Source organism: Leucoraja erinacea, chromosome 35 (assembly GCF_028641065.1).
Source record: "Leucoraja erinacea ecotype New England chromosome 35, Leri_hhj_1, whole genome shotgun sequence".
NCBI classification, from domain to species: Eukaryota; Metazoa; Chordata; class Chondrichthyes; order Rajiformes; family Rajidae; genus Leucoraja; species Leucoraja erinaceus.
Genome location: NC_073411.1, coordinates 10,215,742 through 10,359,920, shown reverse-complemented (window position 1 = coordinate 10,359,920; position 144,179 = coordinate 10,215,742). Strand labels below are relative to the sequence as shown.

At 43.1% G+C, this 144,179-nt stretch overlaps 4 protein-coding genes and 1 long non-coding RNA gene across 10 annotated transcripts in view; 4 read left to right on the top strand and 1 right to left on the bottom strand.

Annotated features, from left to right (window-relative positions):
* tmem230a (transmembrane protein 230a) overlaps positions 1-1,118 on the top strand; it is a 9,695-nt gene extending 8,577 nt beyond the window's left edge. For both annotated transcript variants that reach the window (XM_055662275.1, XM_055662276.1), the window contains exon 4: positions 1-1,118. This exon is cut by the window's left edge and continues 268 nt beyond it. The gene's annotated coding sequence lies outside the window, so the exon portion shown is untranslated.
* Positions 1,119-24,541: 23,423 nt separating this feature from the next.
* LOC129713307 (serine/threonine-protein phosphatase 2A 55 kDa regulatory subunit B alpha isoform) lies at positions 24,542-75,808 on the top strand. The gene is made up of 10 exons (XM_055662272.1): positions 24,542-24,739; positions 25,191-25,268; positions 62,737-62,834; positions 64,343-64,508; positions 65,796-65,908; positions 67,705-67,882; positions 69,394-69,558; positions 71,081-71,250; positions 72,823-72,914; positions 74,880-75,808. Exons 1-10 carry the CDS (start codon positions 24,733-24,735, stop codon positions 75,157-75,159), a joined length of 1,347 nt encoding a protein of 448 aa, XP_055518247.1. The 5' UTR covers positions 24,542-24,732; the 3' UTR covers positions 75,160-75,808.
* Positions 75,809-83,881: 8,073 nt separating this feature from the next.
* Positions 83,882-87,651, bottom strand: LOC129713309 (uncharacterized). The gene is made up of 2 exons (XR_008726207.1): positions 87,374-87,651; positions 83,882-84,211 (listed from the first exon to the last, which is right to left on the bottom strand). It is a non-coding gene; the product is annotated as an uncharacterized LOC129713309 (long non-coding RNA).
* LOC129713308 (BCL2/adenovirus E1B 19 kDa protein-interacting protein 3-like) lies at positions 86,999-105,954 on the top strand. Of its 2 annotated transcripts, none has more exons than XM_055662273.1 (6): positions 86,999-87,170; positions 94,335-94,521; positions 96,867-96,948; positions 99,196-99,302; positions 100,778-100,927; positions 105,687-105,954. In XM_055662273.1, the coding sequence occupies exons 1-6, from the start codon at positions 87,017-87,019 to the stop codon at positions 105,754-105,756; spliced, it is 750 nt and encodes a 249-aa protein (XP_055518248.1). In that variant the 5' UTR covers positions 86,999-87,016; the 3' UTR covers positions 105,757-105,954. The 2 variants fall into 2 exon arrangements, with proteins under 2 accessions (XP_055518248.1, XP_055518249.1); XM_055662274.1 differs by lacking the exon at positions 105,687-105,954 and adding an exon at positions 102,356-105,331.
* Positions 105,955-116,420: 10,466 nt separating this feature from the next.
* LOC129713306 (dihydropyrimidinase-related protein 2) lies at positions 116,421-141,953 on the top strand. Of its 4 annotated transcripts, none has more exons than XM_055662267.1 (14): positions 116,421-116,952; positions 122,475-122,563; positions 122,721-122,905; positions 125,802-125,966; positions 127,346-127,407; positions 127,493-127,573; positions 129,475-129,543; positions 130,534-130,654; positions 131,775-131,931; positions 133,558-133,699; positions 135,705-135,875; positions 136,769-136,948; positions 138,295-138,466; positions 139,916-141,953. In XM_055662267.1, the coding sequence occupies exons 1-14, from the start codon at positions 116,668-116,670 to the stop codon at positions 140,005-140,007; spliced, it is 1,971 nt and encodes a 656-aa protein (XP_055518242.1). In that variant the 5' UTR covers positions 116,421-116,667; the 3' UTR covers positions 140,008-141,953. The 4 variants fall into 4 exon arrangements, with proteins under 4 accessions (XP_055518242.1, XP_055518243.1, XP_055518245.1 ...); XM_055662268.1 differs by having other exon boundaries at positions 116,422-116,952; positions 138,295-138,460; XM_055662270.1 differs by lacking the exon at positions 116,421-116,952 and adding an exon at positions 121,304-121,638 and having other exon boundaries at positions 138,295-138,460.
* Positions 141,954-144,179: the final 2,226 nt, after the last annotated feature.

The window sequence follows — 144,179 nt, the reverse complement described above, 5'->3', positions numbered from 1 at the left end:
TAATGATGCTGTGAGCAGTGGTCGCTTTGCTCTGTTGCGACTCCATTTTCAGATGCTCTGATTCAAGTATTTCCAGTTGTTCCTTTTGAAGAGGTTTTCAGAGTACTTCTCGTTCACATTAAAGATATGTGTAGTTTTGACCGTCATATACGGGTGTGTTTCCACCAGGTCCCTATCCGAATCAAACTTATGTACTCTACCCCCTTATGAAGCAAAGGGCATTGGCCCAAGACTCCAAATCTCTTCCCCAAAAAAGTGACCATGTCAGGGTGATCCAAACAGCAGAGAGAACCAATGCTGTATCTCTGAGGCAAGAAAGGCTTTAACAAGATTATCTGTTTCTCAGAGCAACAGAGAGTACATTGAATGAAAAATATTGCCCCATTCATTAGAATCATAGTCATACAGCACAGAAACAGGCGCTTTGGCCCAACTTGACCATGCAAACCAAGATGCCCCAATTACACTTGGCCCAGCTCCCTGCATTTGACCCATACCCCACTAAACCTCTCCTATCCAATTAGAGTAAGGCCTAATCATATCATTAGCCTAATAAACATTTTTTTTTATGTTGAACTTGCATATATATATTCTACTAAATTTAATTCAGCTCGAGAATCAGATGCATTTATGACCAATACTGCAATATAGCAAAATTTGTGCAGAATCTTGTTGTGAATTCTGTGGGTGGGAATGATAGGAGCAGAATTAGGCCATTCAACCCATCAAGTCTACTCCACCATTCAATCATGGCTGATCTATCTCTCCCTCTCAACCCTATTCTCCCGCCTTCTCCCCACAACCCCTGACACCAATACAAATCGAGAATTTGTCAATATCTGCCTTTAAATTTTCCATTGACGTGGCCTCCACAGCTTTCTGTGGCGATGAATTCCACAGATTCACCACCCTCTGACTAAAGAAATTCCTCCTCATCTCCTTAAAAGAACATCCTTTTATTCTGCGGCTAATACCTCTGGTCCTAGACTCTCCCACTAGTCCTCCTCACGTTCACTCTACCCAGCCTTTTCATTATTTGAGTTTAATGAGTTTTCTGAATTAAACACTTTGCTACATGGAGCTTCTGGCTTTCTGGGCCATTTCAGGTAGTGGGAGGGCATCCTTACAGAAATTAATACAACCTGAAAATAATGACTTGATAAAGAATGACACAAGACACAAGGAATATTATTTGGGGTTTATCCAATATCAATGTTGATAATATTTTGTCCATGAATATTTGTAACCAGATTAAAGAAACAAGAGATGGATACAAAATGCTGGAGTGACTCAGCGGGACAGGCAGCATCACTGGAGAGAAGGAATGGGCGACGTTTCACGTCGAGACCCTCTTCAGACTCATTTTGGGTTGAGGCCCTTCCTCAGATCAAAATCTTTTGCCCAGAGCAGGGGAATCGAGAACCAGAAACTTCACCCATTCCTTCTGTCCAGAGATACTGCCTGTCCCGCTGAGTTAATCCAGATTGTTGTGCCTATCTTCGGTTTAAACCGGCATCTGCAGTTCCTTCCTACACATAAAGAAACAATACCTATACATGAATAATGCACCCACCCACATCTTTCGGTAATTTTGCAAATTGGGCCTGTGGACTTAATTTGAGGGCAGTTATTCAGGTGAAACTGTGTGTCGCAGAAGCCTCGGTTTCAGGGTTGGGTCACGCTGTCACTGAATCGCACTGCGCTGGATTCAGTCCTGTGACTGTTGGGCTTCCGAAATGTCAGGGGCAAAGTCTGAACAAGGTGGTGATCATTATCATGAGTTCAAGCTGCTGCTTGGTGGCAACTGGCCCTGAAATGGCAGATCCAGTGTAAGGGCCAAACTCCAGTGCTGGAATTGTCTGACTCTGCCACTTGCACCTCTTTCCTTTAGAGACACCGAGCATAAAACCCAAGGGGGGTTTTTGACCAGTTTGGGGCAGAGATCTTGGTTTATTTACTCTGCAGCTGATATTGATGGCAATGCGGTGATATGAAAGCAGCACATCAGTCCACTTTGTGATCAGCCAAAGGACACAAAGTGCTGGAGTAACTCAGTAGGCCAGGCAGCATCTCAGGGGAACACAGATAGGTGACGTTTTAGGTTGAGATCCTTCTTCAGTTTGATCTTCAGCGATGCTGCTCTACAATGCAGTATCTGTGCGGGGTGCTAATAGATGGATCAAATTATAGTTCTGTTGCATGTCTTCATCTAGGCTAGAGCACTGTCGAGAGAGAGGATAGGTCAGGTTTGGTGGAGAGAATAGCATTGGCATATGTACTATCTTGTTCAATTTGTTACTTCTGCCTGCTCATTAATTGTTCCATTGGTCGCAGAGCTATTGAGTTTGTGCTGATTATTCAGCATCCATTTGGGATTTTATTTCTTCACATTCCTCTGTCAATGGCTCCCAGATTATGCTACGCGCCTGCAACTGAAAGCAATTCATAAGCTGCCATGGAACCCAATAACATGTGGATCCTGGAGATGTGAACAGAAAACATTGGAATCACTTAGCAAGCCATGCAGCATCTGTGGAGAGAGAAACGATTAATGTTTTGGTTACAGGGGCCTTATTCAGAACAGGCACACACACACACACACACACACACACACGGCATCAGTAGTCAAAGTTGAACCCAGATCACAAGAGTCCCAGGATGATCTATCTCAATGTGTTACCCCAATGACAAGGGCCATGACATGACATGCTCAGTCCCCTGCCTCTGTTGCCCTGTTTATTTTTTTAAATTATTTTTTTATTAGAAGCCGTGTACAAAAGTATAAACCGCGACATTAATGACATAATACATTTATTGTACAGCTTCAATTTTAATTTTAGCAAAGATGAAATAGAAAAAGAGAGAAAGTGCAAGAAAGAAAGAAAATGAAATAGAACACGAATGTGTAAGAATAGAACCCCTAAACTACCAAACGAGTGTAGTCGAAGAGTGAGTAAGTAAAAGAAATAGGAAGAACGTGAAGAAATAAAAAGACAAAAACGAAAAAAAAAAAAAATGTTGATATACCTGCTTCATTTCTCTCCCCACCCATCACCCAGTCCGTAAATCGGCTTAATTCCGAAGTTGTGTTGCCCTGTTTCTATTGAAGAATAATCATTCTGTGCATGAATCCGAAGTGCACTGCAGTATTCCAAACGTACCAAACCTCAGCATGACCAGAGAACTGATTAAAATGATATTTTCTGTTAATAATGGTGCTGTCTTTGAGCAAAACATATTTTAGTGTGTGTGTGGGGACCAAGGTATAAGAAATAAAACGTTTGCAGTTTGAATTTTGTGTTGTCTGTAGATTTTATTTGTCTTCCATTATCTGTTCTGAAAGTGCAACCGTGACAGCTGAGGCTAAGGATCGCCGGGTGGTTCTTCACGGTTACGGCTGGACCTTATAAGTACGGACTTATTAAGGGACAAAGAGAAGGGGTGGATCATACCAGAGCCTGGTTAATCTATTTTTTTCATAAATTTATGTTATTGGAGCAGAATTAGGCCATTCGGCACATCATGTCTACTCCGCCATTCAATCATGGCTGATCCATCTCTCCCTCTCTATCCCATTTTCCTGCCTTCTCCCCATAACCGCCCGACACCCATACTAATCAAGAATCTGTCAATCTCCATTGATTTGGCCTCCACTGCCTTCTGTGGCAATGAGTTCCACGGATTCACCATCTTCTGACTAAAGTTAGTATAAGGTGGTTACCAATAAATCCAATGGGAATTTGGAAGAAACATCTCAACCCTGCACAGTGGCACATCAGTAGAGTTGCTGCCATACAGCACCAGAGACCCGGGTTTGATCCTGACTACGGGTGTTGTCTGTACGATGTTTGTACCCTCTCCCTGTGACCGCGTGGGTTTTCTCCAGAAGCTCAGGTTTCTTCCCACACTGCAAATACCGACAGGTTTGTAGGCTAATTGGGTTGGTAAAATTGTAAATTGTCCCTAATGTGTGCAGGATAGTGTTAGTGTGTGAATATCGCTTGTTGGTGGGCCGAAGGGCCAGTTTCTGCGCTGTATCTCTAAACTAAACTAAACCTGGGGTAACTTGAACGTGATACTGACTTCAACTAAGAGGGGCTGAAGCAGCTAAGTTAGATGCATTTGAGGAAGGGCTAGATAGATGGAAATAGAAGGATGTGCTGAATGAAAAGAGTTAGAATGGTCCGTCGAAGCCTGTTGGTCTGAATGGACTATTTGTCGGCTGCAAAGTCTTTCTTTGTACAGCGGTTGGCTCTGCTGTCTCGTGGTTTGTTATACAGCTGCTTTTCTGTACCAGAAACATTCCACAAGTTCTAGAGAGATGGAGGGCTAGATGACCTGCTTTATTGGCAAGGTCAAGGGAAGAAGATTTTGTTAGGAGCGCAGGAGAATCCTTCATGCGTTCTTTGGTTTTGTTTCTGCCTCAAACCACAGATAGGAAAATAATCCTCCCAGGTTCGTTGACAGCCTTTCATATTTCTACTTTGATATTTATCAATCTGACACAATCTGAAACTACTTACAACTCAGCGGGACAGGCAGCATTTCTGGGGAGAAGGAATGCTGGAGTAACTCAGCGGGACAGGCAGCATTTCTGGAGAAGAGTCTGAAGGAGGATCTTGTCACAAAATGTTACCAGTTCCTTCTCTCCAGAGATGCTACATGTCCCGCTGAGTTACTCCAGCATTTTATGCCTATCTTCGGTGTAAACCAGCATCTGCAGTTCCTTAGCGGGTGAGGCCTCATCTCTGGAGAGGAGGAAGGGGCGATGTTTCGGGTCGAGACCCTTCTTCAGGCTGAAGAAGGGTCGCGACCCGAAACGTCACCCATTCCTTCTCACAGAGAGGCTGCCTCACCCGCTGAGTTACTCCAGCATTTTGTGTCTACCTTCGATTTAAACCAGCATCTGCAGTTCCTTCCTACACATCCTGACACTAATTACTTGTTGCACCTCAGACATTATACCTTGGATCAGTGATGAGTGGGTTGGTGCTGTGCTGATTCCAAAACCTGATTCATTTTGTCATTCTACTTTCAAGCAAGTCAGATGCCCTATTAGAAAGAACGAGGTAACCAAAGAAGTCATTCTGATAATTAGATTTTGATCTTGGTGATTGGTTGCTGATAAGGGTGTCAGGGGTTATGGGATGAAGGCAGGAGACTGGGGTTGAGAGGGAAAGATAGTTCAGCCATGATTGTAATAGACTGATAGTCCCTTGAAACTACAAGGCATTCTACTCCGGCAGACAGCTTCATTCCCAGAGCTACAGAGGCCCTGCTGAGTGCTACGTCCCCCTCGGACACTCGCACAGACTCTGCAACAGCTTCAATTTTATTTTTATTAGAAGTACGGTAAATTACAGACTACACAACACATATATCAGTACGGCTCTGAAAAAGGTAAAGTAAGGCCCTGCTGAGTGCAAGAGTGTTGGAAAAGAAAAGCCCCTTAGAAAAGAAGTCCCCATGGAAAGAAAGAGAAAATAGGAACAATGTCTCCCTCGCAGAAAGGGGACTACAACGTTTTTGTTGTTTTACTTCCCGTACAGGTCCTGATACCACTTATTTATATATCTGCACTTTAATAGTCCAGAAACATGTTTTGACTGTTTTTACCTGCTAATGGAATTCTTTTTGTACAAACATATTTTGTTCTCGGGGTATCTAAATCTAAATTGTATTAGTTATTTAAGTTATGACATCGGATGGAAGCTGCGTACCAAATCTCGTTGCACTTATGTGCAATGACAATAAAATATATTATTATTATTATTATTATTGAATGGCGGAGTAGACTTGATGGGCAGAATTGCCTTATTTTGCTCCTGGAACCTATGAACAGAACAGCTCCCCTGTTAACGTTAAGACTGCATCCTGTGATGGGATCGGAGGAAATATTTAAGTCTGTGTTGCTTGGTTCTTTGGCTGTTGCAAATACCCATTTGGCTGTAAATAAGGTAGTACCCAAGCATTGAATATTGCCAAGAGATAACAAGATCCAGCAAACACTGTTAAAAACACACAAAAGGCTGGAGTAAATCAGAAGAATAAAAGAATTACACAAAAATGGCCACAAATTGCTGGAGTAACTCAGCAGGTCAGGTAGTATCTCTCGAGAACAAGGTAGGTGACATTTTGGGCCATGATGCTTGTGCAGACTGATTGCACATGCTGGTATACAAAAATAAGACGCAAATGCTGGGATAACTCAGGCAATATCTGTGGAGAGAATGGATAGGCAACATTTCAGGTCAGGAACATTCTGATTGAAGAGGTCCAGAATCTGCAGTTTCTTGCGTCTTCAAACGCTATCGAGATTAACACCACCCCGAAATTCAATCAGAAATCAGGAAAATCCCACCTGGGTCTGGGGGCTTTTTACTACAACTTTGTTTTGTTCCATCTTTCACAACAACTTACACTTACAGATTTAAAGTGGAGGTGGTGATGTCTTGATTATCACCTCAGAACAGGCGGCTGCGGTAGAGTTGCTGCCTTACAGCGCCAGAGGCCAGGGTTTGATCCTGACTACGGGTGCAGTCTGTACATTCTCCCAGTGACCTGCGTGGGTTTTCCCCGGGAGCTCCAGTTTCCTGCCACGCTCCAAAGACGTACAGGTTTGTCGGCGAATTGGCTTGGTAAAATTGTAAATTGTCCCTAGCATGTGTAGGGTAGTGTTAGCGTGCGGGGATCGCTGGTCGGCGCGGACTCAGTGGGCCAAAGGGGCTATTTCCATGCTGTATCTCTAAACCAGTGGTTCCCAACGTGGGGAGTACGCCCCACAGGGGGGCAATTTGATTTTTAAGGGGGGCAATTGAGCGCAACTGAGGAGGTCTGGGTCCAAATTTCCGATTTTTATTTTTTTGGATTTTCCCTCAGGTAAACATATGTAGTTTATGTTTCAGATGTTATTTTGAGTAAATAATTTTTTTGGGGTAAAAAAGGTCTTTATTGTGTAGTTATTACATAATCACCGCGCCATCGCTCTTCATGCACGTCGCACGAAGCGCGCGAGGCCATGGGAGAACCTTATTTATTGAACCATGTTCTTTTGAAGCTTGTTTAAACCAAGGTATTGAAATGATAAGAATTATATATCACCACATGGGGGTCAGGGGGCATCAGGATTTTAGAGGTGATTAGGTGGGGCATGGCCAAAAAAAGGTTGGGAACCACTGCTCTAAACTAAACTAGTGTAAATTCAGGAAAATTCTACTTCCTGGTGTCTAGGTGATTTCATCACAATTTTCTTTTGCTCAATCTTTCATAAAAGTTATAGTTACAGATATAAAGTGGGGGTGGTGATGTCTGATGTTCACCTCAGAACAGGGAAACATTTCCTCAGCTGTTATTCCAATGGGATTCTCTCTGGTGTTAGCCAGACGTTTGATTGATGGTGACTGGCTATGTTTTATGCTTTCATTTTTGTTCAACATCACTGACTTCATGTGGGCGTCACATGGCAGTGCACAATAGAAATCATATCGTTAACAGCTCCCTGCATCTTTAAGTGATGCCCAGAGGTGGTCTTTCCTGTCCCAATACATATGGCTAGTTCCAAGCATTGGGAGCCAACTCTGCCTCATTACTGTGGGATGAGTTCCAGCTTTTAACTTGAGTTACATTAAGTTTGGAATAAAACTTGTGGGCGGCACGGTGGCGCAACGTGGAGTTGCTGCCTTACATAGAAACATAGAAAATAGGTGCAGGGTAGGCCATTCGGCCCTTCGAGCCTGCATCGCCATTCGATATGATCATGGCTGATCATCCAACTCAGTATCCCATCCCTGCCTTCTCTCCATACCCCCTGATTCCTTTAGCCACAAGGGCCACATCTAACTCCCTCTTAAATATAGCCAATGAACTGGCCTCAGCTACATTCTGTGGCAGAGAATTCCACAGATTCACCACTCTCTGTGTCAAAAATGATTTTCTCATCTCGGTCCTAAAATACTTCCCTCTTATCCTTAAACTGTGACCCCTAGTTCTGGACTTCCCCAACATTGGGAATAATCTTCCTGCATCTAGCCTGTCCGACCTCTTAAGAATTTTGTAAGTTTCTATAAGATCCCCCCTCAATCATCTAAATTCTAGCGAGTACAAGCCGAGTCTATCCAGTCTTTCTTCATATGAAAGTCCTACCATCCCAAGAATCAGTCTGGTGAACCTTCTCTGTTCTCCCTCTATGGCAAGAATGGCTTTCCTCCGATTAGGAGACCAAAACTGTACACGATACTCCAGGTGTGGTCTCACCAAGACCCTGTGTACATCTTACATCACCAGAGACCTGGGTCCGAGCCTTGCTGCGGGTGCTGTCTGTAGGGTGTTTGTACGTTCTCCCCGTGACCTGCGTGGGTTTTCGCCGAGAACTTTGGTTTCATCCCACACACCAAAGACGTACAGCTTTGTAGGTTAATTGTTTTGGTATAAATGTAAAAAATTGACCCCTAGTGCAGGATAGTGTTAGTGTGTGGGGGTTGTTGGTCAGTGCGGACACAGTGGGCTGAAGGGCCTGTTTCCATGCTGTAAGCTCTAAACTAAACTTGTTAGCTGCATGCAGCAAGCTAAGTACCTTGCATCATATTTTACCACCTGGTTGGTGAATCATACCATCATACATATCCCATAATTGTCAGCAGCTGCCCTGCCATAACAAGTGCACACCCTACCTCCTACCAGCTCAGCTCACTGTTGCCAATGCATTGCATATGACTCATGAGAGCAGAGTTGTTTCCAATCCCATTCAATCCCCTTGTGTGTTGGGACTCTGGCCAAGAATGGAAGCCTACTTCATTCTCCATGCTCTCGCCCCAGCCGTGGTTTTGATCAGAGAATCTAGAGCCCTGTTCTTTGTGAAACTATCCACAATCAAGCTTTGAACCAGTTTTTTTAGAGTCCTTGTTCAAACTTTTATTTTTTGAGTTTAGTTAAAAATCTAACCCCCGGGTATTTCTGTCCTGTTTCTTCTGGTGCTCATTCACAGCATGAGAGAAGGAGCCACAGGTATTGAAATCCTCATTCAAGTGTCTTCAGACTGAGAGTCAGGGTGGGGGACACTTCTTGTACCAAGGGGTGTGGTGATCAGTTATGTATATGGTGTAAACATATGGTGTCACACAAATATGGTGATTCCCTCCCCTACTCTGTCTGATGAAGGGTCGTAATCCGAAACGTTACCTATTTCTTTTCTCCAGAGATGATGCCTGACCTGTTGAGTTACTCCAACATGTTGCGTCTATCTACCTTTTAGCAGACGTGGCTGGATACTGAAATGGACGGTACAGTGGTGCAGTGGTAGAGTTGCTGCCATACAGCACCAGAGACCCGGATTTGATCCTGACTACGGGTGTTGCCTGTACGGAGTTTGTACGTTCTCCCTGTGACCTCGTGGGTTTTCTCCAGGTGTTCCAGTTTCCTCCCACACTCCAAAGCCATGCTGTTTGTAGGCTAATTGTCTTCTGTAAGTTGTAAATTGTCCCTAGTGTGTTGGACAGTGCTGCATGACAGACATCTTTGGAGAAAAGGAATATGTGACGTTTTGGATCGGAACTCTTCATCAGGATAGTGCTCGTGCTAGGGTTACGGGTTGGTCAGTGCGGTCTCAATGGGCCAAAAGTCCTGCTTCCACACTGTGTCTCTCTCTTTTTCACACAGAGAGTTGTGAGTGTGGAATTCGCTGCCTCAGAGGGCGGTGGAGGCCGGTTCTCTGGATACTTTCAAGAGAGAGCTAGATAGGGCTCTTAAAAATAGCGGAGTCAGGGGATATGGGGAGAAGGCAGGATTGGGGATGCTGTCTCAAAGGGCCGAATGGCCTACTTCTGCACCTATTTTCTATTGTCTATTGTCATAAATCTAAGGCTGATTTTTACCCTCTCCTCTTTGATTGGGGGCTGTTTAAGTTGTCCCCACCCTGTTCCCATTGGACTGAGTTCAACTGCATCACAAATTAGAGAACAAACATTCCTGACCCACACTCCAAATTAACAGTCAGGGGTTGAGGATTAAATCCAAATGTTATATGTTCCATCTTTATATAATGTAGCAAAACCAAGTTAAAGCATGCAGTTGTACTGAACAAATGAATTATGAATCTCCAAGTAGATTCGGGTCAGCTGATGTTCCAGATAAACAATAACTGTACCTCGGCACATGTGACAATAAACTAAACTAAACCAAACTAGCTCTAGTAAAATGGAGTTATCGACGATCGATAGCGATCAATCGCTGGAAGGTTAATCAATTGCTGACCCTGACATGACTCAAGTAATCCCCTTAGTCCAGTATCACACACTGCTCTATTTCTTTTCTATTCTCTTTCTGTCTCCTTTTTACTGTTAAAATATATATATTTTTTAAAAGCTGTATGTGAAATGTAACATGTCAATATATACTATGGAACCAAAGGTACCATATTACTGTACTTACTTCTAATAAAATAAAAATTAAAACATTAAAAAAAAGTAATCCCCTTAGTTTATGCCAAAGATCCAAAGTACACACTACATGGGAAATCATGTACCGAATGATTAATATACTAAATCCCCAAAATTTCTCCTCAAAGAGATTATTTAACTTACACTTAACTGATTCAATGATTCAAAGCTATCTCTCTACCACTATATTTAAGAAGGAACTGCAGATGCTGAAAAAATCAAAGGTAGAAAAAATGCTGGAGAAACACAGCGGGTGAGGCAGCATCTATGGAGCAAAGGAATAGGTCTGAAGAAGGGACTCGACCTAAAACGTCACCTATTCCTTAGCGATCAATCTATTCCTTCGCTCCATAGATGCCGCCTCACCCGCTGAGTTTCTCCAGCATTTTTCTCTACCACTATCATCTTTCTGGAAGTATGTTCGATAAAGTAAATGCCCACTCTTTGCAATTTCCTCAAACCTGTTTTTGAATTTAACCCTGATGTGTAGGATGTGTTCTTTGGTTCTGGCGTTCTGGAAAAAAGGTGAAATTGCTTGTCATTCACTACTTGATTTAATCCCTGAAGAATCTTAAACAGCAATTATGTCAACCTCTCAACCTTATAATTCCATTGAGAGCGCGAACAATTTACATAATCACTCAAAATCCAATCTCTCCGTCCTCGAAATCAGCGTAAGGGAGACATAGAATAGTGTGTGCAAGCAGGCATCTGGGAATGAGCATTACATGGTGAGGGGATTGACTAAAGATCAGAACAGCCAGGAATGATGATAAGGTTTCCCGATGGTTCCGTTGGAATAGGATCAGGCTATCATTTCACATTATAGTCTGCAAGAAAGCATTTCCTAGTTATACAAATCCACAATGGTCAGAGGGGACATTTTTCAGTGTTGATTTATCCGACACACCATGACCTCCTAATTCAGGGAAGCACTCCGCAATTTAAACAGACTATCCTCCGCAGAACCTTGCAGACCACAAAAGTATGGAACAGCCTAACCTGATCTACATAACACAGAGACAAGGTCTCACTGGAGGCCTTTTAGGTCATGCCAAGCATCTGAGAATGACTCATATTTAATGAGCCCCCCAAGGAGCTACTTACACGCTGTGTTGTAGGGAAATGGCAGCTAGGCGCTTATGTTACCGGACTCATAATCCAGAGGTTCTGGGACTAATGAACTGGAGACACGAGTTCAAGCCCCATCATGGTTCAATGGGAAATTCAAATTCAATTAAATAAATTGAGGAAGAAAATCCAATATCTGACATGGTAGCCACATGGTAGCCTGTTTGTCTCAATAATCCGAAGATTGACACAAAATGCTGGAGTAACTCAGCGGGACAGGCAGCATCTCTGGAGAAAAGGAATGGGTGACGTTTCAGGTCGAGAAGGGTCTTGACCCGAAACATCATCCATTCCTTCTCTCCAGAGATGCTGCCTGTCCCGGTGAGTTACTCCAGCATTTTGTGTCTACCTTTGGTTTAAACCAGCATCTACAGTTCATTCATACACATGTCTCAATAACCCATTTACTGCACTGATGTATTTTGGCAGAAAGAAAATCTGCTGTCCTCACATGGTCTGGCATATCTATACCTTACTCCAGACCCATGCCAATACGATTGAATTTCATGTGTAAGATGGAGTCTCATGAAGGGCCGCAACCCAAAACGTCACCGACCCTTTCCCCAGAGATGCTGCCTGACCCGCTGAGTTACTCCAGCATTTTGTGTCCATCTTCTGATCGCCTATAATTCTCCCTTGAAAATGACACACTGACACACAAAAGCATTTCTTAAAGAGTCATGAGTCAAGAGTGCTTTTTATTGTCATGTGTTCCAGACAGAACAATGAAATTCTTGCTGGTACACAAAAATGCTGGAGAAACTCAGCGGGTGCAGCAGCATCGATGGAGCGAAGGAAATAGGCAACGTTTCGGGCCGAAACCCTTCTTCAGACAGAAATGAAATTCGTACTTGCAGCAGCACAACAGAATATGTAAACGTGGTGCACCGTATGTAAATATGTAAACATAATACTCCCTTATTGATTAAAAAAAACAGATTCATGCTCTGAGCACCTCCATTGCATTAGCTGCTGTGTGAGTTATGCAATGAGCTGTTATGTCATGGCACCCATAACATGCCAGTTCCCTTCTCTCTTAGTGTGCATTATATCACAAGGCTACAGTGAATAATGCTGCTTTTATTCCGATACAAAACAAGAGCAATTGCAACCTTAAACGTTCAAGGTAAAGTTGAGTTTCTAATCATCTGTAGTAAACAACTAAATCGTGCCAGACTCATCGTTCCAGGCAAGGGGAGACCCCGTGGGAGTAAGCTGTTGACAAATTTGCATTGTCTTAGAATCAAAAGCGTTTTCATCACAGATGGGGGCAATTTGGCCCGCTCTGCCTTTGTTGACGCTTTGAAAAGGCAATCCAAAAACCCATGTACCCGTCATACAGCCCTGCGTCTCTCTCTGGCAAATATTTCAAATGCAGCGATCTTTTCCTGTGTCATATCACCCCATGATCTAACAGTCTTTTCTGATTCTCCAACTCGAGAACCAGAAACCAGACATTGGTTTAAGGTGGGGGGGGGGGGGGAAAGATTGAATAGGAATCTGAGATGTAACCTTTTTCACACAAAGGGTGGTGGGTGTGTGGAACGAGCTGCCGGAGGAGGCGGTTGACACAGGGTAATATCGCAACATTTTAAGAAACATTTAGACAGGTACAAGGATAAGACGGCTTTAGAGAGATGGAGGCTTCTTATTCTTGCGTTTGAGGCAGCAGAAGTCTGCAGCAGGGTGATGCATTCCGGATCGACATCCGTAGGTGCCCGCCCTAAAAAGGGCGCATGCTCCGGGTTGGCGCCAAGTTGCGACTCTGCTGCTGTCTCTGTTTGTTGTCGTTCACCTGACTGAGGTCAGTTGGCAGGGCTCACCACAGGGAGGTCGACAACATGTGCCTCAGAGATATGGACCAAGCGCAGGCAGGTGGGACGAGTGCAGATGGTCGTCGTGGGCAAGTTGGGTCAAAGGCCCTGTTTCAACGCTGAACGACGCTATGAATCTATGACTATAACTCACTCAATCAATCACCCTCAGCAACAGTTCTTTACTTGAAAACCCTTCCTTGCTGTCTGTAGCCTGAAGAAAATTGCCATACCCAATTCCGAGAAATCTCTAAGGTAGACAAACGTGCTGGAGAAACTCAGCGGGTGCAGCAGCATCTATGGAGTGAAGGAAATAGCATTTAACTCCAAAGAAGGTGATGGCTACCAAGCGTATAGTATTTCATGTATTTCACTGTTCCTTGACAATAAAAGAATCATTGAACCATTAGATATTCAATATTTACTTGATAGAATAGCAAAACCTTGAAGAAATCCACATCAAATCAATTGATGGTAGACAAAAGTGCTGGAGAAACTCAGCGGGTGCAGCAGCATCTATGGAGGAAACCCTGAAGTAAATAGGCAACGTTTCGGGCCGAAACCCGGAAGGGTTTCGGGACGAAACGTTGCCTATTTCCTTCGCTCCATAGATACTGCTGCACCCGCTGAGTTTCTCCAGCACTTTTGTCTACCTTCGATTTTCCAGCATCTGCAGTTCCCTCTTAAAAACTCAGAGAAATCTCTAGTCTGGCTCTTCTCAATGAATGTGTGAAGAAAACCTCAATGTTAACTTCTTCTTGTCCTCAGTATCCCGGTGACTTTGAGCTGACCACTTGCCGCAGTTGGCCTTTTATTTTTCTCTGGAAAATGCCTGGAAATGTACCCAGTGCATATGCACTGTTTAGGATCTAATCAATGCCCAGCACACATGGGGTATAGACTGTCCATGTCCCACCACAAATATCGCCAGATCCGTTAAGTTCCTCCCGCAGTTTGTTAGTCGCTCCAGATTTCAGCATCTGCACTCTCTTCGATCTCACCCTGCCCAGAAACAAGGAACTGCACATGCTGGCACACCAAAAATGACCCAAAGTGATGGTGAGTCAGGCAGCATCTCTGGAGAAAATAGACAGGGAACATTTCAGGTCGAGACCCTTCCTCAAGGACTCGTGCATCATTCCTGGAGATTTGATGACTTCCAAATGTTTCCACTCAGTACCTGGGATTTCCAGTGTGCAATTTAGTCTACACGTTGTGATTCTTCTTCTTGCGTGTGGCGTGCACAGCCTAAACTTGTAAGACAACTTGTTCTGTTTGATGGTACACAAAAAAGCTGGAGAAACTCAGCGGGTGCAGCAGCATTCTATGCAGCGAAGGAAAAAGGCAACGTTTCGGGCCGAAACCCTTCTTCAGACCTTGTTCTGTTTGATCTTCTGTTTGTGCACGCCAGGTTGATTGCATTCATCGAAACAGGGTGGACCGCGTGAAGGTTGTAATCTCCCACCCCACTTTGTGATCTATCTCTTTGGATGTATAAAGGTTGGCATGCTTACTATTATCATTGGCCATCCTTAAGGGCCTGGCCCACCAGCGTCTTGATGCCGTACATCACGCGTGAACTTCCCGCGGACTTTGCTCAAACTTCACGCCACTCACTCGACCTCCGCGCGGCCCCCGCTTCCGGTTTGGTCGCGCTTGCCACATGCAGTCGACAGGCCCTTTCGTTACAGTGGAGAAGGAGGTGATGAACTGGGGTTGGGGACTGGACTTTGTGCCTTCCCTCATAATGGGAACCATTGTGGGGGGATGTTCTTTATGTTTAAAACTCTTATTAATGTTATGTCTGTATTCCTTCTTTATGTGCTGCAAAATGGCAAGAAGCATTTCACTTCACTACACCTAGGTGTATGTGAATGTGACCAATAAAATACCTTTGATACCTTTGATGAACGACCCACTTGAACTGTTGCAGTTTGTGGGGTGAGTGTGTTTCTGCAGTGCTGTTGGGTTGGGAGTTCCCGGATTTAGACTCAGCGATGATGACAGAAGGGTGTTATGTTTCCAAATCAGAATGGTGCTTGTACTGGAGGATAAAAGGTGAAGGGGCCGCGACAGGTTTAGTTTTGTTGAGTTTAGAGATACAGCACAGAAACAGGCCCTTCAGTCCACCGAGTCCGCACCGACCAGTGATGCCCGCACACTAACACTAGGTTTTGGCCCAAAACGTTGCCTGTTTCCTTTGCTCCATAGATGCTGCTGCACCCGCTGAGTTTCTCCAGCATTTTTGTGTACCTTCGATTTTCCAGCATCTGCAGTTCCTTCTTAAACACTAACACTAGCACCTACACACACTAGAGACAATTTACAATTTTACCAAGCCGATTAACCTACAAACCTGGACGTCTTTGGAATGTGGCAGGAAATCAGAGATTACGGAGGAAACCCAGGCAGATCACACAGAGAAAGTACAAACTGTGCAGATCGTAGTCAGGATCGAACCCGGGTGTCTGGCGCTGTGAGGCAGCAGCTCTACCGCTCCGTCACCGTGCCACCTAAGATAGGTGGAAGGCAAGGTAGAATGGAAGATCGGGAATTCATCCCTTGCACATGAGAAGTCCATTCCATAGTCCGATAACTGTTGGAAGAAGCTCTTCTTGAGTGCAAAGGTACCTGCTTTAAAACTTTTGTATTTACAACACAATGGTAGAGGAGAAAAGTTGAGCTATCATCTCCACTTGAGCTTCTATCTACTTCATTGGAGACCGTCGGACTATCTATGTGAAGTGTCGATCGAGTTGATGAGGGGGTTGATGAGGGAGAGACTGCTTTATGTGATAGAAAGGGCTGCGTCCGCAACTCTTTGCAATTTTGTGTGGTCTTGGTCAGAGCAGTTGCCAAGCCAAGTGATACATCGGGATAGAATGTTTTCTACAGTGCAACTGGAATGCTTTGGAGCAGAGATCAAGTTTCTTGGTATATGCTACGGATTGCTAATGGTAGGAGAACAGAACAGATAAAAATAAAAGGAAAAGGACATTAACTGAAGCAAAATTATGACAGGTAGAAATGGCCAGTCCTCTTATAGATGGAAAGGGAGAGCATGTCATCTATGGATGGAGAATGCAACTTTGAGTCTAGAAGATGAGGTGTTGGTCCTGAAGGTTACATTGGGTCTTCTTGTAGCAATGTCTTCCAGATTCAGAGACAATTTCTTCCCAACTGTTAACAGGCAACTAAACCATTCTACTGCAAACTGAGAGCAGCCATGAACTGTTATCTCGTGGACCCCCAGACTATCTTTGATCGGATTTTACTGTATTTACCTTGCACTAAACGTTATTCCCTTATCATGTATCCATACACTAGAAATGGCTCGATTGTAATCATGCATTGTCTTTCCGCTGACTGGTTAGCACACAACAAAAGCTTTTCACTGTACCTCGGTACACGTGACAATAAACTAAACTGATGTCGAAGTCCGCAGACTGAAAGATTACAGTGGGAATGGGGTGATGGATTATTTTTTAAGATACAAATGGAAACAGGCCCTTTGGCCCATCGAGTCAATGCCAACCATCTATCACCTATTTACACTACATACGCTCCTGCCCGGTCCCTCAGGTCAGCTGGTCAGCTGCTCCTGGAGGTACCGAGGTCTAGTCGAAGGCTCAGAGGGGATAGAGCCTTCTCTGTTGCTGCTCCAGCGCTCTGGAACACCCTGCCGTTGCACATCAGACAGGCCCCCTCACTGTCCATCTTCAAATCCAGTGTTAAAACACATTTGTACTCCCTGGCTTTTGACCATGCCTGAGGCTTTGCTTCTGTTTGTGGTGTTTTTAATGTTTCTTTATTTTGCATGTCTTTTCCTACTATTTCTTATGATTGTTATTATTGGTGTGTATTCACTTTTTTGTCAATGATTAGTGATGTACAGCACTTTGTTTCAACTATGATTGTTTTTAAAGTGCTCTATAAATAAAATTATTATTATTATTATTATTACACTAGTTCTATGCTATCCCATTCTACACATCAAGGGCAATACAGAAGCCAATTAACCTACAAACTTGCATGCTTTTGGAATGTGGGCGGAAACCGGAGCACCTGGAGGCAACCCACACAGTCACCAGGTGAACATGCAAACTCCACACACAGACAGCACCCGAGGTCAGGATCGAACCCGGGGTCTTTGGCGGTATGAGGCAGCAGCTCTACCAGCCTCGCTACTGTGAAGCACAGGGTCACTCCTATGGGCTAAGCGATCAGTGATCTCCCGGTCTGAAGTGGTCCAGTGAAGCATTCAGTGGGAGGACAGTAAATGCTGGCCTCACCAATAACACCCACGTCTGCTGAATGAATAAAAATAGAACTGCGTAACCCAAGACTGTGGGAAATTGGGAAATGCCAGAATGAAACATTAGAGGGAGCTCCCCGCAGTGTTGAAACAAGATGAGTTCCTGTTTTTGATTCAGACAGATCTGGCCATCTGTACCCAATGTGGGCGTTTTTCTGCTTACAATTTAATTTATAAAAAATCACATTTCCCAGCTTGCCCAACATTAAATATTTTTTAGAAGGGCATATTTGGGTACTCTGCACCAAGCTGCGTGGGCCCAGATAAAGAATTATTTACACAATTTTAAGGCTAGATACAGCTAGATAATAGTGCTTGACGCATTGCTCAAACCTAAGGGAAGTGTATTTTCCCACTGTATGTATTACTTGCCATGAAGGCAATATTTCAGTCAGGCATCGTAAATGGAATGGCCCAATGTTATCTCTAATAGGAGATAGAAAAGGCTGTAAGTCTGGATATAAGGTGGCACAGAATTGCCACTGGTAAAGACAATGCCACAGCTCCAGCGACCTGGGTTTGATCCTGACCTCCATTGATGTGTGTATGTGTGTGTGTGTGTGCGGAGTTTGCATTTTCTTGCTGTGACTGTGTGGGTTTCCCCAGGATGTTCTGGTTTCCCCCTGTATCCTAAAAACGCACGGTTTCGGTAGGTTAGTTGGCCAATGTAGGTTGCCCTAGTTAAGTTTGGAGATGCAGTATGGAAACAGGCCTTTCAGCCCACTGAGTCTATGCTGACCATCGATCACCTTTTCACCCTATACTGAGTGAATAGACTTAAGAGGAAGGATACACCCTTGCGATGGCACGGTGGCGCAGTGGTAGAGTTGCTGCCTTGCAGCGCATGCAGCACCAGAGACCCGGGTTCGACCCCGACTACTGATTCTATCTGTACGGAGTTTGAACGTTCTCCCCGTGACCGTGTGGGTTTTCTCCGAGATCTTCCGTTTCCTCCCACACTCCAAACACGTACAGGTTTGTAGGTTAAGTGGCTTGGGTTTGTACACTTGGTATAAGTGTAAATTGTCCCTAGTGTGTTTGGGCTTGTGTTATTGTGCGGGGATCGCTGGTCGGTGCGGACTCGGTGTGCCGAAGGGCCTGTTTCCTCACTGTGCCTCTAAACTAAATATCCCTTGCGAAGGAGGGAGTGTGGCAAAGGTTCACCAGACTGATTTGTTGGGTGGAGAGATTGGGCAATGAAGGGAAGTTAAGCCAGTTCGCTCAGACTCCCTGGAACTTGAAGGGATGATCTTGTTCAACCATTCAAAGTTGTTTAAGAGGTTGTAAGGATAGATGCAAGGCTTAGGTTTCTCTCTGGCTGGGGTTGAGCTTTGGAATTTGGAGCCCGGCCGAGGATGGAGCAGATATGTCGGTAAGTTTGATGGTATGTCATCGGTGCAGAAACTGGCCTTTTGGCCCACCGAGTATTCACCGACCAGTGATCCCCGCACATCAACACCATCCAACACACACTAGTGACAATTTCACATTTATACCAAGCCAATTAACCTACAAACCTGTACGTGTGGGAGGAAACCGAAGCACTCGAAGAAAACCCACGGGTTCACAGCCTCCGTACAGACAGCACCCGTAGTCGGGATCGAACCCGGGTCTCCGGCGCTGCATTCGCTGTAAGGCAGCAACTCTACCGCTGCGCCACCGTGACCGCCCATCTTTTAAGTTGGTAAAATTCTTTCAATCTCTTTCATAACTTTCTTTGTTTCAACAAGATCACCTCTTTCATGGGCCTGTCCCACTTAGGTGATTTTTTAGGCGACTAGTTTGGCGCCACATGTTCGCCGGTGGTCGGCGGGAGTCGTCTCCTCCGTCGCGCAAAAAGTCGTAGCGTCTTTCTGGTCGCCGCTAAATTTTCAACATGTTGAAACATTTTTGGCGACAGTGGGTTCGGCGCAAATGAGCGTAGCTTGACTTCTCCTGACCTAGTTGACCTAGGCTGTTGCCGGTTTTCAGTGACCTGCTACGACTATGACAGTCGCCAGCAGTTGCCTAAAAAAATCGGCAAGTGGGACAGGTCCATTACTCTTCAAATCTCAGGCGCGTGTAGGACATTTTGCTTTGCTTTTCGTTGAACAATCCCTCCATCCCGTGAATCAATCTGGTCACACCCTTTTATCGCCGGTATATCCTTTATCAGGTGATATATTTCCACATCCCCTTCGGACAACGAAGGAGGCCTTTCAGCCCACTGACTCTATGCTGGCTGGTAGAATAATCCTATTTCCCAACTTTTCCCTGTATTGCATTTCACCTACATTTCCATTTGCTCCCCCAAGATTTTCTCACCCACCGACAATGGGGACAATTCCCAGTGGCCAATTAACCCACCTGACCAAACACCTTTAAGATCATAAGGTCATAAGGAATAGGAGTAGAATTAGGCCATTCGACCCATCAAGTCTACTCCCCCCATTCAATCATGGCTGATCTATCTCTCCCTCCTAAACCCATTCCCCTGCCTCCTCCCCATAACCTCTGACAGCTGCACTAATCAAGAATCTATCTATCTCTGCCTTAAAAGTATCAACTGACGATATCAATGTGGTGATAGCTCGGAAAGTGCTTCTCATCTGCCTCTTGCAGGGTGCCTCAGCTTTCCATTGGAGAGCTCATTCTGTCGTGCACCCATTCTAATCAAGAATTTATCTATCTCTGCCTTAAAACTATACACTGACTTGGCCTCCACAGCCGTCTGTGGCAAAATATTCCACAGATTCACCACCCTCTGACTAAAGGAATTTCTCCTCATCTTCTTAAAAGAATGTTCTTTTATTTTAAGGCTATGCCCTCTAGTCCTAGACTCTCCCACTGGTGAAAACATCCTCTCCACATCCACCCTATCCGAGCCTTTCACTATTCTGTATGTTCCAATGAGGCTCCTCATTCTTCTAAACTCCAGCGAGGACAGGCCCAGTGCCGACAAACACTCAACATTGGTCATGCTACTCATTCCTGAAGATGTTAGAGGAAACTGGTACATCTGGAGGAAATGCATGACCTAGAGTGTGAGAATGTATTACATGCTTCTGAAGGTCAGTAGGACTTGTTTCCTCTTATCAATTCTCCTAGTTATAACCCTAAAAATCTAACATGATTTACCATGTTTATAAATCCATGTTGTCTCTGCATAATGCGTTTTCTTTTAAGTGGCCAGTTACCATTTCCTTAGTAACAGATTAAACATTTTGCTTACTGCTGAGCTGCTTCTGTAGTCCCCCAATTTCATTCCCTCTTCTTAAATAGTAGAGTTACATGTGCTACCTTCTAATCTGTGGGATCTACATTTGGATGTGGTGAGAGTGTGGTGAGAATCTCCAAGGAACATTTTAACCCGGTGCTGCCTGAGATTTTGAAAAGCTGCAAGTGTGGACTAGAGTAAGTACTGTATATGGTGAATATGCAGGTCAGGCAGCTTCCATGGAAAGAAAAGTCATCTTAAGTCATCCATGTTCAATGCATGGCACAGCTGGTGGAGCTGCTGCCTCTCAGGATGCCTGCCAGGGACTTGGGCTCAATTCTGACTTCCGGCACTGTTTTTCTGTAGTGACATATTCGGTTGTGCTGCTGCAAGTAAGAATTTCATGATTCCATCTGGGGCATATGACAATAAAACACTCTTGACTCTAGTCTGAAGAAGAGTCTCGAACCGAAACGTCACCCATTCTTTCTCTCCAGAGATGCTGCCAGTCCAGATGAGTTACTCCAGCTTTTTGTGTCTATCTTGGGTTTAAAACAGCATCTGCAGTTCCTTCCTACATTCTTGACTTTTGATATAAAATAATAAGAATAAACTTTATTTCGGACTCAAGGTCCAGACAAGGGACAACATTACATAAAAATGCATTGCATATTAAAAAACATCATCAAGCACATATAAAATCTTAGTATTTCACTTATAAAAGCATCATAAATTATATATTAAAAAAACCCCACAATACATGAATTAAAATCCGGAATAAAAAGAATGATCAATGTCCTACAACAAGACAATGATACCAGTGTCTCCACAACCGGGATTCATAGCGTTTAGGTAGTCCTGGACTTACCTTGACTTTTGCCCTGTCCTTTTACCATCTGGACGCCCGCAGCAACGGCTGCGGTGGGTTGAGGTTCTGACCACGGGGGAAATGGAGGAGGACTGGCCAATTTCTGTGCCTTCCACCGCATTGATGAATGCTGTGGTGGATGTTTGTGTTAAATGTTTATTGTGTTTATGTGTTCTTTATCATTGTACCGCTGCTGACTAATTCATTTCACTTGCACTTTATGTGCAATGTGACGAATAAAACTGATTGATAAAACTGATTGATTGATTGATTGATTGATTGTTTAGTGCTAAACCTTATGTTTGACAAGGCCACAATAATTACATTTTAGAGTCATTTATCCTGCAGATGTATTGGTACATATGATTTCTTAGATTGAAAAATAATATGCAGTGCATGTTGAAAGGTGATATCTTGGTTCTTGGTTTCTTGGTTTCTTGGAATTTAAACTGGAGGCGGTGGAGGGAGGGCTTAAGCCAGAAAGGGTTATTGGGAAGAAAGAGCTACTTTAAATTTTGTTGCATCTGGTTGGGTAACTATAGTTGGGTGGAGATTATTCCATGCTTTAATTGTGCGGGGGAAGAACGAATTGCTGTACACATCTGCCTTTGTAGCTGGGATCACAAATTGGATTGCATGCCCTCGTCTGCTCCTAATTGGTTTGGGTTTAATCTTGTAGTCTATGTCGAGCTGACCATTTAACATTTTGTAAAAACAGGTCAAACGGTGAGCTTCACGTCTGTCTTGGAGAGGGTGATGCATCGTGTGATCGGCGCTCAGCATCGCCAAGGACTGCTCTCACCCCAACCATGGACTGTTTACCCTCCTACCATCTGAGAGGCGCTACAGGTCTCTCCGTTGCCGGACCAGCAGGTCCAGGAACAGCTTCTTCCCTGCGGCTGTCACGCTACTCAACATTGTACCTCGGTGACTGCCAATCACCCCCCCCCCCCCCCCCCCCCCCAACACTGCCTCCCACAGAAAAAGAAGTCTATGACTGTATGCATGTAAATAGATTTATATATTGAAATCATATTCTATGTCGCTCTTCCAGGGAGATGCTAACTGCATTTCGTTGTCTCTGTACTGTACTCTGACAATGACAATTAAAGTTGAATCTGAATCTGAATCTGAATCTGATATATATAATAATAAATATATGCATATATACATACACATACATATATACACATACATATACACATACATATACACACATACATATGCATACATTTATATGCATCCATATATATATATATACACACATATATAAACAAATATATATACATACATATACATGCATATATACATACACATGCATATATAAACATATATATATACATACATATACATGCATATATACATATACATGCATATATATACATACATATACATGCATATTACATATACATGCATATATAAACATATATATACACATACATATACATGCATGTGTACATTTACATGTATATATAAACATATATACATACATACATATACATGCATATATACATATACATGCATATATAAACATATATATACATACATATACATGCATATTATATATAGACATAGAAACATAGAAATTAGGTGCAGGAGTAGGCCATTCGGCCCTTCGAGCCTGCACCGCCATTTAATATGATCATGGCTGATCATCCAACTCAGTATCCCGTACCTGCTTTCTCTCCATACCCTCTGATCCCCTTGGCCACAAGGGCCACATCTAACTCCCTCTTAAATACAGCCAATGAACTGGCCTCAACTACCCTCTGTGGCAGAGAGTTCCAGAGATTCACCACTCTCTGTGTGAAAAAAGTTCTCCTCATCTCGGTTTTAAAGGATTTCCCCCTTATCCTTAAGCTGTGACCCCTTGTTCTGGACTTCCCCAACATCGGGAACAATCTTCCTGCATCTTGCCTGTCCAACCCCTTAAGAACTTTGTGTGTTTCTATAAGATCCCCATCTCAATCTCCTAAATTCTAGAGAGTATAAAACAAGTCTATCCAGTACATATCTTCATAAGACAGTCCTGACATCCCAGGAATCAGTCTGGTGAACCTTCTCTGCACTCCCTCTATGGCATATATGTATTCCTCAGATTTGGAGACCAAAAATGGACTCAATACTACAGGTGTGGTCACACCAAGACCCTGTACAACTGCAGTACAACCTCCCTGCTCCTATACTCAAATCCTCTTGCTATGAAAGCCAACATACCATTCGCTTTCTTTACTGCCTGCTGCACCTGCATGCCTACCTTCAATGACTGGTGTACCATGACACCCAGGTCTCGCTGCATCTACCCCTTTCCCAATCGGCCACCATTTAGATAATAGTCTGCTTTCCTGTTATATGCATATTACATTTACATGAATATATAAACATATGTATATATACATACATATATACATATACATGCATATATAAACATATATATACATACATATACATGCATATATACACATACATGCATATATACACATATATATATACATATGATCATTTTCCAACGATCAATAGATTAGGATCAGTTCCTGTGGATTGGAGGATAGCTAATGCTATCGCACTTTTCAAGAAAGGAGCGAGAGAGAAACCGGGGAATTACAGACGAGTTAGCCCGACTTTGGTGATGTGAAAGATGCTGGAGCCATATAATCTCTATAAGCTTTGGTGGTGGATACATGTTAGCCCCGCCCCTCTGCTCCTGCTCCAGCCCCGCCCGCCCGGCGGCGGTGACGTCATCGTAAGACGGCCGGGGCGGGCGGGCCGCCATTTTGAAGGGGGGGAGGGGGGGGTGTCCGTCCGGCGGCCGCGGGCTCAGCGAGCGGGGGAAGAGGCGAACAGCAGCGCCATCGGGGAACGCAATCCGCCGCCATCCTCCGCCCAGTCCAGCCCGGCGTGTTCGCCACGGGCCTCGGCCGCATCCCCGGGCACCGCGCTAACACCGGGTACCTCCATTTCCAGCCGATTCCACCATGGCAGGTGAGAAGCGAAGCGTGAAATCTATCTCCCTCTCCTTCCTCCTGCCTCCCTCCCCCTCGCCCCGCTTCACCTTCAAACCCGAGCCCATTCCCCCCCTCTGTCACCTCACTTCAGGCCTGCAGACTGACCACTGAAACCCAAAGGGCTGGGGAGCAAGGGTGGAACGAACCTCAATCCACAATTACCTCAATCCACAATTGCTACAGTCTCCCCCCACCCCCCCCCCCCCACACACAAAAAAAACAAAACACCAAATTGATTTAATTGTAATTTAATTTCATACCTTGCAGCTAATAATAAACCTAAACCAATGCAAGGCTGGAGGATGTGAATTCCCTGTGAATGTTCCTTCCTTCCACCCACCCAACCCCTCCCCAGCATCTATCATGCTTGTTTTTCTTTCTACTAATATGCCACTGTATATTAATTTTAATTTTCTCCATTCATTCAGGTGTTGGAAGTGGTGGCAATGACATTCAGTGGTGTTTCTCGCAGGTGAAGGGAGCAATAGACGATGATGTTGCAGAAGGTAAAGCAATTCAAATTTGCATTTCCCTACAGTTTTTATTTTCTGACCTCCCATATCTCATGCTTTTTCTCAGATTTTTTTTCTTCCTTGCTGAATGGATGGAGCATCTATTGCAGTTTCATTCCCTCCTAGTGTCAGTGATGATGAGTGGTCTGGGAGAGTAAACAAGATGCACTGTATGAATTACTTGGAAAGTAAGATGGATGTGAACAAGGTGTGAATCTGAGTGTGCATATGCGAATTTTATATGCACAAATGCTAGTTTGCAATTGGAAGGAAGTAATATAAGGAACATTTGAGTATGTATATTCTGGATATTAAGGTGCAGATAAAATATATTAATGCAAAAGCAAATGCTTATTCTCCAAGTGTTTGAGATTTGTTTGTAGTTGAAAGATGCGGTAGGCTTTTAGCTGAAGAAGTTGATTTTGTGAGATATTCTGTGGGTACTCTGGCACTCCTTGCTGAGCACACACTGTTTGCAATTCTTTATTGCATAGGATGAATTAATTGAAATAAGATATTATTACTTTCATTTGTGCTGTATGACAAAAACATATTGATTCGGGGAAGTTATTCCTGCTGATTATTGTATCATTTTTATGATTACCTTGGTGGGTAAACACGTTTTGCTTATCGGTAATTGAATAGTAGAATTATTTCAATTCTGAACATGCCAGGCAGTGTCGTACTGATTTCAGTAAATTGTATTTTGATAAAAATGAAGAGTGATCACATTTGCACATTTCTGGATCAAAACACAAATTGCTGAAGAACTCAGGCAGCATTTAGGGAGGGAATGGTCAGATGATATTTCCAGGTTGCGATCCTTCAGACTTTTTTTGGATATTACCTTCCAAACTAGGACAATGTTATTGTATCTTATGAAACATTATAATGAAGAACTGGTGACAGATTTGCCTTTGATTTGAATGGAATTTGAAATGAATAAAGAGTAATGTTGAAGAAACAAGCTAGAGTATGCATGTTAGAGCAGTTGCAGATTTGAAGCTGAGGGTAAAAGATTGTTGAAATAAGTTTCCTGTGAGTACAGTGCTCTCTTAAACTCATGGAGTTTATTGGTGTATTTGATGGTCTCCTGACTTTGAATTTTGTATTCTGAGCATATTTACTGCTCTGAGTTTTGGTGGAAAAGTGCAAAGTTGTGAAAAACTTTGAATCTTGACAGCGAGGAGGTAAATCTGAAGAAGGGTCACCCATTCCTTCTCTCTGCCTGTCCCACTGAGTTACTTCAGTGGGACAGGCAGAGAGAAGGAATTCCTTCTCTCTGCCTGTCCCACTGAGTTACTTCAGCTTTTTGTGTCTATCTTGGGTAAATAGCATAGCTGGATTGTCCATGTTACTTGTACCAGGAAACGGGTGTTTTAATTTATTTTCGCTACAACCCTAAGCTTGTACTCTGCCCATGCCAGCCTATAAAGTTGGTATTGGTTATTATGTGCACCGAGATACAGTGAAGACTTTGCATGTTATTCTGCTAAATCATACCATGCATGCGTGCAATGAGAGCATGCATAAGAGTAATAGCTAGTGCAAAAAGAAATGGGGAAACAGCACGCATTAAAAAACTGCAAGTGCAGCGACTAGGTACATTGAGAGATCGCGAATACATCCTTAATATACGAGAAGTCCGATAGCAGTGGGGAAGAAGCTGTTCATGAATTTGGTGGTGCATGCTTTCAAGCTTTGGTATCTTCTGCGAAATGGAAGAGAAGAGTGAATGTATGGGGTGTGAGCGGTCCTGAGGTTTCCTGAGGCAGTGTGCATTGTAGATGGAGTTGGTGCGAGGGAAGAGGAGGATGAGGCTCTTTCATGTGATGGGTTGAGTTTTGTCCATAACCCTGCAATTTCTTGCTGTCTTGGGCTGAACAGTTGCCATACCAAACCAAGCTATGATGCATCCCAAATGGTGTTTTCTTACCAGCGTCTTTGGAAATTGATAAGTTGCCGAATTTCCGGTACGCTGATGTTTCTGGTCAATCTTTTTGCTGACTGGATAGCACGCGACAAAAAGGCTTTTCACTGTACCTCGGTACACATGACAGTAATAAACTAAACTAAACTAATGCATTATGCTGCCGGTTACAAGACATTCTATCATTTTATTGGGCCGTGTGTGCCTTCCAGTATCCCAGTGTGCCACTTGATCCCAGGGCCAAATTTTGAGTTCAGTTTTTGTTTCATGACCTGTGCATCTCAAGTGAGTTTATTGTCATGTGCCCACAGTGAGGTACAGGTACAATGAAAATCATGCTTGCAGCGGCATCGTGGGCACAGACTCCGATAAACGCACAAAACAGATTATACATTAATTGCGCAAGTTCTAAAAGAAGACTGCAAAATAACAAGACGTCAGTGCAATAACATAATTTAAATTAAAAATACAAGTAGCTGTTTCTTGAGTCAATTTCCTAATCTGCTTTTATTAACCTTTCTAAGAACATTTAACCATTGATTTTTCATAATCTCTTTGAGATATATTTGGACTGCATTTGGAAAGAATGTAGCAAATCAGTATAACCTAGTGTTTTGCAATATTTAAATTGCTTGCTTCTTGTCAGCCCATTACTAGCGAAAAAATCTGTATGTCCATTTCCACATGAAACATGACAGTTTTAAATTAGTTTTGTATGTTTGTTCTGGTTTTGTAAGGAGTGTACAGCATGTGTACAACTTCACCCACAGATCTGTGCACTTTATTGTGATGTGAAGTGTAAAAGTGTGCAAGTAGTGGCGGGCCTTTGCCTTTTCTTTGCAGGCCTTGCACTTTGATCTGCAAAGCAAACTTTATTGATGCTTAAGAGATTAGATGAAATATCCCAGGACAAAGTGTTGCTGGGAGTGTTCATCTATTTAAATACCTGTTTAGATAAGAGAATATGAATGAGTATTAGTAGTGAGTGCTATATTGCACTAGTTTTCATTTGGTGGTGCATACCAAACTACCTGATCTGACCCTGGATTTCATGGCAGTGGTAGTCTTCCATTTTTTTTTGTCTGATGTCAGATAGAATGATTTTCCACAAAATGAGGAAATCTGTTGGAGACCCATAGAGCATAGGTGCAGGAGGAGGCAATTTGGCCCTTCGAGCCTGCACTGCCATTCATTGTGATCATGGCTGATCTTCTTATCGAGTCCTCACACAAGATTAGAAGTTGTTCAGCCAGAACTGACACACTTCTCGGCATCTGCATACAATGGGGTCTGTCTTGTCGCTTCTTGTGCGTGGTGGTGGAAAGATTGGTGGAAACAGGGTCGCGACGTGAACGCTCTTTCCAGTTGAAGAAATAGGAACGTTCACCTCTTATTGTTTAGTAGTTTAAACATGATGGGGAATCGATTACATGGGCAAGGTACCACTCTGTTTCATGAAAGCCAAGCAAATAGAAGTCTGAAGTACAGTACAGTCTGAAGAAGAGTCCCGATCCAAAATGTCACCTATCCATTTTCTCCAGAAATGCTGCCTGACCCTCTGAGTTACTCCAGCAATTGTGTCTGTCAATGTACAGTTGTTTAACTTGGGGATGCAACATGGAAACATGCCCTTTGGCCCACAACGACTATCAATCTCATGCTCACTGATTCAATCTTTTCCCACTTTCTCATCCACTCCCTATGCACTATGGCCAAGTAACCCAGAAACCTGCAAGTTATTGGGATGTGCAAAGAAATCGGAGCACTCGGTCATAGGGAGAGAATGGGCAAACTCCACACAGACAGCACCCGAGGTCAGGATTGAACCTGGGTCTCTGACGCTGTGACTCTGCAGCTCTACCTGCTGTGCTGCCTGAAGTGGTTCCACTTGCTTCAAGCAATGCTATCAATATCTTTGTCAACAATTTAACAGCAAAGCCCAATGAAGAATGAAGCTGGGACAATAACTTGCATCTTAATTAAATTTTCCAAATTAAAATTGTCTCGGTATGATGCTCGGCATTTGGGTCAAATTACTCAGTCACGGGTATGTTGCTGGTATCTTGGGTTGAGAAAGGCAAATAGTCAGGTTCAAGCTGTCAGCCCTTGATAGCATCTGAGTAATCTTTATTGAATATGGTTTGCTAATTTAAATTTCTTCTATTCCGAATATAAGCCCTCCGGTTCAGTGATGGTAGATCCTGCAGTGGAATATGTCTAACAATGTTACCTTCACACATGAACTAAATCACTAGTGGCTGAAGTGGGGGAGAATAGGCACACTCAATCTGCAAGGGTTTTGGATTGAGGCGAATTTTGTCTGCTGTGTACATATGAAAGAATTGTTCAACCACTTAGTTGCTCCCTCAAAGTATGTGTTCAAACCACTCATCAAAGACTTCTGTCACATTGCCCTGAGGCAGTTGTACAATGCACTAGAGAAGTTGACCAAGGTGATTGGTGGGAATCGACATCTTGCTGTTTTCCTATTTATCTGGATTACAATTTTGAAGTGAAGGTTTTGATACAGCAATGGCAATCTCCCGTTGCAACTAACTGTAGATAATCAAGGAGATCTTTAAAACCATCCTGTTTTTTGCAGAAGAAAATTTGTAACTCCGTTAATTATTTTCTATTTCATGGGATGCATGCGCAAGTAGATAAGAGATGCTCTTGGCATTATGTTCGGCACAACATTGTGAGCCCAAGGGCCTGTTCTTGTGCAGTGCTGTTCTATCTTCTACGTTCAAGCATCATGGCAAAGGCGTTTCATTGCTTATCCTGAACCAATAGTCTTGCTAAGCCATTTTGATTTTGCTGTAATGTAAAGGACTTGCATTTAAGATTTGTTAAGATAGTGCTAAGTTGTATTGTCACGGATTGCATTAAAACTCAGAAATGTTAATTTATTGCCAAGGAGACATAGAGCACAGAGATGTTTAAGTACTGAAGAAGGATCTCGACCCGAAATGTCACCTATTACTTCACTCCATAGATGCTGCCTCACCTGCTGAGTTTCTCCAGCATTTTTGTCTACCTTGGAGCACAGAGATGAGCCCTTTGGCCCACCAGCTGCATGCCAGCTATCGAGCACCCGCTTACACTGATCTCATTTTTTCTTCCCTCCAAACCCTCATCAATTCTTTCCCAGATTCTACCACACAACCACATATTCTGAGCTATTTAAAACGATGCATCAAGGGCCATTTAAGATGATTGATTAACTGCCCACTCTGCTCTTCTTTGGGATGTGGGAGGAGAGTGGAACACTTGGAGGAAATCCATGCTGTCATCACATAGCAGCTCTACTAGATGGGCCACTGTGTCAGACTCAATGATCATGAGGAATAGAATGTATCCAATATAGTTACATGTTCTGATCTTCTAGACCAGTTGGATCTTCAGGATGATTTTTGATCTTTGGAAAGCTAATGAGTTGCTGACATTGGGCATAAATACAGTTTTTCAGAGCAGGGGCATTTAGTGGCAAGGTTTGGTAACTGTCCAAGTAATAAGTACAATACACAGCAGAGCTGTTCAGACTAGGAACCTTCTGCGTTGAATCTGCCTTGAGATTGGGATTATTTTTCAGCCAGTTTGGTATTTGGCTACTGTTACTTCTGGACGAAGGAGGCACACAATATTGCACACGTACATCTGTTACATCATCATGGGTTGCATTTGCTCATTCATTCAATAAGCTATTGCAATCACAATCTTCTAAACTCTCAGCATTGAACATGAATCTAATATTTCCATGTCTATTCCACTGCAAGAAACCATTATAGGAGTATAAAGCACTTTAACTCCCTCACCCATTCCCAATCTGAAACTCAGAGAAGCCCCCCTGTCCACAGTACCAGCTGAGTATACGCCAGGAATTGAACATCGGATCTGCATCTTGTGGTGACTCAATTTCATTGTGAGAATCATACAGAGGTGTGTCACTATTTCTGATCTGGTTCTACAACTGGTCCAGTTTCTTCTGTTCTATGGAGTCTTATGCAATGAGGTAATGCTAAGATTACCTGTACTTACAGAAATTGCAAAAAAAAATATTTTCTGAGCAGTTTCATCACTTGTAGGACATTGACCCTGGCTGAGGAGTGCCTTAATTTTGAAAAAATGTATGAATTGCGTGATGGAATAAGGCATAGTGCATCAGCAGATGTGTCATCCCTGTGACCCAACCCTGAATATTTGAATTTTTTTTTAAATCGTGGGACTCGTAACCTGTCCCTGGAATAATGGAGAGATGGAGTTGGATATTTATTTTGTAAACATTTTATTATGTATTTGTAAAAAGATTTGTGAGCGAAGTGGTGGACATGAAGATTGGATTGGATGGTGAAAGTTCCAGACTATCCTTTTGATCAAATACTGCTCTGATGGGCTCACATGGTTCTGACACTGCCAGGTTTAGAACTGGGCCAAGCCTAGTGTGGGGGTAGAGCTGCATGTTCAAATGAGATAGTAGTGGCAGGTTCCTTTTCCTCGTGATTCCATATTCAGCCAATGCTTACCCGATCACCAGTTTTCACTATCACTTAGTTTCTGGTGCAACATAAATTGAGCGTGCTTATTGGTTTCACAGTTCTTCTTGGGTAGAGTTAAACTCGTGATCGCTTTGCTTCCTTATGATCCATGTTGCTTCTGGTATTTAGGTCAGTGATGCTCTTCCGCCCATTTGGTTACGATAAGGAAGCCCACTCATGCAGTCCAGTTGATATTACCCGTCTGTCCGTAACATTTTAGCCTTTCTGGCTAACTCTCCACTTGGAGGACCAGGTGCCTGCTTCGTCATGGTCCTCCCCTTTGCACCAGATGATTGAACCTGCCATAGAAAGCTGCTGCCTGCACACACTCGGGTGTATGAGAGAGTGCAAGTTGCTCTGCACAGCAAGTCACAAGCACCAGGGGATGGGTTGTGTTGCATAGCATTAACTTGCAGAATCTAGTTATTTTTGAGGTGTTGCAAATCGGGGGACAGACTGGCGCAAAATTAAAATTTCATCCGTAAAACTGACCATTCTCAACACATGAGATTATCAACCATTATTTTGCCTCTGTCTATTCCCCGATTTGTAACACCTCAAAAATAACTAGATTTAGCAAGTTAATGCTATACAACACAACCCATCCTCTGGTGCTTGTGACTTGCTGTGCAGTGCAAGTTGTATTCTTTCATACTCCCGAGCTGCCAAGTCCAGAACCATGAATTTAAACAAAATATTTCTGTTAGAGGCCCAATTCCAATGCGAACTGGGGGTAAGACATGATCTCAAGAGTCGTTTGGGTAGCATTACCTCTGGTGCTACATCTTGTTATTAGAATTTATTTTGCTGTTCCTCTTCTCTGACCCGCTGAGTTACTCCGCTGAGTCTATCTTCAGAGTCTATCTGTTGTTGCTTCCTACTAAGATAAGATAGAAACAGAAAAGTAGATGAAGTAAAGCCCTTCGAGCCAGCACCGCCATTCAATATAATCAAGGCTGATCATCTAAAATCAGTACCCCGTTCCTGCTTTTTCCCCCATATCCCTTGATTTCTTTAGCCCCAAGGGCTACATACATCTAACTCTCCCTTGAAAACATCCAGTGAATTGGTCTCCACTACCTTCTGTGGCAGAGAATTCCACAGATTCACAACTCTCTGGGTAGAAACTTTTTTCCTCATCTCAGTCCTAACTGGCCTACCCCTTATTCTTAAACTGTGACCCCTAGTTCTGGACTCCCTCAACATCGGAATTATTTTTCCTGCATCTAGCCTGTCCACTCCTTTAAGAATGTTTAATGTTTCCATAAGATTTCCTCTCATCCTAAATTCCAGTGAATACAAGCCCAGTCGACCCATTCTTTCATCATATATCAGTCCCGCCATCCTGGGACTTAACCTGGTGAACCTACGCTGTACTTACTCCCTCAATAGCAATAATGTCCTTCCTCAAATTAGGAGACCAAAATTGCACATAAATACTCCAGGCGCGGTCTCACCAGGGCCCTGTACAACGGCAGTAGGACCTCATGTGTAGGAAAGAACTGCAGATGCTGGTTTAAATCGAAGGTAGACATGAAATGCTGGAGTAACTCAGTAGGACAGGCAGCATCTCTGGAGAGACAGAATGGGCGACATTTCGGGTCGAGACTGATGTCTGAAGAAGGGTCTAGACCTGAAACGTCACCCATTCATTCTCTCCAGAGATGCTGCCTATTCTGCTGATGTACTCCAGCATTTTGTGTCTACCAGCAGTAGGACCTTCTTACTCCTAAGGATATGGTAGAACTGCAGTAGGTGAGAGGTGCTGTTCCCTATTGTGAAACAACAGAAGAGCACACAAGGAATCCTTTCCTGAAATACATCCCCTTTGCCCAGAGAATATTAAATCATTTGGCAGACCAAATTTTACAGAAGAGGTTGTATTTCATAAGTTGTGGAATATGTTTAAATATTAGCTTTGAACAGTATATACAATCTAAACATGAAGTGCTGGAGAAACTCGGCAGACCAGGCAGGATCTGTGGAGGGAATGGACAGATGGTTGGGACCCTTCAGTATATCAAAGCTAAGGGTTAGTCAGGACTGATGATTAGAGTTGCCAGTTCTTGCACAGAATCATACTCCTAAGTTTTATTACCGGATTTAAGGAAATGTGTCTGCGTAGGCATGCTGCAATATGTTCTGTGTTTTTAGCGTTCACATACAAGAGCGAATCTAAGGGGGTTGCTGTGATTAAATGTCAAACACTCAAGGGCATGGGCTTCAGGTAAGAGAGGGAGAGTTTAAAGCAGATTTACAAGGCACGTTTTTATTCAGCGAGTAATAGGTGACTGGAATGCACTGATGAGAAGGCGATGGGGCTAATAATGTATAAGAGACATTTAGACAGGCATGTGAACAGCCAGGAAATGGAGAGACATAGACCATATATAGGCAGATGGGCTTGGTTGAAATTGTCATCACTGTAGACATTGTGGGTTGAAAGACCTGTTCATGCACTGTACTGTATATTCTCTTTCCACAGGTTGCCTAACCTACTGAGTGCTTACTATTTTTATTAGACTTTCAGTTTTGTGTCCTACCATGAAATCATTCATTCAAATGGGCAATTGGTGAATTGACTTTAATTCTGTTGTGGGACTGGGAGAAGAACTGCACTGACAGAGGTGTCTTTTTCCAGCTGAAACATTAAAGCAAAGCTTTACCTGCCCTAACGCACAAAGTTCCATGGACTCAATACAGTAATGCAAGCCGAGGAAGCTGTGTGGGCTGGCAATGGTGTTGCCAGGGTTGGTGTCGGCAGCCCAGCCTGGAAGCGACTGGGTAGGGCAGTGTGGGTGGGGGCAGCCTGACCAGGTAGATGATGCAGCCCAAGGGTAGTGTCGGCAGTCCGTCCTTGTGGTGATCCGTTCAATATAACAGAAATCTGTTATAGTGGTCCCTAAAAACGAGGGCTTACTTTAGCCCTGCAGTCAGTGTGAGAACTTTTGAAGTAATTTTTACTCTTGCCATTATTACTATAGGATGTTTGAAATGTTGATCTTCGCATTTTCCAAAGTTAAAAATTTACACTACATTACAGAAAGTGGATGAAATATCACATTGGTGTATGGGTGTTGACCAGGACTAAAGAATGCACACAAGCTTGTCAGTAAAACTTTACAAGATCGTTTTAGGTGGAGTTTAAATGCATGCTCTGACAAGTCTCTGATGACTGGCTTCATCAATACCTCGTGTTAATTGCAGGGTGGGGTTTAACAATGCAGACCAGTAAGGCCCATGGGTGAATTAACTATTTTGTCCAAGTTTGTCTTTGGGTAATTGTCCTTTGGTTTAGAATCAAGTAATCTGTTTTGGTTATACAAGATTATGTGAGGCATAAATAAAAGTACAAAAGAGGGGGGAAAAGTTCAGTATGTATACATATACATGCTCACAGGTACATACATACATACATACACACATACATACATACACATACAAGCACACACACACACACACTGAGTGTAAATATACACACTGAACTTCTATTTCTCTTTATACTGTTTACAGTGTACTATGCTTACATTATGTAGTGCTGCAGAGGTAAGAATGTCATTGTTCTATCATGACAATAAAACACACTTGACTCTTGAGGTAATACTCGTGGACATGAGCAAGGGAGCGTTTTGGTAGGCAGATGGATGGGGATTAGAGTGGAAGGTGCGAGACAGACATTGAACAGTTGCTCTTTGTGAAGCAAATGAAGGAATATAGGAGATGGGGAATTAGAGAAATTGGAGCGAGTCCCAGTGGGGAAAGGGGGGTGCATATGGGATTAGTTGACATGGAATGGTGACTGGCACAACCATGGTGGGCCAAAGGGCGTGTGCTGTCCTATAAATGTTTACTCATGTTCACTATCCAATGACCTGTATAGAGTTTGGGTGCCATGTCATCCCTACTGACGTTCAGCCCTGGAAGGCTTAATGCTTTGGAGTTAAAGGAGTAATGTATGTTGTGATATGGACGGAACAGCAAGACTCTGTTGGTTCCTGTGTTATTGGTATTTAGAATGGGGGTAGAAACCCGTAACAGAAGAGTATGATGCACAAATTAAGCTATTGGTTTAATTTGATAATTGGAAGACCAGGAAATGGATTGGGTGGGCCAGATGTAAAGCAGGGACATCTATTTTTCTATCCCATTCTGATTGTTCGGCAGCTGCTTACTGAAATAGCATTGACCACATACCAAGCTGTTATGATGTCAATAATTCTGTCTGTAGTTGCACGCTGTCATCTTTGTCTCTGGTTGTCTTGCATTGAAATGTGTGGCTGTGGTATCCAGTGTTGGGGCAGCACTGTGAATGTGGTTTCAGTTGGAGAATTTATGGAGAATTTCCGGTATTTAGCATGGTAGGCACATGTCATGCTCAATGAGAGATTGAGGCCACAAAGCCCAGATTTAGTACTGTGATTGCATTGCCTGATTGTGGACCAGTAGTTTGGGTGTAGACACAAAAGAAGGTGAGGCAGCATCTATGAAGAGAAGAAATTGGGGGACGTTTCAGGTCAAGAGCCTTCTTCTGACTAGTGGGAGAATTGGGAAGGGGAAGGAGAGAGACAGCATGGGCTATCTGAAGTCAATGTTCATACCATTGGGGTGTAAACTACCCAAGTGCAGTATGAGGTGCTGTTCCTCCAATTTGCGTTGGGCTTCACACGACAGAAAGGTCAGTTTGGAAATGGGGGGGGGGGGAAGAGGAGTTGAAATGCTGGACAACAGGGAGATCAGATAAGTTGCGTAGTTTGGGTATTACAGTCTTCTGAAATAATATTCTTGTGGACTCCCTTGCAGGAAATGTGTCAAGTGTTATCTAAAATAGGCAAATACAAAAACCTTTTAGCACAGTGTTGCCAATTGCTCAGTGCCCCTAGACCTGCAATCCGCACCTTGTAATGTGGAATGTCGTTTTCCTGCCCAGTGCTTGCTTTTCAGTGTTGTTGATCTTTTGGCATGTTGCTACAGGAATTTAGGCAAAGTGCAAAAGAGAATGTGAACAGCTTATTTCCCACGTGAGCTGCCGCTGTAAAGAAAAGTGAATGAGACGCCCACAGATCTTGTTCTGCAAAATCTATTTCATAAGGAGATGTAAAGAACCCATGAGCTAGTGAAAAGCGTAGTGAGAAATTAGTGGTGAAGAGTTTAAATTATGTCATAAAGTCATACAGCATGGAAATGGGCCCTTTCGACCCAACTTGTCCTTGTTGACCAAGGTGCCCAATCTAAGATAGTTCCATTTCCATGTCAGTGTTTTTCTTCTCTCATACTAGAGTTGGTAACAACATTGATATACACTCATACATACATAGGCCAAAGTTGCATTGAGCACCTGTCAAGTTGACATCATTCGTAAGATAGATTTAGGATGGTCATGCTCATTCTATATTCCTACTTCCCCTTGACGTGTTCTTCCTCCTTGATAGATTCATTGAGTTGATGATGCATCAATAATAGTGTTTGTTCAGGTCTGGATTTTGACCTGGGCAATCAACAACTATGACAACTAGGATTGAGTAATTTGGAAGTGATTTTGCCCTTTGGATTATCATGCTCTTTCTTTGGTGATAGACTTTGCACACTGGATCTGCGTATCTCTACACAGAGACCCTTGGTGATACACTTTACACAAGTGGAGTTGCTGTTGCAATTAAGCCTAGAAGGTTGGTTTTTGGACTGGAGGCTGCTGACTAGTGTTGTGCCTTGGGGGTCAGTGTTGGGCTCATTGCTGTTTGTTATTTATGAATGTTCTGGTTGAGAATGTATAAGGCTCGATGAAGTTTGCAAATAATACTGAAATCTGTGAGATTATACACAGTGATGAAGGTTAAGAATTGCAGTGAGGTCTTAATTATCTGGGCAGGTGGACTAAGGAAGTGGAGTTTAATTCATATAAGTGTGAGGTTTGCATTTTGGGAACTCAAACCAAGGCAAAATCTTCACAGTGAATGGTAGTGCCCTGGGGAGTGTTGTAAGAGCAGAGATATGAAGGAGGGCAGGAACATTGTTCCCTGAAAGTGCTGTCACAAATAGACAGGGTCGTGAAGAAGGTTTTTGGCATGCTGCCCCTTTGTTCGTCAGTCAATTGAGGACAGAAGTTGGGACGTTATGTTGCAGTTAAGATGTTGGTGTGTCTGCACTTGGAGTATTGATTGCACTGCATAGGATAGATGCCATTAAGCTGGAAAGAGTGTAGAGAAGATTTATAAGGATTTTGCTAGGACTCGATGGCCTGAGATAGTGAGAGGTTGAGCAGGCGTGGACTTTATTTCTTGCAGTACAGGAGGCTGAAGGTTGATTTTACAGAGGTGTATAAAATCATGAGGGGAATAGATAGGGTTAATGCACAGTCTTGTTCCCAGAGTAGGAGAATCGTTGGTTTAAGGTGAGATGGGAAAGATTTAATAGAGACCTGAGGGTCCATGTTTTCATGGTGGATAGATAGATGGAACAAACTGCCAGAGGAAGCTGTTGAGGCATGTACAATAATGTTTTAAAGACTCTTGAAAAGGTTGAGAGGAATATGGGCCAAACCCTGGCAAATGGGATTAGCTTAGATGGGGCATCATGGACAAGTTGGGCCAAAGGGCCAATGTTCCTGCATATGACTATTTGGCTCTAAATCTTTTAAGCTATTGGAATCTTAGAAACTATGGTCTATTTTTTTAGTTACCTTGCTTTGGGTTTGGAAGACTTTCTTCTTGGCACTCCCGCGGGATTGTGGATGACTTATTTCCTGGTCACTGGTTTTGCGGGATGTGAGCTGGCTGATGAGGCCTATCGGGAAACTCTAGACTTCCACAGATGGGGCATGTGGTGGCTACCAGGGCTGGCAGGTAAGTAGATTTTGATGTGGTGTGACCCTGATGCCGAACCCGAACAGTTCGCATGTCGGCAATGCGGCTGAGAACAGAGTTTTCTCGGCAAAAAATGCCTACAGTCCCAGAGCAGCCAGCAAATTCATCTAGTCCGACTCTCAAATGCTTGTTTGTATGCGGGTTATTCATTAGTCAGCCAATTGTAACCTGCATCTTCCAGAATGCTCCTCGTCCACTTTGAGACGCCAGTGTGCCCACTGGCTCTTGAGGATCTGCTTTGATGTGTGGGATTTGGGTTTGAATACAATTCCAAATGCCTGTCAGGGACACATGACAGCTGAGATTTGAATGTGGTCTGTGTGCAAGAACAGTAGCTAAGTTGAAAATCTCACTCAACATACAAGGATACTTGGTGGAATGGAAAGGTCGAAAGATCAGCACTTTGCATCATAACTTTCAAGGCATTCAGTATTTTTCTTTCCCATGAGAAATTTGTTAGTTTAAAATCTTGTATGTAAGATTTGTCTTTAGCCATTCTCCCTGTAGAAGTATTTTGTGTAATCTGTTGGATTTTATTTTCTATTTTTGAGATTTAAGGCAGGAAACAAATGTTTGCCACAAAAAACATAAAAACAGTATTGATACTCATTGTGTGAAATGGGCTTTGTTCCAGAAGCTTTCTGTTCTCAAACAATGAAGCTGAATTATTCAGAATAGCAAAAACAAACAATATTTTCCTGTCACTTGAAGCTGCAGGAAGAGTATTTGGTCCGTATGTTGTTTTCCAGTGATATTCAGGGAGATGTGGCTCGGTATTACTGCAACACAGGCGTTCGTAACCATCTACATTGCTTTCATTCTTAAAATCTAAGTGAAGAATATTGGAGCAGAGATTTGCAGCTGTACCGAAGATAGACACACAATGCTGGAGTAACTCAGTGGGTTAGGCAGTATCTCTGGAGAAAAGGAGTGGGTGACGTTTCAGGTCGAGATCCTTCTTCAGACTGAGAATCGGGGGAGAGGGAAACTAGAGGCATGAAAAGGTACAGAAGGTAGTGAAAATATATTATTAAAACTATTGGACCTTGCTGGCTTGCACATCAAATTACTGGAAGCTTGCAGGGAAATGGATACCATGGTGGGCTAAAATATGCTATTGTGGGAGCTTGTGTGTAAAAGTTTTCCATTTATTGTGTTTTGTCCTACTGTCCTAGGAAGTAAATAAAATCCATAAATAGCGCATTTCCATTGTTGTGGATTGTGGAAAATAATGCCTGGCTATGCTTGGAGTTTGAAATTTTCATCCGTGATCCTATCCCCGACCAATCTTCACCTATGATCATTGTAATCTTATAAACCCTCCACAAACTCCCCACTACTTCTGCCCCCTTTGAATCCTAGGTTTAATTGCAGTGCTGATGGTTTTCCTCAAAAGGACATATTTAATGGACCATGATTTTGATCACACCTCGACTTGGCTAGAAACATTGATTAAGGTTATTCTACTCGTGTTCCTGTGAAGCGGTTTAGAACACTTTGTAATGCAAATTATAGTTTTGGCAAGAACAGGTAGTGTGCCGCACAGCTGTTTGTATCCGTATAGTAAGGGAAAGAAAGCAAAGAATATGTGTTGGGAAAACCTTGGTTAGCATTGAGTCATTCATTTCTGCACTGGGGAAATTGTGGCTTCCTAATCCATGCAGGAAAAGATCCTGCTAATGGTTTGTCTTTGGAAACTCAGCCAGATATTTATTCTGTGCCATCATGTGGCTCTGTTGTTATAGCAACAAGCAAAGAAATAAGGAGCTGCAGATGCTGGAAATCTGAAATGAAATGCAAATAATTTTGGCAATTCTCAAAGGGCAAGCAGCGTTTGTGGAGAGGGAATAGGAGTTTGTTTCTTCTTGATGTAGTTTAAGTTAGTCGTCTCATTTTTTGCTTTTCCAGAAGGAAATTTACGGCAATTAGCTATTATGTTTGGAGCCACAAGAAACTGCTGATGCTTGAATCTTGAATAGAATACAGTGCTGGTGTAATCCAGTGGATCTGGCAGCATCTACAGACCGAATACAGGTCTGACTCAAAACACCATCTGTCTATTCCCTCTACAGATGCTGTCTGACCCGCTGAGTTACTCCAGCACTTTGTTTTACTGTCTATTATGTTTTCCTTGTAAGCTTGGGAAATGTTATTGGACTCTTATTATTCTCACTCACCAGGAGATGTGGGTACACTTGCGAGTTGATGATGAAGGCATTTTGTTTGGTGTGGGGAGGGGTTAACCGTTTTGGGTCGCATATCTGACGAGGCATGTGCTGCTGTTGGAGGGGGTCCAGGGAAATTTACGAGACGGATCCAAGGGATGTTTGGGCTACGTATGAGGAGCATCAGATGTCTTTGGCCTGTGCCTGCTGGAGTTTATGAGGATGTGGTAGGATCATTGAAACTTGTCAAATAATGTAAGGCCTAGATATAGTAGTTGTGGAGACGATGTTTCCAAGTAGTGGGAGACTGACCAAGGGCACAGCCTCAGAATTAAAGGACATCATTTTAGAATGGAGATGCGGATATATATAGTATTTAAGAGGGAACTGCAGATGCTGGAGAATCGAAGGTTACACAAAAAAGCTGGAGAAACTCAGCGGGTGCAGCAGCATCTATGGAGCGAAGGAAATAGGCAACGTTTCGGGCCGAAACCCTTCTTCAGACTGATCGGGGAGGGGGGTGGGCGGGGACAAGAAAGGGAAAAGGTGGAGGAGGAGCCCGAAGGCTGGGGGAGGGGAGGAGACAGCAGGGGGGCGGAGGAGGGGGAGGAGACAGCAAGGACTAACAAAATAGGGAGAATTCGATATATATATATTTTTTAGCCGGAGGGTGGTGAATCTGGAATTTATTAAAGGCCATCATTGGATATTTTATAAAATTTATTATAGGCCATCATTGGATATTTTTACAGTGGAGTTTGATAGGTTTTTGAATAATAAGGGTGTTATGGGGTAAATGCAGGAGCATGGAGTTGAGAAGGAAAAATATGCCAGCTGTGATCGAATGGCAGAGCAGACTAGATGGGCCGAATGTCCTAATCCTGCTCCTATAACTTATGATCTGATGATTGTTCATTTTGAGCTTTGCAAGTCACCTGTCACACCAGCAGCAAGCTTCTGGTTAGCTAGAAATATTGGACGTCCTGGATGATTTTCTTCCTGTTGCTCCACTGTGCCCCCACTACCCCTACCCAAGCAGTCCACTTGCTGTTAACACTCAAACTGTTACTTGAGCTGAGCCTTTCTGGCTTGGCCCAGGTCGGGGATCTTCCTGGTATGCGTGGCTTGTTGCCATGCTGTGTAGTGTACTTAGGCACTGAGCCATCGTGGCTGTGTTGACAGGATAGGTAGGGAAAGGGGAAAGCAAAAGGTTGCAGGAGCACAGCTGAGCCTGATCTTCTTTCCATCTCACCTCCCCCTCCTTACGTGTTAGAGGTTGAGACCAGTGGTCAAGGACATGAATATCCTTGCCCTTTATCAGGAATGGACATTTAGATTAACTGTAGAATTTCTGCTGCCATGTTACATTTTGATTGTTAGGTGCAGAATAGGAACTTGATTTGTAATTGAATTAAGAATCAGATAATCCAACAATTACAAACATTTTTCTGTTGGCTTAAAAAAAAACATTCTCCTGGGATATGAGGATGGTAGGCATTATTAAAAATAGTAAAAATGAGGGAGTAGGAGCTTGGAAAGTGCAAGTCATTAACGAGATGAAGGACGAGTGAGGCATCTTGGACATAGGTTGGGAGAGATCGGACCACGGGGTCGAGGAACATGGAAGAAGAGTCTCGACCCGAAATACCACCCATTGTTCTCTCGGAGGTGCTGCCTGGTCCACTGAGTTATTCCAGCTTTTTGTGTGTAGGATGGTAGGCAAGGTTGATATTTATTGTAGGCAAGGTTAATATTTATTGTTCTCCAAGGTGGTTATGTACCACCTTGAACCACATCCATTGCATTTCCGACAGTGATGGTGGAATTTTCTGCAGGTTAATCCAGCCATGCAGGTAGAATGACTGTGATATGTTTCCAAATCAAAGACTGCAACAGTCTGATGTTCTGTTACAGCTGCTGCACTTGTCCTTCAAAATAGTAGAGGTCACGGGCTTGGGGCGTGCTTGGTAATCACAGCAAACTAGTTTGTAGATAGTAAACATTGCAGGCACAGTCCACTGGTTGTGTATGGCAATGGTGGCCACCAAAATGAATTGCATTGCCCTGGATAGTGTGGAGGTGCTTGTGTTGTCAGGGGTGTACTCTTCTGGGCTATAAAAAAATATTTATTTACACTAAAATCAAAGACAAAATGCTGGAATAACTCAGCAGGTCAGGCAATGCCCCTGGAGATTGTGGATAGGTGACATTTCAGGTTTGGACCCTTCATCGGACTGATACATTCTAATATATTGATACTGTACACTTCTTTTCCATTTTTGTAGTCAGATTTGGGATGAGGTGGTGAATGGTATGTTCTTGGAACCTCCTACGTAAACAGTTAGTATTGTTCACCAATGGTCTTGATTGGATATATTATCACTGCAGAGCTCATGGGATGACTTTCCTGTGTTATAACTTGCCAGATTTACACTGGGTGCTAGTTCCTGCACGCGGAAATCCAGTTGCTATGTTCATGGGTTGGAATGTGGTGCAGGGCATGTCAGCTCCTTGAATCAGGTCGGGTAGGCAACACTGAATGGAGTTATTAACCAGCCTCGTAGTATTTTGGAGGGTTACGATAGAATGGTGGGATCAGAAGTGACTAAAATGGCAATAGGCCATTTTGGTGTTCCAGTTTCTTTCATGTTAGTGTTTATTCTTTGTCTGAAGTGGTGAAATCCTGAACTGCATTGGCGAGATGAAGGGAAACTAATGCCATGGAAAGGAGTAAACCTCAAAGCTGACATGCCTCATGATACCAGTTATAGTTAGTTGATAAACAATCACCATGCCTGTAAATCAGTGGTCTGAAGATGATGGCCTGGAGCTGGGAACTTGGTGAAAGCACATCTACCATGTCTCGAGTATATTTGAAGACACGAGAACAACTGCTGAAAAATAATACCGGGGGTTTTGGAGAAAAAATACTGGTATCATAGAATTTGATAAAAATTTACTGCTCAGGATGCCATTTGCCTCTGCTTTCCAGAGCTCGGTCTTTGGTCCTTCAGATCATGGCTCGTCAGTACTACTTAAGGGTGTTTCGCACAGAAATATTCACATTTGGGTCTGAATGTCAAACTTTTTCCACAGTCTAAAAGGGAAAAAATCCTCTGTTTTTGCTCTTTAATTATTTTATCAATTACTTGAAATCTGTGTCTTCTGCTTTTATGATGTGCTAAGATTGCTTTTTGCCTGGGCCATTCATAATTTTATATGCCTCTCAATTCAGTCTCTTAATTGGTTCCCGGTACCAATGAGCACAACCTGAGCTTATCAAATCTTTTCTAATTTCTAGTTTTCCAATCATATCTTTAGCATCTCTTCTGGTGAAATGGCATCTCTTTTACAATGCAGTGGTGACCAGAACAGATGCTGCACCCAAACTGTTTACACCTTACCAAAGTTGTATTAACAAGTTGAGTTCTACTGAGTAAACAGCTGTTTGTGCCTGAAATGTGAAAGGCTGTTGAAGCACTAAGTGGCAACTTTTCACTTGACTGTAATGGAAAATGGTTAGTAATTGACCATGATTACTCCGTTTGAAACATAGGCAGTTTAAGCAGCAGGGCCTGCATTGTAAAGCAGCAGGCGTGTGCGGTATAATTTACAGTTGTCATTCCCTTGAATAAAATTAAAACTGCATTTGTTGACATGGCAATTGAATTTTTGGTTCCAGTTGCTGTGGGTTTGCTGCTGAGATTTTATTTGCCAAGGAGTGAAATTTGACCATCTATATTTGTGAGATGTAAGTGTTGTAATAGAAAATGGTGATGTTATCTATAATTTACAGCATTTTCTGTTTTCACTGTAATATCTCTGCATTGCTCTGCTGCCTTTTTGGTATACACTTAGCGGTTCTCTTTGGTTGGTATTTTGAGACGTTGTTGAGGCCTGCTGTAACTTCATCCAGTAGGAGCAAAAGTATTGTTTTTGATCTATATGGTAGCACCGAAACCAGAACAGAGAACTTGTGATGATTTGCTGCACTTGATTCTGTGATGATTTGCCTGCACTTGGTTCTTAGTAAGAACTGCATGTTGCTCCAGATCAGATTCTGATTTGGGGTCAGATTAGTGTCATATATATGGGTGGTACAGCAGGTAGAGCTGCAGCCTCACGGCACCAGAGGCCATGTTCAATGCTGACCCTGACTGTCTGTGTGGAGTTTGCTTGTTCTCCCTGTGACTGCGGGTTTCCATCAGTTACACTGATTCCCCCCCCGACATCCTAAAGATGTGTGGGTTCGTTGGTTAAGTGGCCTCTATAAATTTCCTCTGATGAGTGGGAGTGGATGCTGAAGTGGGATAACATACAACTAGTGTGAACGGGTGATCAATGTTAGGCATGCTCTCGTTGGGTCGAAGGGGCTGTCCCATTGCTGTATCTTTTAATTCAATGCCAGAGTGCAATGAAATCCTCAGTTCAGACAAAACAGTATACATATTGAAATGATAAATATAACAGTTAATATGAGTGCAACACAGGAATGGTGCAAGTTGCTGTACCAAAGCCCTCTCGAATATGCTTCCTAGAGAGATTGACAACACTCGTTAAGGATGCTTCTGTGGATGTGACTTGATCGGGGATTGAGTAATATTTGGGTCACTGCTACCATGAGACTGGACTGACGAGACTTTATCTAGTCTAGATACAGTGATGCATATCTACAGATGGTTGAGATTTGTGCGGTAGTATTTAAAAAAAAAAACTGGTGGACATGTGCATTTTGCACAGTGGCAGCCATCTGCCATGGTAAGCATTATCTCAGTCATTGGGTAGTAAGGGCACTTTCTAAACGACTATTAATGTGGTTTAATAAGTGCGATATCAGGCTCCCAAGTACCATTCCAGCTGGGTTTCAAATAGCAGTAATCTCATCATACTGAACATCCCAAACCTTCAAACAGAATGAGACTATAAACTGACATATGTGCTGGCTGAAGATCCGCCTGCCTCATCCCAGTGCCCAGCCCATGGTGAGTCAACTTGCAATTTGTGGAACGGCAAGGGTACGTCTAACTATTTTTATTTCTTTAACAGTGTTTTTTTTTCTTCTCGCCGCTATTCAGGCAGGGTTCCAGAGCCGCCTAGAGGTGAAATGTTTTTCTACGATAGTTCCCAGGTTACTTCAAATGTGTATCTTCTTAGTAACCTCTCAGGGGATTGACTGTAACTTAGGTGCCTGAAAATGTATTGAGCCCAATTAGATTTCCCCTCTTATGTTGGACAGAGAACTAGCGTTTGGCGAAGTGGCATATAGTCTATGCTGGGTCTCCCCTCTTATTCTAATTTAGCAATCCCAATTCATCCAATATTCTTCATTTCTGCAATCTCCTCTACCTTTCAGTGCATTCACACCCTTCATATATGGTGATGATCAGCATTACATGTGGCACTCTAGTGGTGCACTAAATTCCAATCAGATACAAATCACTTGGTTTCCACCCACTCTTTCGCTAATAAAACAGAGTGTGTTCTGTGTTGCCTTAATCATCTTATCTATCTTTCCTGCCTTCTGGAATCTATTCTTGTGCACTTTAAGATCCCTCAATGCGCCATTCATTTGTAGTCCTTTCATTTGATGTACATTCCCTTGCTCTGTTTTTCCGATAGTTTCCAGAAGGCTTGAGCTTTCTGCGTCACCAATAACTACCCAGTCAATGTTTTTACTGACAAATTAACTCTCAATTGCCAATTTTATTTTGTACCTCTTGCTTCAAGCTACAGTAGATTAAATCCCAGATTCATGCTTTGTCTTAAATTGTTGGATTGTGATGCAATTTTGGTTGGCTTTCCCTGGACCACTTGTGACCACTTTATTAATGAGTATAGATGGCAGTAAGGATCATTACCCATCCGAAGCAAAGGCTGTGAGGTTCTGCAAACTATTTGATTGCTTGTTATTTGATACGGGTGCATGGCGATGCTTGCAAAAATGAATCGGCAGCTTTGTAATTTTCATGTACGTGCTACCAGTTGGTTTTATTGTCAGGTTGCCCACATACACTGGTTATACTTGGACATTGTGTGAGCAGCAGGCTACTTGTCTTTCTGTCAATCCGCCTGCCTCTGGTTTGTTGAACAGTCCCATACGCAGTCCTAGTGTATACATTTTTATCATGGCGCTACAGCTGTTCAATAAACTAAGCACTTGCCTTTAGAAAGTAATTGTTAGAAAAGCCTGCCTTTCTGGCAATAATATCAACAACTACCTACGGAGTAATTTCTATTTTATAACCAGTTGCAGCTGAGGGGGCATTACATCGTGTTTCCATTGCTGAAACTGGATGATTTCAGTGAAACGTTTTCTAATCGAACCCGAATGGAAGTCCAATCATTTAAACTTGAACTTTGGGTCAGGACTACGGAGGTGATTTTTTTCACTCAGGCTGGTGGGTGGTTGTGGAAGCAGTAGTTTGAGACACTGCATGATAATGAGTAGAAAAGATCACATTGTTTAAGCACATGGCAGAACATTAAAACATATTGGCATCAGTTAAATAGATTTCCCTGATGGTATTTTGATAGCGATGTGCTTGTAAAGCTTGTGTAATGTGGGCTAATTTGACAGATGTTGCTCCAAAAGCTAAGTAGAACCGGAAGGGTGCCTATGTCCTAAAACTTTGATATTTCCACACACTCATTATTACTCGGCCTGTGTCTTCCCACTCATCAGATCTCTTCCTTAACTACAGGAGGTCATTGCCAAAACAGTAAGTTTCTGCACTTTTCGATCAAAGATATCAAACTTTGTGAGTATAAGACATTTTAAAGATTTTAAATTAGATCACTGTTGCCATAATTGCATTATGGCATTTCCCATGCTTGGCTCGTGGTTAGTTGGTCCAACTACCTCAGTAGCAAGCCTGGTCCTGTGCTCCTTTGATTTTAATATGGGTTGTACTGCTGAAAACATTGCTAGCTGCTGTTCAATGCTGGGAATCCTGATGTTTCTTTCCATCATGACTCGGCAAAATGTCAATTTGTTCCACTGTCCTGCCCTTAGTCTAAGCTTGGGTGATTTGCATCAGTCACAGTGTGTGTACTGCAGCCAACTTGGGATCATGCCTGCACACCTAGGACCTGTTCTATGACATCAGGTTGCTTATCTATCTGTTGTGCCATTGGGTCAGTCTCTTGGCTAAATCCGTTCTTCAAAGATCTAGTATACGTGGCCAGTAAAAGATCCTCTTGCAGCCTCGAAATGTAACTCATTAGGTATTGAATTAAAATAAAGGCAAACAACAGGATTAGGTCACTGCTTCCATTCTGAGCTTCCTTGAACCTCTATTGGAAATCAAATGCATAAAATACATTGATCATCAAGAAAATGTACTAAGTTTCAGCAGTTGCAAAAGAATATATGTTCTTAAAAGGCATTTAACTCCAAAGAAGGTGATGGCTACCAAGCGTATAGTCTTTCATGTATTTCACTGTTCCTTGACAATAAAACAATCATTGAACCATTAGATATTCAATATTTCTTTGATAGAATAGCAAAACCTTGAAGAAATCCACATCAAATCAATTGATGGTAGACAAAAGTGCTGGGGAAACTCAGCGGGTGAGGCAGCATCTATGGAGCGAAGGAAATAGGCAACGTTTCGGTCTGAAACCCTTCTTCAGATGCATCATTTGATGCTGGTGTGGCCTGTTAACCTGCTGCATGTCTCTGCTGTGTTGATAAAGTGTTAAAGAAGGAACTGCAGATGCTTGAAAATCGAAGGTACACAAACATGGTGGAGAAACTCAGCGGGTGCAGCAGCATCTATGGAGCGAAGGAAATGGGCAACGTTTCGGCCAGAAACATAGAAACATAGAAATTAGCTGCAGGAGCAGGCCATTCGGCCCTTCGAGCCTGCACCGCCATTCAATATGATCATGGCTGATCATCCAACTCAGTATCCCGTACCTGCCTTCTCTCCATACCCCCTGATCCCCTTAGCCACAAGGGCCACATCTAACTCCCTCTTAAATATAGCCAATGAACTGGCCTCTGTGGCAGAGAGTTCCAGAGATTCACCACTCTCTGTGTGAAAAAAGTTCTTCTCATCTCAGTTTTAAAGGATTTCCCCCTTACCCTTAAGCTGTGACCCCTTGTCCTGGACTTCCCTAACATCGGGAACAATCTTCCTGCATCTAGCCTGTCCAACCCCTTAAGAATTTTGTAAGTTTCTATAAGATCCCCTCTCAATCTTCTAAATTCTAGAGAGTATAAACCAAGTCTATCCAGTCTTTCTTCATAAGACAGTCCTGACATCCCAGGAATCAGTCTGGTGAACCGTCTCTGCACTCCCTCTATGGCAATAATGTCCTTCCTCAGATTTGGAGACCAAAACTGTACTCCAGGTGTGGTCTCACCAAGACCCTGTACAGCTGCAGTAGAACCTCCCTGCTCCTATACTCAAATCCTTTTGCAATGAAAGCTAACATACCATTCGCTACAAACGTTGCCTATCTCCTTCGCTCCATAGATGCTGCTGCACTCGCTGAGTTTCTCCAGCATTTTTGTGTACCTTCTGCTGTGTTGATGTTCTCCAAAGCACTGTGGTGGCACGTGCTTGTTTCAAAATCTTTTCTGTTTAGATGCAATCAGTCTTTGATAAAAGGTGGCCAAAATACAAAGGTAATGGAAGTGAAAACATGTTGAAAATAAGTGCCTCAACTATCTGAAAGCAAATCCATGCCTATCCGTAATTTCAGGTTTCACTTGTAGGGTTAACAAGAAGTTGTTGATGTTTTCCAAAGTAGGTCAACGTGTGTGTGTTTGTGTTGAATACTGATGTTCATGCATGCTCACTGACTTGTTCTTTTATTGACCATTCTATTTTCTCATTCCTCTTATCTCTGCTTAACAAAACCTTCCTTGTAATGTCTTCCCTCCTGATCACAAAGTTTAAAATGGATTTATCCGTAACTGCAACAAATGATGTCTTGCGTGCAGCTGAGGAATGTATTTTGTCCTAGGATAAGACAGATGATACGATATGTGTGTTTTGTTACCGTGAGCTCTGAATTTTGAGTCCTGCATCACCAAGACCAACATTTTTGTTTGTTTTATTGTCTGATATTTAGAATTATGTTTACATTTCTTCTAGTTTGTGATTATTACAAAGTCATTGTTTGATTTAATTGTAAATCTCCTTGGAGGATTCTGCTGCAGTTAAGCATCTGATGACTGAAGAAATTGCCAAGTAAAACTTTAAAGGGCAGCTGTCTGATTTATCTGTAAAATTTCTCCATCGCATTTATTAAAAATTTCTTGTACGAGAGCAGATTCGCCATTTTGAGACTCTTATCAGAGAAGAGTTGATCTCTACTCTGGAATGCCTTTGCTTGTTTTAAGAGGATACAAATTTGGACTGGCCTGGTAATGCTCTGCTGGGACCTAATTCTGTAAAAATGCTTCAGTGGTTGCCCAGATACCTTTCGTTGCCAAGCTGTTTGTATATTTACTTTTAGCCTGGAAAAGAAAATGACATTTTCTATTCAGAATTTGCTGTTCATTCTGGTTCGGGGTGGGGCAGGGTAAAGTCCTCTTCATGTGACAATATCGTTTAATTCTAAGCTTACCTCACAAATTAATTAAAATTCCCATGTTTGCAATACTGAAAAATGCAGACTTTGCAGGGTTTGTTTTGTGATCAATGGCATTTGTTAATTCGGGACAAAACTTGCAATTGCGGCACAGGGCTAGAGAGGATAAAACCAGATGGGGTTTAAATCTGGCATTAGACTTTAGTTTAGACTTAGAGGTACACTGCAGGAACAGACCCCTTGCCTCACCGGGACTGTGCCGACCAGTGATCACTCCATCCACTAGGCTATTTTGCCCATGCCGAACGCCTTCACGGCACACATGGGAGAAGATGGGGGAAGGACGTGAGCAAATGTAATAAAATGACTGATGTAAAACAAATGCTGTACTGTCATTGTTGACTTGGCATGCTGTATTGTGTTGCAGATGAGGCATTAAGTAACGTTCCATCTGCATTGTGAGTGGGACGTAAAAGATCTGGTGGTGTGTTTTGAAGAAACAGCAGAATGGGGTGCCTTATCCCGGAAGCATTCTTATTGGATTGACCTTTAGTGCCTCTGGGGGAAAAAAAAATTGCATGTCTACTTTTTCCACTATATAGTATCAGGGACAATGTTAAATTAAGTAGCAGTTTTCTTTTACTACAGTTATGTGCAGTGTTAATAGATGCACCAAGAAACTTTCAAAAGGCAATGACATAAAGGTGGGTTGCTATCAAGTATAAAGATTTGAAATCCTTTAAATGGTCATAAATTCCAGGTACCAATCACTTAATTCCCTCTCTGATAATGGAATGGCTTGCCTACACATATTCCAAAAAATTCCCTTATCCCACAGTGTTTCTCCAGAAGAAAGATCTAAAAAAGAGAGATCATTCTCATAAAGGGAAACCAATCTTCTTCAGGCAGTGATAACACATGCGTCACTTGTACCCTATGAACGTTTGCACCCAATATATGCATCTGGTCTCAGAATGCTCTAGAGCACCCACTTCTTTATTTATAGACAAATGCAGTAACTATTTGGGTCCAATCAGGATCACAAACTGGAAATTGCCTAGTTAAATCGCTGGATTTCAAAGAAGAATGCCTTTTCCATTGCCGAAGAGAAGTCATTGATGAAATGCCAACTGTTTCTCTCTCCACTTTTTTTTTGCCATTTTTTATTTGTTTCATAATTCAAGCAGTCATTACATTTAATGAAGATTATTTAATTTTTTCTGAAGAAGGGTCTTGACTTGAAACGTCACCCATTCCTTCTCTCCGGAGATGTTGCCTGTCTTGCTGAGTTACTCCAGCATTTTGTCTATCTTTATTTGAAACAGCATCTGCAGTTCCTTCCTAGACATTAAATGTAATAACACTGAAACTTATAAAATGATCATGACTTCACCGTTGACAGAAGTTTGTTTTACATGAATTGCTCTTCAAAGTTCCATCACTGTAACATTGAAAGCATTCTGGAATTATTTCATTGGCTGTAGAGCATCTTGAGGTAAAATACGCTATACAAAAGGTCTGGATAGAATGAATGTGGAGAGTATGTTTCCACTGGTGGGAGAGTGTCATAGCCTCAGAATAAAAGGTGAATCTGTGGAATTCACCGCCACAGAAGGCTGTGGAGACTGTCAATGGATATTTGTAAGGTGGAGATTGACAGATTCTTGATTTGTAAGGGTGTCGGGTATTATGGGGTGAAGGCAGGAGAATGGGGTTGAGAGGGGAAAGATAGATCAGGCATCATTGAATGGCGGAGTAGACTTGATGAGCCGAATGGCCTAATTCTGTTACTAGAACATGTCAACAACCAGGAGTTTGTTTCTTTTTTTGCATATGGGTGTCAGGAAGCAAAATTGCTGTCTGTGAAGTGTGTTCTTGTAGTACTTTAGTTTGCTGACACAGCTCCGTTTACATCAGAAAATCAAATACACGTCGTAGTACTGATTCTGTTGTTGAAAGTAACTGTGAGCAAATAGAATTACTTAATTTGCAAGGCCTGGAAATGGTTTCGTAAAGGAGCCTGAGTCACTGGAGCCCTAAGTTCCCAAATGTTAGAAATGCATTCAGCATGATGCAGCCCTGCGAATGAAATAGTCAAATGTTTCAAAGCTTATTTGAATCTTAAATTGACTTTGATAGTTTGACCCTTTTAAGGCTAATCATATGTTTTCATGTTTTATCACTGCTTCAAGGGCAAAAAAGGTCTAAGATTTGTTCATTAATGATTAGGGTACATTACAGAGGTGTACCATCCTATTTGGCTTAACTGCAATATGTTCCTTCAATTATATTGAACTTTATGGTGCAGGTGAGAATGTTAAGGAAATGCAGGGAATGGCTGAGGTCTGAGAATAGAGCTGACGTCACTTTGACCTTGGTAAGCACAGCAGGATTATGCTCTTTCAGTGTGCAATGCCATAAAGGCTGGCACTTCTAGGGATGGGGAAAACTATCGACTTTTTGCAGGAAGCCGTTGTCTCTTGTAATTTTGGATTGCTGCTGTATCTAGGGAAGGAGCTGAATGTCAGAGTTAAACAGTGTCGGGTTTGAATACTGGTGCTGCAGATACAGGCAGCTGAATTCCGCATTTTACAGATAATTCTTTACAGTACGGTTAGCTGATTTCCTCCCTCCTCCCTCTCCCAAAAGGATCCTCCAGTCAAAGGGTTGCTGTTTTTTTAAGAAAACGCAAACTAGGCAGGAGATGAAAAGAGGGACAGAGGTTGTTTTGTATGCATTTAGGCCACACGCTCTCCCATTGCAGGACAAGGGTCTACAATTTCCGTTATTAATTGAAACAGTATAAATAGATAGAAGGGCTTACTCCTTTCTTGTTTTGGGGTGTGTTGTTAATAAATGAAACTCCAGCAGCATATCGGTGGTATCCTGCAGAAGATGAAATGCTTTCACTGTCATTTCTTCTATTCAATTAAATCATCATTCTCTGGCCTACATGCGCTGATGTCCACTTCACCCTATAACCAAGGTATGGGATGTTCATTTTTTTTGGTAAGATGTGGGTTTTATTTTGACAATGTAACATCTATTGTGCAAGCAAACTGCCAATGAACATGTTTTGTTAGTTAGCTGAATGAACTGATTATTGGAAGTCTAGGACTAGAGGTCAAAGCCTTGGAATTAAAGGACGTTCTTTTAGGAAGGAGATGAGGAGAAATGTCTTTAGTCAGACGGTGGTGAATCTATGGAATTGTTTGCCACAGAAGGCTGTGGAGGCCATGTCAGTGGATATTTTAAAGGCAGAGATCAATAGATTCTTGATTAGTACAGGTGTCAGAGGTTATTGGGAGAAGGCAGGAGAATGGGGTGAGGAGGGAGAGATAGATCAGCCATGATTGAATGGCAGAGTAGACTTGATGGGCCGAATGGCCTAATTCTACTCCTATTCCTTATGACCTTATTAGTGTGGCTGGTTGTCAGTGAGCTGTCCTGTAAATGAGGCAAACTGCCACTTTGTCGTCCAGGGCTTATGAAAAGTGAAGAGACGCTTTGTTACAAACACATCACTTAATCAATATTTAGGTGAATGGATGACGTGCATTTTGTTTTCATCGTATTTTCCCCTGGGCTGCACAGAGATACATTGACTTTGGGAATCCAAGCCTTTCATTTGAATTGGAGAGTGGGGGTAGGGGGAGTGGAAGAGACCGAGGAATATATTTCATAGCTTTCATCTCAGAATATTTCAAGAAGGTTGAAATAAAATATTCTGCCCTCTCTTGGAATTTAAGTTATTAATATCTTCAGTGACAACTCGTGTTTAACAAATGATGTCAATTGCTGTGTAGGTTTGAATATTGATAACTGTGTGCACTAAAATAGTGAGACCTGCCCAGTATTCAAACCCTAGATTCTCCTCAACATCAATTTCGACGGTATTTTGAACTATTTAGCCGTAAGATGAATTCGTCCTGGTGGGAGAGATTCCTGCCTATGTCACCATGCGCGCATCACATGCGTCGTGATGCATAAATGATGTTGCATAAATTACGCACAAATGACGGCCAAGTGGAACAGGCCCTTTACTCCAAACTCTATTTCCGGACTTGAGACCGATTTTAAATTGGGGGTAAAACAGTTTTTGCTCAGATTCAAAGAACAGTTAAAAAAAATGTAATGTGCGTGGGTGTGTTCATGGGAAAGGGAAAATGAATAAGACATCGTATTTTTATGTTTGAGCAAAAAACTTTGAGGGGGATAGTTTTAACCTGCCTCTGGTTTAGCAGTCACACTGAGCAAATGTCGGTGCCTTCTGTTATCTATCTGGATGCTTATTAATTGTCGGTTTATTGGAGTTGCCTGTTGAATGTGACTGATGATAGCAGTTCTCCAAAATGCACATCTCACAGGGGAGTAGGCATGAATAAAGCTTGTAAATGTTTCTTATTGGATCATCAGTCTTTGCATGATAGTGACGTTTTATTTGGAAAGTGGCTGTCGTGTGGCAGCCATTCATTCTGCTCTGCTAGTAGCCTGATAAGCTTCTCAAACTAAGTATTGCACTGTAATGAGGTTTTGAACTTGGTGTGAACCTAATTGCCGCTTAAGTACTCAATGGTCAGGGATTACGATTGTAGGTTTGACAATCAGCTGATTGGACATTCCAACTATTCAACAATGACAAACCCTCTAAAAGTATGATTGTGACCTTTTTCCTTGACTGCAGATTGTTACTTTGCTAGAAGATTTGTGGAATACATGTCTGATTGCTGGATTCTAATTAACACAAAGATAATCGAAGCTTGGTTGTAACGTTGAGCTGTGAACAGCTTTGTGAATGCAAATTTGAAATGTGATATGGCAATTGTGAAAGTGCTTCTGTGTAAATGTAGTGACGTGGCCTGGAGTGCCTCAAGTTAAGCGGCTATAAATAACCAGCTGTCGCTGTCAGTCTTCGTTGACATTGCAGCAGATGGGACCTTTTCAACGGGGGAACAAAAAGTTATTGATTGCACAAACTAGGGTGGATTAATTTAGTTTATTGTCATGTGTACCGAGGTACTGTGAAAAGCAGTTGTGTGCTAACCAGTCAGCGGAAAGACTATACGTCCACAGTGTACAGTTACATGGTAAAGGGAATAACGTTCAGTGCAAGGTAAAGTCCGATTAAAGATAGTCCAAGGGTCCAGTGAGGTAGATAGTAGCTCTGGATCACTCTCTCGTTGTTGATAGGATGATTCAGTTGCCTGATAACAGCTGGGAAGGAACTGCCCCTGAATCTGGAGGTGTGTGTTTCATACTTCTCTATCTCTTCCCTGATGGGCAAGGGGAGAAGAGGGAGTGACCGGGGTGAGACTAATCCATGATTATGATGGTGGCCTTGCCGAGGCTGCGTGAAGGGTGATGAGGGTTTTTAAGATAGTACGGTAAACTAGTAATGGAAATCTTGATCCACTGGTTGGGAAGAGGTAAATCTTAAAACAAAAAGCCAGACTTTTCAGGAGTGCTTTTAATACTTCTGCACCAAGAGTGGTAAAAGCTTAGGACTCTGTTCTGCAAACTATTTTTATCTGTGTCCCCCTGTAAATTTATCTAGGTTGTAAAACAGGTCTCTAGTTTGGTTTTTCCTTTGTGATTTTCAATTGGAGGCCTTTTGCTGTCAATAATCTTTGTACAGGAAAGGGCCTGACAAAACTAATAACATCAGATCACTGAGTCATGCAGGCAGTTTAGCCTTGTCCTCGCAGCATGGTTTTTTTGGCAGTGAATTATAACACAGAGACTAGGCAGAATTATAACACAGAGATCAGGCAGAAGTAATCGGTTATCGCTTAAAAATTTAAATGAACACTTGCTTGGTAGTTCAGGGCTTGAAGACCTGCCTCCAATTCCAGGCTGCCAGCAGAATAAACTAACATATTAATTCCCTACAATTAGAGGAAGCTTTGCATATAATATTCACAGAATTGCCAGAGATTGCTATCTGATATTCCATGCATGTTTTGTTTTCTGTGGCTTTTGATACTTCTGGAAACGGGAAGATTAGACTTTAGACATACAGGGGGGAAGCAGGCCCTTTGGTCCACCGAATCAGCACCGACAGCTATCATCCCTGTATACTAGCGCTATCCCACGCACTAGGAACAATTTACAATTTTACCAAAATCAATTAGTCTACAAACCTGTACGCCTTTGGAGTATGGAAGAAAACCATGCACCCAGAAAACCCACACACAGGGAGAACGTACAAAAAACTACATACAGACAGCACCCGTAGTCAGGATTGAACCCAGGTCTCGATGTGACTGAATGGAATGCAATGCAAATATTCATTTCTGAATCGATTCAAAATTAAGTGTTATGACCAGTGGAATCTGGCGAACGGTGTTGGTGAGAGTAGCGTGTCATTAATTAAAATCTTATTTTAAATGACAAAGGAGCATGGGATGTGTGCAGGTAGGAATATGAGTATGGAACAAGCCTTGTATAATCGCAACTGTTTCCCTGATGTGTGTTATTGACAGGTTTGTGCGGTGCACTTTGCTCACACTGTGCTGGTCAATAGTTCCTCTTAGTCTCATAGCGGTATTCTTTGGTTGAACAAAACGATTCTGAGTAGGAGTGATATGAAAGTAAATGTTTCTCAATAGAAAGCAAATTATTGTCCTTTTGCCAGTTTTGGTTATCTTTTTGGATTCTCCTCCCAGCTCTTGCATCTCTTCAAATCCATTGACTAGAGCTGTTTCCTGCTGGATTTCTTTTTGAGTGAACTGTGCATGACTTTGCTTGTGATAGTTGTCCTTTGCAAGTTTGAGTGAATGTTGGCCAACTGTTTGACTGGTAAGGATAAGGCATTCACATTGGCCAATTTGCTAGTGTTCATGCTGTCCTTCAGAGAGAACAATTGGAAAGCCTTTCATAGTCCCACTGAGTTGAGGTCTGTCAGAGCATTTCAGTGTGTGAGATATGGAGCTATTGAATTTAATTCTTGCCTTTATATCTTGCTGGATAAGAATTCTGAAACACTTTCTATAGTAAAACTATATTGCTTGATCTCAAGAATTGCTATGGCTTCTGCGTATGCAACATAATTTTGCTGTTCACCAGATGTGTCTATTTTTGCTTGATAGGTATATTGTCCATATGTTCCAAAGTTGTTTGTAGATTGGGAACTGTGCTCTAAATTTATTTTTCATAAATTAATGTATGAATGGATACTGCAAATCGTATTGGAGTGATGATTTGTTGAATGTGTTGGCGAAAAAAGCCGAGCAGCTGAATGAAAATGGCATTGACTGTTCAGCCTGAAGCCGCGGTCTGCAGAGCTTCTAGCCGCGGGCGTGGCGTCCAGAGCCTGGGATCCCTCATTGGGGATCCCCGGAGAAGAGCTTCGACCCGCCAGCCCGCGGCCATCAACATCTTGAAGCAGAGCTGCAGAGCTTCTGGCCGCAGGCGCGGCGAGGACTCGCCAATCGGAGTGGGATCCCTCGCTGGAGAAGAGCTCCGACCGCCGGCCTGCGGCCTATGTCATCTTGAAGTGGCGGTCTCGGGTAGGGAAGCACCGATTCGCGACTTACCTTCCAGAAGAGAGGGCCAGCACATCTGGCCGCCCGCAGCGGCGACTGCGGAGGTTTATGGCCACGACCACGGGGGAACAATGGAGGAGGACTGACTGTACTTTGTGCCTTCCACCACAGTGATGAATGCTGTGGTGGATATTTGTGTTAAATTTTTATTGTGTATTCTTTTTGATTGTACCGCTGCTGGCAAGTTAATTTCACTGCACTTTATTGTGTATATGATGAATAAATCTGATTGATTAGATTGTGATCGACTGTGTATGGTTAGAATTTTTACGTAGTTTGAAATTTGGAAGCTTGCAGGATTAACCTTGTCTTGAGAAATGAAAATCAGGTGATGAGTAAGCCAGTAGATGCTGCCTCACCCGCTGAGTTTCTCCAGCATTTTTGTCTACCTTCCATTTTCCAGCATTCACAGTTCCCTCTCAAACAGTAAGCCAATAAAAATAACTTTGGTCAGACTCTTGTTTTAAGATGTAGTTTGTAATTTGAAGATCTAAATTTTTGTGGTAATGTTGTAGTAAAATTTTCATTTGGTGGAATCTACTCGGAGCTGATAATGGTAATGAGAAAACAAAATGTGTACAACAGTGTGTAAATAAAGGCTTGCTCTATGTTTATGAACAGATCTAACAGTAGGTGTGGGGCCCTCATGCTACTCCACTATTCAATCAAATCACAGCTGATGTTTTCCTTTTATGCCGCTATCATGTGCTAAGCCTCGTATCTCGTTTATTATCCCAATATCTGTCAAACTCGGCTGCTGAGCCTCCACATTCCTTGTGGCTAGAGAAATGCAAAGATTCAAGACATTTCTTCTCACCTGCCCTGAATGGCCAACACTTTATTTTGAGACTGTGACCCACTGCTGCTAGATAACCTAGCTAAAGGAAACATCAACACTCTCAAGCCCTTTAAGAAGTTTATGTTTTAATGAGATCACCTCTTATCCAAGATTGAGGCTTTAGGCCCAGTCTGTTTAATCTCTCTTCGTATAGCAAACCTGCCTTCTCTGGAATTAATCTGGTTAACCTTTGCTGAGCTCCTTCTTACAGAAGGAGATCCTTGGGTAGGGAAAACAGACCAGTTGAAAATTAGTAGTCTTGCCCGGGGACTTCTATAATTGCAGCAAGATGCAGTTTCTTAGTGCGAACTGATCATGCAGTAAAGGTCAATATACTCTTTGTGTAGCAAGGAACTGAAGATGTGTAGGAAGGAACTGCAGATGCTGGTTTAAACTGAAGATCGATGCAAAAAGCTCAAATAACTAAGCCGGACAGGCAGCATCTCTGGGTGACGTTTCGGGTCGAGACCCTTCTTCAGACTGGTTAGAGGACAGAAGCTGCTGGTATACACCGAAGATAGACACAAAATGCTGGAGTTACTCAGTCTTTGCCTTACTAATGGCTTGCAGTACCTGCTTATTAACTGTTTCTAATTCATATACAAGGATACCTAGGTCTCTCTGCACACCAATATCTTTCAATCTCTCATACTTAACAATTGCTCCCACTTTTATTCTTTCTACGGAATTGGATGGTCATGCATTTCCCCCCAATTCTCTCACTTTCTTGCTCCTTCATCTAACATGTCAATGTCCCAATTAAATCTTTCTGCAATACACCGTTCTGCCACCTATGTTTGATTTATTTGTACATTTTGGACCAGTGGGGCTGGCTTGTGAAGAGCTTTGTTGTACTTTGTGATGTAGTTAATACTTGCATTGATACAGCTTTGCATATGTCAACTTTTAATTGCAATCGTCTCTCGTTCCTGAATCATGTATTGTGAGGAAGCACATTGAGTTTAGCAACCTGGCTGAAGCTTTGACCAGTTATTAAATGCAGGAGAGTTGAGTGGGAAGGAATATATATATATTCACATGGCATGATGCCTGCATTTTAAAACCTTTCAGATTTGAAAAGATACAAAAACAATTGATTTCAAAGGTGCATGAACATCTTGTTCTTAAAGCCCGACTTCAATATAGTGAAGGGCCTGTCCCACTTACGCGATTTTTACTTGCCATGTTCCGGGGTGACGCCTGTTTAGTGGTGAGTAGTGTTTAGTGGTGAGTAGTCGCCCAAAGAATCGTACCTTTTTCTGGTCGCCGCTGGATTTTCAACATGTTGAAAATTTTCGGCGACCTGCTGCAACTATGACGGGTTCCGGCAAGTCGCCGAAAAAATCGTGTAAGTGGGACAGGCCCTTGAGGATGTAGTATGCAAATTTGTAATTGTAATTCAAATTTATTGTCATTGTCTCAATTTGAGACAACGAAATGAATTTCCCTTACAGGCAGTATCATTAAAAAAATCACAAAGAAATAATAAAAATAAATAATAAATAAATAATAAAACATATTAAAAATAAATTTGAAATTGAATTAAAATTAAAAAAAAAAAAAAAAAAGCAAGTAGGAATGTGATGTCTCCGCAAAAAGATGGAGTTTGAAGTAATATTGTAGTTAAATGATTCATCAGAACATTAGAGATGTTAAATTCTGTTTTATAGAAGCCACAATGGGGTGCCCTAATGACCCTCATTTTTGCTGTGAATAGTGAGAGATAAATTCTACACTCTCCCTTGTTTGTCTTTTGTTTAACAAATCGAGCAAACCAAAGTTATTTGTTTTCCATTTCAGTTCCAGCCTTGGGTATTAGATGAGTGCCCCGTGTGTGTTTGTGTCCTGGCCTTGGAACTGTAATTTGATGGCTAGTTGTAGTATTTTGCTGGGAATTCCTATTGATATAATTCATATTGGCAAATAGACACTCAATTGGTTTATGAGGTGGGGGGGGGGGGGGGGGGGGGGGGGGGGGCAAGAGTTGTCAAAAGTGCTTTATTGTCATGTTCCGAAACAGAACAAAAAAATTCTTACTTCAGCAGCACTGGAGATATGTGAACAGAGTACGCTGGGGTGAGGGTTAGGGAGTGGGAGAAACTTGGGTGTGCAATGAGTTACCACATCCAAAACTATTTTTAAATAAAATGATTCAAGACCAGATCATTAAACATGCACAATGCAGCTGGTTGAGGTTTTAAACTAATTACACGTGGGCTGTGAATATTTACCTGAGATTCTGATGCTGGCTGATGCCTCATTATACTTTGGGTAATAATGTGAGCATGGTTTAAGTGACTCTGGTTTTTGAAACGTGTGGTCTATGTTGTGGATTACAGATGCTAGTAAATTGTGTTTCTCTGCTGGTGTCAATTGGATTTGGCTAGCCCTATTGGTAAAACTGAGAAAGGAGGAAAGGGAACTTGACTACATGGTGCCCCTTGGAAGACCTTCATGTGCAAAGTGTTTCCAGGTTAATTGTGTACTTTTGAAATGTATACTTAGTGTTGTAGTATGGCGATGCGTGTCTACTGTGTATACCTGGTCCCACAACAAATTAGGTTTATAACTTAAACTGTTTAGTCGATAGTTGAGGAATAAATATAACCCACAGCGAACTTTACATTTCCTGAAATAGTTCACTGAACTCTTATTTATTCCAAAATGAGAGAAAGCTGACAGAGCCTTGGGTTATCTAGATTACAGAAGTTCCTCGAATGATTGCATGACCTTCTGGCACAGAGTACTACCACTGAGCCAAGCTGGAAACGAGCACTCTGAGAGGTTGCAGTTTGCATTGAGTCGACCGCACTACACAAACGTTGTATCCCAAGTGCCAGTTATGGTTTTAGTGACACCTGGTCTGCCTCTCTGCTCTCTTTCACCCCCTTGCTTAAAGGTGATCCCCCTTTCAGTAAGTGATGCTGAAAATAAACTGTTTTGGCACCTATGTGGACTTTACGATTCCACCAACAACAAAAAAATAATGATAGCAGCAGCAATATGTCATTACAGATATGTCATTGAAGGCCCACCACTGATTTTCCAGCATCCTTGATTCCAGAGTCTGGATTATCTGTTTTGCCGGACCAACGAAGGTCATGGCTTCCGAGAGGAGTGGAATGGTACTGGAACGATCGGCCTTGGCAAGCCAAGGGCCGAGATACTGGCCCGAAAAGATCACCTCAGTAGTCTACTGTGGGAATGGATCTGCCGGCTCCGGCCTGGCTGGAGCTCCAGAGCCATTCACCTCAATAATTACCCATGGTAACAAGTTGTAGACTATCACCAGTTTCTGGCTCAAGAACATTCTTCTGAATTCGTCCCACTGTTTTTTTTATCTTTTATGTTCCCCAGCTTTAGATGCAACCTGAAGGTGACATCTCACCATCCAGGCATTTCTTGAGTAACATGATTGAGGGCCAAGCAGAATCCGGACCGACATGTTTTATTCATGAATGCTAGGTTTATTTAAAGACCTTTAACACATCTAATAGTTGGCAATAAATGTCAGGAGTAAAATTTCAAACCAAGTTTAGGGTGTGTGTGAATGCATTTGTATGCAAACAAGTCCAGAATTATTGGAGCATGCTGCTTCTAAGTATTTGAGTAGAATTATTGGCTATAGTTATGTAACTCTGCAGATCAGTGTTTCAATGCAGTGACATGGCTGTCCCAGTAGTACTGGCACCTGCAGGGCAACTGTCTCAATGGGATGGAAAAAGCAGCACTGTAATGTATGGAGAATTCCAGGCAGTATCTGGGCACCTGTAATTATCTCATGCCCAATTAGTTTTTTTTTTTGTAGTTTGAGATTCGGATATAGAGCTTAAGGCCAGTGTTTCAAGAATGTGTACATGCAGAACTCCTTCATCGTATCCTCGTGAGCTTGACAAGTGGTACATGTAGCCTCGTCTGATAAATTGTTCCTTATCTGGTTACTTGTCTCAAAGCTCACAAGTTCTGTTGTGTACATCAGCTAATTCTCCTGAAGTTCAACGCTGAGAGTGAAATGTCCTAATGTTTTATCATTCTTTATCTTTACAGCTGATGTTATTTCCACGGTAGAATTCAACCACTCTGGAGAACTACTGGCAACTGGGGACAAGGGGGGTAGAGTGGTCATATTCCAGCAGGAGCAGGAGGTGAGTGTTATCTGTGTAGCACATAGTTGAAATTAAGTAACGCGGTGATTTAGCTATTTCTGCAGTTCAGTGGTGGCATGTTCAAAGGAATATTCCTGGCAAGTCATTGATCCATACTTGTCACTATTTATATTTTGCATATTGATTCCTCATAGAGGATGCATGGATATCTATGTTTGAGCTGAAATGTTTTGCAAAAGAAATTACATAGAATTCCCGGTATAATGCCACCACCTAACCCTGCAGGTTTATGCAGGTAATTATGTTCCAAGAACGTCGCTCATGTTAACTCATCTTGTTCTATTAACATAACCGTCCAGAAGATAATTTTAATTCTCTCTGGGATGAAACACAGCAACATTTCTAAGGCATTTTGCAACATTTTTGAATCCAGTCTATATGTGAAGATACTTTTTTTCAACAACTTCAGATCTTCAATGGTCATTGAGTGTACAGTACACAACGAAATGCATTTAGCATAAGAGCGACATTTGATTTGCAAAATATTTGTCCGAATTGATTGGCAGTCACCGGGTACGTTGTCTATATATGAAGCGCCAGGATAAGCTGTGACCTGCGGTTTGTCTTCACAACTTCCATTCTGGGGCCATGTAATTTGTTACATGGTGGCTACATGTGTACATTGTTTGGTTGTGAGGTGGTACCCAGATTCGGAAGTAATGGGTGTTCAGTTGATGAGGAAGACCTGCTTCTATTTTTTTTAAATGAAAACCTTTGCCAATTTAAGTGTATCTTCTTCTGATTATATACCTGAAATGACCATGCATGTTTTGAAGCAAGTGATGCTTCATTTGCTGCAGAAGGAAATGCCTTGACAAGAGGTGTATGCAGCCACATCTGATGACATGTTTGATAAGAGAACATATTCTCTGTTGTGAACTTATTGGTTAGGATTGTGACTTGAATGCCATCTTGAAGTAACAAGATGGATTTCTGTGGGAACTTTATTTTGAGGTTTTCTCCCCCAACAAACATATTCAAAGTGCGGCCAAAAGAGGTCGTATACAAGTTGACCACCGGTTTTCTGGCAAATGGTGGCCCGCGCTTCCCCTCTCCTCCTCCTCGGGAAGACCCCCCCCAAAAGGCCAGTCCGACGGCCATTCTCAACCTCAAGCCAATCGGCGAGTTGAATTTTCCACCTGCAGCCAGGGCTCTGGAACTCCAGCCAGGCTGGGGCTGCCGGGTCCGTTCCCATAGATAACTTCCACACTCCCTCCTCCTTGAGACTTTTCTTGTCTAAAGAAGGGTCTTGACCCGAAACGTCACCCATTCCTTCTCTCCAGAGATGCTGCCTGTCCCACTGAGTTACTCCAGCCGTTTGTGTCTATCTTCTATATTCATTGCTTTATCTGGTTAGTAGAAAAAAGCAGAAATACCTTCAATACAGTTAGATTTTAAGAACCAGTTGGCGTTGTAGGTTACAAATCTTGTTGGGTTTTAGCTGAACATAGTTGTGGTGTTCTAATCTATTCTGTTATTCCTTGCAGAACAAAAGCCAGCCTCATTGCAGAGGTGAATATAATGTTTACAGTACTTTTCAGAGTCACGAGCCAGAATTTGACTACTTGAAAAGTTTAGAAATTGAAGAAAAGATCAATAAAATTAGATGGTTACCCCAGCAAAATGCTGCACAGTTCCTGCTCTCTACAAATGGTGAGTTCCTTCTTCACTTCATTCGCTTGCTCACGACAGCAACCCTGGTTGTACTTCCTTTTAGAATGGGCAATAGCTATTCCGACAACTTTTAATGGTAGATTTTAGTAGACTCTTTTATAATACTTTTAAGTTTAATTTCTCAAATACTGTTTACCCGCTCATTAATCTCCCCAAGCCGCCAGTTTTCTTTCCATGTTTTTTGTTTTCTTATAGTGGGGGGAATGAACAAACTGTTTTGGGTCGGGATCAGTCTGAAGAAGGGTCCTGACTCGAAACGTTGTCTATCTATTCCCTCCACGGATGCTGCCTGACCCGCTGAATTCCTCTAGCACATTGCGTTATGCTCAAATGGTTATAGTTTGTATTATTCACTGATGAAATGATTCAGAATATTAAATATTGCAGACTGCAGGTTGGGGTCTTCCTCACCTTCGCACCCTTACTGGAATTGCAAAAACACCTCTGGCCAAAATTCCTTTCTATCAGCTACATAGTTTTGAATGAATTTGTTGTGTGAAAAATGGTAGCCAGCTTTGCCTACATAAATCACTGCATTTGAAAATATTGGTGGGTAAATGACTTGAGACATTGATAGATGGATAAATCTTATATACATTTAAGCTATTGCTCTAGTATATTGTAAAAGTACATTAATTTTCCCATTTCATAGATAGATACATACATAATTCTTTGTGGAGATATTAAAGATTCAAAGAGAACATTGCTATACTGTAGTCCTGTGTTTCTAAATTGTATTGTGAGTGTTCTCGCATTGATCTGAAGTTATTGTTTTACATCGCTAGTGCATTTATACTTTGCTAATATTTATTGCAGCATTGCTTCCAGTGTTTGCTATGCTGCAGTGAGTTGACATTCCAGATTGGTATCATTAAATGTTTCCTCAAGGCCCCTGTTTATGCAGATGGCAGATCTGGATGAGATGCCTGCATTTCACACTTGCGTTCATTTTCGGGCAAAACTCTGATTATTAATAACCCATTTTCTGTTATATGCACTTTCCCAGTTTATTTATTCATGTGTATATATATTTATATTATGGTATATGGACACATTGATCTGTTTTGTAGTCAATGCCTACTATGTTCTGTGTGCTGAAGCAAAGCAAGAATTTCATTGTCTTATACAGGGACACATGACAATAAACTCTCTTGAACTTGCTTTAAAAGGTCCTCCTTTAATCATTTAGAATTGTAATCCACCACTTGGATGCCAGAGGCTCATTTGCCCCTCTCTATTAATGCAATTTTGTATTTATTTTCTTAGATAAAACAATAAAGTTGTGGAAAATCAGTGAAAGAGATAAACGACCAGAAGGATATAATTTGAAGGAGGAGGATGGTCGATATAGGGATCCTGCCACAGTCACTACGCTTAAGGTGAGATCTAGAGTGCAAATTGCTTCAAAGAATACACCAGCATATCTTGGATGTGTTTTTGACTCCGGTCGTAAAATCTGGGTAAATCGTTAAATGAAACATCCAGGACAGTTCTGAGGGGCCGTTTTGGTCTGGTTTCAAGGCACCAATTGTGGAAGATACCCCGCGTTGTTAATATTGATGCCCAGTATCCCAATTTGGGCGTCCTGTGACTCTCTGAAGGCCTGAAGTTCAAACATGCTTTAGTTTGCATTTATAAGGCATCAATATTGTAGCAAAAAGTCTCAGACCGCCTGTGGAGTTTTTTCATACAAAACCATGCCAGACCATGTGAGGTACCTCTGTTACTCTGCATAGTTCTGGATGCCATGTAAAAAGAGAGCATTCCAGATACGTTTGCAGATTCGAAACTTGCAGTGCAAGGCTCTGCAGATCAAGAAATGTTGAACAGGCCAGGTCTATTGTGAAAGGAGAAGGCTGAAGCTTGATTTGCTCATTAATTTGTTGGATGGGGGTATTGTTGGCAAGACTGGCATTGTCCCTCCCTTATTAATCTTGGAAATAATGAGCCGTTGTACAAGTATCTTCATAAATGTAGTCCTGATAAGTGGGGATTCCCAGTACTTCTACCTAGACTTATCTTCCAGTGAAGATACAAGTAGGCAATACACTCCCACCTCAGAGTTACGCATCTTGAGGAAACGTTCAGGTTTTAATGTTCCCAAAGGAGGTCCCTCTTCAGCTGCCAACATGGTTGAGGGCTGGTTAATACTTTACTAATGGGCACACCTACACAGTTCCTGCGTGATGGTTTTTAATCTTGTTTGCAAGCTCTTGCTTCTTCATATTATTCTTTTGCTGATGTGGGTCATACGCTGTTCCCAGCAATCAACTACTTTTGAAAAGAGCTATGGAGATAGCCAACAGAGGTCTACAAATTTATGAATGGATCCGATAAAATGTGCAAGGGGTGTGATTCCAAGTCAGAAGAGCAAAACAAGGTGCTATCAATGTGCGATATCACTGGAAAACGGAAAGGAAATGTTTTACACAGACATTGATAATTTCCAATAGGAAGTACTTGAATTTGTTGGACTCTTGTTTTTATTTGAATTTTGAATTGAATTGAATTCCTTTATTGTCATTCAGACCTTACGGTCTGAACGAAATTTCGTGCCTGCAGTCATACATACAATAATACAATAATAAACAACAATAAACACAAATTAACATCCACCACAGTGAGTCCTCCAAACACCTCCTCACTGTGGTGGAGGCAAAAATCTTAGGGCTGCAGTCTCTTCCCTCTTCTCCCTCTGTGCTGAGGCGATTCCCCACCGGGCGATGGTACAAACAGTCCCGCAGCTCACCGAATGCAGTATATTCTGCTTGATTGTGCAAGAAGACAGAATTTGTGGTTGGAGGTATTTCAGAGAACATCTTAAGCTTGGGAGGAGAGATGAGATAATTTGGCCCACAGCTACTGGGCCTTGACAGCTGAAGGCTTTTTTTGTGCATGTATAGCTGGCATTGGCTTTGAAAAATAAGCACTTGGATGACTTCCTCTTGTGCCACAGTGTACCTTGCACCCTCATGAAATTAATTTATTTCAATAAAATTTACTGAAAAGTTATATAAAAACTGAAAATGCTGGAAAAACACTCTAGAAAGAGAAAATGTTAAAGTTTCATGTCAAAAAACCCTCAGAGCTGTTCTGTAAAATGATGTACCTTTCTCTAGATGGGTTTCTTCATTGTTTAAATTCTTTTAACACCTTGTTTTTTTCTCATTCTCAGGTGCCGGTATTCAAACCTATGGATTTAATGGTTGAAGCAAGCCCTCGAAGAATATTTGCTAATGCACACACATATCATATAAACTCTATTTCAGTCAATAGTGACTATGAAACTTACTTATCAGCAGATGATCTTAGGATTAACCTGTGGCATTTAGAAATCACAGACAGAAGTTTTAGTATCCTTGTCAATGTAGCAGATCATTTTTTTGGGGGGCAAAATGTTTTATTTGGCAGCAATGTTCCTCATCTCACTTGAAAGTACAAAGGATTTTTTTTTTTTTCATGCATTGTTATGTCGGTATTGTTCAACACCTTGTACTCTGTATACTAAGGCAGATGGTGAGTATTTTGGCTTGAATCGCAGCCAGACTATCCAGTATGCATGACTGGCAGGGCAGGTTAATGGCTCTGCTGATCTTTCAAGAACAAATCTTTGGCCAATGCTGAAATTCCTGCATTAAATGTGATCACGCAACTGGTCTCCTGCAACCCAAAATTCAAAATAACTGGCGTAAAAACCTTCAGGAGTTTTATTGGATATTGGATATACAATATCTAATAGCACATTTTATCTTTGACCTCCCATTCTTGTCAAAAAAATGAGTTTTAAAATTTCATTAGCTGCTGACTTGTACCATTATTGCGCTAAAGAGTTTGGCTCGTGCTCTTGGATTCTTGCCTGGACTCTGTATTTCACAGTACACTATGTCTGAGAAAGCTACAAAAAGCTTTAAACTTTTTCTTGGAAAAGAAAAGTAAAATAAATATAAATAAAACAATACTGGAAATGCCCAGCAAATTAGACAGAATCTGCTGTGAGGAAAATTGTTACATTTTTAGGTTGATAAGCTTCTTGGGCAGAGTAAAACTAACATTGGTCAATTTGGTAAACTGGACAATAGATAATTTGTGTGCTGGTGTTACAGGCTATTGTAATCCTGAAGTGAACAGATAGTTTTTACTTGGGTACGGTTCTGAAGACTAAAAAAGGCAATGTGAACTGCTGGCATAAATTGACTTGTGACGGGATTAGCAAGGACTTGGGATTTACACAATCAGATTTCTTTGAAACCTGGGCAGTTACAGTTTTGATTTTAGACACAAAAAGCTAGAGTAACTCAACTTGTCTGAAGAAGGGACTCGACCCAAAACGTCACCCATTCCTATTCTCCAGAGATGCTGCCTGTCCCGCTGAGTTACTCCAGATTTTTGTGTCTACCTTTGATTTAAACCAGCATCTGCGGTTCATTCCTACACAGTTTTGATTTTATAGGAACCAAAGTTATTTGTTCTTGGAATTGATTTGACCAAGCTTTGAAAGAAACGGGTTGCAACAAGCTGGCGGAAACACCTGTTAGGTTTTTATAAAGATAAAAAGATAAGATCTATCTATAACTATGGACATTGGATCGTGTGAAGTAATGGGAAAACTCATTAAGAGATGGGTGATCATCTTGGTGCTAATTATTTTCCTATTTCATGTTGATCCAGAGTTGAATATTGCAGAAATCATTGATTTATATCTTGCTCTAATAAGGTTTCTTTTCTTAGTTATAATTTTATAGTAATTGGCTACTCTATAGGATCAGTTGCATGCATAAGCTGAAGATGACTTGTTCGACCCCTTGGCCAGGTTGTCATTTTGTGTGGCGGTAAGCCATGTATTATCCTTGATGGCCTGTCTCAGATATTGTAGATATCAAGCCTGCTAACATGGAGGAGCTGACTGAAGTGATTACAGCAGCGGAATTCCACCCCAATCAGTGCAACACATTTGTATACAGCAGTAGCAAGGGAACCATTCGACTGTGTGACATGAGAGCAGCTGCCCTATGTGACAAACATGCCAAATGTAAGTCTGTGACTCAGATAGTTGTGCTTTAGTGATTTGTGTTTTCAATGAATGCTCTTTTCACATGGCTCAAAATTGACTTCTCTGAATGCACAACAAGAACAGATCAATATTGTTCAGAAACTACTGACATTTATCAACCTGATGCAGTCTATATGCAGGAACTGAAATACATGTATGTTAGCTTTACAGACCCTATTTATTTCTCAAATGTATTTTTGGTTTTATATCTTGCCGTTTTGCTTTAGGCTTCTCGGTTATGCATTAGTCTAAAAGACAGGAGAGTCATGAGTTTGATTTTCAGCATGAAGCATGCTGATATAGTACTGCAAAGGCATTTTAAACTATATTTCCTCAGCTACCACCACAAACAAGGCATCTGCACTGGCTCGCTCTTCCCCAAATTGATTTGAGCAATTGAATCCTGCTTTGTACTGCCCTACATTATTCAGTCAAGCAGATAGCCAAAATCTGTTTTTTACAGTTTGCCCGCTGTCTACATTAACACTAAACTATCATAATGCACTGCATCGTCCACTCCACAACTATTCCATTCCCTTCCTTGTGCTACGAGCTTATAATGACTGAAACTGTACATTTGTCCCACCATCCCTCCTTGTTCTTCAGAGTTCACTTTTCCCTTTGCCTGTCAAGAAATTCAAAGATCCCTGGTGGGAGCACTGTAGAACTGGAACTTGGAGGACTGTGGTCAGTCTGTTAAACCAAATTGAAAACCTTGCAACAACTTGTTACTCTTGTTTCTTTGAAGTGGTGACATGGCTACCACAATTCAGCAGCATCTGATCCACTGGCTGTCAACTGGTCACCTGTTAATTTACAAGATGTCGACGTGCTGAGGAGAGCAGCCAAAAAGCTGGTCAACTATTAGAATCATTTTTGCAGTTATTAAAACTTTTACAGCCCGGTCGGTGCCTGCCACAGTATCGGTCTGAATGTCTGCAAGAAGAACATTGCAGCACCTGGTTTTCTGATCAAATGCAATTGAAAAGGGGACTTTGATTTTTATTATTCCATGACTTTAGACTTTACAGCACTGAAACGGGCTCCTCGGCCCACCGAATCCATACAGACCAGTGATCACCCCGTACATTAGCACTATCCTACACACTAGGGACAATTTACACAAACTAATTTGCCTACAAACCTGCACGTCTTTTGAGTGTGGGAGGAAACCGGAGCACCTGGAGAAAACCCACGTAGTCACAGGGAACATGCAAACTCCATACATACAGCACATGCAGTCAGGATTGAACCCAGGTCTCTGGCACTGTAGGGTGGCAACTCTCCTGCTGTGCCAGCATGCATTTGATTTTTTTTTTGCAGAGTGCCTTTCAATGCAGATGCTGACTGGTATGACTTGAATATATTTCTGCTAAATAGGAGGTGTTGAATATGGTACAATGCTGGCAACAAATATTTAGGTGCTATCAAATGGAAAAAGTATAAGTATGGAGCAAGTCTACTTTCTGGACCTTCCCAACATTTCTTTTCCCTCCAACAGTGTTTGAAGAACCTGAAGATCCCAGCAACAGGTCGTTCTTCTCAGAAATAATTTCTTCAATATCAGACGTCAAATTCAGTCACAGTGGTCGTTACATGATGACACGAGATTACCTATCAGTGAAAATCTGGGACTTAAATATGGAAAGTAGACCTGTGGAGACATACCAGGTACACAAGCTCCTGCAATTTTTTGTGTTCCCTTGACAGGTTGTCCCCTGTTTAATTGATAACTATGTGTATCAATTTTAAGGCTTGGATGCCAAGTACACTTTTTTTTTAACCAATTCATGATTCTTGAAACAGGTGCAGTACAGAATGAAGCTTCCGTTACCCTCCCTAAAAAATGCATTAGACAAACAGAACCTGCTAAACCAGCACAATGTTTTCCAATGTGTCCCAACCTGTTCAGTGGCACAGCCAGTCAAGGACGCATTAGGGACATTTGTTCTGTAAATTAATTTACACCAGGAATTGTCTATGCTGGTTATAGTAACTAGAAACGAGAATATAACTACCATTACATGTTTTTGTCTTTGTGGTTACAATATCCTTTTTGCATTAAAGCTGATTGATTCATGTTAACACTTACCTCAGAAAGAACAGTTGGCAGCTAATTTGCAAAATGCACTTGGCAAATAACACAAGTTCAAATTTCTGCAATTTCACTCAATGCCTGCGTGTAATTTTACTTCTGGGTGATAATTTATATTACCATGCTAGGATTAGAAAAGATTTAAAGTTCATATTTTAGTTGTATACTTTATAGTTCAATTTTTCATAAAACAATGAATAACGTCATTGTTTCGTGCAGCTATTGCAATCATTTACACCCAGCACGATCCTATGGACATTTGCGATATGAATGACTAGTTATGTTTTATGCTAGTGTTTTTGCATCCTTCTGGGTGGTGTACTGGGGCCTTTGGAACAGATAGGCGAGTTTTCAGTTTATTGTACAAAGTGCAACACCCCTACCTGCATCTTCATTATTGATTTGGAGTTTTTTCAATAGATCAAAGATGCTTTTATTGTCACGTGTGTGGTGCAAACATCCAGTGAACTTCTTTTCTTACATATAGTCCAGTACAGTATTCCCATACCTAAGCACATTCACGATTAGCAAGTGTACAGAAATAAGTCTACTGATCCTGTATACAAGAGACGCCATGTTTTGGCGCCATTATCAAAGTCCAGTCCGCGCTCCAGTTGTTGTGAGCGATGCCCGATCCAGGCAAGCCCCAGGCTGCTACGGGTCTCCAGCCATCGCCTTCCTTGATGGAGTGGATCGACCAGCAAACCCATTCATTTGTAGCTGTCCTGCAATGGAGCTAACATTCAGTCTTCGGACTTGGGTTAAAATGCCACCTTCCACAAAAAATGCACTGGACAAACAGCACCTGCTAAACCAGCATGGTGTTTACCCATGTGTCCCAACCTGTCCAATTAGCTCTTGTAATGGAGCTAGCATTCAGTCTTCTGACTTTGGTGAAAATACTACCAATTAAAGCTAACTTAGTTCTAGATATTAAATCTGCTATTCTGTGAAGGGAAAATAATATTTGTTGAAAATCCTGTTCTCGTGACTTTATTCTGCTCTACTTCTCCCCCCCTCCCTTCTGTCTGTCAGTACTGTAAAGGATTTATTCCAGTTCGCCAGGTATTTGTATATTTACGACCATGTGTTTAGTATAGAACTCTGACTGGATTTCACTCAGATCGACTTATTACTTGTTCTTACAGGTGCATGAATACCTCCGAAGCAAACTGTGCTCACTGTATGAAAACGACTGTATTTTTGACAAGTTCGAATGTTGTTGGAATGGATGCGATAGGTAAAAGCTGATTCTTCTTCAATGAGACCTTCAATTGTTCTGTTCTTGCTAATGGTATCTAGGTTCTGTATGACGTATCATGGGACCGGTGATTTCTGTGTGAATTCTGCTTCAGATAACGATGATCCAAAGTTTGACAATTAAGGTCAGATTACACGATTTGTAAAGTTGGTTGAAATATGATGACATTTAGCCAGTGCCACCTTTGACTCGAGATGAGATTTCTGGTGATGAAATGAAAGAATAAAGTTGGTGCCCCTTTGCAGACTTGGTAAAGCCATACCCAAGCTCAACGGGTCTGCAGTTTACCAGCTAGTCTGACTCCTGCATGAAGCACGGGCCCAAGACACTTCCCGCTGGGTAGGAGGGCCGTTTTAATTGATCTGTGGTTTGTACTAGTTACCAAGGCTCTGCTCCCATGATACTCTGCTGTGATGGTCATGCTCACTTTCCCTGGTGAGTGGGTGGAGAAATGTTGTTTTGTTTGGTGGCTGAAAACTGGATATGGTGGAAGTTAACAATTATGGGGATTTGGGTTCTCGAGGGAGCAAGTGGGGGAAGGTGTAGTGGAGGTGATGGATACTCTGAGTATTGGAAGATGGGTTCTCTTAACCTTGGTATCTAGGTCAATCTATGATATAAATTTTGGATGAGAACTCCCAAGTATATGCCTTTTGAATCACAATGCCGTCACTTGCCTAATATGCAGGTTTTGTTTTTGTTTGATTTCAAGATCATGTATAGAGTAATACAGCGTGGAAACAGGCCCTTCGGCCCAACTTGCCCACACTGACCAACATGTCCCAGCTACACTAGTCCCACCTGCCTGCATTTGGCAAATATTGATCTCAAATTGTCATTTGTTAAGGAAGAAATGCAAAGGGCATGATTATGACTCTTCCAAAGGTCCTGTTGTGGGAATGGTCTCTTAGAGGAGGAAATGGGAAATTGTTAAAGAAATGGGAAGATAAAAGTTCGCATTTACTTACTGTAAAAATGTCTCCAGTGAATTGTCAATGCGATAAGGTCGCTGAATGGCCAGCGTGTGTAGTACTGTTTAGTGCATTTGAGCTCTGGTGTAGCGAGCTGCAACAAGGTCATATAGACATTAGGTGCAGGAGTAGGCCATTCGGCCCTTCTAGCCAGCTCCACCATTCAATGTGATCATGGCTGATCATCCCCAATCAGTACCCCGTTCCTGCCTTCTCCTCATATCCCCTGACTCCGCTATCTTTAAGAGCCCTATCTAGCTTGAAAGCATCCAGAGAACCTGCCTCCACCACCCTCTGAGGCAGAGAATTCCACAGATTCACAAATCTCTGAGAAAAAGTGTTTCCTCTTCTCCGTTCTAAATGGCTTAACCCTTATTCTTAAACTGTGGCCCCTGGTTCTGGACTCCCCCAACATCGGGAACATGTTTCCAGCCTCTAGCATGTCCAAACCCTTAATAATCTTATGTTTCAATAAGATCTCCTCTCATCCTTCTAAACTCCAGCGTGTACAAGCCCAGCCGCTCCATTCCTGATCTTTGAGAGAGTAGTACAAAATAAACGAGCAGGTTTTCAAACCCACGATGAGATTTAATAAAAGTGAAGCTGCAAGGTTCATATTTCCCAATGAAGTGGTAAGAATCTTGCGCACATATGCCAAGCTGGAATTTTATATTGCAGCAAAACCCTGCATGACTCACTAATGCCTGTATACATTTCTTTAGTCGATGGTGAATCGGTGGAATTCATTTCAATTGATATTTTTAAGGCGGAGATTGACAGAGTCTTGATTGGTAAGTTAGTTATGGTGGTTATGGGGCAAAGGCAGGAGAATGTGGTTGGGAGGGAAAGATAGATCAGCAATGATGAATGGCAGAGAGGACTTGATGGCCGACTGGCCTAATTCTGCTCCTAGAACTTATGAACTATGAACTTGTGTATACTTACTAATGGTTGAATGTTTTACCACTTTCAGTGTTGTCATGACTGGGTCGTACAACAATTTCTTCAGAATGTTCGATAGAAACACAAAACGGGACATTACGCTAGAGGCTTCGAGAGAGAACAGCAAACCACGGGCTATCCTGAAACCACGCAGGGTGTGTTCAGGGGGCAAGAGGAAGAAGGACGAGATTAGTGTTGATAGTCTGGACTTCAACAAGAAGATCCTGCACACAGCCTGGCACCCTAAGGAAAATATCATTGCCGTAGCCACAACCAACAACCTGTATATATTCCAGGACAAAGTGAATTAAAACCCGTGCAGTGAAGAAAGAATCCGATTCCTGCCTAGTTAAGATAGTGTAGCCTTTGTATCTTGTAAGAGAGGGGCCCATTCTGGCCCCCTCCCCACCACCTCTCTTGAATCAGTGCCATTTATAACGCACACCAGTCATGTTATCGCAGGGAATTCTTTTTACTCCTATACCCAACCCCATCCAAATTTGCAATTCATGATCGCTAGTCATTTGGCGGGGAGGGAGGTTGTCTCTGCATTACAAATTATGGGCTACCACATTAGCATTTTACTGCATCAGACGTTCATTTAATCCACTCCTTTGCCTTCCATTGTGGTGAGGTTTCGAGGAAGAAGTCCTCCAGTCATGATATGGCAATGTTTTACTGTGTACCCTCATTACCGTAATGTTCTCTACCCCCTCGCCCCACCTTCCCCCTTTTTATCTACATACAGCTTGTTGTTAATGCTTGTAACATTCCTTCTCTGACCTCACGGATTCCTCCATCCGGCCCTGTTGGAGCGTAAAGGACATGACCAGGTCAGAGTTGGGTCAGTGGGTCAGGTGGTTTTTGTTGCATACTGATGTTTTAACAACCGACTGTAATATTGCTGCCCTTGCCATTTCTGGCACAAGAAAAACCTACTGAATAAAAATGATAAAAATAGCTCCTTTGGTGCTTTTCTTTTTGAAATTAGCTGTACTTTTTGAAAATACCATGTACTCTTTTTAAATGAATGCATTAAAGAGTGTGTCTAATACCGGTAAGTTTTATGATGTTTGATGTAATGGAATATGAATCTTAAGTATTTTCTATTCGGTGTTAATAAACTTGTGCGTTTTCAAGGGGACGCCAGTGGACTTGATGAAGTCCATCTGTGTTTACTGTTTCATTTTTTTCTCTTCCCCCCCCCCCCCCCCCCCTTCATTTCCTGCCGTTCTTTTTCACCATTTGGGCTGGATGGTTAGAAACTGCAGTGCTTAGGTTCAACGTTCCAACTGCTGAAATTTTGGAGTTAATTGTTTCTTAGTGCAAATGCTTTAGACCAGCCATAACTGATATGTTCGCGACTGAGATTCTGCAGGTGAGAGCCCAAGTGCCATTTATTCTGTGTTAAATCTCCCAACAGCACTTGCCTGGATTTTCAGAATTTTTATTTAAGTTGGGTAAGTTAAATTGGAGCCGAGTTTGACTAGTTCTCAGTCGGTGAATTGGAGGCGCACAAAACCGCAGATGTTGGAATCTTGAACAAAATAAAGTGTTGGGTAAACTCAACGAGTCAGGCAGCATCTGGGGTGGGAATGGACAGGTGACGTTCAGAAACTTGGCCCTTCCATCCCTCCCAGCTGCCTGAGCCGTTGAGTTCTTCCAGCAATCAGTGGGTATCACTCAGAGTTCACTGGGTTTGATGCCAGTGCAGAAACAATGTTCTTGATCTAGTGAGCAGAATGGAAGAATATGATTTACTGAGAAGTATAATTATATCTCAAGTGCTGCATTAGTTGGAAAATTACGATTGCAATGTCCTTGTTCACTTAATGCCAAAAGCTGCATGGCTACTTAACAACTTCCAGTCCAGTCGTTTCAGAAGCACCACAAAGGATATTGTAAAAACTGCTGTGACTTGGCTTGAACTTTGTTTTCTTTAGGGGGTCATGTTTCATGATAATGTGCCTCAAGTTGTCCAAATTCTTCTAAAACGTATGTTTTGTCTCGTAAAACAAAATCGCAACAGCTGCTGTGACCTAATTTGTTTGAATGAGAGATGATTTGACCAGCCTATCTCCATTTTTATTGTAATATTTTTTTCCAGTACTGACCTGTTGTATGTGTGATCGGCACCAGCAGTCCATGTAAATTGGTGAAGATTGAGTGCCACCACAATTTTTACTGCCACTTAACCTGGCTGGGTAACTCAGTCCATTGTTTGTGTTGGATTCTTGCTTCTTTGCACTTGGCAACTGAACTGTAGGAAAATATTGTTATTTTTTAATAGGTTGCTTGACCTCTGGCTGAGTGTTTGGATGCTCGGCTGCTCATGTGCTGATTCTCATCGTTTGCTGCGCTGCAGTGATTAAGGCTGGCAATGCAAGGTGACGTTTGGAGATTTTCTGTGGGATTTGGGGTGTGATGCCAGTTCTGACTTCCCAACTTAGTTCTTGGTCGTCAACATCCGGAGCTAATTTGATGTAATGCCAGTTGAATTATTCATTCCTGTGTAGTTGAGTAAGACAGCTGTATACTTGAAACATGGACGGACTAAAGTGCAATGAGTTGTTAGCTGCTTTTACATCCCCTGACAGTTGTTTTAAATTTGACTGTTCTAAAATTAGGGATTAATTGATGCCAAAAACAACCTCAACTGGTCGAATGGAAGAACCGGATTGGTGTCCCTTTATTGAGAAGTAAAATTATATCCCAGATTGAGCTTTCACAACTGATGTGCAGGATTAGTGTTCTGAACTTAATTTTCACTCTGCAGATTCTGTGAGAAATGTTAATGTTTTAGACTTAGCAGTTTCTGGAGATGGACACAGAAAGTTAAAGTAACTCAGTGGGTGGGAAGCATCTCTGGAGAGAATGCATAGGCGACATTTCGAGTTGGCGGGCGGGTCAGGCAGCATCATTGGTAAAAATGGTAGCGATAACCTATCCATTTATGCCTGACCTGCGTGACTCCGTTTTGTGTCTATCTTTGGTATAAACCAGCATCTGCAGTTCCTTCGAATAACATTATAAGCAGTTGTGAATGTGCCTCTTGATGAGCTTGCAGGCTTTTGTTATCCTGTGAAGAAGGGGCCCATTTCAGGACCAGCGGAGCGGCAATGTGCTTTTAGGAAGAGTGCTACAATTGGATTGTGCAAGTTAGAGACTGACAAACTTGTTATTTTTTTTAATTCTGAGGCGGGGGGGGGGGGGAATTGGTCCCGTCCATGTAGATTATTTCTGAACTCGTATATCCAAATGGCTTCTTATCCAAGTACATGCGGTTACAAGTACAGTCTGAAGAAGGGTCAACCCGAAACGTCACCCATTCCTTCTCTCCAGAGATGCTGCCTGACCTGCTGACTTATTCCAGCATTTTGTGTCCATCTTCGATTTAAACCAGCATCTGCAGTTCTTTCCAGTACAGGTGGTTATGTGCAGGTTATTTCCTGGAGGCAAATGTGTTCAACAGTTTTCACCCTGTTTGCCAACTTCTGCACTTTGTAAATAGTTCCTCAGAGCTATCAATAGGGTCATAAAATACATTTCATCTTCATACTCTTCAGTTTCAAAATGAATTGAGGAAATGTAGCCTTTGTGGTTAACACTGCAATTGGAAATAGATCCAAGCATATTAGCTTTATTGGAGAATCTGAATTGATGTATCCCCAGTAACATTCAAGTACTTTGTAGACAAATCCCAATAACCATTCTGCAGAATAAAGTATGAAATAGAAAATTATACATGAAATGCACTTTAATGCACTGCAAAACAGTGAGGTGGTTGGTTCCTAGCAGGAAAATAAACCTTTATTAACGTTACTCAATTTATTAGTTATTCTTACAGTGTTGCTCTCTTTAGTTCTTGAATGAATGATTTGATGTAAAATTATTTTTTAAATCCTGCATTTTTGGGGACAGGAAAATTGGAATAGTGGTGGATTAAAAATGGTGACAAATGTGGCCTTAATTTTAGTAGCATTTAGTAGGATCCAATTAACAGAGTTTTTAAGGTATGTATGCACTATGAATGTCAACGTTGTATTGTCATTTAAGAATTTCCAACGTCCTAATATTTCCACTTAATGGATCTTGCAAAGGAGTTGTTGGTGAAGGCAGATCAACAGTTCCATGTGGTTAGTTGTTGGTGTATTATGTGGGGAGCCCGATTTGGGAACAGCAACCAGTGTGTCCCACCCAGCTTGGGTTGGCTTTAATGCCTAATGAAGTTTACTTTCCTTAGTAATGCCAAAACAGCAAATAAGATATTCTACTCTGCGTTAGTGTATCACGTTATACAATTATCTTTGTCTCCCCTCAGGTACATCAGATTATGGGTAATTTGTTTCCTTTTCCAGCTCTGGAGGTTTTGGATGAGTGTTGAGGCCATTGTGTGATCTGCGGGGGAGATGGTAGTTGCTTGAGTCTGTGCTTGGATGGAGCGCACCTGATGAAGAGAAGAGGTTTTTGGTGCCACCAAGAAATTTGCTTCTCCTTATTTGCATGGTCATAGACTGGTATTCGAATAAGTCAGCGAGAAACTCTTTATGGTGCTGTTTTTTGGGGGTTTTTTTCTCTTCTGTCCTGCTAATACCTTGCTGTGAATGAACTTGGAGTAATGGGTCTACCTTGGGATTCTGGTGTTGAGTATGTGAACACAATGACCTGCTAGTTGGAGCTGGTGGACTCGGCCAAGATGCAGGGGATGTTGGCCAGCAAGAGGACACTGATTTGGGTTCTTTTTTTCCTGCCAATTGTTAGGGAAGGGTTTGGTGTGATTGTTGGTAGAACCCCTCCAGTGCTTTGAGGAAATATGTCTCCAAAGTATAGATGTACAGGAAAAACTGCCATCAGGTGAATTTTCTACCAGGTTTAAGGACAATCTCAACACTTTCCTCAAGCAAAGGTGCTGAAGACCCTGAGGTGGTGGTGAATTTCAATACTGGTATATATCTTTGGGTTGTCCCCTGCGATATCGAAAGTGGCCCATGTCCCATGGCATTTTATTTGGGGAGATGGATTTGTAGGTGAGATGTACTGTTTCAGCAATGAAAATTAAGAAGAATGTTTGGAGTAATGACATGACTTTGCTTGACACCAGGTCTGCATTGAGATTTGATCTGTGCTAAACCATAGAAACGTGTAAATGCCTGGCGTAGCAGACTCGTTATCACCCACTAAAGTGATAACTGCTCTGACGACCTGAAGGAGCAAATGCCTGAGGAACCGAACGTCCCAGAGTAGGAATAAAATCTTTGGAAGTATCAAAAAGCCCTTTGCATTACTTGGCAATGTGAAGGAATTCTATATTAGTTTTAATAGAGTGTTGGGAATATGAGAATGATAGTTTATTTTGCATTCCACTTGCTTCATCTGAAGGTTGCCAACTCTGGTGTAGCACAAGGTCCACACAGAGCTGTGAGAAGTGATTTATCACTTTTAGTGGTTCATAATACTGGAGCAATGAATCCATTCTGTTGATGCAGAATCCCTGACCTCTGGGAATAAACTCGCAGGCAATATTCTTTCCTCAACATTAAAACATTTGCTGAAGAAGGGCTTCGGCTCGAAAGGTTGCCTATTTACTTCGCTCCATAGATGCTGCTGCATCCGCTGAGTTTCTCCAGCATTTTTGTCTACCTTAGATTTTCCAGCATCTGCAGTTCCTTCTTAAACTGCTTGTCTCATTGTTGGAGCTAATTGACTGCTTGTTCTTCCATGTAACCCATTCACACAGCCCTTTATGTACCTCCTGCCCTATTGTGCAGATCCCACTGGGCTCATTGGACATCCTGAAACAAAGGTGGAGTGGATGTACATAAACCTAGATGGACAGGGATTATAGTGAGAAGGCTTTATATTATAGATGTAAAGCATGCTTGTCTATTGGTCAGGGCATTGAGTGTAAAAATAGACAAGCTATGTTACTGCTCTATTAAGCTTTGGTTAGGCCACATTTGGAGTATTGTGTGCAGTACTGATCTCTGCATAGAAAGAATGTGGAGACTGTGCTACACCAGGTCTGCTCAGAAGATGTTCACCTTGTCTGGATTAAGCGTATTTGGCTTAAAATTGACAAAATTCGATTGTCTATGATACATAGGAGGATGAGAGGGTGACCTGATAGAAATGTAGAAAGTCATGAGAAAAATAGGGTAGACAATCGATCTTTTCTCCCTCAAGTATTTATGTCATATGTTAGAGAATAGAGGTTTTGGGGGAGAGGAGTAACATTTAAAGGAGAGTTGAGGCGTTTTATTTTAACTAATTGGGTGGAAGGTTCCTCTCAGAAGGCGCTGTCAGGAGAGGTGGTAGAAGGACGTATGATAGCAATATTTGTTGCATTTAGACAGATGCAAGAACAAGCTACAAATAGAGGGATATGTACCACGTGCAGGCAGATGAGATTAATTTAGATTGACGCTCTGGTTGGCACAAACATGATGGGGCCCAGGGGCCTGTCCCTATGCTGCTGTGTAAACACAAGCTCTCTAGTCCCTAACACACCAACGCGTTTGGATTATCACATTTTTTTGGTGACGTTTTACGTGCTATGCTTTGCATACCTGAAACTTTTAATTTGTGATATGTTTGAAACTGAGTTAATCTAGAGCAAGGTACAGCATGACCTAGCTGATTACTGTTAAAGCAATGGTGGAAATGAAAGTGGAAGCTGCTTGACTCCTAGAATTTAAATTTAACTAAAATTTGGATTGCACTTTTAAAGGTTGGATCAGCCTCTGGAGCTAAAGTAAGTAATGCATTCGCTGAGAAATCATAAACTGAGACTGACATGTTCTTAATTAGTAAGGGTGTCGAATGTTACGGGGAGAAGGTGAGAATGGGGTTGAGAAGGAGAGACGGATCGCCCATGATTGAATAGCAGAGTAGGCTCGATGGGCCGAATTGCCTAATTCTACTCCAATGACTTATGAACGCATGAAAGACCACTAGTAGCAGAACATCTTTATGTGCTGAAAGAAAATCCGCTCAGGGCTAAAAATAAAAAACCTTGAACTTTCAAGATGTTTTATGGGGTTCATTAGGAACTGAATACAGTATAGTTTCCATGTTTAATTATATAATCCTAAAATCAACATTGAAGCCACTCCACGAAATGGAAGAATCACAAGAAGTGTAGGCAGAGCAATACAATATGGATTACCATTAAAAGGGAATGTTTCTGACGAGGGAAAATCGGTTTATTGGCAGTTCCCAAGAATGGAATCCGTGGTTAACTGCGGTCTGCTAGCATTAGTTCGCTGCCACAAGTAAACAAACGGGCTTTCTGAAAATATATCCGTTTAAATTAGAATCTCCTAAATCCGGGAGGTGCAGAGGCTTCCAAAATCTGTTCACCCTTGTTAATTTCCCTAATTTGTTCTTATTTTTCTAAGCCTGCATACTTTTTTTTGGCGATGTTTTCCCCCCTTGGTACCTAGTTCTTTGGCAGATGACAGATGTTTTACGTGAATGTCAATGTTGAAAGGAATTTGAAAGCTACTTCTAAAAATTGGCACAGGTAAGCTATTAAAAATGAAGAATATTCACAGGGAATGCTACTCAAGCTACACGTCTGACTACACTGTCACCATAATTTACCAGCTGTTTCCTGGTATGTTCCATGCAATTTCTGCTCAACAAAATACATTAAGGAATCCTAGCGTTCGCCTATGTTGGATTGGTCACGGGTTCTGGAAACAGCCTTGTGACAGGTTATTGTACATAGCTTTCCATTTGAACTAACATTTACAGTATCTTGTGGGCCATCATCATGGAATAACATGCATCACATATGAAAAAGATACTTCCGATTATTAATGTCAGTGACTGAAGAGCCAGCAATAGACTGGAATATTACAGTAGCACATTTTATATGATAAGATGTTTTAATTTACACTTTAAATCATTGCAAAATTACTTAAATATCCTTAAAGGAATGAGTGAACAATCCGTTGGGAGTTGGGCTGGTTGGCTTGGTTTGGACCCTTTAGGTTCAATGGGTGATCTTTTCTCCTAACAGATTATCTTATATTTGCTGAAGTGTGACGGATGTACTTCAATGTGATGGGTCCTCGGGTACTTGCCAAAAGAACTAGTTGAGGATGAGCTAGTAAGGGATTGCTTACAGTGCAGTCTAAAACCTTCAGTCATTAAAGCAAGGTGGAAAAGCAGGTAGCGTGTGGCCCGAGGCTGTGTGGAATTGTTACTCTGTTGGAGTATGGGTACTTTGAGGAAACCTGATCTACAAAATCGTGACACTCCTCATCTTAAATCTTCACCTCGACTGTAGACCCAGCTCCGTTCACCATTAAGTAGGATGGTGCAATGCAAAGTAAGGTTGATATATTTGGACAAAAGTAAAATTCATGCAAGTGGAATTTGGTTAGTAAAAATCCATCTGAGTTCACAAGTTCATAATTCACAGAATTAGGCCACTTGGCACATCGTCTATTTCGCCATTCAATCAAGGCCGGTCTCGGTCCAGATGCAGGCTCATTCTTGTGCAGTCCCTTTAGGATGGGAACCACAAATAGTGTTAAGCAGCCAAGTACAGAAATCTCAGGCTAGTGGTCAATCGCAACGGATATGAAAACCCATGGAATGTTACCCTTTATCCACAGGGATTAAAATGGCTCACGAAACGGTAGATCTAATAAAGTGCTGAGTAGAGATTCTATGGTTAAATTCAATACTTTCTGCCCTCTAAATGCCAGGAAAGTTAACTTCGTTCAGGAAGAAGTGCACTGGAGAGTCATCAGAAGAATTTGGAGGTTAGAAGACAATACATCAATGTATACAATGGCAATATATTTCCGTTGGCATGGTGTGCAGGGGCATGTTGCCATTCTTGTGTGCCTCTAACCTCATTGATCTTGGTGGTGGAGTTGTGGGATGATGATGATGGGGTTGTGGTCCCTCTGGCTTTGGAGATGGCACACTGCAGCCACGGTGTGCTGATAATGTAAAGGACTTTAATGTTTAGGGTGATTAATTGAACACCTAAGGCAGTGAAATAAAAAAACTCAAACGGTTCAATGGTTCTTTATTGTCACGTATGCACAGTAATATTCTTTTATATAACCACAAATGACAGTCGCCATATTTCGGGGCCGTTTATAAAATCCCCGATCCAGCTACGCCCCAGGCAAGACAGGCTTCCATTCCGGTCGTTATTGGACATCACTGTGCGAAAATAACTAAACGGTTGTCGGTTTTTTTACTGTGTAATGGAGACTCAATATACTGCGTATTAATAAAACTCTTCCATGTATCAAGAATTTCTGATTAAGTGCAGAGGGAGCTCCAAAGTAACGCACCACGCAATCGTTGCCTTCTGATGGGAGGTGTTGTGTCCACTTTCTTTGCCCCGCCCAGGGAAGTTGATAGTGCATGTAAATGAAGGAACATTCATGTAGTGGCGCGATTCAATAGAAATATCATGAGCTAATCCCCGAGATTAGACTCGAACAGTCAGGCTTGTGCTTTACACATACAGCCCAGGATTAGTACAGAAAATATCAACCTATGGAAATGTTTAGGAGGAAGAAAAAAATCGCCAAATCGAGGTCCAATAAAAAAAAAAAACCCACTGAAACCGCGTTGTTAAACACTGCGAACACTAACTCATAAATCTCTTTCTGGCTCTCAAGGCTTCTGGCAGCGGTTGAGTGCAAACGTCACGAGTATCTGCTTGTGTTGAGTCCTATTTGAAACCTGTTCCATCACTTACGGGAATATTTTAAAGCGATCATTATCAATGTGTTTGCACTTTGTGTTTGTCTAGGCTGCTGATAATTCCTTCCATTACACATTTGACATTGCTATTTTGATGTATTATAGTCATTTAACAAATGTCATTTTAAAGGAGAAGGCCACAGCTATTTGTAATACAGTGAAATGCAAGGATAGAAATATTCCTCCTATTTGTATTGGTAATTAGTTTAGCAATATTATGAATGTCATGCTTGCATCTGACTTTGTAATCTCAGTGTTTTAATGAAGGCATAACTTATGTTTGCGGACAAAAGCGAAGTGGGCACATAATGCTTAAACACAAGTGGCACGGTGGCGCAGCGGTAGAGAATTCTCCCTGATCCGTCGAAATCCTTCCGAAGCAGCTTGTTTTCTGTACAAACGCCCAGGCCAATTTTGTGGATTTAAAGAGGCGTATAGTGCGAATTCTGCTGCCCCACGCTCCATTCGCACGCTTGCATATTATGTCGTTGCCCGATCACTTATGTCGTGCTATCAAACAGTAGTCTCATACTTTGGGTTACAGATGACACTGCACGTCTAACTTCCTATGCTTGTCACTATAGAGCTTGCTTGTAGCGGGAAGAAGAAAGGAAGAGGAGGAGTCAGAGGGTTGAGGGGGGAGGTAATTGAGACGAGGACTATTGCAAAGTTTAAGAGGCAATTAGACAGGTACAGGGATATGTCAGATTTAGACGGATATGGGCCAAGTAGGCAAGTGGACGAGTGCAGATGGGACATGTTGGTCGGTGTGGGCGAGTTGGACTGAAGGACCCGTTTCCATACTCAATGACTATATGACTTGTGGGTCGGTTGCCTTTTGCTGTGGAATTAATGGAGCAAACTTGTATTTGATTTGAGCTGCAGATAACAGTTTATAATGAGAAGATTGTCTTTAAAAAGCTTTCAAAGGCTTGCTGCGATTGAATGAACGGTGCAATTTTAGCTGCTTCGTTCATTGCATGAGCTGGTGCCCAAATGTGTGCATTGCTTGCAGTGCTGTAGGCAAAGCTGGGAAAGTACCCACTGCAAGGAACCTTGCATAGACACAAAAATGCTGGTGTAACTCCTAGAGAGAGAGAGAGAGATGGATTTAGCTCTGAGGAGTCTGAAGGAGGGTTTCGCCCCGAAACGTTGCCTATTTCCTCCATTGCCTCACCCGCTGAGTTTCTCCAACACTTTTGCCTACCTTCGATTTTCCAGCATCTACAGTTCTTTCTTAAACTGCTTGTCTCATTCTTGTTTGTTGGAACTAACTGACTGCTTGTCCTCCCATGTAGCCCATTCACACAGCCCTTTATGTACCTCCTGCCCTATTGTGCAGATCCCACTTTGGGCTCATTGGCCATCCTGAAACAAAGATGTAGTGGATGTACATACACCTAGATGGACAGGGATTATAGTGAGATCAGAGAAGGCTTTATATTTTAGATGTAAAGCATGCTTGTCTATTGGTCAGGCCAATGAGTATAAAAATAGGCAAGCTACCCGAAACGTTGCCAATTTCCATCGCTCCATAGATGCTGTCTCACCCGCTGAGTTTCTCCAGCACTTTTGTCTACCTTCGATTTTCCAGCATGTGCAGTTCCTTCTTGAATAGATTTAGCTCTTGGGGCTAAAGGAATCGAAGGATATGTGGTGGTGGGGGGGAGACTGATTTTTCATGACTACATTGAAGGGCGGTGCTGTCTCCGAAGGGCCGAATGGGCTACTTCTGCATCTTTCTTCCATGTTCATAACCAAAGAACTGTTGCCGTCAGGCAGACGGTACAGATCTACAAGGACAAGGACAAATAGACTAAAAAACAGTTTTTACCCCACTGCTATAAAAGCACTAAACGTAGCCGCCAAGGAACGCAGGGGCGATACAGACTAAGGGACTGTGGTAACTGTGGAATCGACAGAAGGATGGAGGGTTGGGTGTGTATGCGTGCTTTGTCCGTGATATTTATTTAGTTGTTTATCTTTAATATTTTACCTTGTATGTATCGTTAGCTTTTAGAAATGTTTGAATGGTGCACTGACTGGCTGACATTTTAAATTTCGTTGTACATGGTTCATGTTACAATGACAATAAAGAAACTATTCTATTCTATTCTATAACCAAAGACCCTATAGCAAAGTGTACACAGTTTTATCTGGGTTGTTGCGGAGTGAGTCGATGGCAGAACGTTCCTGTGGTGAGAGATTGGAGTGAGACAAGGGTTTCGGCCCGAAACGTTGCCTATTTCCTTCGCTCCATAGATGCTGCTGCACCCGCTGAGTTTCTCCAGCTTTTCTGTGTGACCCTATAGCAAAGCTTTGCTATAGGATCCTTGTTCATAGCTCAGCGGGTCAGGCGACGTGGGTCACTCTTGACGTGATGACGCAATCCCCCCCCCCCCCCCCCCCCGGGGCCCGGCCACCCGGCGCATGCGCCGCCGATCCGGCGACAGCAGCTCGAGCGTCGCGGCAGTTGGGGGGCAACATTTCAAACGCCGACGGGGAGTTAACGGCCGCCCGCTCTCCATGGCGGCCGCGACATCACCATCGCCACCGCCGCCCATCGAGGAGACGCCTCTGAACGGTGAGTGGAAGGAGGACGCGGGGTCTTGACCCGAAGCGTCACCTATTCCTTCTGTCCCTGACCCTCTCTCTCTACAGGCGCTGAGTTTGTTTGTGCCCATAATAAGTAAACCAGCATCTGCAGACAGTTCCCTCCTTTGCAGGAGGGGACAACAACACTTGAGTGTAGTAACAAGCCGCAACGGGAGAGATTGTAGGACTGACCTGCAGCGGGCAGGCGACCGGTCGAATGTCCCTGCTTATGCACCTTTCTTCCATCGGTTTCCAACCCAGCGGCGGGCTCACAAGCACCGACTCGTCTCCCATTGGAAACGCGGTCTCTCTCCCCCCCGGGTCCACGACAACAACAGTAACAGGGCGGGACCTTGCTGGACAGGAAGTGACGTCGGGCGATCGACACAGCCACGGGCCAATCGCACGCCGCCGATCTTACGTCATGCCGCGGCGCTGGCAGCGACCGACCAATGGGAGGCGGCGGAGGGCGGGACTTGGGGGCTACCTGCTGGAGCAACAACAGTGGAGCAAATGGTGGTCACAGCTTGGGAGGGTGGTGGTTGATTACTGCGCAAACACCTCATCAGTGGTTATCTCGCGGTATGGAAGAATATACTGCCAATGTCCCCCCCCCACCCCCCCAATCCAAATGGTGGCCACTGTGGCAACTACTCTCTCAGCAGGAAGATTGTTCCCGATGTTAGGGAAGTCCAGGACAAGGGGTCACAGCTTAAGGATAAAGGGGAAATCCTTTAAAACCGAGATGAGAAGAACTTTTTTCACGCAGAGAGTGGTGAATCTCTGGAACTCTCTGCCACAGAGGGTAGTTGAGGCCAGTTCATTGGCTATATTTAAGAGGGAGTTAGATGTGGCCCTTGTGGCTAAGGGGATCAGGGGGTTATGGAGAGAAGGCAGGTACGGGATACTGAGTTGAATGATCAGCCATGATCATATTGAATGGCGGTGCAGGCTCGAAGGGCCGAATGGCCTACTCCTGCACCTAATTTCTATGTTTCTATGTTTCTCTCCTCATCCAAACAGTCGCCATAGCTCAGGGGTACAATGCCAATTGCCTCCCCTCATCCAAATGGTGGCCACACCATTGCAGTTACACAAGACGTTGGCAAGGCTAATAGAGTATTGTGTTCAGTCTGGGCACCATGTTGTTATCAAATTTGAGACGGCTCACCTGAGAAACAGCTGCGGGCAAGTGGTGGCCACAGCTCAGGGGCACTGTGGCAATTGTTCCCCCCTCCTCATCCCTGATCCAAATGGTGGTCACAGCCCTGGTCCACTGTCCCCATCCTCATCAGAATGGTGGCCACTGTGGTAGTTGGCCCCTCTTCATCCAAATGGTGGTCACAACTCAATGGCACAGTGGCAATTGTTCCCTTCCTAATCCTGTCTATTTACCAAATGCTGTCTGGATTATAGGGTATTAGCTACAAGAACAGGTTGGATAAACTTGGATTGTTTTCTGTGGAGCATGGGAGGCCAAGGGGTGACCTGTTAAATTTGTGAGATGCATGGACAATGTTAGACAACCATTTTCTCCAGGTGGAAATGCCAAAAACGAGAGAACATAGCTTTAAGCTGAGAGGGGCAATGAGATGTGCGGAGCAAGATCTTTACACATAGTGGTGGATGCCTGGAACACCCTGCCAGGAGTGGGGAGTGGACAGATACAACAGTGGCATTTAAGAAGTTTTTAGAAAGGCACATGGCTATGGAGAGAAAGGAGGGATATGGTACACATGCAGACACCAGAGATTAGTTTGGCATCATGTTTGACAGCCATTTTGGGCTGAAGGGACTGTTCCTGTCCTGTACTGTTCTATGTCCAGTCATTTTTTTCTGTACCCTCCTCCCCTGCCACATTGGCAATTTATCTCATTATAATTTGTTGTGCACATATTCCTTGGCTTTATCCGTGACTCCAGTGATCACCATATTTTGTTGGGAAAAACTGTGTTGGTGACTTTGCACCTTATTTTACCCTTTCTTTTCAAATGCTGACCGCTAAATCTAGCATACAGCAAGCGGGACAGGCAACATCTCTGGGGAGAAGGAATGGGTCTCGACCCGGTCACCCATTCCTTCTCTCCAGAGATGCCGCCTGACCCGCTGAGTTTTTCCAGCATTTTATCTGTGTCTATCTTCAGTTTAAACCAGCATCTGCAGTTTCTTCCTACACAGTTAAATAGCCCAGTTCTGCATTTAATATATTATTAAACTGCCAAATTGTTTCTTTAAATATGTTTCCTTTTCTGTCAAGCTTCTGTTTGTGCTCCAGATGATATGATTCCTCCTTTCTGAAGGCTCTGCTGTCGTGTCTACTATGTGCACAAAATTACTATATGACACAGGAGCAGAATTAGGCCATTTGGCCCATCGAGTCTGCTCCACAAGAGCAGTTACAACACGTTTATTGCCTCATTTCAACCCTTTTATTGCCTGTTTTGTTTTCCATCAGCCATGCTGGTGTTGGAAAATATACATTCATTATTCGGCTGATAAGTTTGGTATTATCTAATAAAATATCTAATAACCATAATAAAGAACTAGTTAGCCCAAACACCTTGTCTGTGATCTGTTAACAGCACAGACTGGAGAAGTGCAGTGTTGGCTAAACTATAGAATGACGTATTTATTTTTAGAAAGGCATAATATCCATGTTCTATCTCCTGTACATATGCTCTTATCTCATAAGTTTAGTTTAAATAAGAATATAATTTGAAGCCATAGACACACAGACTGAGTTTTGTAGTATTTATTTGCTATTTGGAGTAAACAAAAAAAGTCCTACTTGCTGTGCAAGCTGTGATTACACTTGGGGGAAGAAAACATTTGGATGAAAGTGAGTGGCATTCTTGGGGAATTCTAAAACTGCTTAAGGAAGGAAAAGGAAGCAATGACGTTTGGGTCAATGTTCACCAAATTCGTATGCTGGTTAAATGTAACTTTTACAATAGATTACATGGAGGAGAAAAGTCATGATTTTTGAACAATAATGAGAAATATTTGCATTTTGAGTAATTACAAGTTCTTGAAACAAGAAAAACGTGTATCAATTTTTTAAAAGGATTGACACAGCTTTGCTTTTACCCTTGAAATTTTGTTTTTTAATATTTGTAAATTTGCCAAACTGGGTCTGAATTGAGGAAAACCACCCAGTTTTTTTTTGGAAACAGTTTACATTAGTTTATGTTTGTTTCTTTCTTAATTGGGAACTCCATTAATATATTTTTCATCCGTGTTTAACATTTTCACTTGTTTGGAGCTTGTTTTCATTAAAACAGGTGACAAATGCAAACTTTCTTTTAAGGGTTTTTTTGTGACATCATCCAAGTTATAAATATAATTTAATTCAGTGCTTTGGTAGTGGTAGGAATGTGGTGGGTAGCAGATGGATGACGTAGAAATGGGGTGAGAATGGTGGGAGCAGTAGGAATAGAGTGAGAAGCAAGAGGGGTCAGTAGGAATGGTGGAAGCATTAGGAGTGTGGTTGAAAATGTGGGGACAGTAGGGATGAGGTGGAAAACAGGTGAAAACAGTAGAATTGTGATGGGAAGCAGGTGAGAAGTAGGAATGGAATGGAAAACAGGTGAGTGAAGTGGAATGTAGGTGGGAGGCGAATATTTTTTAAACTCGTTAAAAAAACTTGTTAATCAAGTAAAACCTTAAATATATTGTTAATCAAGTAGAAAATAAAAGGTGCCTGGCAGTAATAGAGACATCTATGCTTCCCTCAAATTTGAGTGGGAACGGGTCTGGGATGTGTAGTGGTCTCGTGCATGGAATTTACATAATGTTTAGCATATATATGAATATATGCTTCTTCAAAACAAGACACAAAGCATTTCTTTTGCATCATGTGACTTTGACCTGTGACTATATTTAGCCATTTTTTAATGTTTTAATTCTATTTTTAGAAAGTCTCCCAACCTGACACAGTAAATTATATAAAAGTTGACAACAGAGAGCATAATGTTGAACCTGTGTCAGAATTAAATGTGGAAAATGAAAACTAAGATAATCTCCAATAAATCTCCACATCTGGCTGCGCTTCGAGTCTGTCTACGTCTAAAAGACAGAAATAGGTTCAATTTCAGCTAATAACCAGTGTAGTTAACGCGAATGAAAACAACTGACCAGAAAGAGGAGATGCACAGTGAATGGAAGCAGCAGTCTTTAGCATAGAAATAAGCACACTAAATTCTGAGTAATCTAGCAGATGGTAGTGTGATCCAGTTTGTTTTTCAGGTCTTATAAGATTATACATTATATTTAAACAAAACCCAGCCACCTCTGTGCAATGAGATGCAATTCCTCTCAAATCTTGTTGTAGATAAATATTTTATTAATGTGTAAAATACAATGAATACTTTGTTATTAAATTACTTTAAAATCTACTTGTATAAATATCATCTTGTATTTCCAAACTGATGTTAATGTTAAAATGGTTATCAAGCAATGGTATCTTAATCTATACATGTAATTGCATTTTAAAACACCACTACACTTGCAAATGAGAAACTTGTTCACTTGGCCGGGATTGGAATCCTGGATACATAATGTGTCTCTCTGCAATTTGTTTTAGTTTTGAGACTTTTGTTACCCATCACTGTTGTTGTGTGCCGTCTGTTTTGGAGTCACTCCAATTTCCTTAACATTTTAGAAAGTTGGCCTAAAATGTTGCTTTCATCCACACCACATGTCTCCGTTGAATGACATGTCAGTGAGGACCGGATTAATGGAATTTCCTAGCTCGAGCTTTCAGTTCTGATAGACCTGAGAATTGATTATATCTGCTGTATTCTTCTTAGATTTCTAAAGAGAGAGCATCATTTAAAATAAAGCCTGCTAGCTGAAATTTTCATTGTTTGTTCAAATGTATTAAAAAAACGTATAGATTCCTAATTGACATAATGAATGAATGTAAATAAGAGCCAGCATTGGTTCTTTCAAGAAATTAACGTTACAGTTTGATTTTTAGATGTATTTTAAATAAGTTCACTTCAAATGAAAACCAATCATTACTTTAATTCAATTCTTTAATTCCATTCTATTTCAAATGTTATCTATGGAAAAATCAACTTGTTTGGACCATAAGGACTAACTTGCAGTTCAGGTAGAGCAGTGATCAACCAGAAATCCTGACATTGTACCAATACCACCAATTAATCAGAATTTTGTGCTTTGCTCCAGCGTTAACGGAAGTCCTTCAGCCCATCACGTTTATGCTGGTTCCCATAAGAGTCCAATTTCCCAGGGAAGATCCATGTGGTTGCATGGAGAATATACAAACACCACACAGATGGCAGTGGGCATTAGAGTTGAATTTGGGTTTCTGGATCAGTAATAGCTGTACTACCTGCGGCACCACTGTGCCATCTCGATGCAGGCTGCAATGACGCAAGTAGACTTGTGGCAATATGAGGTTTTCAGATTTATAATATAAAACAACCTAAATATTAATGTAAGGGTTGTATGTGGGAATTTAACTACTCACTCGCCTAATTTAGTGAATGTTGGCTATTGAAATGTCTCTTAACGTTGATTGGTTCCACGATTCACAGTACACTACCAATCGACGTGAGAGTGCAATGAATGTTGGGGAAGGTGTTATGGGATTATCAAATAACCAGAATAGATTTTTACACACACTATCTGAAATACAAGCTAGTCTTGTAGCACCAGTCTGTGTTGTTGCAAAACAGCTGGTGTGGAACATTTTGTTCTCCTGTGGCTGGGAAGATTACAGAGTAAAGCCAGTTCTGAGTTCAGATCACGTGCAGATTAGTATTCTGAAAAATAATTGAAATATGTACACAGTCCTCTATTAGCTTACAGCTTAAATGTCACGTGTTACAGAAGTATTTCAGCTTCACTGTTTTTAAACTGATATGATGTGTCTTTAACTGAATAGCGTCTCTTTATTTATTGGATATTCTCAGTGCTTTTACCATGGAAAGGCAACCAGTCTTTTTTTATACATGTTTTTCATTACGGTGCATGTTAAAATAGCTGCCCTATTACCTTAGCTGGAGGAACTTTTTCATATGAATTGGTTGACGATGTTGACAGAGTTATGTTCATGTGTGGATACATTGAAATCACCCCAGGCATGATTAAATTGTGCTGTGGTTTATATTGAGGATACAAAATTAGCAGTCTATCCAATTTAAACAGCAGTCTCATTCACGGAACAGACTCCAAATGTCATGCTTGCCAGTAAGATCTCTGTTTCCTTTGCACTTTCTGTTTTTTTTTGTAGCCACCTCCAGCTCTACAATGTTACATAATTCTGGCCTTTTATTCAACGATGTAATAATTCTACCTTTTTGTTACTTCTCGCCAACAGTCTGCGTTTTAAGAATTCCCTTCCTAAACCTCGCCACATCTTTACCTTATTAACATTGCCTTTAAAATAAATTTGCTTTTCACTGAGTTTCTTGTAATCTCCCCAACATTTCCTGATGTGCTTTGGTAACAGCTTTAATTTGATAACTGATCTGTGAAGGAACTTGGGACATGTAGCTTATTTTGTTGGTGCTATTTAGACAAACGTCATTGAGATTTATCGTGAAGAAGCAACATGCTTGTCATCCCTAAAACCTGAGCAAGATCAGAGATTGGATTATGGGAGTACAGATGCTAAATAGGAAGCTGACATTTGGCTACATCTGTAAGGCTCTTGTCATTCCCTCCAGGTTTAAATTCAGTGAGCGACTGAAGTGTTTACTGTGCTGTCACAAAGGAATTTGCACATTCCTATTAACTAATCTTGCCCGACAGCTGGAAAAGGAAACTGTATGCACAAATGCAAGAGATTTAATTATTAGTAGGAATGTATAGATCAATGTTTATTACTTGTACAACATAACAAAGGCTATGTTCTGTGGGGAGTTGGAAGAGGTCTTGGGAATGGAAAGATATTACACTCAATATATGTGTTGGAAATGATGAAATTTGCAAAGGATGAGGTGTACAGAAAGATGCCCTTACTCACTGCTAAATATCCCAATGAAAATTGCTGCCTAGTTTTTGCAGATAAAATGCATCTACTGGATAATAACAGAATAAATATAGCATTTAAGCTTCAACAAAGAAGAAAGCAGACAAAAGAAGTGCAATTTAGGTTTATCCTTGTTTTCTTTAATTGCTTTAGGTTCTTGGGTGGAGTTGCACATAAAGAACAATGGGAATGGGAATGACAGTGGCTCCGGACGAAATGGAGGGTTGGAGCATGTGCCCTCATCGTCCTCCATCCATGATGAAGACATGGAAAAAATACTTCTGGATGCTCAGCATGAATCTGGTCAGAGTAGTTCGCGGGGAAGCTCCCACTCTGACAGGTAAAGAATTGAAAATCAATATAACGTTTACAGAAACAGCACTCTACCATGAGTCAGGAGTTTGAAATTGTCATATGTAACTAAAACGGAACAATAAAATCTTGTAGCAGCATAACAGGTCTGTAAACATAGTACTCAGTGATAGTACAATAAAGAAAACAGTTCAATAAATTAAAAATAACCCCAATATTAATGCAAAACAAAAGCCAACAAAAAGAATACATTTTAGGACTATGTGTTTAACTCAGAATTACGTCCTGTGTGTTGCCATGCTGCTGCAGATTTTATACTTGTAAATCTTTTAATTGAGGCACTATTTGTTCATCTTGTTGTTTTCTTTGGGTTTTGGACAAAAATAACTCTTGCATGGATTTACTACATTGCCTATTGACCATTTGGAAGATAGCAGTAAATATCTTTGTGGTTCTACGTTCCACACCCTTCTAATTTTATGCCCTTCAGTTATTTATTTTGGGATGGATTCAACTATACACTTTTCGCTATTGACTCAACAAGGAATGACCTCATTTTCTTTGTGCTCAGAAACTGCTCACTACCACCACCACAATATCACACATCTCTACCAACCAAATGCTTTGGGTGGTTCACATCTTTGATACCACCATCTTCTACGGTCGTGTATGTCTCCTGAGTTGGATGGTAATATAGAAAAAAACATTGCTTCATATATTTTGATTGTAACGAGTTGAAGGTTATAGAGTTCACGGCACAGATATGGGCATCTCAGCCTACCTCATCCAGGTTGACTGTGATGCAGAGCTGCACTATTCTTATTTGAGTTAGACCTGTGCAGGTTTCCAATGCGAGTACCTGTCCAAATGTCTTTAACACATTGTAATTGTCCCTGCATCCACTACTTCCTCGGGCAGCATATTCCACATATTTGCTACCATCTGCGGGATAAACCTACCCTCTTAAGTTTCCAGGCTCCTCTAACCTGTGAAAAAATGTTTTGATTATCCTCATGATTTTATTAAGCTCTATCATGTCACTCCCATCAGCCTCCTTCTTTCAAGTGAGAATAAATCCATTTCATTTATTTTTATAAATCATGTTCGGTATAAAATTGAGTTGTAAAGGATAATTCTAATGTTTATTAAAACCAAATACTTGTCTTAGAAGTGTACATTATGTTGCCTTTTAATGAAAAAATCCAGACCAATCCCCTTTAATATGTTGATCATACTGTTTTATTGGTTGAGATTTTTTTTATCGCTACTGCACAAAAAATTGCAAACTGGTGATGATTTTATGGAGTTATTATTCACACTAGTTCAGGAACATCACTGAAATTTGCTATACGTGACCTTTTGGCTGTTATGCGGTTTTGCGTAAAAATTGTTTGAGGTTTCGTCTTACTCCTTTCACTAAAGAAACTTTCTTTAGTGTGAAATCCATCCTCCGCAGGCCTTTTTGTTATTTTTATGCAAGATTAGTTTGATTAAACAAATCCAAGACTTTTTCACTGGTCATGTTGTGTTGGATATGTCACCAATTTGCCTCAATTATGCATGCTCAAAATGTATTTATTCCATTTATGTGATGACACAGGTATTACCTTATGCCAAATTATATTTTGTGCAGAGTGGCATGTACATTCATGCTAATCTGAATGCAGCTGGCCTATTACCATCAATATCCCACTCAAGTATTCAATAAACATCCAGTTCTGTTGTTGTGCATTGCCGTCTTTTTATAGTTCAAGATCACTTAGCACTTCTCTGAAATCCAAATGTCAACATGTGCATTCATAACTCTTTATTGGTTTCTTAGACTTTACCCTATTAGTTTCAACTGTGATGAGAAAATAAACTAATGTTGTTACTCTGGAGTTTTCGAGCAGCATTATTCATTTTCTTAGTGTATCATTTCTATCATGGGATGGATTTCTTTATCTGTAATACTGATTCTACAAAAATGATCAGCAGACTGAAGATACTATGCTTTCAGTTAGAGAAGCTACAGTTTGAAATTGTATAAAGTCTAGGAATTTTCTTTTGTAACTGGTCTAATATGCAATAGCTATGTTTGAGCTATTTAGACACACAACCAGCCAGGGAATGGCGGTGATTTAGACCTTGTGCAGGCAGGTATGCCATTTAAAATTGGCATTGTATTGGTACAGGCATAGTGGGCTGAAATGTTTCTTCCTTTGCTGCTCCTATCCTATGGGATACATATCCCTTTTGTTACGTTGGGGATATGCATCAATTTGTTACATTTGGTTTCCCATCTATGGGCACATTTTGGGCATTTTAAACAAACCTTTTTGCATGTCGTCTTTTATTTTCATTTGAGTTAATTGTTTCTGTTCAATTTTCCAGTCAATCTCGACCCCAAACACCTCAGATGACTCAAGCAGTTTTCGAAGTAGAGCCGCAAGGTAGCAGAGACAACAGTTCTCAGGTAATTTGATCTGGTCTAGGGTTAACTGCATTGTCAACAATGATTTGTGCTAAAATGTCATAAAATATGTCATAAAATGTCCTAGGTTACTTTAAACTATCTTTAGACAAATGTTAGCACCAATCCACATAGCAACATTGAGATAGGTGCTCAAATAGTCAGATATGTTTTGAAGAGTGGTTGAAAAGTTTTAGGAAAGAGCACACTGAATAAGAAGGACAAGGAAGCTGAAAGAAAACTTACTGGTTGTGGAGCAAATGCATCAGGGATATGGAAGAGGTTATGCTTGTGCAAGAGGTCGGAATTGGAGAGCACAGTTGTAGAATGAGCGGAGGTTGCAGAGATATTGAGAAGCAAAACCACCAAAAGATGCAGGCTTTAAAAGTGGCCTAGAGCCCAGTGAGAGCCATAAAGCATCACAGTTGTGGGTGTGCAGGATTTGGTATGCGTTAGATTATATATGGTAATGTTTTAGATGCGGGAGACACAGTGGCGCAGACGTAGAGTTGCTGCCTTACATCGCCAGAGACCCAGATTTGATCCTGAATAAGGGTGCTGTCCGTATGGAGCTTGTATGTTCTCCCCGTGACATGCATGGGTTTACTCTGAGATCTCCAGTTTCCTCCCACATTCCAAAGACGTAGAGGTTTGTAGGTCCATTGACTCATCCCTATTGTGTGTAGAGTTATTGTGCGGAGATCAGTCAGCCCACAGTCGTCCACACATCTTTGGGAAGTGATGTAGAAAGAAACTGAACCATTTTTGGAAGAAACTGATCACATCTCTGTTCCCCAATTATTTCCCCGTACACATTCTGGCAAAACGAAGAATGATCTTTTTGTGTACCAATTTATAGAAGAGAATGATCTTGTGTACATTAATTCAAAAACTCTGCAGTTGTTTAATTCTCCTGCTGATGACACTGTCTCCTCTGAGGGTGCGGTGTCCCTCTGTAGCTGCTTATCATCTAATACCAGAGGCTGATATTTAAAGGTTACTGTCAAGTCATGGAGTCAGAGCGATTGTCATAGAGGGGCAAATGGGTTGTTCAGCTCACTGAGTCTGCCCCAACACTAATCTCATTTAGAAAATTCTCCCCACATCCTCCTCAACTGAGACAGCACGGTGGCGCAGTGGCACAGTTAGTACCTTATAGTGCTAGAGCCCAGGTTCGGTCCTGACTACGGGTGCTGTCTCTACGGAGTTTGTACCAAAGATGGTTCGTACTTTCTCCCCGTGACCGTGTGTGTTTTCTCCAGGAGTTATGGTTTCCACCCACATTTCAAAGACGTACAGGTTTGTAGGTTAATTGGCTTCAGATTTTTTTTTTTAATTTTCCCTAGTGTGTAGGATAGTGCTAGTGTACAGGGATCGCTGGTTGGCGCAGGCTCGGTGGGCCGAAGGCTAGTTTCCACGCTGTATCTCTAATGTCTAAATTAAACTAAACTCCTCAGATTCTACCACTCACCTACACACTCGGGACATTTTAATTAACCTACCAACCCACATGTGTTTGGTATGTGGAAGAAAACCCAAGCACCCAGGGGAAACCCATATCACCACAGGGAGACAGTGCAAGCTCCACACAAGTAGCACCCAAAGTCAGAATCAAACCTGGGTTTGTAGTACTGAGAGGCAACACTACCACTTGTACCAGTTTTATTTCCTTTTAAAGGGATTTTAATTGACCTTCAGGATTTTGGTAAAAAGTGTTGTCACCTTTTACTTTGTCCAAATAAAATAAGGCAATTTGGTTATTTAAAAAAAGTTGCTGAATGGATTGGAAGTCGCAAATAAACACGAATATAAGGTCTAAATAATTAATTGAATTCTCGCTCTTTCGCTCCATATTTCCACACTGGAAGAGACGGGTAGATGTTGTTACTAGGCCTTTCTCAAGTTTAGTCAAGCCTGTTTTCTTATCAGTATTTTATTAAAGTGTAGAGGCACAAGAAACTGCAGATGCTGGAATTTAACATAGAACACAAAGTGCTGGAATAACTCGGCGGGTCAGTCATCATCTCAAGAGGTTATGGATAGGCAATGTTTTGGGTCGGGACCCTTCTTCAGACATTAAAATATAATGACTTGAATTTTTTCAGAGAAATGGTATGCAAGTCAACCTGCATAAGACACAACAAGTTCAGAATAATCACCAATGCTTGCACATATCAGGAGATCTTGAACTTGCAAACAGTAATTTAGCATTTTATGGACTTTCTGTTAATTTCTGGGTTTTCTGTTTAGTCTGAAGATGACAGTTTGGAACGAGAACAAGAGGAGGAAATTATGATGAAGAGAAGTGCTGAATGGATCTCCGACTGGTCAAGTCGACCTGAAAACATTCCTCCAAAGTGAGTTGAGAATATTAGTTGAGAAGAAAATGCCCTGTACAGTTGTATCTTGCGTCGGTGCCATGGAGGTATACATTTCACATTTATAACTAAAGGTCTGCTAGTCATGTATAATATCTGTAGCGTATTGAAAAATTTGATGATCATTGGAAGATAAACCGTTGATTGTGATTGTAATTTCACCCCCTTAGTCCAGGGAGCTGCCCCTGTTCACACTGGAAGGGATTTATATTTTTGTGGCAATGCCTGCCCCAGTTCATACATGGTCAGAATGCTTTCTGATCTGCTCTCTCATCTCCTTCCCTGCATTAGGCACCAAAATAAATTGCAGAATCTCTATTAAACTGCTGTGAAAATGAGACAATCAATCTTAGTATATGTGTATGTTAAGTATGTAATGTCCAAATGCCACTCTATATCAAAATACTAGCAGAAGTCTGAATCCCACTTCACTTGCTGTTTGTGTTGATGTCCGATAGATTTTAAATTTAGAAGAAAACCTGTAGGGATCCAACCATAGCTGAACCAGCTGCTGAATGTGCATCTAATCCTACAAATCCTCAGATGCTGTATTTCCTATTTTAGCAGCACCATTATTGAAATGTGCTTAACAAAACCTAAGTGCTTCCAGAATGACTTTAATCTGCCTAAATATTCTGTGCGTTGATTGCATTTTGAGAAAAGAACAGTACATTGCAAAAACTCATACAAGTTTGGATGTTATCATGCTCTACAATTAGAAAGCGCATTTCTCCCTAATGGACAACGTCTTACAAATCCATTTTTGTTTGTAAAACCTAAAAGCGAGGATATTATCAGTGCACAAATATGCTACTTAATTAATTCCAGCTCCCTTAATGGCATGGTGAAACACAAAGGTGCATCTGTAAATCCCAGCAATGCAATAGGGTCTACTCATTCCACAACCAAAATCTCGTAGCCGGCGATTCAATGTATGCATCAAAGATTGTTGCTAGTATTTTGTAATGAAGTAACATTTGAATGTTACATACTTAACATACCCATACAATGGAGAAAAATGTTGACCTGTTCATCTGAAATAAAAGTGTGACTTTCAATCCATAACGGCCTGTATTAAACTTCCTGGAGAAGAAAAAGTATACTCTGTGCGCTCACCACCTGCTTCAAGTAATAAAGAAAACCAAGTTGTAGTATTACAAAGCTTTACACACCAGGAGGAAGATCAATCTAATATTTTTTCTGCCATTTTTTTGCATTAGAATTTCCTCTATCATCCCAAGAGTTGCTTTTTATTTGTTTTTCCCATTTGCTACAATTGCTGCAAAATGTACTGAAATTTCAGAGTAGCTAACTACCTGAAATAAGTCCTCGTGTTCTATAAGAGAAATCTGGTTATCATAGAAATTGGTTGTATTGGTTTGAGAGATCTGAGATCATGCGTAATGCAAATTATTCTTGGATGAAATTCTTAATATTTCCCCTCTCTCCTCCAGGGAATTTCATTTCAAACATCCTAAGCGTTCGGTCACACTCAGCATGAGAAAGACTGCGGCAATGAAGAAAGGAGGAGTATTTTCTGCTGAATTTCTGAAGATCCTCTTTCCCTCCCTCCTTCTGTCACATATTCTGGCTCTGGGTCTAGGGTAAGTGTAGTAATCAGAAGAAAAAGAATCAGCACCTCATTGAAGAGCAAGTTGACCTGTAATACTAACTATTTCTTCTTCAAATGATCCCAGGTTGCAACACATTGATAAACTTGGTGATTTTAGAATTTGTATCAAATACTTCAACTCAACTAAAGACTCTTACATTTGTAGTGAAGCCTCCTTGAAAAATAGTTGATAAATAACACAATAAATTACTAAAATATAAATACAAAAATTGCTTCTTGCTTTGATTTACTGAATAATAAAACCCTGCAGTTGCCAGTTGCATTTCTTCAGTGTTGCTGTTATCTGCTGCTTCATACTACCATTCTGCCCCATTTAAAAAATAATTTCACTATTTTCCACAACACTTGTTTATTGGTGCTGCTGTTTGTGTGCATGTTCTTTTCAGTCTGAATTAAACTTAGAGAACATTTCTGCTTTATAGCTGTTTTCAGTATGAAGTGCTGCTCCAATCTTCTGTGTTTTCACCTTTGTGTTTCCAGAGATTTCCACCTATGAGGTGGGGGGAATTATTTTTTTTGCATTCCTTCAAATGATTTTACCAATTACCTCAAATCTATGCGTCCTGATTATTTTCCTTTGCAAAAGGATAGAAAGATCATTCTATGACCCTCGCAATGTGCTTACAACCTTTGATTATATCTCTCTTCTCGGCCTTCGTTGCTCAAAAAAAAGCAACCACAGTTTATCTAATAGAAAAGCTTACATTCTTAGCAACATCCTTGCAAACATTCTCTGCACATTCTCCAGTGCAAATGCATCATTCCTGTAACGAGATTTATGCTGAGCATTCAAACTGGTCTTAACCATCTCTCTTTGGACAGTCTGCCTGGAGTTGTGATTGATTGCAGTTACAGATTTATAACTCTTCTCATCCCATTGAAATATTACCGAGTTTCAGTGGGGCACCTTCACATCTTTGGCACATATTTTATGTCCATATCTCTGTCCATATTTACTTTAGCTGTTTGGAATTTTTATTTCTTAAAGAATAAAACATTTGTATACCGGAGAATCTTCAGGCTTCTGACTTTGGCAAGTCCTTCTTTAAAATGACAGATGTACATATTTCAATTGTATGAAAAGCAGATATTCAGGTGCGAGATTAAGTGTATGGAGGAAATCTGAATTTATTGCTGAATAAGTATTGTTCAAGAGCTTGGGTACTAAATTGTTAAATGCCAAAGTTAATGGCTGCATGAACTAAAGAAAGAACAGCTCTGTCCATGTTAAGATTGGCCTAAGTCTTAATTACAAACGACGCTTGTGTGGAGATGAAAAGTTATGCTTCCATTTATAATTTAACATAGCAAGTTAAATTTTAAAATGGCATTTTCTTTGTGCGAGTGAGAATTTGGTAGGGAGAAACGTAGTTTCCTAACCTGAACCCTTCTGTTTTAGGATCTACATTGGGAAAAGACTGACAACCTCCTCATCCAGCACCTTCTGAGCCTGATTCAGATTTAAACATGACCTGTGAAATTGTGTGGCTGTTCCATCAGTACATTTGAATTGGAAGAAGACAAATAACCATCACAAGCACAAGACATCCCATCTCATTACATGTTTCCTTTGTTACTTCGTAGAAAATGCTTGCTTGAGCACTAACTGGACTTCCCTCTCTTGCACTCAACTTTAACTTGTGAGTCAAGCCGTATACCATATGACAGCAGCCCTAATATGCTTTACTGGTTTGCATCAGCGTGAAGTAGGTTCACCAGCAAACACCATCGAGATCTGTTCAATACATCTTATAGTGCAGCCGTTTAGAATAGATTATGAATTAGCAAAACTTATGCAGAGCACAAGTACAGTACAGTACAAGCACAGTAGCACTGAACCTTAAACTGCAGTCTCATGTTTAGGATGTACAATCTTTCTGGCAACAGCTCAATACTTGAACTAACAAACCAACATATTATGTTACTGTTGGAATTATTCTATGTAGATTTGCCATTTGATTGTAGCAATTGTCATTATATTCTTCGAGAATATGCGTATTCTCTCACCTTGCCATAAATCACTGCTTTCTTCACGTTCTCTGCTATTACATGCTTGATGCTAACTAGGGGAGCAGCCACGCAATTTGGCTTTGACTCTACTGATCAAAGCAGCGTTTTTTGGTTTCTAATGCTTTGCTGAATTCTCGGGCTTATCGCAATTTTTATTCAAAAATAATTTTTATCCCTGACTATTGATAGCATCTCTCTAACTCAAGTACACTTTATTGAACCTTGCTGAATTTCATCCTAATCCTACTTGATGTTTCCTAGCAGGGCTCATATGGGAAAGACATACGAGCCGATTCTCTCCCTTTAGATCTTATTGCCAGCAATAACAGCCCAGCTAAGGTTTAGTAAGTCAGCCTAGAATAGTGATTGCACCTATAAATGAAGGAGCCAAATTCTGAACTATCATGACAGGTAGAAAGCAGAAAGTTTGCAATTTTTCTGAGGTCAATTGTGTGTATCTTGGGCTATAAATTCTGATTTTCAATGGTCTGTTGCATTTTATTGCATTAACCTGCCATATCATGGTTGTTTTAGCCTCCCCCCAGTACTTTAAAATGAAGTATATAGTTCTGGGAACTAATATGATTAAAAGTAACTGTCCTAATATAACCTTTCAAAGTTTTTCGCAATTGTTTGTTTTGACCTTATGCACCAGTTTTCAGCTTCTGTTTGGCTAATGTTTAGAGTGAAATTTTAGATGTGGGCTTGTCATGTGTGGAACATGGATTTAATTTAGCTAATTCTGTTGGGAATAGAACGTAATTTTTTTCTTGGCTATAAGAATTGTGTCCTATGTAAGTTAAGGCAATCTCAGCCCAGTTCTCGAAGTGTCGACACTTGTTGCACCAAATTGTCCTCAAGCCATCGCTGATTCGCAGTGCAGCTTAGAATTGCCACCTGCTGGCAGGTTTGAGAAATAGAGGAACATCACTGTATCGGGGAAACGCGTTGAGGTTGTAACAGCGGTAAAGATGTTAGTTCTGCTCGGTGTTGCATTCTAACTAATTCTGGTCATTGACTGAGGTTGTCTGATGTTTCATTCTACAGCATGATTACCCCTACATATAATACCCTTCTCTCATCAAAGCTCTTTCAACTAACATGACTTTCTAAGCAAAGAATTTAGAGGATATTAACCAGGACGTTTGGAAATAGATTTTTGTAAAGTTTTTGAAACACAAGAAGTAAAATTTAAAATTAAAGTGAATTTCCTTAAATTCTCCTGAGATTGTACAAATACCAGTACAACACTGGTGTATGCCACGTTTTGGTGAATTATACCTTGAAGAGGAATCCTTGTTTTAAGAATATATTGGTTGGAAATGAACATTGCTTGCTTTGCAGGGAAACAGTATCCTTGTCATAACGCTATCTGTCAAAGTCGTTCCATGCAGTTTTAAAATGTATCCTGTTTTCCTTCCATTCCAACTTTTGGGATTTTTTTTTAAATCCTTTCATTTGGAGGACATGGTGATATACTAGAAAATTGCTCTTTTATTTCATGACAACATTACAAATGTTAAATTCTCTCAAAAGTTATTTGAATGCAGTTTTTAATATCAAAACAGAAGCTCAGGATCTATTTAAACAATCTTTCATTTGCAGAGATTTAAAATGATGAATGAAGTAATGTCACAAATTGATCACAAAACACAATTCACAAAGTAAAGGGTGGTGAGTTTTCTGCTTGGGGGGTTCACCAGAGCACTGGGGAGGGGTCCTGTCTGAAACAGTTTGTCTTTCTCTCCTGCAGATATTTCAATGTGCAATAAAAAGATTCATTTTGTGCACTACACCATAAATTGTTTATCTACATTTATTAAAATTGGGGCTGAAATTTGTATGGGTGAGTTGACTGCACGCATTGAAAATGTTGCTGGCATATATTTTCATTGGGAGGAGTTGCCAAGGAGGAACAGTCCTCATTTAAAATTGCACTTTGATGTATTGGAGGGAACCTAGCTTTACAAGGTTGAATTAATTCCCCATATCTCCCAATCAATAAATAAAGTAGAAATGACCACACGTTGATCCTTAACATAACAAATATTTGTCTGGCCCAATCCTCTGAAAAGTACAGCTATTTAATTGTTGATAAAAAGTATACCTGCATATTGCACATTATCGCGTTAAGACTGCAGTAGCCAACATGTCAATCTTTTTAATGAAAAAAGCAACAAGAAATTTTCTTTGATTTTTATTTTTGAATTGGGGGCAGGTTTTCAAAAATGAATCCGTTGAATTTAACTGAGCCAAAGTGATTATCAACATCTGACATTTATCTAAGTAGCACTTTGTATTATGTATTCTGATTAATGTAAAATTAATATCATAACTTTTTTTGCCATTAAACATATAAATATAAGCCTGTCTTTTTTGTCTTTCTGAAGGTTCGCCAAAGGAAGGTCTGTGGTCCTTTTAAAAAATAATAATATTGTATATAACGCAGTTAACAGTAAATGGCTAAGCTGCAGATGGAGAATTAAAGGGCTGTAGGAATTGAAGGCGAATTAAAGTAGTAGACTGATGGAGAGGAGGAAGAAAATTATTTGAGACGGCATTAGCAGTTTCGGAGTGACATTACAAGGTGGTGGGTGCTATATTTAAGGAGTTTTAGAAGCAGATTGGGCTGTTGGAAAGCATTTGATTGAACAGCAAACAATTTAATTTCTTTCTTCATGTACTTTGTACTTCATGTTCTTCGTAATTCCTGTTCCTAGGTTTGAAGAAGTATATCAACCCGCAATATCACCTCTTCCTTTTCTCAAGAGATACTGCCTGACCCGCTGAGTTACTCCAGCATTTTGTGTCCATCTTCGGTGTAAACCAGCATCTGCAGTTCCTTCCTGCAAATAGCGTGTTCAGAAACTGTTTTAATGAATGGAAAAGCAAAACCTTTGAGTAAAACTGCAACTTCTGATAAAAGAAAGATAATTTCCCCAGAAAAAAATGCAGCAGGTTATATGCAAAAAATGTGCCTATTTGTGATGAACCAAGAAATGTGTCAATTAATGTAGTAATAACAAAGAAACTGCCCAATTAGCTTACAATTTCAAATTCAGGAAGTCCTCAGGTTATGACAGGGTGCAAAATCAGGGTGAAATAAATCCAAAGAGTGCATGGGAGAGATCACAGATAACAGATGTGACAGGAGAGCGAGCAGACATAAGAAGAGTGGCCGCCAGCCCGCGTCAGTGAGTGAGCTAGTGAGTGCTCAGCGCTCCCAGTTCAGCTTGGCTCGTCCCAGGCCCCGATTATCGCACCTCGTCGGCGGTGGGGCGGGGTGGAGTGATGGGGAGAGAAGGCACATGGAAACACCCTATTCCCACTCCTCAGCAGAAAATCCACCCCATCGGTATCCCAAATACCCTTCCGAGTGTGCTTGTTAATGGGACGCTCGTAACCCTGCGAGAGTTTGTACTGAAGTGGCCTATCTCACATGGGGTATGTTAAATACTTTTAACTCTGATAATTGTCCTTTCCAGGCAAATAGTTTCTGCTTTGAGCACTTAACCTAAAAGTCTAGAAATCTTTTTGCTCCAACTTTCGCAAGAATGTACAGTATTTGTGTGTGGGAAAACCTTTTTCTCGCCAGTTCAGTTAGTATCATACCGTGTCTTTAACAGCATAGCATTCCGAGCCTTAGCTTGGATTATGCACTGATGTTCTGGTGTTGGTTACAGTCTTTGATCAAAATTCACAGAAGGCTAGCCGCTGGGTTTAGTATTTCAGTCAGGCTCTATCCTCTGTTAAATTAACCTGTGTGATAGGATTCCTCGATGGACAAAATGGCTGAGTGCAACACCAATGCTTAAGATTGTCAATACTCAAGGAGAAGTTATAGATTTTGTTTGAATGGTCACTTCATAAGCCAGTCAATAAAAAGAGTATTATCCATAAGCTCCTGAAGTATAGTGTGGTTTATTGATTTGGGATGTATTATTCAACATGTATTTTTACCTCCAAAACATCCAACTGCTCATTTGCTGAAATCCTTGTGCATGTCTGCATTGTCCGTGGATTTGACTGTCCCAACACACTCCCCACTAGCCTCTTGCTTTTACTCTTCATAAACTTGAAGCCACCCGAACTACTTTGTCTTAACTCTCATTTAGTTCTGTATATTGATCATCACTGAACCCATGGAGCCATGTTGATGTTTAGAAAGGAACTGCGGATGCTGGTACACACCGAAAATAGACACAAAGTGCTGGAGTAACTCAGCGGGTCAGGCAGCATCTCTGGAGAAAAAGGATGTCTGGGCTGGGACCCTTCTTTAGACTATACATACAGGTTTGTAGGTTAATTGGCTTTGGTAAAATTGTAAATTGTCCCTTATGTGTGTAGGATAGTTTTAGTGCGCAGGAGTCGCTGGTCAGTGCGGACTCGGTGGGCCGAAGGCCCTGTTTCCGCGCTGTATCTAAACTGAAAATAAGAAAGCAGAGGACTGGAAAATATGCTGTTAACAAAGGCATGGTTAATGTTTTCAGCAGCGGATGGACTGAAGTAGGGCATAATGGACAATGTTACAGGGATGGAAGTAGCCTGTCTAAGTGAAAGCATGTATGTGGTTGAAAGCTGGTATTGTCCTAACTCAAGCACACTACATCTTTTGATGGTACAATTAAATAACAAATTAACCGCTGGTTTACCGAACGGCAAATAGCTCGGTCTCTCATTGTATTTCTTTGAAATACTGCAGCGCAGGAACCAATTAGAGATAAATGTTTTTTTAAAAAAACCTACAAAAGTATTCAGTATTATTTGCAGAGCCCTTGAGCTCTGCACTAACGCTATCCTACACACTAAGGACAATTTGCAATTTTTACCGAAGCAAATTAACCTACAACCCTACGTCTTTGGAGTGCGGGAGGAAACCGGAGCACCAGGAGAAAAACCACGTGGTCATGGGAGAATGTACAAACTCCGTACAGACAGCACTCTGAGTCAGGATCAAACCTAGGTCTTTAGCGCTGTAAGACGGCAACTCTGCCACTGCGCCACCGTTCCACATCGCCACAGACCATTTAGAGAAGTATTTTGATGTTTTGTTTGCTGTGATGAATCCACCGGGTGGCGCCAGCAATGGCTGCCTCGCCAACTGTCTGTCCTTTTCTTCTTTGTGTCTTTCTATGTATTAAATGCTTGTTTTTAAGTGTTCTTTAGCTTGTTTTATGTGGGGAGTTGGACACATTTTTTTCTGGTCTCAACCCGACGGAGATGCGTATTTTTTTTCTCCCCCGTATAGTATCTCCGTCCACACTGCGGCCTAACATCGTGGAGTTGGCGGCCTTTTCTGGAGATCGACCGGGAATTCCATCGCGGGAGCCTGCCGACTTACCATCACGTAGTTTGCGATAGCTGTCGGGGGTCGTCTTTGGGGCTCCAACCGTGGGCGGGGCTTTAACAATAGACAATAGGTGCAGGAGTAGGCCATTCGGCCCTTCGAGCCAGCATCGCCATTCAATGTGATCATGGCTGATCATCCCCAATCAGTACCCCGCTCCTGCCTTCTCCCCATATCCCCTGACTCCGCTATTTTTAAGAGCCCTATCTAGCTCTCTTGAAAGCATCCAGAGAATCGGCCTCCACCGCCCTCTGAGGCAGAGAATTCCACAGATTCACAACTCTCTGTGAGAAATTCCACAGACTTAACATCGAGGAGCCCGCAGTCTTTGGTTAGACACCGACATTGGGGACTTCAAGCTGCAGGAGTTTCGACCGCTGGCTGCAGGAGCTTCGATCACCCCGACTGCGGATGGTTGGACTACCCCGACCGTGGGAGAATAAAGAGTAAGGAAATTGGACCTTATTGCCTTCCATCACAGTGAGGAACGTGGGGAATCCGCTGTGGTGGATGTTTGTTAGCTTTTCTGTAGTTGTGTGTCTTGTTGCTTGTCATTAGTATGGCTGTATGGTAATTCGAATTTCACTGTACCTTAATTGGTTCGTGACAATAAACTGGCCTTGAAACCTTGAATTTCTTCGACAAAACACATCCAAGTAGAAACAATAGGGGTTTCTTCCAAGTGACTAATGGCCCCATATCAGAGTAAAACAAGTCTCAAATTAGTTAAGATGGCAAATTCCCAGCAGTTGAGTGCAGAGACGAGTGACAACAGGAGATGATTCATGGACTTCACTGATGCAAATGCCCTTGGTTCAAATAGAAAGAAATCTGAAGCCTCCTTTGACAGCTCCATTAAACAAGTATGAATGAATCAAAATCTAAGTCTGGATGTTTTTTCTTAATACTTTCCCCATTAAAGAATGTTGGACGAATGTTCCTAGAAAACAGAACTGTTCTTTATAAAACAAAAAAAAAGTTAAGATTGTAGTGATTAGAGACTATTAGGCAGCCACATGGATATGCAAGGAATGGAGGGATGTGCAGGAAGAGGAGATTAGTTTAACTTGGTATGTTCGGCATGGTTGTGGGCTGAAGGGCCTGTTACTATGCTGTACTATTCTATATATAGTCATAGTGTGGAAACAGTCCCTTCAGCCCAATGTCCACACCAGTCAACATACTCCGGCTACCCTAGTCCCACCAGCCTGCTTTTGGCCCACATCCCTCCAAACCTGTCCAACTGTTTCTTAAACGTTGGGATAGTCCTCGTCTCAACTCCTCTGGCAGCTTGTTCCATGCACCCACCACCCTTTGTGTGAAAAAGTATCCCCTCGGATACCTATTAAATCTTTTCCCTTTCACCTTAAACCTATGTCCTCTGGTCCTCAATTCACCCACTCTGGGCAAGAGTAGGTGTAATGTAGTGTAGGAGTATGCAATGGAGAGATTTCTATAATAGGGAGCTGATCGCAATGGAAAATTTATACCCAGGCCTTAAGTTGAAAATCCCACCTCGTGTTTGAAGCTGGGAGAACGAACAGCTGCAGGCAATCCACTAGGAATGTATTATTGAATAATGTATGTTGAACAAATGGATATGTGTATGGAGATTTTAAGTGCCTACGTTTAATCAGCTGCCCTAGCGTATTCCTTTGGTGGTTTGAGATCTATTTTGTGTGTCCTACTCTTGTGACATGCCTTGGGGTGTTTTACTGTGTACAAAAGTGCTGTACAAATGCAATTATTTTTGCTGGCCAGACTAAGTAGCACATTTTAGAGGTGGGTTAAATGTTTTGTTTTCGTGAAGTACAGTAATCGATTATTAGCAAGATCAAATCTTTACACTCAATGTTCAAAATTAACCCTGACTTTTTTTTTGTTCAGTTTAGTTTATTGTCACGTGTACCGAGCGAGGTACAGTGAAATGTTTTTGTTCCGTGCTGTCCAGTCATTCAAGCCCACAACTCCTTAAAAGTGGCAAATTAAGGTAGAGTGGTGGTTAAGAAAGCGTATGGTATGCTTGCTTTCACAGGTCGGGGTATTGACAATACGAGCCAGGAAGTCATCGTGTAAAAGGCCTGTCCCACTTTCACGAGGTAATTCACGAATTCTCCCCAGTTTTCCCCTGATTCAAACTCGCAGAATGTTCGGAACGAGTCCGTAGGAGTTTGTAGATATATCGTGGCGGCTCGTAATGCCAGCCGTAGGTACTCGGGGCATCAGGTAAGTCGGGACGTTTTTTCCAGCCCGATGAAAAATGTCCACGAGTAAAAAAAATAGTTGGGATGAAAAGAAATTGCAACTTTTTACTCGTAGTTAGTTCGTGGGTAGGCCGTGAGGGTAGTCGTGGGTTCTCAGAGCTCGGCAGCTGGACAGAGAAAAAAAGGTGAGTGACAAAAAAAAGCTTAAGTCAACATCAGCAGTGACCTCTGTCACTCCAGTTCGTGAGCATATTCATGGAAGGTCGTAGATTACCAAAATCTTGTAGGTCCTCTAAACTCGGCAGTGGTTTTGGATTAAGTCGTGAAAGTGGGACAGGCCCTTAAGGAGGAACTGCAGATGCTGGTTAAACCCGAAGGCAGTCACAAAAAGCTGGAGTAACTCAGCGGGTCAGGCAGCATCTCTGGAGAAAAGGATTCTCTGAGATGCTGCCTGACCAGCTGAGTTACTCCAGCTTTTTGCCTCTGTCCAAGACTAATTGCAAGCCAGGCAAGGGATGAATGGGGTTTTTAAATTCAATTTGCACCGATGTTGTTTTGCAGAGCAGCAGCAAGAGCTTGCTTTCCCTCTCTCTGTGTCACTCCCCCGACCTAGTTATCCGACTAATTTCACTGTCCTGATTAATTTTACAGATGTATATGCGTCATGGTCACCTTCCCCTCAGCTAACGAACCATTCTACATTTTTTCCTGACCACCGCCTGCTTTGATCTGTCGTTTTCACACCTTATCCTTCCATATCTCCCAGTCACCCATTCCTTCCCTCTGGAGATGCTGCCCGTCCCGCTGAGTTACTCCAGCATTTTGTGTCTATCTTTAGCAGCAATAGCGCCTCGTCTTCCACCAGCAGCTGGGAGGTTGCTCAGCTGGGAGGGGCTGCAGTGCTTTGGCAACGGCACCAGTCCCACCCCATTCATTGCTGCAATATTCATTGAACAGCGGAAAGCTTTGCGTCATTGCGGCGAGTCTGCACCAGAGCTGGGGACCAGTAACAAAAGGCAGGCTGCCAAGCAGCAGCATCCAATCCTTTCTTCCAAAAGTCTGCTTTCAATCTGGCCAGGCTGGGGATGTCAACGAACGAATAAAAAAAGTGTCAGGCGTCAAAAAGCTGGAGTAACTCAGCGGGTCTGTTCGCGTCTCTGGAGAAAAGGAATAGGTGACGTTTGAGGGTTGAGATGCGTCTTCAGACTGAGACCCAGGGTAGGGGGAAGCGAGAGATATAGAAGGCACATAAAGCAAATGAATTAAAGATATGCAAAGAGCAACGTTGATCAAGGAATTAGAAAACCTTTCCGTGATCATTGTTGCTTTTTGCATATCTTTCATTCATTTGTTCTATGTACCTTATATCTCTTGTCTCCCACTCTCCCTCCCAGTCTCGACCCGAAACGTCACCTATTCCTTCTCTCCGGAGATGCTGCCTGTCCCGCTGAGTTACTCCAGCTTTTTCTGTTTAAACCAGCATCTGCAGTTCCTCCCAACACACAAAAAAAAACCCAGGCAGACCTTCAACCAAGGACCAATCCACTACCCGAGAGCTTGCAATAACGATTGGATGGCTGTGGGTGTTCTGATATTCTGCTGCGGACTGATTTGCTGGTTCAATGTCATGACAACTGGTCTCTCCTATTAACAGCTCCCATATATGCGTCTGTTAGCAATAGGGTTCCATCAGCAATAGGTTTGGCACGATGCACTGCTTTTAAACAGGAGTAATGCAGTTTGATATCATTTCCAGCCTTCAGTATTAATAATTGATATTGATTTGTGCCTTTTCCTCTGTCATATGCAACAAAAGACGATTCAGTCAGCCTTAACCTAATTTTACAAGAAATGGCTGAAAGTGCAGCACATTTCTGAGAATATTATTAAGAGAGGTGATTTTTCTCTATAGTTGTGCCTTGGGGGAAATAACTGAATGGTCTGCTTCATTCATGGGTGACCTTGCTGCAAATTCAGACTCGGTTGGGTATTTGACCCTTGTGGGTATCTCGCCTTGGGCCATTCTTCTCACCCTTTTCTAGAGCTTAGACTTTAGAGATACAGCGCAGAAACAGGCTCTTCGGCCCACCGAGCCCGCGCCGACCAGCGATCACCCCGTACACCAACACTATCCTGCATACTTGGGAAAATTTACAATTTTTTTTAACCAAAGCCAATTAATAGAATAGAATAGAATAGTTTCTTTATTGTCATTGTAACATGAACCATGTACAACAAAATTTAAAAATGTCAGCCAGTCAGTGCACCATTCAAACATTTCTAAAAGCTAACGATACATACAAGGTAAAATATTAAAAGATAAACAACTAAAATAAATATCACGAAAATATCACGCATGAACACCCAACCCTCCATCCTTCTGTCGATTTCACAGTGTACCACAGTCCCTTAGTATGTCTCGCCCCTGCGTTCCTTGGCAGCTACATTTAGTGCTTTTATAGCAGTGGGGTAAAAACTGTTTTTTAGTCTGTTCGTCCTTGTCCTTGTAGATCTGTACCGTCTGCCTGACGGCAACAGTTCAAACAGGGAGTGTCCGGGATGCGAAATGTCCTTTATGATACTCTGGGATTTTTTGGTGCAGCGGGAATTGTGTAAGTCCTCCAAGGTAAGGAGAGGGCAGCCGACAATCCTCTGGGCGTTGTCAATGGCCCTCTGGCCATTGACAATTCCACCTGCTCACCTGTACTTCTTCGGAGTATGGGAGGAAACCGGAGCACCCGGAGAAAACCCACGCAGGGAGGTCGCAGGGAGAACGTACAACCTCCTTGCAGACAGCATGTGTAGCCATAAGTTTCTAGGTGCAGAATTAGGCCATATGGCCCATCATGTCTTGTCTGCCATTCAATCATGGCTGGTCTTTTTTTCCTTCTCAGCCCCATTCTCCTGCCTTCTCCCCATAACCCCCAACACCCTTAATAATCAAGAATCTATCAATCTCTGCCTAAAAGATATGAACTTGGCCTCCACAGCCGTCTGTGGCAATGAATCCCACAGATTCACCACCCTCTGACTAAAGAAGGGTGGGGATCGAACCCGGGTAAACTACAACGTCACTGTGCCTCTTCAAAGGGGCTGAAGCAAAGTCCCGTCATCCTTACAACATCCACTGCCCCAATTTCACTTCCATTCCGCTGTTGACATAGATCAGACCCGGTGTTGCGAACTCTTGGTCTAGTGCACGATAAAGTCCAGTACAGTGGGAAGTGGTGAATGCTCTGATCGCTGGCCTGCAAACTATAACATCCTGAAGCCGTGGTCTGCGGAGCTTCTAGCCGCGGGTGTGGCATGGACTTTCCATTGCGGAGTCTGGGATCCCTTGCCGGGGATCGCAGGAGAAGAGCCCCGACCACCGGCCTGCGGCCTATAACATCCTGAAGCCGCGGTCTCCGGTAGGAAGCGGCCGATTCGGGTCCTCCCAACCACGGAGTTTCCGTCCGTTCCAAAGTCAGAGTTTCGAGCATCCTGACGAGAGGGCCTGTACATCTGGCCGTCTGTAGCGGTGACCACAGATGAACAAAGGAGGAGGACTGACTGGACGTTATTGCCTTCTACCACAGTGAAGAATGTTGATTCCGCTATGGTGGAAGTTCATGTTGTATTCTATTGTGCATTGTCCTCTTTTTGATTGTATGGCTGCGTGGTAAATCAAATTCCACTGTACCTTAATTGGTGCATGTGGCAATAAATGTGAACTTGAACTTGTTTACAATTCTCTACCGCAGAGGTTTGCAGAAGATCAATCGTTCAGTTCATTGAAAACAGATCGATAGGTTTCTGGACGTTAAGGGAATTGAGAACGCCACTAGATACAGTGGGAGGTAGAAGATCAGCCATGATCTTGATGAATTGCAGAGCAGCTTCCAAGTGCCACATCTGCTTTTCATCCTTATTTTCTTCTTCTGTTCATGCACGATGAGACCATCTTGTGTGGTACATTTAGATATTAAGCAATGCCACCAAGGAAGTTGCTATTGTTCAGTCCAAATGAACGAAATTGGCAATATCAGTAAAATAATGGTACTAATTTAACCCCTGGCGAAGTGGATTGCAAAGGAGAGGGGGTGACAACGGGAAAGTAGGGAGGAGGATTGGTCTAGAGTTGACGGGGGGGGGGGGGGGGGGGGGGAGAGAGTGACAAGAGGCTTAGATTGTGAGCTTTCTTCACCCATTCTAATTGTGCGTTGACCCTGTTTTATGGCAACAAGTGTTTCTGCACCAATTAATGTTAAATTAATATTGATCTCAATGTTGCCTGCATGCATCATCTGTCGTTGAGCACTGATTCTCCATGCAGAGAATTGTGGATGCAGTCCAGCCCATCACACAAACCAACCTCCCTTTTGTTGACTGCATCCACATTTCACGCGGTTCGGCAAGGCCACCAACATAAAATCAAGGACATGTCTCACTTACTTCTTCTTCTCTCTCCCACCGGGGACAAGGTATAGAAATGTGAAAATGCATACCTCCAGATTCAAAAGAATCTGTAGTCTGAAGAAATGAAGAAACAATTAAAAAAGTTGCAAACTGTTTAAAAAGAAACAGTCGCACTTAAATTATTTTTTAAATCACTTAAAAATTAAATGCTTGGAATTGGTTGGCAGGAATTATTTGTCTTTTTTTCCAGTTGATGTTTACCCATCACTTTGCACAATCGAACAAGCTTTGTGGTGGATTGGATTTAACAAATAAATTCCTGAGCCTTACTGCTAGGAAATATAGTCTTTACTTTAGCCTTTACAGATACAGCGTGGAAACAGGCCCGTTTCCTAATAGCTCTGCAGCAGTTGAGTTTACCCATTTCGCTGATGGTAGATATTAAGGAACCTGAGACTGTGCTGATGCACAGTATAAGTGACTGGCTCTACCAGGGTTAGATTTCCATCCTGTGTAATGTCATGGTGGAAGTGGAGCCAGAGGATTCAATGAGGGCAAGGCGAGATTTGAGTTTGTGAATCCCGATGATTCCTGCCAGAATATGTGGAAGCAGTGGCTGGCTGAGGATAACATGGGACACATTGTCACTTCTGTGTGATCCAAATCTCCTCCCCCACCCAACTCGTGCCTGCCCCAGGTTAACTGTAGAGATTAGAGTAGAATTATACAGCATGGAATTGGGTCCAACTTGTCTATGCCAACCAAGGTGCCCCATCTAAGCTGGTCCCATTTATCTGTGTGATGATCAAATTTACACATGAAGAAAGAGGGTTTGTGTCCATGTGTGTGGGCAGGTGTGTGTGGAGCATGTGTCTGCTGTCTGTGTGGAACAGGTGTGCATTTGCCTGCATTTGGGGTGGGTGTGTGTCTGCCGGTGTGTGTGCGGGGCTAGTGGGTGGTGGGTGTGTGCGTCTGTGTGTGGGGCGTGTGTGTTTGCCTGTGTGTGTGTCTGCCTGTGCGTGTGGGGCGGTGTGTGTCTGTCAGTGTGTATGTGTGGAGTGGGTGTGTGTCTGCCTGTGTGTGTGTGTGTGTCTGTGGGTAATGTGTGTTTGCCTGTGTGTGTAGGGTGTTGCGTGTCTGTCAGTGTGTGTGTGGAGTGAGTGTGTGTCTGTCTGTATGTGTGTGTCTGTGGGTAATGTGTGTGCCCCTTTGTGTGTAGGGTGATGCCTGTCTGTCAGTGTGTGAGTGTGTGACTGTGTGTGTGTGGAGTGATGTGTCTTTGCCTGTGTGTGTGTCTGTGTGTGTGGGTAATGTGTGTTTGCCCCTTTGTGTGTAGGGTGATGCCTGTCTGTCAGTGTGTGAGTGTGTGTGTGGAGTGAGTCGGTGTGTGTCTGTCTGTGTGTGTGTGTGGAGTGATGTGTCTTTGTCTGTGGGTGTCTGTGGGTAATGTGCGTGTCCCTTTGTGTGTAGGGTGATGCCTGTCTGTCAGTGTGTGAGTATGTGTGTGTGGGAGGGGTGGGTATGTGTCTGCCTGTGCTGTTGAGGACCAATTTGCTTCCAAGTACAGCCTTGCTTGATTGATTGTTTTCGACAATGTAGAGCTCGCTGGTGAGCTAGGAGCTCAGCACATCGCCTCCCATTTGGAAGCAGATAGTGTTTTTCTCCTGCGGTCAATGGTATCAGCCCTGCGAAGTTACAGCAGGCAAACCTTCAGATGCCTCACCCACGGAGGTAGAGAAAGGGAGTCTGATCATGGCTGGGAGGACGTTTGGACAGGCGGAAACTCCGGCTTGGTTCACATGCATGGGATGGAAGCCGCAGCAGAAATCCAGCGAGGCTTCATCAGTGGCAGACAACGTCTCGGAAAACAAACCCTTGAATTTCCCCACTGTGGGTTGCGGCTGGTGTATACAAGGAACAGGCAGGAAAGATGCAGAGGCGGCTCGCTATGTAACATTCACAGGCAGCGAGGAGGAGAAGCCCAATATCGGCAGAACGGCTCAGCAGAATAAATCTCGACAAAATGCAGATACGGAGGTGAGAAAACCTGTTCCCTCTTTTAGTTTCTGTACTGCATGTTATTCTTGCAGAACCGCTGACAATTCAGACGATGAATCATTTAGTCGCTGTACAACTAAAAGCTGGCAATATATATTTCAGTAAATGCAGCCTTGAAAATGAAGGATTTTGTGCAAAGAATCTGTGTCTAGATATCTGCTGACACTGGTTGATTCAAAACTGTCGCAACTAGTTTTATACTTGACGTTAAATAGTCAATTCCTTTAAGCAGGAATACCAAACCATTTAGATTTGAGTTCAAATGCCCACCCTGTTCCTTTTGCACCACAACTCTGGACTTATTGAGCAACATGTTGATTTCAAATATATTTAGTGCCTGATATTACCAATGACAGTAACAAACTGGTTACTTTGAACCCTGTGAGCAGTCTGTTAGTAATGGTTTGGGTCCTGCTTCTGTTTATCAGATGGGTTGGGTTCATTATGTAATAATGAGGAACTGCAGATGCTGGTTTATCCCGTGGACAGACACAAAATGCTGGAGTAACTCAGCTGGTCAGGCAACATCTTTGGAGTAAATGGTAACATTTCGCGTCCGGGGCCCCTTCCTTCAGTCTGATGAAGGGTCCCAAAGGATTACCTATCCATAGATAGACACAAAAAGCTGGAGTAACTCAGCAGGCCAGACAACATCTCTGGAGAAAAGGAATAGATGACGTTACGGGTCGAGAAGTCTGAAGAAGGGTCACCTATTCCTTTTCTCTACAGATGCTGTCTGACCCGCTGAGTTACTCCAGCTTTTTGTGTCTATCTTCGGTTTAAACCAGCATCTACAGTTCCTTCCTACACATTACCTATCCGTGTTCTCCAGAGATGTTGCCTGGCCTGCTGAGTTACTCCATGTGTTTTGTGCCTAACTTGGGTCGGGTTCAGTATTAGGCCCTTCGTTATTGATGTATGTGTATTAATGGCTTTGACAAATGTAGAGGTCTTGATGCGAAATTTGATGACAATACTAACATTGGCAGTGTGGTTGTTCCTGCGGGAGCAGAGGCTGCAGAGAGATCTGGAGAAGAATGAGATAATGGACATAGCTGTGCCTGAACAGCCTCACCCACTCTACACAGAACTGCTAACCATTTGTGCTCATTGCAATATTATCTGTTCCGACACGCCTATGTGGCTTATTTCAAGAAAAAGAAGGGGAATTTATACTATGTCTTTCAGGACAATCCAAAACACTTTTCAATCAACGTGCTACGAACATAGAAACATGTAAACATATGAATTAGGAGTAGGAGACAGCACGGAATCTCTGGATGGGATAGGATGGGTTAAGTAGGCCCTATTGTTCAATGATTCAATGACATTGGCAATCTTATCCATTTCTTATTTCGAAGCTCCGGAGATCTCCCTCCCCTCTCTCTTTCTCTCCCTCCGTCTCTCTCTCCGTCTCTCTCTCTCTCTCTCTCTCTCCCTCCCTCTCTCTCTCTCTCTCTCTCTCTCCCCCCTCTCTCCCTCTCTCTCTCTCCCCTCTCCCCCTCCCTCTCCCCCTCTCCCCCTCTCCCTCTCTCCCCCCCCCTCTCTCTCCCCCCCTCTCTCCTCCCCCCTCTCTCCCCCCCCCCCCCCCCCTCCCCCCCCCTCCCCCCCCCCCCCCCCCTCCCCCCTCCCCCCCTCCCCCTCTCCCCCTCTCCCCTCTCCCCTCTCCCCCTCTCCCCCTCTCCCCCCTCTCCTCCTCATTAATTTCCTGCCATACAGCAGGCCATCTCAATAAATGGTTTAGTTGGCAGAGATTCTGTGTGTCAATGATACGATATGGACCATTAAGGATTTTCCCTGGCACATCAATGGAGTCCATTAGCGGAGGTGTGAGACGTGGTGTGGGCGAGCATTTATTGCCCATTCTTGCCCCTGTGAGTCACTGAGGCCCACCGAGTCCGTGCCAAACATCAAAGCACCTGTCACCCCTCTGGGTGGTTTCTGAGGGCATTTAAATGCCAGCCATGTTATATGTGAATACACAAGAGACTACAAGCTGCAGTGGCTGTAATCCCTTTTCCATTCACAGATAGGATAGTCAGAAGAAGGGTCCCAACCTGAAACACCACCTGTCCGTTATGACCCTGTATGCTGTCTAGTATGCTGAGTCCCTCGAGCACTTTGTGTTTTGTTTCTCTCCACAGATGCTGCCTGCACTGCTGAGTTCTTCCAGCACCTCGTGTTTTATTTCCTTGCACAGATGCTGCTGGTTTGATGAGTTCCTCCAGCACTTTTGGTTTGCTCATATTTTATGTGGATCTGGAGTAACGCTTACACCAGTCCAAGTTAGGGGCAAAGAATTCCCTCCCAAATGGCTATTGGCGACAGGGTTTTCATGCTAATGTTGTACTTTCATGCTGCCTCTTTGATTGCAGATTTATTTCACCAACTGAATTTAATGCCTCACAGTTTCCAGTGCTGTTGGGAGTCTGGATAAGGGTCCTGACCCGAAACGTCGCCTGTTCATTCTCTCGACCAATGTTGCCTGACCTGCTGAGTTACTCCAGCTGTTCTCCCTTATATATCATCAGTCCAGTAACATAAGCATCACGTAGAAACAAAGAACTGCAGATGCTGGTTACCACACAAAAAGCCACAAAGTGCTGGAGTAACTCAGCTGGTCAGGCAGCAACTCTGGAGAAAATGAGTGGGTGACGTTTCGGGTGGGGAACCTTGGATTGCAACCTTGTCGTGGTCGGGGAGCGTGTGTGTCTCAGTGACCCCTAGAGCTATGCCAGCAGGAGATTCGTCTCCTGTTAGGGTCTCCCATGCTGGACAGGTCGAAGGGTAGAGGCAAAACGAAGAGCGACCCACTGGTCCTCCAGGTTGGAGGTTGAGCACAGGGCTAACAACCCTGTCTCGTAAAACAAACATGTTACGGAAACAGCAACTGAAGGAAACGACACTACTGAGTGGAGGACCCTCGTTGCTGCCCTACAAGCCAGGAGGCATCATAGGCAATAAAGAAGAAGACCTTTCCTCAGACATAAGCATCACTTTGCAACGCTCCTGGTGATGTATGTGGGATGTTCATCACCTGCAGAGTAACTCAAAGCTATCTTACCCACCTGCGACCCGGGTTCAATACTGACCTCAGCCACTGTCTGTGTGGAGTTTGCACATTCTTCCTGTGACCGTGCGGTGCGGGTTATGTTTGGGGGGGCACCAGTTTTCTCCCACACCCTAAAGGACTGTTAGATTGATTGGATACTGTATATTTCCTGTCTCTCTTCCAGTGACTCCTGACTTAAATGGCCCTGTGAACAACTGTGGTGCTGCCCATGGTGACACCTGACAGAGAGCATGGAAACAGGCCCTTTGGCCCAGTGTGTCTAGGCCAACCCAGATTCCCCATCCAAGCTAATCCCTCTGAACCTTTGCTATTCATTTGCCTGTCCAAATGTTTTTTAAATATTGTTATAGTACATTCGCACCACGGGGCTAGACTGTGTCTGAAATGAGCGTAAAACGTTTTGCTTTGCTACATATAAAGACATAATCATGGTCATAGAACGTGTAGACAAGCCCTTCGGCCCAACTTGCCCACACCGACCAACATTGTCCCACCTGCCTGCATTTACAATTGATACAATTTATTTGTTGTAATTTGAACCTCATTGAGGTTCAAACGAAATTTGGTTTCTGCAGTCATACAAACAAGTAGAAGACCCAAGACACAACACAATTTACACAAACATCCATCACAGCGAATCTCCTCCTCACTGTGATGGAAGGCAAAGTCTTATCTCTGCCCTACACTTTTTAGCGCATATCCCTCGAAACCAGTCCTATCCATGGACCCAACCAAATGTTTCTTGAACGTTGGGAGTCATACAGGACGGAAACAGGCCCAATGTGCCTATGCTACACTGGTCCCACATGTTCACGTTTGGCCCATATCCATGTACATGTCCAAATGTATTTTCTAACTTATGATAGTACCTGCCTCAACTACCTCATCTGGCAGCTCCTTCCATTCACCCACCACCATATGTGTATATATATTTTCTTGATTTTTTTCTCTCCTGAAAAATAGCGTTTTAGTTCTCATTTCCTAACTGTAAACCTAGTTACCTTTGTCAAAACAAAAAAAGGAGATTGCTGCAGTTTTTCTGTTTTTCCCTCTGCTGTTTTTTTTAAAATTCGAGATGATGTTGGCGTCGGGGGGGGAAAGAGAATGTGTCGAATAGAAGAACTACCCGGACTGTGTGTGTGGGGGTGGGGGTGTAGAGGGGCAGCAATCTGTCTGCGCCTTTGCGGGTTGGAGAATTCCTCGTCTCGCACACCACGCTGGAGGTAGCGACCTGATCAGCCGACCCGCCGGTGGAAGCCAATCGAGGCAGCGGAGAGGTTGGGCTTAGACCGGGGTCTGGGCGCGGCTGGACCTGGACGCATGCTTTGCTTTGCTTGCAACCGCAGCTTGGGCTAATTGCATTATTGCTGTCGCCTCGCCCAGCTGGAAGCATCAGGGGGTGGGGGCAGGGACAGGAGGCGGAGGCTGCAAAGAGAAAGAAAGAGGCGCAATTTTAAAAATTATATGTTTCTATAAAGAATTGCAAACGTCCCGGGGGCTGCAGTGAGAACCGCTTCTTGCAACACAGCATTCAATTGCAAACAATCACAGCCATGTCTTATCAGGGCAAGAAAAACATACCGCGCATCACGGTAAGTAATGTGGGGGCTTTTGTGAAATTCGTGCCGGTCGCTTCATTTTGCAATTTCACGCTGAAATGACAAATGGAATGACTTGCGGTGACCGGAGCTGGTTTAAAGGGACGGACGGACCGACCGACCTGCACGGTTTTAAGCGCAGTACGTTTTCCATACGTGCTGAAACCAAGGACAGCGACTGTGTGCAGTGTTTGTCGGGGATAATGGCGGTGTCTGGCAAGGGCTGAGTTTTTTGTTGTTGTTGCTCTGTGTGTCTCTCTCCTGCTTCCCCGCAATTGTGAATCCAATCCATATAATTGGAGAAAAAAAATATTGCCCGGATTTCCATTCAAATTGCATACAATCCTTCTGAGAAAGAATTCAAAACGATTTATTTTACAAATAAATACTACAAATATAAATGTTGCACCGTTCCTTCCTAAATGCACTGCAACAATGATATTTATCGTGACCTATTTAGATTGACGATTTTATTAGAAAAAATAGCAGCGCAAATATTTTTGAATCATAATAATAGTGGCGCATCATTTGTTGTATCGGTTGTAAATATGAATGTCTGGTATATTCAGGGTAGGACTATGTGCCTATTTTTTTTCTGCATCGAGCCCATTCGTGTTATAGTGTAATTACAATATTTGAAAAGCTTCACTGGTTCTTAGAAATTGATACTGTTGCAATACTTGCATCAAATTTTTTGCAACATTATGTTTTTAATATTGAAATACTTGGGTTCATTTTTATCTTCCTGTTGTTTTATTGTGAGCAGTCAAGAGCTTGGGTGAAAATTAAATTTGTCTTCAATTGAATGGATTTAAATTGGTATCTTTCAGAGCGAACGTATGCTGGTGAAGGGTGGCAAAATCGTTAACGATGACCAGTCATTCTTTGCTGACATTTATGTAGAAGATGGGCTGATCAAGTAAGCTGTCTCTGTTGTGTATGTTTGGCTATGTCTGTTGTGCTGCAGTAGTATTTTAGTGTGTCTCTAAGTAATTGAATCAGCCCCTTTTATTGGAAAGTTGATTGTGTGCTTTCTCCCGAAAATACTTTATTTTCCTTCTTGTCGCATGTCCTAGGCAAATTGGCGAGAATCTGATTGTTCCCGGTGGGATTAAAATGGTTGATGCCCATGGAAGGATGGTGATACCAGGCGGAATTGATGTTCATACCCGTCTACAGATGCCCAGCAAAGGAATGACGTCCGCAGATGACTTCTCCCAGGGAACAAAAGCAGCCCTGGCAGGAGGCACCACCATGATTTGTAAGCTTTGATTAATAAAAAAAGATGTTGCTTTTGAAAAAAAAAAATTGTTTGGGAAAAATGATCTTTGCAAAAATATTGCACTTGGAACAAGTGTAAAAAAGCATTGCCTGGGTGTAATGTAATTGATTGTCAGAAAGCCTAGGGAGGATTACAATGGATCAAAGATAGACACAAATGCATTTGCATGGGATGAAGCATTCATGTGCTTTGTGAATAGATGCTTTGTAAAATCTCCTCCTGTGGTTCACCCCTCACTGTGCCCTGTATAACTGTTGTAGACTGTTGACCATCATAGTCTAGTTTGTCAGAGGGCTCACCTTGATTTGTGATTTGTGAATTTTTAGTGATATCCACATTCCTTAAAATGGAGTTGTTCCTCTTTGCTTTTCACCCTCTCCCTCCTCTACGGGAGGGGAGTTATTCATTGGCACAAGCAAACTCCACGATGTTTTGTGCACATAAGTTTAGAAGGGGAGATATGCTTGAGGTTTAACGAGTAAAATTCGGAGGAATTCTTAGCATGAATGGAGCAAGATGATTTGTGAAGTGTGGGGAGGAGTCCTATGGTTGGGATCTGTTGTGTAGGGAGGAAGTGCAGATGCTGGTTTAAACCGGAGACAGACACGAAAGGCTGGAGTAATGCAGCGGGACAGGCAGCATCTCTGGAGAAATGGGATGGGGGATGTTTTGGGTCGAAAACCGAAACATCTGTCTGGATGTAAGGGTCTCAACCCGAAACATCACCTACTCCTTCTCTCCAGAGATGCTGCCTGAGTGACTCCAGACTTTTGTGTCTGCCTTTGGTTGTGACCTGCTGTTTGTGAATGGTATTTAAAAATGCCTGCAGAACATGGTGCGGATCCTGATATGTGGGGGGAAGTGGCATGTGTCTAAGTGAACGGAGTGGTGCTTGGTCAATGAACTAGAAGCCTCTACAATAAAGACAGCCAATACAGTAAACACTGGGAGTTTGGGCTGGCTGTCAACAGAAGGTGTTAAACTGTGATTTTCTTTGCACTGATCAGCATTGAGGTTGCTTGAGAAGGCGTGCAATGCAATGGGGAGTTGTTCTCAGAGTTGTGCATAACCTTGTGTAATCTGAAGAATTTCTGAACCATGTTAATTTGGGATTGAACCAGCAATGGATCAGTTATGGAAAATAGACACAAAATGCTGGAGTAACTCAGCGGATCAGGCAACATCTCTGGAGAAAAGGAATGGGTGATGCTTTGGATCTGGACCCTTCCTCAGACTGGGATCCTGCTTAGTTTGAAGTCTGGTGTCTTGTAGCGGGTTCTGGCAAGGTCAGTGTTCAGCATTAATGTCCCCGGGAAGATGATGAAGATGCATCTCTGAAGGCTGCTGCAGTCCACTTAGTGAAGATAATGCATAGCACATTTATTTTCCTTGACACCGCTGACTGATTTGCTGCGGCCATTTCAGAGTGCAATTAAAATCCAGCCATGTAACTCTTTAGACTTTTGTAAGGTTCTGGATGTAAGGGTTAATTGTTAATTGGCTTTGCTTAAATTGTCCCTAGTGTGTAGGACAGTGTTAGTGTACAAAGTGATCGGTGGTCGGTGGGGAGTCAGTGGGCCAATGGGCCTAATTCCGCCAGGAATTAGGCCCTTTGGCCCACTGAGTCCCCACCGACCATCGATCACTTTGTACACTAACACTATCCTACACACTAGGGACAATTTACAATTTTACCAAAGCCAATTAACCTTCAAACCCTGTACGTCTTTGGAGTACGGGAGGAAACTGGAGCACCCGTAGAAAACCCAGGCAGTCACGGGGAGAACATGCAAACTCCGTGCAGGCAGCACCCGCAGTCAGGATCGAACCCAGGTCTCTGGTGCTGTAAGGCAACAGCTCTACCGCTGCGCCACCACGCTGCCCCTCCAAGACTGCCATCGCGTTGAGAAGAGTTGTGGAAGGTTGGCAGGCCTCCTTTCCCGAGAGAGCGTTTTCCAAAAAACCCATCTGATTCTCCAATCTGTCACCATCAGGAGTAACTATCTTTTCATTCCAAATTCACTCAATTAACTGAACCTGTTCCAGATATCAATTAAACTGTTTCGTAGAATGTAGAACAGTAAGCACAGGAAGACTACTTTGGCCCCACGATATCTATGTTGAACATGATGCCAAGTTAAAGTAATCTCTTCTGTCTGCATGTCATCCATATCCCTCCATTCCCTGCATATCCACATGCCTATCTGAAACACCACAATGATATTGAGTCAGTGAGTGATACGGTGTGGAAACGGGTCCTTCGCCAAACCTGCCCAACCTGCCAACATGTCCCAGCTACACTAGTCCCATCCATATCCCTCCAAACCTGTCCTAATCCTGTAGAAGGTTAAAATCCCTTACCTACAGCAACCTTATTTGACCTTCAGATATTTGCTTCCATCACCACCCTTAGCATTGTGTTTGAGGTACCTGGAACTCTGTATAAAAAATTTACAGTTTGTATTTTTTTTTTTTAAATGCCTGCACATCTCCCTTTAAACTTTCCCCCTCTTACCTTAAAGCTAAGCGTGGAAACAGGACATTTGGCCCACCGAGTCCGCACCGACCAGCCATCCCCACACATTAACACTCTCCTACACACACTAGGGACAGTTTACACACAAACACCAAGCCTATTAACCTACATACCTGTACATCTTTGGAGTGTGGGAGGAAACCGAAGATCTCAGAGAAAACCCACTTGGTTGGGGAGAACGTACAAACTGAGTACAGGCAGGCACTTGTAGTTGGGGATATCTCCAGCGCTGCAAGCGCTGTAAGGCAGCAACTCTACAGCTGTGCCACCATGGCCGTCCGCATTACACTACTGCAACTGTATATCTGTACAGGTAACGTGTACGTTTGTTTGTTTCAGTTGACCACGTGCTGGTGGAGCCTGGGGTCAGTCTGATCACGGCCTTCGAACAGTGGAGAGAGTGGGCGGACAGCAAGTCCTGCTGTGACTACACACTGCACGTTGACATCACCGAGTGGTACAAGGGGCTGCAGGAGGAGATGGACTTCCTGGTGAAAGAGCACGGTGAGGCGCAAGAAATGGTCTCGTGTGCGTGTCAGCGCGAAGCGACTGTAACCCGTGGGCTATTAGTACCCAAGCCACTTGGCCTACGAACCTGTATGTCTTTGGAGGGTGGAAGGAAACCGGAGCACTACGGAGAAAACCCACGCAAGTCACGGGGAGCACGTACAAACTCCTTACAGGCAGCACCCGTAGTCAGGATCAAACCCGGATGTCTGGTGCTGTAAAGCAGCAACTCCCAGTTTAGTTTATTTCCACGTGTGCCAAGGGACAGCGAGAAGCTTCTGTTGCGTGCGATCCAGTCAGCAGAAAGACAATACATGATTACAATCGAGATATTTACAGTATGTAGATACATGATAAGGGAATGACGTTAGGTGCAAAGTAAAGCCAGCAAAGTCCGAACAAAGATAATCCCTACCAATATGCTGCCCTCCCTATGTCCCTTGCAGCAGTGTGCTGCCGCTTGGGGCACTGCAACATGCATTACAGCTGGCGAAGCAGCAATGCAGCGAGACACTGCAGTAGCTAATATGCACACTGCAAGCTCCCACTAAAACAACCTGCATGATAGTGACACGTAATGTGTTGATTGATTGAGGAATGAATATTGGCCGGGAGCCCAGGGACGACTGTCGTGGTCTTGGGTGGAGGGATCTTTTGCATCCACAGCTCCCGTGGTGTAGCATTGCCCAATACTGCATTGAGCCAGAGTCACTGCGCTGAGAGCCCTGGAAGTGGAACCTGTCCCGCCAACCATCTGGGGGTAGGGGGAGGAAAGATGCAATCGCACAGGCCAAGCTGATCAGCTGCCAGATCAAAGCAAAGAATATCACTGTGACTTGTCACGTGTGACAATAAAGTATCTTTCATTCATCCATTCATCCATCCATTCATTCATGCATTCATCCATTCATACATCCATTCATTCATGCATTCATTCATGCATTAATTCATTCAATCATTCATTCATTCAGTCATTCATCAATCATTCATTCATAAATTCATTCGTATGGAAGAGTTGACAAACTGTCCCTGTGAGTTTGATTTGGAAATGGGTCTGCGTTTTATTGAAGAGAGATACAAAATGCTGGAGTAACTCAGCGGGTCAGGCAGCATCTCTGGAGAGAAGGAATGGGTGACGTTTCGGATCGGGATCAATACTCGGTGAATTTGGTGAATCAATACTCTCACAAACAGAGTAAACTCTCATGATTCACATTGTGTGCGTGTTTGTGTATATAGTGTTTTTAAGGGTTCCTCTTTCAAAGGTCAAAAGACTTGACTTTCCCAAGTGATTTTCCCAAGTTAGTCATACAGTGTTCCTGATTTAACACGGAGCCATCAATAAAGGATACTCTTACTTTCCCACTCCTCTCTAGGTGTGAACTCCTTCCTCATCTACATGGCTTACAAGGAACGCTACCAGCTCTCTGATGCCCAGGTAGGCTGGCAACATATTCTGAACAACATTGCTGCCACCTTCTAGTGTCCATTGAACATTAACCTATCCCTCCTTTTGCCCGCAGATGTACGAAGCCATGAGTGCAATCCGCGACTTGGGGGCCGTCGCTCAGGTTCACGCTGAGAATGGTGACATTATTGCTGAGGTACACGGTTGGGGAAGGAAGATGCGTGCGCGCGCCCCTATCTGTGGTAGCGTGAAGCGCCATTTTATCGTTGACTGGATTAAGCAGATGGCAATGGACTTGTGTTAACGGGTTTCCCTCTGTCCCATCAGAATGGTCGGTAAGGTAGTGTGAGATCTTCACAGAACTAGAGGATTAAGACTAGATCATTCAGTTTCTGGTTTGGATTCCCCCTGATGTAACTCCATTCACTTGCGCCTCCAATCCCCAAATGGATCTGAAGCCACAGCTCGAACTGATCCATTAATTGGCTTTAACTTAGCTTTTCGTTTAGTTTAGTGATATAGGGTGGAAACAGGCCCTTCAGCCCACCGAGTCCACGCCGACCAGTGATCCCTGTACACTAGCACCATCCTACACACTAGGGACAATTTACAATTCTTACTGGAGCCAATTAACCTGCAAACCTGTACGTCTTTGGAGTGTGGGAGGAAACCCAAATTCCCAGAGAAAACCCACGGGGAGAATGTACAGACAAGCACCCGGGTCTCTGGCGCTGTAAGGCAGCAACTCTACCTCTGTCGGCAGCAGCTCCAACTGACGTCCTGCAAGGCAAGGACAGATGGTTGTCTTGTAGGACATGGTCTTTCTCTGCCACCTCACTACCTTCACAGCCCATGCCTGAAGCCCGTCTTGCTGACACAGACTGCTTAATTGCTGAGGAGTTGTAAATTGACCTGAACATTGCGCAGTTCATCAGCAAAAAAAATGTGTCTTGTAATGGAAATGACTGAAGCTGTTTAGGCCAAGTGTGGGAGGTCCAGAATGACAACGGTTAAGATAGCTGTTCAACACAAGTACTTTTGACATACAGTACATGGTTCTTGAGAGTCATCCTTTGATGTACAGCTATCCATAACCACACAACAAGATAAAAGATACATTTATTTATCACGTACCAATGGTGCAGTGAAATGTGTTGGCACCATACATCCATACAACACAAGGTTCATCCTTTGATGCACAGCTATCTAACCACATAGCACAAGGGTCTTGAGTAATCCTTTGATGTTACAGCTAGCTACAACTGTACAGCACATGGTCCTTGGGAATTATCTTCTAGATTAAATGCAAATAGAGGATTAAATAGCATGTTGTATTTTTATTAGATATTAATGGGTTTTTTTTAAAGAACCTATTGTGATTAGTAATAAGGAATTGGAGGGTGTGCAAGACTTCAGTTGAACAAAAATCTCTGGCAAACCTCTGAAGGAGTATCAGTGAGCAGGTTGTTGGTGAATAATGTCACTCAGTGGCATTGTTCTTGGCAGCTTCCATTCATGTGCCGAGGATCCAAAGTAGACTGATTTTAGGTGGAGGTTTGCAAGCTTTGGATTTCTCTTTTACTGCCAGTGCTTTTCTACAGTGTCGGGTTTCAGCCAAAGTTGTAACTGGTCTGGAACAAGATGTGTGCCCAGTTCTGAATAACGTCCTTGGCGTCAGGCTCCAACGTGTTGGACTATTTCTTGATGTTGCAGTTTAGTCTACAGCGCAGAAACGGGCCCTTCGGCCCACCGAGTCCGCACCAACCAGCGATCCCCGCACACTAACACTGTCCGACACACACTAGGGACAGGTTTTGCATTTGTACCAAGCCGATTAACCTCCAAACCTGTGTACGTCTTTGGAGCGTGGGAGGAAACCGAAGCACCCGGGGAAAACCCACGGGGTGAACGTACAAGTTCCGTACAGACGGCACCAGTGGTCAGGATTGAACCCGGGTCTCTGGTGCTGTGCGGCAGTAAGTCGTGTCCTTGGCACCATGGAGGCTTTTCCAGTGTGTCTGACTATTTTGTGACATTGCTGTTCTCCAAAGATGGCACAGACTGCGCCCTGACCACGTACTGTGCTTCATGTTACAGGAGCAGCAGAGAATTCTCGCGCTGGGCATCACTGGACCTGAAGGCCACGTTCTAAGCAGGCCAGAGGAGGTGAGACTTTGGGTTTTGTGGAGCTGGTGATCAAACAGCACAATTCACTGAGTCGCAGCACGAAGCAGGTCATGCAGCCCAACACATCCATGCCAACCAGCTTGCCATGGTTACACGAGCTTGGACCCCAGGATTAAACCTAACTCCACTTTTGTGTATTACCTCCAGTCTAAGGATATCCTTTCCTTAAAAACCTGGGACTGGAACAAAGTGGTTTTATTAGTGCCCTGTATAGCAGCATCAATGTTTTCCAACCTGTATCTTTAGTAGGAAAGGCCAGTGTTTTATTATAAATGGGTCTAGGAGTACAATTAGGCCATTCGGCCCATCAAGTCTATTCCAACATTGAACCATGCAGCATGAAAGCAGGCTCTTTCACTAATTCCCACCAACAATCAAGGACCCGCTTGCAGTAATCCAACATTAACTTTATTTAATCCCCATAGCTCCATCCAGATTTTACCCACACCCACACACTAGGGACAAATCATAGTAGCAGGTTGACCTACCTCTGAGAACGAACATGAATGCATAGCAGGCATCAGAGGTCAGGATCGAACCCAGATCACTAGAGTTTAGTGTAGTTTAGAGATACAGTGCAGAAACGGGCCTTCGGCCCACTGAGTCCGCGCTGACCACCCCGTACACCAGCACTATCCTACACACTAGGGACAATTTATAATATTTACAGAAGCCAATTAACGTACAAACCTGTATGTTTTTGTATTGTGGGAGGAAACCGGAGTACCTGGGGAAAACCCACGTGGTCACGGGGAGAACGTACAAACTCTGTGTACACAGCACCCGTGATCAGGATGGAACCTGGGTCTCTGGCGCTGTAAGGCAGCAACTCTACCGCTGTGCCACCCAACGTACCACTCCAGCTGCATCTACTTGATCTTCATTCGGTGCAATTGGGTTGGGGGTGCTCCAGATTAACGATGGGCCGAGTGGTCCTCTTTGTCATTAGTTTTCTCCGTCTCACTGCAGGTTGAGGCGGAAGCGGTCAATCGGGCCATCACTATAGCGAACCAAACCAACTGCCCGCTCTATGTGACCAAGGTGATGAGCAAGGCTGCAGCTGACATCATCGCTCAGGCCAGGAAGAAAGGTGTGTGGAGAAAACCCGGAGTCTTTTACCTAATGTAGGGGATGCCAGAACCCGATGATATAGGTTTAAGGTGGGAGGGGAAAGATGGAATGGGAATCTGAAGGGCAGCTTTTTCACACCTAGGTTGGTGGGCACACGGAATGAGCTGCCAGAGGAGGTAGTTGGGGCAGATACTAAAATAACATTTTAAAAACATTTGGACAGGAAAGGTTTAGAGGGATATGGGCCAAATGCTGGCAGATTGGTCTAGTGGAGATGGGTCAGCATGGACAAATTGGGCCGAAGGGCTGCTCTATGACTCTCATGTCCTAGATTATGGGGCTGTCCCACTGTACTAGGTAATTGAAGAGTTCTCCCGAGTTTCTCCTGATTCGAACTCGGAGAATTACGGTAATAGCCGTTCGTAGGTACTCGGGGCTCTCGTGGACATTTTTCACAGTGCTGAAAAAACATCACGAGTTACCGCGTTTCACGAGTACCTGCCGTTATCATTACGGGCAGCTATGAGATGTCCCCGAGCTCCGGCGTAGCCGCAACGTACATTCTACGTACTTACCACGAGTTTGATATTTTCTAAACTCGGGAGACCTCTCGAGTTACCTCGTACAGTGGGACAGGCCCTTTATGCACTTCCACAGCACTCTTTGTCCCCTTCAGAGGATCCAAAGCACTTCACAGTCAAAGGAGCACTGTTTTCAGTGTGTTGGATGGAACTGCAGATGCTGGTTTACACCAAAGATAGACACAAAATGCTGGAGTTACTCAGCGGGTCAGACAGCATCTCTGGAGGAAAGGAATAGGTGACGTTTCAGGTCGAGCCCCTTCTCGACCCGTAACGTCAGATTCCTTCCCTCCAGAGATGCTGCTTGTCCTGCTGAGTTACTCCAGCATTTTGTGTCTATCTTTGGTGTAATGGAGGAAATGCAGCCGGCAGTGCACATTATAAGTCATACAGTGTGGAAGTGGGCCATTCGGCCCAACTTGCCCATGCAGGCAGTATCCAGATGAGCATTAAAAGTTATCGACCTAGCGCTGGGTTTAAAAATGATCCACGTGGTTTGAGATTTTTTGTGCTCAATGATACAAGGTTTTGATCTAATTATTGGTGTGTATCTACCAGGTACTGTTGTGTATGGGGAGCCAACCACTGCCAGTCTAGGCACGGATGGATCACACTACTGGAGCAAGAACTGGGCCAAAGCCGCTGCCTTTGTGACTTCCCCTCCTCTGAGCCCCGATCCAACCACGCCAGACTACTTGAACTCCTTGCTGGCCTGGTACGTCTTCAGCTTTCTTGGTACATGTCCCCCAACAGAAACTAAGAGGTGGCAACAGTGTCGCAGCGGTAGAGTTGCTCCCTTATAAGGCTGGACACCCGGGTTCGATCCTGACCTCTGGTGCTGTCTGTAAGGAGTTGGTACGTTCTCCCTGTGACTCTGTGTGCTCCGGTTTCCTCCCACACTCCAAAGATGTGCAGGTTTCCAGGTTAATTGGCTTCTACAAGTTGTTCCTGTTGTGTAGGATAGAACTATGCAGGTGTGTTCGTTGGTCAGCGTGGACTCTGTGGGCCGAATGGCCTGTTTCCACGCTGTATTTCGAAACTGAACCGGTTAAACCATTTGAAACAAAGTCCACAATTGAGTTAGAAACAAGGAACTGCAGAAGCTGGTTTATATAAAAGGACAAAGTGTTGGAGTAACTCAGTGGGACAAGCAGCATCTGTTCTCCAGAGATGCCGCCTGACCTCTCCTTACTCCAGCACTTTTTATCCTTTGTGCAATTTGGGTGTCTGGTGGGGCGCAGAAGGTTAAGGGGGGACTTGATAGGGGTCTTTAAAATGATGAGAGGGATAGACAGAGTTGACGTGGATAAGCTTTTCCCACTGAGAGTAGGGAAGATTCAAACAAGAGGACATGACTTGAGAATTTAGGGACAGAAGTTTAGGGGTAACATGAGGGGGAACTTCTTTACTCGGAGGGTGGTAGCTGTGTGGAATGAGCTTCCAGTGGAAGTGGTGGAGGCAGGTTTGATTTTATCATTTAAAAATAAATAGGATGGGTATATGGACGGGAAAGGAATGGAGGGTTATGGTCTGGGTGCAGGTAGATGGGACTAGGGGAGAATAAGTGTTCGGCACGGACTAGAAGGGCCGAGATGGCCTGTTTCCGTGCTGTAATTGTTATGGTTATATGGTGGGGTGGGAGGGTGGCAGTGGACAGTGTTAAGCATTGGACCCTTTTTCCTCTGTCACTATTAAAATAACGACATTAGTTACATTAACAATTGAGGTATGGTGGTAGAGTGAATCTGTAGATAGGTTAGTGCAAAGATGATCTTGATGTGGTACATTCAAATGCCACTGTGTGGAATGTTAAGTTGGATAAATCGGGTTTGGATAAATCAGGGGATCTCCGCGTACCAACACTATCCTACATGAGGGACAATTTACATTTATACTAAGCCAATTAAAGTCAAAGTCAAAGTATCCTTTATTGTCATTCAGGCCTTTCGGTCTGAATGAAATTTCGTTGCCTTGCAGTCATACCTATAATAAAATAACAAAACACACAATAAACACAAATTATCCGACGTCTTTGGAGTGTGGGAGGAAACCAGAGCTTCCTGGAGAAAACCCACGCAGGTCACGGGGAGAACAAACAGATAGGCACCCGTAGACCGGATCGAACCCGCGTCTCTGGCGCTGTACGACAGCAACTCTACCGCTGCGCCACTCGGGACAATACAGAACCATTGGCCAGCCATGTCATGATGTTCTATTGGCGGACCAGGTGGAAGGAACGCTGGTCTTGGCCCTAAGACTCTTGGCCTTCATGGTGTACGTCTCAACTGACTGTCAGAGTGCCCAAAGCCCTCCTGTTGAGTCTTGTCCCTCCTCTCTCCAGCGGTGATCTGCAGGTGACCGGCAGCGCGCACTGCACCTTCAACACCTCCCAAAAGGCAGTGGGGAAGGACGACTTCACCATGATCCCAGAGGGCACCAACGGTGTGGAGGAGAGGATGTCCATTGTGTGGGACAAGGCGGTGGTGAGTACCTGAAGCCTGTGGAGAAGCTGCAGAGAGGGTGGGGCTGTGTGTTGAGGGTGGCCCTACGCATTACGCATTAGTTGCGGGAACGACTGAAGGAATTGCTGGCGTCTGATGGATGATTGAATGAGTCGACAGATATGTACCCGTTCTGTGAAACAAGTCGGGATGTTGGAAGCTGACCCTACACGGTCATCAAGGGAGAGATTTTTTATTTTCATACATCCCTACGGTGCAAGGGACTGGGTTTTGGAAGACAGTGCCAAGGCTGATGCCTCTGCTCAAGTTGTGCATTCAGATTCAGATCTGATTCAGATTCAATTTTAATTGTCATTGTCAGTGTACAGTACAGAGACAACGAAATGCATTTAGCATCTCCCTTGAAGAGCGACATAGCAAACGATTTGAATAAATAATAATAAGTGTCCGGGGGGTGGTGGTGATTGGCAGTCACCGAGGTACGTTGTTGAGTAGAGTGACAGCCGCCGGAAAGAAGCTGTTCCTCGACCTGCTGGTTCGGCAACGGAGAGACCTGTAGCGCCTCCCGGATGGTAGGAGGGTAAACAGTCCATGGTTGGGGTGAGAGCAGTCCTTGGCGATGCTGAGCGCCCTCCGCAGACAGCGCTGAAGGCATTTGCCCACAGTGGCAGGAAGTTCAGTTTAGTTTTAGAGATACAGCGCGGAAACAGGCCCTTCGGCCCACCGAGTCCGCACCGCCCACCGATACCCATACTCTAACACTATCCTACACACTCTAGAGACAGTTTATAATTGTACCAAGCCAATTGACCCACAAACCTGTACATCTTTGTGGAGTGTGGGAGGAAACCGGAGATCCCGGAGAAAACCCACGCAGGTCACGGGGAGAACATACAGACAAGCACACGAAGGCAGGATGGGACCTGGGCCTCTGGCGCTGTAAACAGGCAGTGGGGTCACCTGATGTTTATGTGCCTCCCATCCCATCATAATGTTAATGGCCCATCGTACATTGATGTGGATGTGGATGGCCAAAGTGAATTAACACCAGTCCCTACAATGTCCATCATCAAATACTGTGGGGGGGGTCAGTGTTTGTCCTCTTGCTTCCTGCTAATTACGTTTTCGGGCGGCACGGTGGCGCAGCGGTAGAGTTGCTGCCTTGTCGTGCCAGAGGTCCGGCTTCAATCCTGACTCTGGGTGCTGTTTGTACGGAGTTTGCATGTTCTCCCTGTGATCTCGCTTTCTCCGGGTGCTCCGGTTTCCTCCCACATTTCCAAAGACGTGCGGGTTAATTGGCTTCTGTAAATTGTCCATAGGGTGTAGGATAGAAACTTAGACAATAGGTGCAGGAGTAGGCCATTCGGCCCTTCGAGCCTGCACCGCCATTCAATATGATCATGGCTGATCATCCAACTCAATATCCCGTACCTGCCTTCTCTCCATACCCCCTGATCCCTTTAGCCACATGGGCCACATCTAACTCCCTCTTAAATATAGCCAATGAACTGGGATGGAATGGAACTGGTGTATGGGGTGGTTGTTGGCCGGCATGAGATGAAGGGTCTGTTTCCGCGCTGTATCTCCAAATTAAACTAATTTGATTATCGTGAGGTACTCCACTCCAGATATGTAGGATAGAAACTTAGACAATAGGTGCAGGAGTAGGCCAGCACCGCCATTCAATGTGATCATGGCTGATCACCCCAATCAGTACCCCGTTCCTGCCTTCTCCCCATATCCCCTGACTCTGCTATTTTTAAGAGCCCCATCTAGCTCTCTCTTGAAAGCATCCAGAGAACCTCCACTGCCCTCTGAGGCCGAGAATTCCACACTCATCACTCTCTGTGAGAAAAAGTGTTTCCTCGTCTTCGTTCTAAATGGCTTACTCCTTATTCTTAAGCTGTGTGTGGCCCCCCCTGGTTCTGGACTCCCCCAACACCGGGAACATGTTTCCTGCCTCCAAGCCCTTAACAATCTTTTTGTTCCCTCACTGAGATGTCTCCCGTTGTTTTAACACCCGCAGGTCTCTGGCAAAATGGACGAGAATCAGTTTGTGGCTGTGACCAGCACCAATGCAGCCAAGATTTTCAACCTGTACCCGAGGAAGGGTCGCATTGCTGTGGGCTCCGATGCAGACCTTGTCATCTGGGACCCCGATGTTGTCAAGACCATCACCGCCAAGAACCACAACCTGGTGAGTGCTCTGGCTTCTGGCTCTTGTTTCTGCAACACTGTGCAAGCAACGAGTCAAATAATCCTAGTCTGAGTCACCTTGAGCTAGCCCCCAAGTAGTTGTAGTTTCCTCTCGCCTCCAGTTTCCCTCTCCCCTGACTCTCGGTCTGAAAAAGGGTCTCGACCCGAAACGTCACCTGTTCCTTTCCTCCAGAGACACTGCATGACCAGCTGAGTTACTCCAGCTGTGTGTGTGTGTGTGTCTATCTTTGGTTTAAACCAGCATCTGTAGTTCCTTATGTAGGAAGGAACTGATTGATGCTGAATTGAACTGAAGATGGCTACAAAATGCTGGAGTAACTCAGCAGGACAGGCAGCATCTCTGGAGAGAAAGAATAGGTGATGTTTCGGGTCGACTCCCTGCTATGCCATTTTGGTCTATCTTCGCATTAAAGATTCTTTGGACTTGTACATGACACTGAGGTAGTGGAGAGATCTCTTGAGCCAACTTCCAGAAGAAAACTCGCCCATGGGAACTGAATCCCACCGGGAATTTGATGGGAAGAGGGGAATGTGGGTAGAGAACGCAGCAGTTTTCCCAGCCCTGATGTAATGTGTTGCCAAGGTGTTAGAAACATAGAAAATAGGTGCAGGAGTAGGCCATTCGGCCCTTCGAGCCAGCACCGCCATTCAATATGATCATGGCTGATCATCCAAAATCAGTACCCCGTTCCTGCTTTTTCCACATATCCCTTGATTCCGTTAGCCCCAAGAGCTAAATCTAACCCTCTCTTGAAAACATCCAGTGAATTGCCCCCCACTGACTTCTGTGGCAGAGAATTCCACAGATTCGCTACTCTCTGGGTGGAAAAGGTTTTTCCTCATCTCGTCTCTTGTTCCCGCTTCTCCGATCAGGCTGTGGAGTACAACATTTTTGAGGGGATGGAATGCCGCGGAGGACCCTTGGTTGTCATAAGCCAAGGGAAGATCGTCCTGGAGGACGGGATCATCCATGCTTCCGAAGGCTCCGGCCGCTTCATCCCCAAGAAGGCATTCCCGGATTTTGTCTACAAGAGGATTAAAGCACGGAGCAAGGTAATGGGTTTTTCCGTTACTTTACTTGGAAAAGAGTGGCTGTACGGTTCGCTGAACACCCACGCACGGTCCGCCTTGGTCTATGCAATTTCCTGGTTGCCACACATTTTAACTCCCCATTCCCATTCCCACACTGGCCTTTCTGTCCTGGGCCTCCACCACTGTCAGTGAGGCCATGCGCAAATTGGAATAACTGCACCTTGTGTTTTGCTTGGGCAGCTTACAGCCCAGTGGTATGAATATTGATTTCCCCCTCTTCAGGTAGCCCTGGCATTCCCTCTCTCTCAAACCCTCCCCCACCCAAGTCGCATTAGCGTCTCATTTTCACCCTACAAACAGCTGTTTCCTTTATCATCATTAATTTATTTGCATATCTTTCATTCTTTGTTCTTTATTGCTCCACATCACCGTCTCTATCTCTCGTTTCCCTTATCCCTAACCAGTCTGAAGAAGGGTCTCGATCCGAAACATCGCCCATTCCTTCTCTCCAGAGATGTTCGGCACGGACTTGTAGGGCCGAGATGGCCTGTTTCCGTGCTGTAATTGTTATATGGTTATATGCTGCCTGCCCCGCTGAGTTACTCCAGCTACTTGTGTCTATCTTTGTTATGAATATTGACACCATAGTCATCCTGCCCGTTTCCCTGTTCACATCCGTACATCCCTTTGTTATCACCCCTTCCACAGCCAACAATGGACCATTGTGGGCTCCACTGTTCCTTGGTCATCCGTGCCGGCTCTGATTTTTCATACCTTTAGTATCCCTCTATCCCCTGACTCTCAGTCTGCAGGAGGGTCTCAACCTGAAACGTCACCTATTCATTTTCTTCTGCCTGACCCGCTGAGTTATTCCAGTATTTTGTGCATCTTCGGTGTAAAAAAGCATCGGGAGTTCCTTCCTTCACATTCTGGTTGTTGGTTGTCACGTGCTGATGTTCAGTGAAAAGCTTGTTGTTGTTGTTTCGTGCTATCCAGTCAGCGGAATGACAGTGCATGATTACAGTCGGGCCGTAATCTGGGAAGGGCCTGTTTCCGTGCTCTGTCTCTAAAGTAAAGTGTAAAAAGGCCACTACCTTACTTGGGGTGTGTGGCGGCACGCACGGACAAACACGGGCACTGTGGCGCGAATGGACAAACATGGACACTGGCGCACACGCACGGACAAACAGCAGCGCTCTGGCACACGGACACTGACGCACGCTCACACTGGCGCGCACGGATAAACACGGGCACTCTGGCGCACACGGCGCACTCTGGCGCACACACACGACACTGGCACGCACGGACACTCGGAAACGGACACACATCTGCCAGTGTATGTTAACCCTGCAACCTTGTTTTCCCAGTTGATGGAGCTGCATGGTGTACCCCGAGGCCTCTACGACGGCCCCGTCTGCGAGGTTTCCGTGACCCCCAAATCGCTCACGCCCGCCACCTCTGCTAGGACCTCGCCCGCCAAGCAACAGGTGCCCCCTGTGCGGAATCTCCACCAGTCAGGGTTCAGTTTGTCTGGTAAATGTGTGTCTCCTGTTTGATTACTTTTCGGCATCTTTATATAACTTCGGGCAATGTTGATCTCCTGGGTAGTGTAGTGTGTTCTGGGCACTGAGGGACGCTTGTGTTGGTTTAGTCTACTTGCTTCAGTAGGCAGCGAACCTTTAGACCTATGTGATGTTACCAGATGATAAATGTTGTGTACATGCAGCCCATGTGGCCTGCCTGTGACAGTGTGAGCCTCCTGGTACAGTACTTGTAGGTGCCTATGTTCCCACCTCACTGTGAAGACTCTGCACGGACAGCTCCCGAGGTCAGGATTGAACCTGGGCCTCTGGCGCTGTAATGGGAACTGCTCTGTCTCCGACCGGAAGGCACTGCAGAGGGTGGTGAAAATTGCCCAACGCATCACCGGTTCCACGCTCCCCTCCATTGAGTCTGTCCAAAGCAAGCGTTGTCTGCGGAGGGCGCTCAGCATCGCCAAGGACTGCTCTCACCCCAACCATGGACTGTTTACCCTCCTACCATCCGGGAGGCGCTACAGGTCTCTCCGTTGCCGAACCAGCAGGTCGAGGAACAGCTTCTTTCCGGCGGCTGTCACTCTACTAAACAACGTACCTCGGTGACTGCCAATCACCACCCCCCCCCCCCCCGGACACTTATTATTTTTTTTTCATTCAAATCGTTTGCAATGTCGCTCTTCAAGGGAGATGCTAAATGCATTTCGTTGTCTCTGTACTGTACACTGACAATGACAATGACAATTAAAATTGAATCTGAATCTGAATCTGAATCTTGAATCTTGAATCTGAATCGGTAGGCAGCAGCACTACCACTTGTGCCACTCTGCTGCCCTAATGTTTCTTAATGGATTTTTTTTTACTTTAGAGATGCAGCGTGGAAACGGGCCCTTCGGCCCACCGGGTCTGTGCCGACCAGCAATTACCCGTACACTAGTTCTATGCCATCCCGCGTTCCCACCATACGCACTGGGATACGCACAATGTACCAGAGGCCAATTAACCTACAAACCTGTGCGTACGTCCTTGGAATGTGGGAGGAAACCGGAGCACCCGGGGAAAACCCACACGGTCACAGGGAAGAACGTACAAAATGCGTACAGACAGCACCCGTAGTCGGGATCGGACCCGGGTCTCTGGCGCTGTAAGGCAGCAACTGTACCGCTGCGTAATGAATGAACACTTTAGTGGCATGTGACAAGTTACGGTGGAATTCTTTGTTTTGCACACCCAAGGTATGCGAAGAGTCGCTACATAAAGGGCGGCGACAAAGATACAAAGTATCCCGCGACTGTTTCCCCCCCCCGACGGCGGTTCCCCAACGCTGAGTCCTCTGTTCTGCGTTACTGTGCGTTTAAGATGCTGGGGGGGGGGGGGGGTGCGGTCAGGAGTTAATGAAGGGAAGGTATGTCTCCTTATTCAGACTAACTTCTCTCCTCCTCCTTTTCATCAGGTGCCCAGGCGGACGACAATCTCCCGCGCCGTACCGGCCAGCGTATCGTCATGCCCCCTGGTGGCCACACCAATATTACAATGCTCGGGTGATCTGGATCCGGGGGCAGTCACCGGTCCTGCTGACACTGCGGGCATCCCTTTCGTCCAGTGTGGTTATTTTGTTTTTAATTTCGGAAGAGCCTGTGACAGTTACTGTGGGCAAGGAGTGCTGGGCTCTCATGCACTCCCCTCCAGTGGTACACTGCTCGCCAACACCTAGCGCGAGGCAGTATCAAACTCCCTCACCAAGCCCACCACGTCCCGGTGTGACAATGTACAGGAAAGAACTGCAGATGCCGGTTTGCACCGAAGATAGACGCAAAATGCTGGAGTAACTCAGCGAGGGACAGGCGGCATCTCTGGAGAGAAGGAATGGGTGACTTTTCGGGTCTGAAGAAGGGTCTCGACCCCAAGCCTCACCCGTTCCTTCTCTCCAGAGATGCCGCATGTCCCGCTGAGTTACTCCAGCATTTAGTGCCTCTCCTGATGGCAACTGGTTTATTTAAGTAATAGAGCACCTTGATTGAAGGAGGTAGGAATGAATTCCTGGCAAACTCCGTGTGCAAGAGAAGCATTATTGTGGCAGACTAAATAATGAATAACTTTAATCGGGGAAATCGAGAAAAATATAGCTCGGAGCCCAGTCTGTTTGTAGAAGACACAGTCTGGGATATGTAGCATTTGCATTCTATTTAAATTTTATTTTAGCCATTTTAACTGATTTGTTGAAGCTTTTTTTCAATTAAATAATATGTCCTTTATCGCGTTTTATTTGTGAATTGCACTAACTGTGGAAAATTCATCTCCATCACTGGGAAGTGGGAAATGCTGGCACTGTTTAAAAAAAATCAGTGGCATTGCACATCCAGAAATGGAAAGGTAATTTGTTGCTGGTTTGTCTGTCCTACTTTGACTAAATATACACAGTGGAGGAGGCTGGAAATATCACCCAATTTGCCCTGTTTCGTTAGTCCTCCTCAAAGGACTATCAAGAGCAGTTTTCTTCCACAACTGCAGAGGATGCGTTGTTATGTCGTGAAGTATAACTACTGTTTGCATGTGTGTATGGAAGATGGAAGTTTGGTGATCCATGCAAGGCCGCAGTTAGAAATGATTCTAGTGTTAATCTTTCCATCGACTCTTCCAGGTGACAAACTCGTGCCTTTCCAATAACTTCAGTGGATTGTTATCCAACAGAAGTGGGTGGGATGTTGTCCCCTGTGGCACGTGTTAAATGTCAGATGTAGTGATAATATGGTTTCAACTCTGCCTTCTGAAATTTGGTCCTTCTTTCGTGTGGCTTGTGCACAGCCTAAAGTTGTTGGACAACTTGTTCTATTTGATCTTCCGTTTGTGCACATCGAGTTGATTGCATTAGTCGAAACAGGGCGGACCACGTGAAGGTTGCAATCTTCCACCCCAAATTTGGTCCTAAATGGAGCAAACATTGACAAGCCGGGGTTTAACGTGAATGTGTACCTGGTGCAAACAACAAAGGAAGAACTTGCACTCCAAGTTGTCTTCCTGGTTCCCTGCAGTTTGTGCTGCCGGCTCTTCCAGTCTGCCGTCTTGCTTTGGTCTCCAATCCATAGGGAATTCACTGTTGCCTTCCTCTCTGGGTGCTTTACCGTCCATTTTGCCGTCTTGTCAATTGATCGATATTTCAGACTAGGGACAGACGGCATGTTCATTGACGTCCTGCTTGAGGTTATCAGTCTAGGGGAGTTGTGTAAGTTAGTGACTGCAGTGACTTGATGCTCTGAAACTCATTGTAATTATGAAATGTCGTCTTGATGCATTTTTACTTCCCAAACCCTGAATTGTATCTTCGTAAAGAGGTGTAAACCAGATTGAGTTGTTGCCTTGCGGTTCGAAGGGTTAATGGTACTGCCCTTGTCTGTTTTGTGTTCACTGTTGTGTTGAGTGAAGTTGTGATTTGTTCCTTAAAATGAAGGTTGACGGAAAAATAAAGTTTTACTGACCTGAACACACAACAACATTGCATGTGTTACTGTTTAACTTGCTATTTAAAACTGGACTTTGGCTCCTTGTTCGTGGGTTAAGGAGCAGTTGCAGGACGAACATGCCCGGCGGACACATGGAACTACAGATGCTGAATCTCCAGAATTCCACAGATGTGTACAGTGTAGTTTATCATCACGTGTACCGAGGTACAGTGAAAAGCTTTTGTTGCGTGCTATCCAGTCAGTGGAAAGACAATTCAGATTCAGGGGCAGTTTCTTCCCAGATTGAATCAAGTTACAATTGAGCCATTCACAATGTACAGATACATGGTAAGGGAATAACGTTTAGTGCAAGGTAAAGCCAGCAAAGTCCAATCAAGGATAGTCCATAGGTCACCAGTGAGGTAGATAGTAGTTAAGGACTGTTCTCTGGTTGTGGTAGGATGATTCAGTTGCCTGATAACAACTGGGAAGAAACTGTCTTTGTAGGTAATTTGGCTTGTGTTAATATGTCCATAGTGTGTAGGTTAGAAGTGGTATACAGATCAGTCATGATTGAATGGCGGAGTAGACCTGATGGGCCGAATGGCCTAATTCTTCTCCTATAACATAAGTTTATGTGTGAGTGATGGTGGTTGGCGCGGATGTGGTGGGTCGGTGGGCCTGTGTTCAAACTCTCCAAACTAAACTTGAGGAACATCAAAGTGCTGGAGGAGCTCAGTGAGTCGGGCAGCATCTACAGAGAAAATGTTGCTCAATCTGGACGTGTGAAAACGCACACCTTCAGATTCAGGGGCAGTTTCTTCCCAGCTGTTATCAGGCAACTGAATCAAGTTACCACAACTAGAGAGAGTAGTCCTGAACTACTATCTACCTCGTTGGTGACCCTCGGACTATCGAACGTTTTGGCTTTAACTTGCACCAAACTTTAGCTCGATTGTAATCATGTATTGTCTTTCTGCTGGCTGGGTAGCACGCAACAAATGCTTTTCACTGTACCTCGGTACACATGACAAGAAACTAAACTGAATGGACAGGCAGTATTTTGGTTTGGGATCCTCCAGACTGATGGTAGTATGGGTGAGGAAGCTGGAATAGAAGTGGAGGCAGGACCTCCCGAAGTGGCACCATGACATGCCAAGCACATTGCCACCATGGACATGCCACTGTCTGCTCCAGATGCTGAGTTGTGCGATTCACCCCAAAGTGCTTCACCAACTTGAGTGGAAATAAGCCACCCCCGTAACTGTTGCCAGCAGCTATTTTATCCCTGGGTCACTGCCAAACCATTTCTGCCTCTGCTCCTGCTCATACTGGGTGAGTTCAGTTCAGTGATACAGCATGGGAACCAGTGATCCCCGCACACTAATGCTATCCTACACACATTAGGGACAATTTGCAAATTTACCAAAGCCAATTAACCCACGAACCTGTATGTCTTTGGGAGTGTGAGAGGAAGCTGGAGTACTCAGTCACAGGGCGAATGTACAAATTCCGTACAGACAGCACTCGCTGTTGGGATCGAACCCGGGTCTCTGTTGTTGTAAGGCAGCAACTTTACTGCTGCACCACTGTTAATTCATGTCTGCTATCCTTTAACAGTCGAGCTCCCGGAGTTGCCCAGTCCATCGCACAGATCAGACTCCCCTCCATCCACATCACAATGCCTCTGGAAAGCAGGCAACATAATCAAAGTGTGTAGGAAGGAACTACAGATGCTGGTTTATACGGAAGAATGACATAAAATGCTGGTGTAACTCAGCGGGTCGGGCAGCATCACTGGAGAAAAGGGATGGGTGAATTCAGGTCAGTGCCCTTCCGCAGTCCGAGCGAGGGTTCTGACCCGAAACATCTATTGTTCTCCAGTGGTGCTGCCTGACCCGCTGAGTTAATCCAGAACTTTGTGTCTATCTTCAACTTAATCAAAGATCTTTCCCACCCTGGTCATTCTCCACCTCCAGCCCCTGTTGGGCAGAAGATGAAGAGGTTAGAAAGCATGCACCACCACACTTGGGAACAGCTTCTTCCCCTTTGTTATTGGCCTTCTGAGCTATCATTCCATAATAATATTTTTTTTTTTAATGAGATACAGAGCAGAAACAGACCCTTTGGCCCACCGAGTCCGCGCCGACCAGCGACCCCCGCACACTAACACTATCCTACACACACTAGGGACAATTTACATTTATACCAAGCCAATTAAACTACAAACCTGTACGTCTTTGGAGTGTGGGAGGAAACCGAAGAACTCTGAGAAAA

Bases quoted from the DNA above. Each gene is read 5' to 3' on its own strand.
- LOC129713307 (XM_055662272.1), top strand. The intron at 62,835-64,342 runs GTGAGTGTTATC...TATTCCTTGCAG, and splicing joins TATTCCAGCAGGAGCAGGAG to AACAAAAGCCAGCCTCATTG. The intron at 67,883-69,393 runs GTATCCTTGTCA...GGCCTGTCTCAG, and splicing joins AATCACAGACAGAAGTTTTA to ATATTGTAGATATCAAGCCT.
- LOC129713308 (XM_055662273.1), top strand. From the start codon at position 87,017: ATGCGCCGCCGATCCGGCGACAGCAGCTCGAGCGTCGCGGCAGTTGGG. The intron at 94,522-96,866 runs GTAAAGAATTGA...TCAATTTTCCAG, and splicing joins GGAAGCTCCCACTCTGACAG to TCAATCTCGACCCCAAACAC. The intron at 96,949-99,195 runs GTAATTTGATCT...TTTTCTGTTTAG, and splicing joins GCAGAGACAACAGTTCTCAG to TCTGAAGATGACAGTTTGGA.
- LOC129713306 (XM_055662267.1), top strand. From the start codon at position 116,668: ATGGCTGGGAGGACGTTTGGACAGGCGGAAACTCCGGCTTGGTTCACA. The intron at 136,949-138,294 runs GTAATGGGTTTT...TTGTTTTCCCAG, and splicing joins GGATTAAAGCACGGAGCAAG to TTGATGGAGCTGCATGGTGT. The intron at 138,467-139,915 runs GTGTGTCTCCTG...CCTTTTCATCAG, and splicing joins GTTCAGTTTGTCTGGTAAAT to GTGCCCAGGCGGACGACAAT.